This window comes from Oncorhynchus tshawytscha, linkage group LG09 (genome assembly GCF_018296145.1).
Source record: "Oncorhynchus tshawytscha isolate Ot180627B linkage group LG09, Otsh_v2.0, whole genome shotgun sequence".
Classification (NCBI taxonomy): domain Eukaryota; kingdom Metazoa; phylum Chordata; class Actinopteri; order Salmoniformes; family Salmonidae; genus Oncorhynchus; species Oncorhynchus tshawytscha.
In genome coordinates, this window is record NC_056437.1 from 11,264,812 (window position 1) to 11,408,990 (window position 144,179).

The following is a 144,179-nucleotide window of genomic DNA, read 5'->3' on the forward strand; positions in this document are numbered from 1 at the left end:
GCATTACAGATGCTGAACAATAACCTTTGCATATAACTAAACGTCCTCTCACTGTCAACTGCGTTTATTTACAGTAAACTTAACATGTGTAAATATTTGTATGAACATAACAAGATTCAACAACTGAGACATAAATGGAATAATGTGTCCCTGAACAAAGGGTGGGTCAAAATCAAAAGTAACAGTCAGTACCTCAGACCTTGTATATTCCAGGATGAGATAGTAAAAGCTTTTTGTTCCATAGTGTCTAGTGTTGCTATTTGTGTGGTTTAGGCCCGGACCATTAGGTGTGAGCAGAGCATGCTGAGCGTCTGGTGCATGCCTCTTGGGTCGCAGGATGGGGCTTGGGTGGGTGTATTAGTGGAGGTTGGACCTGTTGCTCTACTCAAGGTCTGGGCATGTGCAGCTGCCATGTTGAGGTCCTTGCTGTAGGGGCGGGGGACATGGGCGGGGGCAGAAGGGCAATAGGTCTGATCTTGGGGGGCCTATATAGGGTGTGGGCAAGGTCTCAGCTCACACACACATTCTGTATTTTTCTTTCTCTCTCTCTCCCACGCTCTCTCTGACACGCACACACACACACACACATACACACACACACACACACACACACACACACACACACACACACACACACACACACACACACACACACACACACACACACACACACAGTTATGTTCTTCTATCCTTGTGGGGACCTAAAATTGATTTCTTTAACCCCTAATTCTATCCCTAACCCTTACCATAACCATTGCCTTTACCATAACCCTAACTTTAAAAAAAAAATACTAGGGAGTATATACCCACTAGAGACACAGTATGTACCCACTAGAGACACAGTATAGACCTACTAGAGACACGGTATAGACCCTCTAGAGACACAGTATAGACCTACTGGAGACAGAAAAATCTACCCCCTTTTTCTCCCCAATTTCGTGATTGCAATCTTGTCTCATTGCTGCAACAGCAGAATGGGCTCAGGATAGGCGAAGGTCAAGTCATGCATTCTCTGAAACATGACTCGCCAAACTGTGCTCCTTAACATCCGCCCACATAACCCGGAAGCCAGCTGCACCAATGTGTCGGAAGAAACACCTTTCAACTGACGACCAAAGTCAGCCTGCATGCGCCCAGCCCGCCAGATGGCATCGCTAGAGCGGGATTAGCCAAGTAAATCCCCCTGGCCAAACCCTCCCCTAACCCGGACGATGCTGGGGCAATTGTGCACCGGCCTATGGGACTCCTGGTCACGGCCGGTTGTGACACAACCTGGGTTCGATCCCAGGCTGTTGCCTTAGGCATCCTGAGTGGTGCAGCGGTCTATCGTAACCCTAACCTTAAACAAATTCTAACCCTAATTGTAACGGGGGAAATGTCCCCACGAGGGAGAATTTTCCATGTTTAACTATCCCTGGATACAAGAACCCCACACACACACACTCTCTCTTACTTCCTCTCTCTCTCCCTCTTTCTCCCCCCACACTCCCCTGTTTCATTCATTGGATAGCGGTGCCTTAAAGCATCAGTATTCCTTCTATCCCTCTCTGTCTGTCTCTAGGGGTCGTCAGTCTGCTGTCGGCCCCTCAGAAGTGGTGAGCTTCAGAGATTACTACTCCTGATCCCCCATGTCTTGGAGATATTTTTAAAGATGATGTTAGACCTGTGAAATACTAAGCTGAGAGTAAGACTTTGATTTGGATGTAGTAAGAAAAGAAACCCAACGCTTAAACAAGGTGGTTTGACGAGCGACTCATTGACGAATAACAGCTGTCTTTTAACACTACAAGTATATCATATTCTAAAATGCCAAAGGCTACTTTTTAATTAGTAATTGATTGTTATTATTATTTTTACATAGGCCTACATTTCCCCACTGTTTCTGTGTCCCAAATGTATCCGCTGTTGTTTATCATGTACACGACTAGCAGTCTTGCGTTCCTCTGGGATTGTGGTTTGGATCAGTTGAACTCAGTTCCACAGAGTTGATGAGCGAGATGTGAGTGAGTGAGAGAGAGAAGCCATGATCATGTAATGGGTGGAAGGGTGGAACACAGAGCTGCAGACCACTGGGATGTCGCCTCACTCCAGAGCTATTTCCTGTGGACAAGCTGTTTTGACAAATATGGGCTGCTCTGAGTGTAGACTCTCCATGGCAACCATCCAAGAGGACAGCCTACATAGAGCATGGTCAAATCAAATGCATTTTGAGTAAAACTATGATAGATATTGACATCAACAAGAGGCAGAGCAGAAGTGGTCAATATGGGGTTGAGACTGGCATATCTAGTATTGGTATTTGGTTCATCAAAATATTAGAAGGGTTCAATGAAAATTCTGTATTTGTTTATATATACTTCAAAGTGCACAAGACTTCACTCTCATATCTTACTCTCACTTCGATAAGGTCAGGTCAGTTGATGTGATCATGTCGCAGTAAAAAGATGTGTCAGTGGTGTTTGCACCAAAGACGAGTAGTAAACGATGGCTGTTTAATACAAACAGATAGTTCGAGGAACTCTCGCCTGTCCAAGAACAGCTCATATTTCTGGTAGCTACAGTACTGGCTGTTGTCTTTGTCCTTTCTCTCTTCTCTGGCCACTCTCTCAGACAGATAAAGAGGGAGCCCCAGCCTGGCTTTGTCCGTTGGTTTCAAAGCCTAAACGACTGCCTGTCACATTCTTTTATCTGAGACTGAGGTGAGGGATTCAGGCTTGCGTCCCAAAATGGCACTTTATTCCCTACGTAGTGCACTACTTTTGACCAAAGCACCTATGTACCTTGGCCAAAGGTAGTGCACTATATAGGGGATAGGGTGCCATTTTGGATGCATCCTCACTACGGCTTCTCCTGTCAACCTTCTCTTTGTCCTCTGCTGCCCAGGGGTGGCTGCATCCCTCCACTAACACAAGATTGACGATGCATAAAGACATTTGATCTAACAAAAGATTGCCACTGTCTCTGACAGACACATTCAAACAAGCCACATGTACTACAGCAAATAAAAGGTATTTGGTATTATTATCCATGTCTCGGCAATCATCCAAAAACAATAATTACACTCAAAGGTGATGAGAACTCATGAGGGTTGGGATGAGTAAATACTATGTAAATAATGAATGATCAGTGCAAGGAATTAAAATGTATTGGCTGGCATATCCGTGATTGTGAAACACTTAAGTATTATTTTATCTCACTGAATCGCATCGGTTCTGCCCTTGAAAGCCAAGCATTCATGTTTGCAAATTGCTTTCCTGGGAGCTTGCTTACCTTTATTTGACTATGCAAGTCAGTTAAGAACAAATTCTTATTTATAATGACGGCCTACCGCAGACAAACCCAAACCCGGACGACGCTGGGTACACCCTATGGGGCTTCCAATCACGGAATGGAATCGAACCAGGGTCTGTAGTGACGCCTCTAGCACTGAAATGCAGTGCCTTAGACCGCTGCACCACTCCGGAGTCCCTTAGAGCTTATTCATTTACAATTCATGACATCTGTCGTGATGAGCATACTAATAGATACGCCTGTACAAAGTGCTGTTTTTGGAGTGTCAATAACCTGAAACAATGGTATGGTGTCCTATTCAAAGTATTGGGTGGATTGACCTGGAATTTCTGGGAATTTGTGACAATGGAGAATATACTGATCCTGTGGTGTCAAAAGACACCAGATATATCTGATTGGAAACAACAGATGCACAAAGTGGAACTATGATCCATGACAACAAACACAATATACCGTTATCTGATAACTTTATTAACAAGTTAAAAAAAGACAATGAATTACAATATTTACAGAATATCCAGAGATCAAATGGAATACAATTGTAAACAATCATTCTAGGCCCACCTTTAGGAATCAGATCTTCACAGGAGAAAAGGCAAAATGGAGAATCTAAAGTAGTAAAACTATAGAGAACAGTCTGAAGAGAGGAGAGAAACGTAATGAAGACAAACTAAATATATATATTATATATATATATAATATATATATTACACACACACATACAAGTATCCAGTGTGTTATGACAAGCAGGGATTCAATTGGGAGGTGGGAGGAAGGAGTGTGACCAACAACCAATAGTCCCACCACCTTCAGGGTACAGTGACAGTTCAATAGATTTCTATGAAAAATTTACCAATTTTGGGGGACAGAGAAACAGGACAGTTTCATCACCTTACAAAATCCATATTTAACCCCTGGTTTTAAGTGGAGCGGCTGCCACTTTAAAAGCTTATTTCCTCAAACAAACATTTCTCTAACGGGTTAATGTTCAAAAAGCTAGGCTAATAGGACAAGAGGTAAAAGACTCAGCACCCCCAAGTTGTTTTTAAGGTACAAAAAAATAACCGATATTTCTTATCAACCAGACGTTGTACAACAGCTTATTATTAACATTTTGATTTGGGAGTCTGAAAAACACTCCAAAAGGTTTTTATCTTTAGATGTTTTGTTTTATTTATTTGTTTAATTTGAGACCAACACCTAAAGGAAAAAGGTTAAAGTATCCTTTCTGAAACACCACAGTTTCAAACACTTAACAAGCAGTTTGTTTTCTCTATACACGGCTGCATGTCACATACGTACATGCAGGACACCCTATAGGGGAACTGGATTCTATCAGAGCCATATATACATTAATACTGTATATATATATATGTCTCTGGGTTCTTCCCCCTATGCAACAATGGTTCTTTACCCAGGAAAGACATTTGTAGCAAACATAGCCAGCTAAATATTTTGGTACCAAGAAAACATATTTTTTTTCTATCATTTTGATGGCTCAAATGAGTTATACCAATAACTGTCAATCACTTTGTATTGTATAGTTTTTTTTGTATTGGTTCCAACCAACCACTGTTGGAAAGAAAACATTTGTTTTGATGAAGCTTGAAATAATTGCTATTCATAATTCTAATAAGGCTTTGGGGTATTTGAGCAGCAACTTCTAACATATACAATCTCTGCCTTGTTTGTCAAAACAGCCTAGTCTAAAAAGAAGCATACAGAAGAGCAGGCTCTCCTAGTTATCTCCATCAACAATGACAGAATCATAGAATACAGCACAAATGCACTGGAGAACATTAGTTAAACACCCCAGTGTTCTACTTTCACATTGCTGGTCAGTCACATTTAAAATCCTTTTTCTTTAGCATACAAGTTGGTTGTCTTTCAAATGCTGTCACAATTCTCTATTGATGAGGTGAATTAGCTGCTAACGTCATGCTATTTTCCACACATTATTCCCTCTATTGTCTTCTGACGTTGAATATATATCTATATATATCTATATATATATATATATATATATCACCAGAGTACAGTGTAGCTCGCTATCGATAGACAAAATAGCAAGGGAACTTAACCAATTAAGTCAAGCTGCTGGTTATCATGTTGTGGGAACACGGTTGTGTCAGTTCACTTTCAAATGTCAAAATCTCAACTGTCAGAAGTTGAACTATAGACAATAAATGCAGTTATAAAGAGTGGAAGTGATGGGAATGCCTAAGGCTGAAGGCATCACATCATATTCAAGGAAACCATATTAGGGCAAAAGCCAAGACAATATTCTAAAAGTTGGATATATACTATAGATAAATAAGGTGCAACTATTCCTCAATGAATTATTCTACTTGATTTACACAATGCTAAAAAAAAAAAACTACTGTAAAGTTATCATTCGGGTCAAATCACAGAAAGGTCCTACTGTTTTACAGCTAGTATAGATGGGTGAAGAGTGACACGTTGAGAAGGCATATCTAGGATCAGGTCCACACTGTCCATATAATCTTCATCATTATGATCTAAAAGGCTAAACTGACCCTAGATCAGCACTCCTACTCAGAGACACTTGAATACAGGCACAGGTCAAGAAGAGTCATCTCTCATATACTGTCCGTCTCTCAACATCATGAAACCGACGTTAGTCAGCTGCTCACAGTATATCGTCCTCCACTGTCCGTGTCCCCATAACGGGCTCAAACCAGTGACCACCCTCCTTGACAACGTATTGAGCTATACAAAAGGATCCAATTGGATGGCTCCATCGACGACATTTCAAGCTAGCTGTGGAGTGACCTTACGGCACGTTCTTAACTCTGTGACAACGACAACACTAGACGATGGGATTATTAGGATAAGGACATGAGGATCTGGATGGTAGCATTGAGGTTAAAGGTGGGTCAGGGATTAAATGGGGGTCAGTGAACTGAATTTGTTACCCCATACAGTAGGAGGTTAAATGGGGGTCAGTTAAATGTGTGACCCCATACAGTAGAAGGTTAAATGTGGGTCAGTTAAATGTGTTACCCCATAAAGTAGGAGGTTAAATGGGGGTCAGTTAAATGTGTTACCCCATACAGTAGGAGGTTAAAGGGGATCAGGGAGCAGTAGGAGGTTAAAGGGGGATCAGGGAGCAGTAGGAGGTTAAAGGGGGATCAGGAGGAGGTTAAAGGTGGGGTCATAGAGTAGATTATATATCTTTAAAGAACCCCTTGTTTGGAACTTCCATGGTGTCAAAGGTGCTTTGATACATACAGTGCCTTCAGAAAGTATTCACACCTCTTGACTATTTCCCACATCTTGTTGTGTTACAGCCTGAATTTAAAATGGATTAAATGTAGATTTTTTTGTCAATTGCCGACACACAATACCGAATAATGTCAAAATGGATTTACAGTACAAGTCAAAAGTTTGGACACACCTACTCATTCAAGGGTTTTTCTTTATTTTTTACTATTTTCTACATTGTAGAATAATAGTGAAGACATCAAAACTATGGAAATGACACATGGAATCATGTAGTAACCAAAAAAAGTGTTAAACAATTCAAAATACATTTTATATTTGAGATTCTTCAAAGTAGCCACCATTTGCCTTGAAGACCGCGTTGCACACTCTTGGCATTCTCTCAACTAGCTTCATGAGGTAGTCACCTGGAATGCAATTCAATTAACAGGTGTGCCTTATTAATTTGTGGTATTTCATTCCTTCTTAATGCGTTTGAACCAATCAGTTGTGTTGTGACAAGGTAGGGGTGGTATACAGAAGATAGCCCATTTTGGTAAAAGGCCAAGTCCATATTATGGCAAGACCACCTCAAATAAGCAAAGAGAAATGACAGTCCATCTTTACTTTAAGACATGAAGGTCAGTCAATTCAGAAAATGTCAAGAACTTTGAAAGTTTCTTCAAGTGCAGTTGCAAAAACCATCGAGCGCTATGATGAAACTGGCTCTCATGAGGACCGCCACAGGAATGGAAGACCCAGAGTTACCTCTGCTGCAGAAGATAAGTTCATTAGAGTTACCAGCCTCAGAAATTGCAGCCCAAATATATGCGCTTAGTGGGACTATCATTTGTTTTTCAACAGGACAATGACCCAAAACACACCTCCAAGATGTGTAATGTCTATTTGACCAAGAAGGAGAGTGATGGAGTGCTGCATCAGATGACGTGGCCTCCACAATCACCCGACCTCAACTCAATTGAGATGGTTTGAGATGAGTTGGACCAAAGAGTGAAGTAAAAGCAGGGGGTCATTGTGGAGGCCACGTCATCTGATGCAGCCCTCCATCACTCTCCTTCTTGGTCAAATAGCCATTACACATCTTGGAGGTGTGTTTTGGGTCATTGTCCTGTGCTCAGTATATGTGGGAACTCCTTCAAGACTGTTGGAAAAACATTGCAGGTGAAGCTGGTTGAGAGAATGCCAAGAGTATGCAAAGCTGTAATCAATGCAAAGGGTGGCTTTGAAGAATCTAAAACATATTTTGATTTGATTAACAGTTTTTTGGTTACTACATGATTCCATATGTGTTATTTCCATAGTTTTGATGTCTTCACTATTATTCTACAATGTAGAAAACAGTAAAAAATAAAGAAAACCCTTGAATGAGTAGGAGTGTCCAAACTTTTGACTGGTATTGCACGTTGTTAGAAAGTATTTGAAATTAATAAAAAATGTAAAGCTGAAATGTCTTGAGTCAACAAGTATTCAACCCCTTTGTTATGGCAAGCATAAATAGGTTCATGTTACATAATACGTGGCATGGACTCACTCTAGTGCAATAATAGTGAATCATAGTAAAAAAAACATGATTTTTGAATGACTACCTCATCTATGTACCCCACACATACAATTATCTGTAAGGTCCCTCAGTTGAGCAGTGAATTTCAAACACAGATTCAACCAATGCCTCGCATAAAAGGGCACCGATTAGTAGTTGGGTAAAAAAAAGCAGACATTGAATATCCCTTTGAGCATGGTGAAGTTATTAATTACACTAATTACACCCAGTCACTACAAAGATAGAAGCGTCCTTCCTAACTCAGTTGCTGGAGAGGAAGGAAATCGCTCAGGGATTTCACCATGAGGCCAATGGTGACTTTAAAACAGTTACAGTGTTTAATGGCTGTGATAGGAGAAAACTGAGGATGGATCAACAACATTGTAGTTACTCCACAATATTAACATAATTTACAGAGGGCAAAGAAGGAAGCCTGTACAGAATAAAAATAATCAAAAACATGCATCCTGTTTGCAATAAGGCACTAAAGTAAAAAAGCAAAAAATGTGCCCCCCCCCAAAAAAGCAATTACCTTTTTTTGTCCTAAATATAAAGTGTTATGTTTGAGGCAAATCCAATACAACACATTATTGAATACCACTCCATATTTTCAAGCATAGTGGTGGCTGCATCATGCTCTGGGTATGCTTGTAATTGTTAAGGACTGGGGAGTTTTCAGGATAAAAAATAAATGGAATGGTGCTAAGCACTGGCAAAACCTTGTTCAGTTTGCTTTCCACCAGATACTGGGAGATTAATTCACCTTTCAGCAGGACAATAACCTAAAACAAAAGGCCCCATCTAGACTGGAGTTGCTTACCAAAAATACAGTGAATGTTCCCGAGTGGCCGAGTTACAGTTTTGACTTAAATCTACCTAAAACTTTATGGAAAGACCTGAAAAGGGTTGTTTAGCAATGAACAACCACCAATTTGACAGAGCTTGAATGATTTTGAAAATGATAATGGGCAGATGTTGTACAATCCAGGTGTGGAAAGCTCTTAGAGACTTACCCAGAAAGTCTGTACTCGCTGCCAAAGATGCTTGTATCTCCAACAAATTGACTCAGGGGTGTAAATACTTACGGAAATGAGATATTTCTATATTTAATTTTCAATACATTTTCAAAAAAAGTCTAAAAAACATGTTTTCACTTTGTTGGGTATTGTGTGTAGATGGGTGAGAATTTTTTTATATTTAATATATTTCGAATTCAGGATGTAACAACCAAATGTGGAATAAATCAAAAGGGTATAAATACTTTCTGAAGGCACTGTATAGGCTTCAAAATTGAATTCTCCAATTTCAAACATGTTTTGGGGAAATGTCACCCACTCTTTCTTTAAACAAAATAAATATCTTAGTTCAGTAGACGTGAACTAGGACTTAACCTGTGGAAACTGATGATTTGACCTGAATGTATGCTTTACAGTACCATTCACTATTGGTTACCAATATATTAACATCTATTCTATGGGACCAGTGACTAATTTTAAAGTTCAGCCATTTACATTTTTTTGGGATGTAACACAAACGGTGATGTATATAAACCCTGGATTGCTGATGCTATGTATTGGCCAATGAGAGGCTTTGAAGCCACCGGTCGGCCATATTGGCCCTCCACAGAAGAAGCAGTCCATAGAAATGAATGGAATTCTACAGTATTAAAATAGAATGATTCAAGGTCAAAATTAAATGTATTTAAGTATTTTTGTTGCTGTAGTAGGGAAAGTAACATTAGCACTTTCAAAACATTATACTTTAATGAAAATGTTTTTATATATATATTTTTTCAAATTTTATTTTTATGTTTAGCTCACATAATATAATAACAAAAATATGCATTAACATGTCTAATATACTGAACAAAAATATAAATGCAACATGTAAAGTGTTGGTCCCATGTTTCATGAACTGATATAAATTATATGTTCCAAATGCACAAAAGCTTTTTCTCAGATTTGTTTTTACATCCCTGTTAGTGAGCATTTCTCCTTTGCCAAGATAAACCATCCACTTGACAGGTGTGGCATATCAAGAAGCTGATTAAACAGCATGATCATTACACAGGTGCACCTTGTGCTGGGGACAACAAAAGGCCACTCTAAAATGTGCAGTGTTGTTACATAACACAATGCCACAGATGTCTCAAGTTTTGAGGGAGTGTGCAATTGGCATGCTGACTGCAGGAATATCCACTAGAGCTGTTGCCAGAAGTCCACCAGAGCTGTTGCCAGATAATGTTATGTTAATTTCTCTACCATAAGATGCCTACAAGGTTATTTTATAGAATTTGGCAGTATGTCCAACCAGTCTCACAACCGCAGACCACGTGTAGCCACACCAGCCCAGGACCTCCACATCTGGCTTCTTTACCTGCGGGAGCATCTGAGACCAGCCAACTGGACAGCTAATGAAACAGGAGTATTTCTGTCTGTAATAAAGACATTTTGTTGTGAAAAACTCATTCTGATTGGCTGGGCCTGGCTCGCCAGTGGGTGGCGCAGGCTCCCAAGTGGTTGGGCCCTGCCCAGTCGTGAAATCCGTAGATTTGTGCCTAATTTATTTATTTAAAATGACTGATTTCCATATGAAGTGTAACTCAGTACAATCGTTGAAATTGTTGCATGTTGCATTTATATTTTTGTTCAGTATAGAATAAACATGGCAAAAACAAATGTAGACTTTAGAAATGCATTTCTATAGCTTCCAAAATATGTTTTCAACGGTGGGGGAGTTCCAAGATGGAGGCGGGGTGGCTTCAACACAATGGTGGGGGAGAGCCAAGATGGAGGTATGGCGGCTTCAAAACAGCGCTCCCTGTCAGTCATCTAGTGTATATATAAATCATTGAACACAACCTATTGTTTCCAATATGTTACACTTAAAAGCTAACAATGCTCCAAAAGGTGACAATTCCTTTGACTTAGTTTTTTATGTTTACATCTTCTTTTTTTTTGCAGCCTATTTTTGATACCCAACATCAATATCCATACAACCTAATGTTATGGTCTCTAGCACAGTGACTACAATGTTAGGCCACAGTTCTCTTCTCTTCCATCTCTTCCTATAGGTCATTTTTGGTCTCAAGTATTTCTTTGTCTTCCTCATTCTGATTTTTACTACTCTGTGATAGGTCAGAGGCATATCCTCTCTCCACCTCCATGCCGTTGCTGGATAGGTCCATCCCTCTATCGGTCATTGTCACGACATCCAACGAGCCAATAAGAAGCTGAGCTGAGGTTTCTATTGCTGGAGTGGTGCTAGTGTCTGTTGTTCTGCTGTTGGTAACAGTCCTGCATGGGGATGAGAGGGTGAAAGGTCAGTGTCCATCACCATAGGAACATACTGGGGGAAAACATGCCGAAGGAAGAGGCTGAGAGGGAGGGAAAGAAGTAGGAATGGAGAGAGAGACGGGAGAGAGATGGGACAGGGAAAGGAGAAGAGAGGGATGCAAGATCTTAGTAAACAAAATTACGTTGAAAATATGTCTTTTAGACATCTAGTTGCTGAATCCACGTTGAAAATATGTATTTTCCGGACTTTGAAAATACATATTATACAGGGCATTGAAATCGGGTGCATTTCAGGTGTGGAATGAAAGGTGAAAATACATCTTTCCCGGACGTTGAAAAGGCTTCAATTACAGACATTGAAAAGACATTAAAATACTTGTTTTTTCAGACATTGATTCTATGGCCAACTTTCATATGCATATACACTACCGTTCAAACGTTTGGGGTCACTTAGAAATGTCCTTGTTTTTGAAAGAAAATAACCTTTTTTGTCCATTAAAATAACATCAAATTGATCTGAAATACAGTGTAGACATTGTTAATGTTGTAAATGACTATTGTAGCTGTAAACGGCTGATTTGTAATGGAATATCTACATAGGCTTACAGATGCCCATTATGAGCAACCATCTCTCCTGTGTTCCAATGGCACATTGTGTTAGCTAATCCAAGTTTAGCATTTTAAAAGGCTAATTGTTGATTAGAAAACCCTTTTGCAATTATGTTAGCACAGCTGAAAACTGTTGTTCTGATTAAAGAAGCAATAAAACAAACCTTCTTTAGACTAGATGAGTCTCTGGAGCATCAGCATTTATGGGTTCGATACAGGCTCAAAATGGCCAGAAACAAAGAACTTTCTTCTGAAACTCTTCAGTCTATTCTTGTTCTGAGAAATGAAGGCTATTCCATGTGAGAAATTGCCAAGAAACTGAAGATCTCGTACAAGGTTGTGTACTACTCCCTTCACAGAACAGCACAAACTGGCTCTAACCAGAATAGAAAGATGATCGGGAGGCCCTGGTGCACAACTGAGCAAGAGGACAAATATATTATTGTCTAGTTTGAGAAACAGATGCCTCACAAGTCCTCAACTGGCAGCTTCATTAAATATTACCCGCAAAACACCAGTCTCAACGTCAACAGTGAAGAGGCGACTCCGGGATGCTGGCCTTCTAGGCAGAATTCCTCTGTCCATTGTCTGTGTTCTTTTACCCATCTTTTCTTTTTATTGGGCAGTCTGAGATATGGCTTTTTCTTTGCAACTCTGCAAAGAACTCAGACACTGTGTTTTCTGATCAATTTGATGTTATTTTAATGGACAAAAATGTTGCTTTTCTTTCAAAAACAAGGAAATTTCTCAGTGACCCTAAACGTTTGAATGGTAGTGTACATTCTCAATGAAGTATGCATTATGTCACAATATTTTTCAAGCCTCTTTATTATATGAAAAAGGAACTCAAGATTACAACAGAATATTTATTCTGTCACATGCACTTATTTATGTGAGCTTTTTCAAAAGCTTTAAAATGTGCTATTCTTGCTATGACTGTGATATTTTGTGGTTTATCTACTTAAGTTGAATGCACTGGCTGTAAGTCGCTCTGGATAAGAGCGTCTGCTGAATGACCAAAATGTAAATGTAAAAACAAACACTTGCAAAGCATGCAGGGTATTATTCTAATGAGCCCCGCCCCAAACAAGTACATATTTGGTCAGTATGGACCAGATCCAAATCTGAAGAAATCATAGATGTTTATGCTATGTTTCATCAATTTGAACATTACAGTACAGTAGAGCACAATACAGTATGGTACAGTACAGTAAACTACAGTACAGTAGAGTACAGTACAGTAGAGTTTCATTCAATAGAGTAGAGTACATTAAGAATAAAGTAGGGTACAATACAGTAGAGAGGGTGGGGTGAGTTGAACCAAATGGGTAAGCTGATGTTCTATACATCAGTTGGGATCTATATAAGCTTCAATATAAGGTCATAAAACTAGCATGAAAGTGCTTCATTGTAGCTGTGGGCTAATAGTCAAAATGTTGAGCCAATGGCCATGGGGTAAGTTGAGCCAATGGCCATGGGGTAAGTTGAGCCAATGGCCATGGGGTAAGTTGAGCCAATGGCCATGGGGTAAGTTGAGCCAATGGCCATGGGGTAAGTTGAGCCAATGGCAAATTGAGTAAATTCAAGTTGTTTTCTTCCCAAGCGTAATGCAAGGTATTATCACTGGGATATATTGGCCAATGTTAAAAGTGTTTACAAAAGTACAAAGTGTTTTGTTATTTGTTCAAAGATGCTTAAAATTATTAAAATACAAAAAAAAGTGATTGTGTTGAATTGTGTATGGGAAAAAAATACAGATATAGTTTTTTAAAAGGTAGTGGTAATATTTCATTCAGTACATAAATGTGTAGGCGGCTTAACTTACCCATTCCCCTTTTTTTGGACAAACTATGTTTTCAAAACAGTAATGTTTACAAGAATTCAGATTTTTTTCCAGGGATACACAATATCCTGAAATATGTGTAGATATCTTTATTAGAAAGAATACTATATTTCCCTTGATGAAGTGAAGCTGAATGTAAAAAATGGCTCTACTTCACTCTACTTTATTATTATTATTTTATATATATACACTGCTCAAAAAAATAAAGGGAACACTAAAATAACACATCCTAGATCTGAATGAATTAAATATTCTTATTAAATACTTTTTTCTTTACATAGTTGAATGTGCTGACAACAAAATCACACAAAAATGATTAATGGAAATCAAATTTATCAACCCATGGAGGTCTGGATTTGGGCTGTGCGGCCCCCCAAAGAAATTCCACCCCACACCATGACTGACCCACTGCCAAACCGGTCATGCTGGAGGATGTTGCAGGCAGCAGAACGTTCTCCACGGCGTCTCCAGACTCTGTCACGTCTGTCACATGTGCTCAGTGTGAACCTTCTTTCACCTGTGAAGAGCACAGGGCGCCAGTGGCGAATTTGCCAATCTTGGTGTTCTCTGGCAAATGGCAAACGTCCTGCACGGTGTTGGGCTTTAAGCACAACCCCCACCCGCATGGAGTCTGTTTCTGACCGTTTGAGCAGACACATGCACATTTGTGGCCTGCTGGAGGTCATTTTGCAGGGCTCTGGCAGTGCTCCTCCTGCTCCTCCTTGCACAAAGGCGGAGGTAGCGGTCCTGCTGCTGGGTTGTTGCCCTCCTACGGCCTCCTCCACGTCTCCTGATGTACTGGCCTGTCTCCTGGTAGCGCCTCCATGCTCTGGACTCTACGCTGACAGACACAGCAAACCTTCTTGCCATAGCTCGCATTGATGTGCCATCCTGGATGAGCTGCACTACCTGAGCCACTTGTGTGGGTTGTAGACTCCGTCTCATGCTACCACTAGAGTGAAAGCACCGCCAGCATTCAAAAGTGACCAAAACATCAGCCAGGAAGCATAGGAACTGAGAAGTGGTCTGTGGTCACCACCTGCAGAACCACTCCTTTATTGGGGGTGTCTTCCTAATTGCCTATAATTTCCACCTGTTGTCTATTCCATTTGCACAACAGCATGTGAAATTGATTGTCAAACAGTGTTGCTTCCTAAGTGGACAGTTTGATCTCACAGAAGTGTGATTGACTTGGAGTTACATTGTGTTGTTTAAGTGTTCCCTTTATTTTTTTGAGCAGTGTGTATATATATATATATATATATATATATATATATATATATATATATATATATATATATATATATATATACACACATACATACATACATACAGTGCCTTGCGAAAGTATTCGGCCCCCTTGAACTTTGCGACCTTTTGCCACATTTCAGGCTTCAAACATAAAGATATAAAACTGTATTTTTTTGTGAAGAATCAACAACAAGTGGGACACAATCATGAAGTGGAACGACATTTATTGGATATTTCAAACTTTTTTAACAAATCAAAAACTGAAAGATTGGGCGTGCAAAATTACTCAGCCCCCTTAAGTTAAAACTTTGTAGCGTCACCTTTTGCTGCGATTACAGCTGTAAGTCGCTTGGGGTATGTCTCTATCAGTTTTGCACATCGAGAGACTGAAATTTTTTCCCATTCCTCCTTGCAAAACAGCTCGAGCTCAGTGAGGTTGGATGGAGAGCATTTGTGAACAGCAGTTTTCAGTTCTTTCCACAGATTCTCGATTGGATTCAGGTCTGGACTTTGACTTGGCCATTCTAACACCTGGATATGTTTATTTTTGAACCATTCCATTGTAGATTTTGCTTTATGTTTTGGATCATTTTCTTGTTGGAAGACAAATCTCCGTCCCAGTCTCAGGTCTTTTGCAGACTCCATCAGGTTTTCTTCCAGAATGGTCCTGTATTTGGCTCCATCCATCTTCCCATCAATTTTAACCATCTTCCCTGTCCCTGCTGAAGAAAAGCCACCACCATGTTTGACAGTGGGGATGTTGTGTTCAGGGTGATGAGCTGTGTTGCTTTTACGCCAAACATAACGTTTTGCATTGTTGCCAAAAAGTTCAATTTTGGTTTCATCTGACCAGAGCACCTTCTTCCACATGTTTGGTGTGTCTCCCAGGTGGCTTGTGGCAAACTTTAAACAACACTTTTTATGGATATCTTTAAGAAATGGCTTTCTTCTTGCCACTCTTCCATAAAAGGCCAGATTTGTGCAATATACGACTGATTGTTGTCCTATGGACAGAGTCTCCCACCTCAGCTGTAGATCTCTGCAGTTCATCATGGGCCTCTTGGCTGCATCTCTGATCAGTCTTCCCCTTGTATGAGCTGAAAGTTTAGAGGGACAGCCAGGTCTTGGTAGATTTGCAGTGGTCTGATACTCCTTCCATTTCAATATTATCGCTTGCACAGTGCTCCTTTGGATGTTTAAAGCTTGGGAAATCTTTTTGTATCCAAATCCGGCTTTAAACTTCTTCACAAAAGTATCTCGGACCTGCCTGGTATGTTCCTTGTTCTTCATGATGCTCTCTGCGCTTTTAACGGACCTCTGAGACTATCACAGTGCAGGTGCATTTATACGGAGACTTGATTACACACAGGTGGATTGTATTTATCATCATTAGTCATTTAGGTCAACATTGGATCATTCAGAGATCCTCACTGAACTTCTGGAGAGAGTTTGCTGCACTGAAAGTAAAGGGGCTGAATAATTTTGCACACCCAATTTTTCAGTTTTTGATTTGTTAAAAAGTTTGAAATATCCAATAAATGTCGTTCCACTTCATGATTGTGTCCCACTTGTTGTTGATTCTTCACAAAAAAATACAGTTTTATATCTTTATGTTTGAAGCCTGAAATGTGGCAAAAGGTCGCAAAGTTCAAGGGGGCCGAATACTTTCGCAAGGCACTGTACATATATATTTATTTTTACTCTACTATACTATACTTTTCTGTATTGTACTGTATTGTACTATACTTTTCTTTATTGTACTGTGTATTGTACTAAGCTGTGCCATACTGTACTTTGCTACTGTACTGTGTACTATATTGTACTCTACTCTGCTCTACTGTGTTCTACTATACTCTGCTGTGCTTTACTGTACTGTGTACTGTACTCTGCTGTGCTCTACTGTACTGTATTGTACTGTACTCTACTGTACTGTACTCTACTGTGCTTTACTGTGTGTATTGTACTGGACTCTGCTGTGCTCTACTGTACTGTACTGTAATGTACTCTACTGTACTCTGCTGTACTGTATTGTACTGTACTCTACTGTCCTGTGAACTGTACTGTACTCTACTGTACTCTGCTGTACTGTATTGTACTGGACTCTGCTGTGCTCTACTGTACTGTACTGTAATGTACTCTACTGTACTGTATTGTACTGTACTCTGCTGTGCTGTACTGTACTGTGTACTTTACTGTAATGTACTCTACTGTGCTCTACTGTACTGTACTGTAATGTACTCTACTGGACTCTGCTGTACTATATTGTACTGTACTCTGCTGTGCTCTACTGTACTATTGTACTGTACTCTGCTGTGCTCTACTGTCCTGTGCACTTTATTGTACTGTACTCTGCTGTACGCTATGGTCCTATACTGTACTATATTGTACTGTACACTGCTGTGCTCGACTGTACTGTGTACTGTACTGCATTGTACTGTACTGTACTCTGCTGTACTCTGCTGTACTGTATTATACTGTACTCTGCTGTGCTCTACTGTACTGTAATGTACTGTGCTCTACTGTACTGTGTACTGTACTCTGCTGTGCTCTACTGTACTGTGTACTGTACTCTGCTGTGCTCTACTGTACTATATTGTACTGTACTCTGCTGTGCTCTACTGTACTGTGTTGTACTGTACTCTGCTGTGCTCTACTGTACTGTGTACTATACACTGCTGTGCTCTACTGTACTGTGTACTGTACTCTGCTGTACTGTGTACTGTACTTTACTCTGCTGTGCTCTGTACTGTACTGTACTGTGTACTGTACTCTGCTGTGCTCTACTGTACTCTGCTGTGCTCTACTCTACTATATTGTACCGTACTCTCCAAACGTATGAAACATAGAAGTCTATGATTGCTTTTTGGTGAGGACCAAATCTGAACCAATTATAGATGTCTACGTTTGGGCCAAATAAAGGCCAGACCGGACCAGTTCTGAATCAAACATAGACGTCTATGATTGGTTCAGATTTGGTCTGGTCTGGACTAAAAATCTACATCCTTGGACATGAAAATCAAGGCCGGGCCAGACTGCACCAAAAAAAGACGTTGCTGTTGGTAAATGCTTAGCGGGGGTGGGGGTGGGGGGAGGCACAGAACTAAATACTAATATAAGATATTATAATGTATCTCTATGGACTCACATTCCGTGTCGGAGGACGTGGCGTTCCCACTCTATGTTGTTGGTGAAGCAACGACCACAGAACTCACAGGGGAAACGCTTCTCAGCGGAGGCAGACACACTGCTGCTGCTAGGTGAAACCACAGGGACATCTGGGGAACAGACAGCGATCAGCATGATGAGGGGTTAATATCAGACATACAGCAATAACACAGATATAACAGGCCCCCAGTCACATCACATTACTGATCAGTGACAGGGTTGTGTTCATTAGGGCACATGTAACAAAACGTTTTGAAACAGTCCCTCCCTGATTCAGTCAGTTTTCTTCTGTTTGGTGCCTAATGAACACAGCTCAAAGATTCTTGTTTACCTTTAGGAAAATGCTTTTCTGCCACTCCCCCTTCCTCTTCCTCCTCTAGGTCTTCATCTCTACAGTCCTCCATCATCTCTTCTTCCATGACCGTTCCATCTTCCTCTCTCTCCTCTTCCTCCTCGGCGCTACTGCGAATCTCCTTTAAAGCATCCAGCTGATCCAGATTGACCCGCCCCATCGACTCAAAGTTACGGATCACCTGATCAACAAGAGAAAGACAGAGGTATCAGCAGTATGTTCTTACTGCTGTCAAGTTGTTGTTTTACTTGTCTCCTCGTAAAACCCAGAAAAATGGCCCCTCTGGGATGAATTCAGCTTATTGGATTGACTTTATTAGAATTAAACGTGATGTTTTCTTTTGCATCTATTCATGTTTAACGATACTGTATAACACCATGATTCAACGTGAAGCACAATTTCTATAATTTACGAGCACCACAAACCATGATTGATAAGTATCATGTCAGAAAATAATGATATGATTGGCTTTTAGTACAAACAATGAGTTCAAGGAACAGGAGCTTCTTAGTCTTCCCTTAAAAAACAGCTAGCGTCATCTGAGCCCTTTTAATGTCACTTCAACCTCATGAAAGGCCATCTGCACTCGTTCAGCATCTCATGCATTATCCCCATTTAGGGACTATGGGAAATGAAACCTATTCTTTGTGATATGCACTCAGAATAGATAGCAGGGTGTATGTGTGTGGGATGTGAATCATCTTGCTTGGTTTACTTTGTATGACTTCAGATCCTTTTTCCAGATAAGCACATTTTATCTGCATGTAATGGAGGTTTAATAAATTCTATGATAAAGTACTGAAATAACTCAGAACTTATTAGACACGGATATAAAATGCACTGAGACCTCTTGAAGCCATCTCTGAGAAGAAGGGATGCCAAAACAGAATTGTATACAAGTTGGCACGATCTTGTGATATTCTCAGGATGACATCCTTAGAGAACTGCCTATTTTAAAAAGCAAGTAGGTAATTTTGGATTTTTTTTAAAGCCGACCCATCCCCAGGACACGTACAGCTGAATTAAAGATTGATGTGTAGGCTACCCCAAAGTAAAAATAAATAAAAAGATGAACAGGAAGAGCATGGGTCAAGGCAGAGTATGATGGGAGTTGGAGTTCAGACCACATCGTGGAGGGGTGTGAGCCACAGAGTGAAAACAAGACTATACTATAATATCAACACACTTCCCATATTGACAGGATGAAGTTTCTTGCATATGTGCCAGCCAGACAGGCTGCATGATGGGAGTTGTAGTTCTGGTGTCTGACTTACCTTGTGCTCGTCTCGGAGATGTTCCTCCAGCTGGTAACGCTGCCTGCTGTCGTAGTAACACAGCTGGCACTGGTAGGGTTTCATCTCGTTATGCTTGGTGATGTGCAGCTGCAGGCTCTGGTCGCTGGAGCAGGTGAAGGTGCACTTGTGGCAGCGGAACACCACACCCGCCAGGTGGCGAGACAGCTTGGAGCGGGACACCTCCAGGGGTACCACACGCTCCTCTGTGGGGGTGAGGAAGAGGGGGGAGAGAGAAAGAAAGAGATAATGACTATTGTGTAAACACCATAACACTTACAACTGTGAAGTCATATCTTAGCACAGGAGGTTGGTGGGACCTGGGGAGGAGGGGCTCCTGGTAATGACTGGGGCGGAATCAGTGGTATGGTATCAAATACATTAACCACATGGTTTCCATGGTTTCCATGTGTTTGATGCCATTCCATTTGCTCCGTTCCAGCCATTATTATGAGCCGTCCTCCCCTCAGCAGCCTCCACTGTATCTTAGTAAGTGTAGCTAATCACTTTGGTTTGCGACAATATAGTGTAATGCCCCGGAACTCTGAGGCTAGTACAGCTGTGACTTTAAGCTCAATAAGATCATGACACCTGGCACTAAGAGATATTTCCCTCTGAATTGTCTTATCAATATTTGAGCAGATAAACTATGGCATACCCCTGTGCAGGACGATGTGGTCGATCATATTGCTCTTGTATTTGGTGTGGTAGAGACAGAGTGGACAGCGCAGGTCTTTGTGACCCTCCTCAAGAACCACGGTGTGTCCTGCTTCCACATGCATGGTGAATGCTGACCTGAGAGGAACCGAACAGATGCAGTGAGGCCCAGCGGACAGAAGAAAACAACAAGCACAATCAGTTGCCAAGCAACCATCATAAAACTCCCCCCCAAAATAAGATAAATAAGACCATTTGTCTTTCCTTGATTCCTCATGTCCACTCTCCTCTCCATTTTGTCAGCATGTATTTGCGAGGGACCTTGGATCCTCTCCTCCAATGCGGTTTAAGGAGGAAAGAGGATGTGAGGACTCAAGGAAAGACAAATTTGTTGTCACAGTATCATTCATTTTCTTACTTGGAGCAGGTGAAGAAGGAGCAGTCCTTGCACTTAAACAGCTTCTTCCCTCCGTGTCTGTCTCTGTAGTGGCGGCGCAGGCTCTGCATGTACCCCGAACTGAACTCACAGAACTCACAGGTCAGGATGCCATCCGGACGCGTGTCGGAGGTCGCGCCCTGGGACGGGGTGGTGGGGGAGGTCACATGACTACGAGATGCTAGCTGATAGTGACTGAGCTGCTGCCGTACGTCCGCCGTCTCATGCAGGTACCCAGCGTCTAGAGTGCGGGAAGAGAGAGTGGGGGCTGAGTGTGTATATCGTATAATACACTACCATTCAGCAGACACTTTAATCCAAAATGACTCACAGCACAGTTACAGTACAATTAGTGATTTTTTTATGTGTGTGATCCCTCTGGGAATTGAACCCACAACCGTGGCATTGCTAGTACCACGCTAATGCAAACTAAGCCACACAGGACAATATGGATAAAAACCATGAAGAAATACTGCCTTACAGTAACTTCCTTTTTTATACTGTAGTAATGAATCATCTACTAGTTATTAACAGAGAAAACACCCTGTCAAGAACTCAAACTGTCTGTGAGGATTCACCCAAAGAGCTATAAAAGTAAGCATTGCTTCAGAATCTGGATCTGGAGTATGTTGGGTTTTACTTATAGAATGCCAGAGGATTCCGGAATGGAAATCAAACCCACCACGGCTCTACACACTAAGAATGGGTTCCTCAAGGGTTCTTTGGGAAGAGTGATGGTTCTATGAGGAACCATAATGACTCAAAGAACACTTCGAGCCCTTCAATGGTTCCTTACAGTTCACAAAAGGGTTCTTTGCTCCTTTAGTGCGACCTTGTATGAAACCTTGTATGATTTTTCAAAATGATCAATAAAGAACCTTTGAGATTGAGGAGGGTTCTCTATAGAACCACTCTCCATAAAGGTTCTGTAAAGAACTATTAAAAAGTGTTCTATATAGCCCCAAAAAGGGTTGTAAACCACAGTGAAACCCTTTTTGCAAGAAAAAGTATGTGAACCCTTTGGAATTACCTGGACTTCTGCATAAATTGGTCATACAATTTGATCTGATCTTTATCTAAGTCACAACAATAGACAAACACAGTCTGCTTAAACTAATAACAAACAAACAATGATACGTTTTCATGTCTTTATTGAACACACAGTGTAAACATTCACAGTGCAGGGTTGGGAAAGTATGTGAACCCTTGGATTTAATAACTGGTTGACCCTCCTTTGGCAGCAATAACCTCAACCAAATGTTTTCTGTAGTTGCAGATCAGACCTGCACAACGGTCAAGAGGAATTTTGGACCATTCCTCTTTACAAAAAAACTGTTTCAGTTCAGCAATATTCTTGGGATGTCTGGTGTGAACCACTCAAGGTCATGCCGCAGCATCTCAATCGGGTTGAGGTCAGGACACTGACTGGGCCACTCCAGAAGGCGTATTTTCTTCTGTTGAAGCCATTCTGTTGTTGATTTACTTCTGTGTTTTAGGTCGTTGTCCTGTTACATCACCCAACTTATGTTGAGCTTCAATTGGCGGACAGATAGCCTTACATTCTCCTGCAAAATGTCTTGATAAACTTGGGAATTCCTTTTTCCGTCGATGATAGCAAGCTGTCCAGGCCCTGAGGCAGCAAAGCAGCCCCAAATTATGATGCTCCCTCCACCAGACTTTACAGTTGGATGAGGTTTTGATGTTGTTGTGCTGTGCCTTTTTTTCTCCACACATAGTGTTGTGTGTTCCTTCCAAACACCTCAACTGTAGTTTCATCTGTCCACAGAATATTTCACCAGTAGCGCTGTGTAACATCCAGATGCTCTTTTGCGAACTTATGACGTGCAGCAATGTTTTTTTTGGACAGCAGTGGCTGCTTCCATGGTGTCCTCCCATGAACACCGTTCTTGTTTAGTGTTTTATGTATCGTAGACTCGTCAACAGAGATGTTAGCATGGTCTAGAGAGTTCTGTAAGTCTTTAGCTGACACTCTAGGATTCTTCTTAACCTCATTGAGCATTCTACTCTGTGCTCTTGCAGTCATCTTTGCAGGACGGCCACTCCTAGGGAGAGAAGCAACAGTGCTGAACTTTCTCCATTTATGGACAATTTGTCTTACCGTGGACTGATGAACATCAAGGCTTTTAGAGATACTTTTGTAATCCTTTCCAGCTTTATGCAAGTCAACAATTGGGTTTTCTGAGATCTCTTTTGTTCGAGGCATGGTTCACATCGGGCAATGCTTCTTGTGACTAGCAAACTCAAATGTTGTGAGTGTTTTTTATAGGGCAGGGCAGCTCTAACCAACATCTCCAATCTCATCTCAATGATTGGACTCCAGGTTAGCCGACTCCTGACTCCAACTACGTTTTGGAGAAGTCATTAGCCTCGTGGTTCACATACTTTTTCTAATGTTTAAATTATGTATTCAATATAGACAAGAAAAATACAATAATTTGTGTGTTATTAGTTTAAGCAGACTGTGTTTGTCTGTTGTTGTAACTTTGATGAAGATCCGATCTAATTTTATGAGCAATTCATGCAGAAATCCAGATAATTCCAAAGGGTTCACATACTTTTTCTTGCCACTATATATATAATATTTTATTAATAGTTCTTTATAGAACCTTAGGAAAAGGTTCTTTATAGCACCACAGAGGTTCCATTTAGAACCTTATGAACATGTTTCTTTACATAATCTTCAAAAAAGGTTATATATAGCTCCAAAAAGGGATCCTCTGTGGTAACAAGCCAAATAACCCTTATTTGGCACTATATAGAATCATTTGTTTTTAGTGTGTACTGTACCATCCCAGAACTGTGCATGTGATTGGCACCACAACCACAGTGGATGTCTGCATGTGAAAAATGCACAGTAGCAAGACGAAGCCAGTGAATATGTAGATGAGATGGCAGGTACAGTCAAATTCTTTGAGAAAGTAGTAATCTGTCTTCTTAAATGGTAGTAACAGAAGCCAATAGTTCTGCCCAAGAGCTGTTGAACCGTGCTGAACCACTGTGAGGCAGGAAGGAAGCAGCAGACTCCTTGGGGACTTTAGGAGATCAGCCAAGTGAAATATTTTTACACTAGTATCATGACGACCACAGATATTCAACAGTCAATAACTTTCATAGGAAAACCCTGCACCTAACTACAAGACAGCACAAACACTAGTTGTAACGTTTAGAACTGCTAACGTTCTGCTCTGTTCCCCCTCAATGGTCTGCTGTAGCCAACGGTGACATGGCGGTTGCATTCCACAGTGCTTCTCTGCTCTGCTCTCGGTGTTCCACTTCCACCTAGAGGGAACATTCCATTGTGCCCGCAGCTAGATGACACCTGCCAAGAACATTCTAGAACAGAGCAGGGCGGTCGGTTGGAGGGCCAGGCACCTGACATGCTAGTTTAACACCTCCTGGAACCAGTCATGGGCACAAAAAGAAAGGTGGATTCTGTTTGATCAGGTCTAACAATGTGAATCCTGGGATTTCAGAAGGAGACCATATGTTAGCTCCTATCCCAGTGTTTCTCCTAGTGGTGAGAAGGGCTGCCCTGCTGAGTTATGATGCTCGACAGACTTGAAATGAATGAGGCTTGTACTGGTTGTAATTGAAAATGTGTATTTGTGTCAACAGCACCCAACCCCAAATATTGTGTTTGTATTATTATTGTTTTGTATATATTGTGTTCGTTTAGGAATTTTACTATTTGATGTTAACTGTGTTGTACATTTGTGTACAATTCAGTACATGATTGCATTAAACCTATAAAACCTATTAATACTACTACTTGGGCCGTTTTGTAAAGGGTGTTTTCACACGTCCTTTTCATACAATTTTTGTGAAATCAGTGCGGTTCGCTTAATTTTTTGTGCAGTGTGAACACTCCTAATGAACTCAGAACCCTCAAAAGAGCCCCTGAAGTGAACCAAACTGAGACCATCTCACGTGGTCTGAGTTCGGTTAGCTTCAATTCCACAGTCCTGTTCTCTTTTTCTGTAATGTGAACACAAAGCTGCCCAGGTTCTCTTGTCATTATTCCAGAACCACGCACTAGACTACTGCAATACTGTTTCCCCTGACATAACCCCTCATAATAATGGCACAAAAGAAACGTATGCTCTTTTTGGATATTGATTAGAGATTGTCAAGGATGCAAAGGAATTCCAAAATATGTGTAGAGTTTTGTACTGACACAATGTTCAGATTATTTGTTTTCAATATGTGATCTACAGTATAAACTAGGAGAGCTTAATGAGCTGTTCAATCCATTCGATTACAGGCTCAAAATGGCCAGAAACAAATAACTTATTTCTGAAACTTGTCAGTCTATTTATGTTCTGAGAAATGAAGGCTATTCCTTGAGATAAATTGCCAAGAAACTGAAGATCTTGTACAACGCTGTGTACTACTCCTTTCACAGAATAGTGCAAACTCGCTCTAACCAGAATAGAAAGATGAGTGGGAGGCCCCGGTGCACAACTGAGCAAGAGGACAAGTACATTAGTGTCTAGTTTGAGAAACAGATGCCTCACAAGTCCTCAAATGGCAGCTTCATTAAATAGTACATGCAAAACATCAGTCTCAATATCAACAGTGAAGAGGTGACCCCGGGATGCTGGCCTTCTAGGCAGAGTTCCTCTGGCCAGTGTCTGTATTCTAGGCAGAGTTGCAAAGAAAAAGCCATCCTCCACCAAACTTGACAGTTGGCACTACACACTGGGGGCAGGTAGCGTTCTCTAGGCATCCACCAAACCCAGACTTGTCCGTCAGACTGCCACTCCTGCGGCGGGCCGGACGCATACACGCTGACACGGTCGACAGTTGTACGGGGTTTTCTTCGACACATTGGCTGGCTTCTGGGTTAAGTGAGCAGTGTGTTAAGAAGGCTTGGCAGAGTCGTTGTTTCAGAGGATGCATGGCTCTTGACCTTCGCCTCTCCTCAATCAAAAGGCAAGGGGAGTGTTCTTCCGGGTTTTTTTTTTAAACCCCAGAGTTCACTTTAAACAGGACTGAGATAATCTATTTTAAAAGAGGCGTTCTCCTGTACAGTGCCTTGCAAAAGTATTCACCTTCTTGGCGTTTTTCCTATTTTGTTGCACTACAACCTGTCACGCCCTGGACATAGAGAGGTTTTTATTCTCTATTTTGGTTAGGCCAGGGTGTGACTAGGGTGGGCATTCTAGTTTCTTTATTTCTATGTTGGTGTGGTTCCCAATCAGAGGCAGCTGTCTTATCGTTGTTTCTGATTGGGGATCATATATAATATATATATATATATATATATATATATATATATATTGTCCTTTTTCGTTTGGGTTTTGTGGGTAGTTGTTTTCTGTTTAGTGTCTGCACCTGACAGGACTGTTCCCTCTTTGTTATTTTGTTCGAGTGTTTTGAGTATTAGATTTATCATGAACACTTAGCATGCTGCGTTTTGGTCCACTCCTTCACACGACGATCGTTACACAACTGGTAATTTAAATAGATTTTTATTTGGATTTCATGTAATGGACATACACAAACTAGTCCAAATTGGTGAAGTGAAATTTAAAAAAAGACTTGTTTAAAAAAAAAAGTAAAACTGAAAAGTGGTGGGTGCATATATATTCAACCCCTTTGCTATGAAGCCACTAAATAAGATCTGGTGACACCAATTACCTTCAGAAGTCACATAATTAGTTAAAGTCCACCTGTGTACAATCTAAGTGTCACATGATCTCAGTATATATACACTTCTTCTGAAAGGCCCCAGAGTCTGTAACACCACTAAGCAAGGGGCACCACCAAGCAAGCGGCACCACCAAGCAAGCGGCACCAAGACCAAGGAGCTTTCCAAACAGGTCAGGGAGAAGTATTGATCAGGGAGCACCACATTATAAAAAATGAAAAGAATATGGCACCACAACAAACCTGCCAAGAGAGGGCCGCCCACCAAAACTCACGGACCAGGAAAGGAGGGCATTAATCAGAGAGGCAACAAAGAGACCAAAGATAACGCCGAAGGAGCTCCACAGCGGAGATGGGAGTATCTGTCCATAAGATCACTTTAAGCTGTACACTCCACAGAGCTGGGCTTTACGGAACAGTGACCAGAAAAATGCCATTGCTTAAAGGAAAAAATAAGCAAACACGTTTGGTGTTCACCAAAAGGCATGTGGGAGTCTCCCCAAACATATAGAAGAAGGTACTCTGGTCAGATGAGACTAAAATTGAGGTTTTTGGCCATCAAGGAAAATGCTATGTCTGGCGCAAACCAAAAATCTCTCATCACCCCAAGAACAACATCCCCACAGTGAATCATGGTGTTGGCAGCATCATGCTGTGGGGATGTTTTTCATTGGCAGGGACAAAGGAAACTGGTCAGAATTGAAGGAATGAAGGATGGTGCTAAATACAGGGAAATGATTGAGGGAAACCTGCTTCAGTCTTCCAGAGATTTGAGACTGGGACGGAGGTTTACCTTCCAGCAGGACAAAGACCCTAAGCATACTAAAGCAACATTCAAGTGGTTTAAGGGGAAACATTTAAATGTCTTGGAATGGCCTAGTCAAAGCCCAGACTTCAATCCAATTGAGAATCTGTGGTATGACTTAAAAGATTGCTGTACACCAGCGGAACCCATCCAACTTGAAGGAGCTGGAGCAGTTTTGCCTTGAAGAATGGGCAAAAATCCCAGTGGCTAGATGTGCCAAGCTTATAGAGACATACCCCAAGAGACTTGCAGCTGTAATTGCTGCAAATGGTGACCCTACAAAGTATTGGGGGGGTGATTAGTTATGCACGCTCAAGTTATATGTTGTTTTTTGTCTTATTTCTTGTTTGTTTCACAAGAAAAAATATTTTGCATCTTCAAAGTGGTAGGCATGTTGTGTAAATCAAATGATACAAACCCCCCAAAAATCCATTTTAATTCCAGGTTATAAGGCAACAAACTAGGAAAAATTCCAAGGGGGTGTATACTTTCGCAAGCCAGTCTATATATGAAAACACCCTAAAATAAACGGTATATCAGCGAATAAATTAGGGCTCATTTGAATAAGATATGTTAATCGCAATTACCTTCCTGGTAAAAAAAATTTAAAAAAATAAATCAAACTAAAAACAATCTACGATCAATAAAAGTCTTCCATCTCAGTCTGCTTGGTAATACAGATGGAGCTCTTACCGTCAAGGTTAGAGGTCAGGGGTGTCTGGTGAGGGTCTGAGCCCAGCCTGAGGGGCCTGGTCTGGGGGCCCTGGGTGGTAGCGCCAGCACGAAGCCTGGGGAGGGTCAGGGCCTCCCCATGGTCCCTCAGAGAGTGCTCCTTCAGCTGGCTGATAGTCATTGAGGAGAAGGGGCAGGACAAGCACTTATAGGTGTTCTCGCCTGTAAAATAGTAATAATAATAATAATAATAATAGCAAGTAAAGTAACCCAGAGTCAGAATGGCTCATAATAAAACATGGGTTTTATGTAACCGTTAGAGATTCTCAAGGACCCAAAGACACCTGTATGTGTCATGAATAAATAAAGATCATATCAATATTTCATGTATCTTTTGCAGTTTGATGATAATATATCACTAAATATAATTTCATTAAAGTCACAGTAAAAAAAAACGATGATAGTGTAAAAGAAAGGACTCTCTCTCTTTGGCAAAGCAGCAGAAACGTTGGTCAGAGCGGCTCTCTTTTGAGAGCGGCTTTGTCCAACTTAGTATGGAGTCGAACACGCCAGTCGGTTTTTAGACTCCGAGTCACTCAAGACACGACAATCTGCCGCTCGTCTGACAATTTTCTTTTTTTGACACTTTTTATGATGAGAACCCCGAATCTATTCAAGGGCAAATCGATTGGCTTGATACTATATTGTAAGGCCAAAAGCTTTCAGCTAGACTGACAGAGCCAGTGCCTTTGGCAGCCAACGGACCTGAAAAGAGGGGTGCTGACACTCATTTTCTACTGCTCTACCCTTCAATGACTTTTGCACCTTATCGAGAGAAGCAGCATTCACATGCTACAAGCTATGGATTCCACCGCATACACATGATCCATTACCAAGGCAGCAATCCAAACCCAATCTTTTTCAACTGTCCTGTAATCTGGTTTAATGTCCATTCTAGAATGCCCTTCCAACAAATCAGAAACTAGTTTTCAACACTGCTGTGGTATAATACACTGTAAACAACAGAAGGCGTTTTGAAGAAAACCACCACCAACAGACCATGTTAGAACACTTTCAACATGTAATCAAATGTTAAATGGCTCTGCTTTGGAGTCGATTATCTGAAGCAATTGTTGATTGTTGTTGACTCTTCTTTCTGTGTTCTTTTCCAATCATAACTGAGACAACATTCATGTCTAGTTTTTTAGATGGTTCTTCTATGTTCTCGCATTGTCATTTGTGATGATTGGCTATCATATCTATTCCTCTGTTCTGGAGTTGTTTCCCTGGCTGCATCAGTGCAGCCTATAGGAGTAAATATCCAACAACATCACACACAGAGCAAATCTGCAGCCACTTGTATGACAGATATTCACTGCACTAAATGACAGGCTGAGTTTAAGATATTCCCATAGGGGACATCTAAGAGACTACTGATATTAGTGTTGATTTAGTATCCTCGAACAGCTCTGGTAAAGTCATACATTCAGACTAGGCCACAGCCCCAATACACAGCTGGGGACAATAATAACCCACTAGCTTGGTCCTAGATCAGTTTGTGTTGTTTAGCCAGCTCCTATTAAGTCATGTTTGGCAGCATGAACAGATCTGGGACCAGCAGGCTAATAACATACCATGTTACAGTACACGTGGGTTGCGTCTGAATTGTCATCCTATTAACCACAGCCCTGTAAAGGTAGTGCACTACCCACATGAAAAAATACTACAGTTTACTATATTGCCCTACCAAGTAAAAGAGCAATAACTACTCATTGAGTGTAACTGGGAAAAATAGCTTGAAAGTTTTAATTGTCCAGCCAAATGAGTTGGCAGATCAATGAAAATCTGTTGTCTTACTATAAGGCCTTTTTTTTCTTTTCATATTGACTCTGACATGACCTTTGACTCTAGACTGCAGTTACTGCCTTCTTGCTTCTTACACCCACTGGAATACATTTCCATTATGATTTTTTTTAAAACACAAACTTGTGTTCATACATTTATTTGTATGTGGCTATCAGTTTCATATAGTTTGATACTTGTATCAGCAAAGAATAATCAATAATACCAAGGTAAACCGTACACACTGCAGATTGGTGACACCAAGGTCAAAGGCAGTAACTGGCGTGCTTTTTTCCTTGTTTTTTTTTACTGAAAACATGACACACCATTCTGTCCATAACACAACACAATGGAGGTAGGATATTTGTCCACATGATAAAGCATGTATTTAATGTATCAAAAATGTCAGTAACACATTTTTGACCAAATGTGCAGTTACTACTCTTTTGCTGGTGAAGGACAGTATAGAATACTACAGTACATACTACAGTATTCTATAGGAAACTGTATTATACTGTAGAATACTAAACTACATACTGTAGTATCCCTTGATCATGTGCAGTACTTACTATGGAATGTTGTAATATACTGTAGAACACTACAGTAAATACTACAGTATTATTAAAAAAAAGACTGCAGTAAATGCTACAGTAATGTCCGCAAAAACACTCCAGTCTGCAAAAACGCAACACTTTTTAAAAATATAACTACAATAAACCCTGCCCATGGGGTGGCAGGGTAGCCTAGTGGTTAGAGTGTTGGACTAGTAACCGAAAGGTTGCAAGTGCAAATCCCTGAGCTGTCAAAGTACAAATCTGTCATTCTGCCCCTGACCAGGCAGTTAACCCACTGTTCCTAGGCCATCATTGAAAATAAGAATTTGTTCTTAACTGACTTGCCTAGTTAAATAAAGGTTTAAAAAAATTCCCCTCCACATTTCATAATTTGTGCCACCCATGAGTGACAAACCTACATGCCAGGTGAAGACCAACGTGTTCGCTACAGGTGATAGAAAAGAGCAGAAGCCCTGAATTATCCGTTCAGATCCCAGTCTTAACTACCTACCTACAGCTTATGGAAAATGTGCTGTTTTAGTATTTCTCCAGTAGGTTTCCTGAAGGAGAAAGCCTCCACTTCCATGTCAAAGATAATTAAACAAAAACACTACAGTATAGTACAGTCCACAAAAACACTACAGTAAATACTACAGTATAGACAGTCCACAAAAACACTACAGTCCACAAAAACGCTACAGTAAATACTACAGTACAGTCCACAAAAACACTACAGTAAATACTACAGTATAGTACAGTCCATAAAAACAGTACAGTAAATACTACAGTATAGTACAGTCCACAAAAACACTAGTCCACAAAAATGCTACAGTAAATACTACAGTACAGTCCACAAAAACACTACAGTAAATACTACAGTATAGTACAGTCCATAAAAACAGTACAGTAAATACTACAGTATAGTACAGTCCACAAAAACACTAGTCCACAAAAATGCTACAGTAAATACTACAGTACAGTCCACAAAAACACTACAGTAAATACTACAGTAGTCCACAAAAACACTACAGTAAATATTATAGTATAGTCCACAAAAACACTGCAGTGAATACTACAGTACAGTCCACAAAAACACTACAGTAAATACTACAGTATAGTACAGTCCATAAAAACACTACAGTAAATACTACAGTATAGTACAGTCCACAAAAACACTACAGTCCACAAAAACGCTACAGTAAATACTACAGTACAGTCCACAAAAACGCAACAGTAAATACTACAGTATAGTACAGTCCACAAAAACACTACAGTAAATACTACAGTAGTCCACAAAAACACTACAGTAAATATTATAGTATAGTCCACAAAAACACTGCAGTAAATACTACAGTACAGTCCACAAAAACGCTACAGTAAATACTACAGTATAGTACAGTCCACAAAAACACCACAGTAAATACTACAGTAAAGTACAGTCCACAAAAACACTACAGATCACAACAATGCTACAGTAAATACTACAGTATAGTACAGTCCACAAAAACACTACAGTAAATACTACAGTACAGTACAGTCCACAAAAACACTGCAGTAAATACTACAGTATAGTACAGTCCACAAAAACACTACAGTCCACAAAAACGCTACAGTAAATACTACAGTATAGTACAGTCCACAAAAACACTACAGTAAATACTACAGTATAGTACAGTCCACAAAAACACTACAGTATAGTACAGTCCACAAAAACGCTACAGTAAATATTACAGTATAGTACAGCCCACAAAAACACTACAGTAAATACTACAGTATAGTACAGTCCACAAAAACACTACAGTCCACAAAAACGCTACAGTAAATACTACAGTATAGTCCAGTCCACAAAAACACTACAGTAAATACTACAGTACAGTCCACAAAAATGCTACAGTTAATACTACAGTATAGTATAGTCCACAAAAACACTACAGTTAATACTACAGTATAGTCCACAAAAACGCTACAGTAAAGTACAGTCCACAAAAACACTACAGTAAATACTACAGTATAGTACAGTCCACAAAAACACTACAGTAAATACTACAGTATAGTACAGTCCGCAAAAACACTACAGTAAATACTACAGTATAGTACAGTCCACAAAAACACTACAGTATAGTACAGTCCACAAAAACACTACAGTAAATACTACAGTATAGTACAGTCCACAAAAACGCCTCAGTAATTATTATAGTATATACTACAGTTTTCTTTTACTACAGAATTTATACTATAGTTATCTGTAAATACTACAGTATAATACAGTATTCTACAGTAAATACTACAGTATAATACAGCATTCACTGTAGTGTTTTTGCAGATTTTTGTCTGCAAAAACAGTATTTACACCATAGTATAATACAGTATTTCTTTACGTGGGTGTATAGGGAATAGAGTTCTATTTCGGACCCCCCCATGAACACTGTCCGTTTCAGGTAGTTGTATAGAGCTCAGTGAGGTGTGCTGTGGTTGTTTTCTACCTGCGTGTGCTTTGTGTAGGTGACTCTTCAGGCGACTCAGGTAGGCAGACTTAAAGGGACAGAGCTTGCATCTGAAAGGCTTGTGGTGCCCATGGTGGGACTGCACGTGTCTGTCCAGACTGAAGAGATGGAGACAGAGAGGAAGTAGGAGGAAGAGGGTTAGAGAGAGAGGAGACAGACAGACAGAGCGAAGAGACAGAGAGGGAGACAAAGAGAGATATAGAGAAAGAAATATCTTCACACATGTTCCAACACATCACAACAGAATGCTTTCAGGGAAGCAGAGGGAATCTGTTTCCACAAAGCTTCCCTTTTCAAAACCACAATTTCCAATGACTATTGAGCAGAGGCCGTAGGGGAAAACATCTACCACAGTCCCCGTATCCCTAGTGTATCTCTTTGTGTCTGACTGCAAACCACATAGAACGTATCTGGGGAATATTAGTGTGTTTTCATCCAAGCCTCTTGGGTGGCATGGGAACGCATTTCCTTTCTGGGTCAGGGCACATGCAGTACAGTGGGATTACACAATGGAGCTCAACAAAGATGAAGTCTTTCAGCTTTGGATAAGAAGACAAATTAAAATCAAAATGACTGCCATGCCTGCAGTGTCTCACTGGAGTGGACTGGAGTGAGATTGGGAGGCAATGTGTGTTTCATCTAGCCTGGTGCCAGATCTGTTTGTGCTCTTTCCTTCTCTATTGCTGTCATTGTCAATCGCCAACAGACTGGCACTTAGGCTCTATTCCATCCAGAAAGAATGTTGAAATAAATCACAGCTAAGGAGACAGGTGCAGTAGAGTAAACGCCATACAGAACACAGCCACACACACACCAAGACATTAGAGGACACTATTCATCGAAACAGCAACACACTCAATCTTAAACAATTCAGAGGGCCTACGAAAGTGAACTCCAAATCCCAGAATGCCTCTGATATATGCATGTACTGTATGCCCTTTGGTGTGTGTGTGTGACAAGCAGTGAATCAATCATTTATATTATCTCTTTAAGTCTATATTATGTCCTCTTACTTGTGTCTGAAGGGGGAGACGAACTGGCAATACTGGCAGCTGTACTTGTCCTCTCTGGTGAACATGGCCATGGCTGAGTGGCTCCTCTCGTGGGACCTCAGCCCCTGCATCGACATGAAGACGCGGTCGCACTGAGCACACGGGTGTCCCCCAACAAGCCTCTCCTTCACCTGCTGGCCGACGGGCGCCACAACCCCAACCCCCTCTCCAACTGCCATCTCCGTCGTTTCTATGGCAACCACATCCCCGGCGACCATCGTCATGTCCTTGGGGGATGTCTCCATGATGGAGTTGTCGGTCACCTCTTCCACCTCTCCGTTGGTGATGCTGTTCTCTCCCGGGATGGTGGACAATGGTACATCTGTGACTTCCTGCTGAGGTGAAGGACAGAGGGAGAACAGCATTATAGCAGCTATATTTATTTATCATTTCCATATGCTTTGGCAGTTAACAGGTCGTCCTGACTAATGTACTCCAAACTGTTCATTCTACCAAACTAACCTTGCTTTAGGCTTTGGCTCACTGGGTTAACAGTCTCGTGGTGCGTACAGAACTTGAGATTGAGCCTAGTCAGTCACACCATCATGGTCGAATATGTTATTTGATTCCTGAATTTTATTTAAACCAATATTGCTAGCTGTGATTGAAGTTAAATTCGAATAACCTCCCTACTGCCATGGACATACTGTAGAGCAGGGATAGCCAACTAGATTCAGCCGCGGGCCTTTCTTTGTCGGAGTGGATGGTCAGGGGGTAGGAACATAATCATAAACATTTTTACACTGCAAATTGACCGCAACTAAGCCCAAAACTACATTGTATGTGAAAAGAACAATTATTTCCTACCTTGACTACGGTACATTGATACACGATCGCATAAGTCTCTTTTTTCATTTGTGGACATACTTGGGAACATATTTCCTAAATTAAACTAATTTCTTGCTCAATTCCTGGTCCTTATTGACCAAATATATATATATATATATATATATATATATATTTTAAATAAAACCTTTGCAAGCCAAAAACAATCACTTGCAGGCCGGTTTTGGCCCGCGGGCCACCCATTGCCTAGACCTGCTGTAGAGAACAGTAAATTAGACATACCGTAGAGAACAGTAAATTAGACATACCGTAGAGAACAGTAAATTAGACATACCGTAGAGAACAGTAAATTAGAGATACCGCAGAGAACAGTAAATTAGAGATACCGTAGAGAACAGTAAATTAGACATACCGTAGAGAACAGTAAATTAGACATACCGTAGAGAACAGTAAATTAGACATACAGTAGAGAACAGTAAATTAGACATACAGTAGAGAACAGTAAATTAGACATACCGTACAGAACAGTAAATTAGACATACCGTAGAGAACAGTAAATTAGACATACCGTAGAGAACAGTAAATTAGACATATGGTAGAGAACAGTAAATTAGACATACCGTAGAGAACAGTAAATTAGACATACCGTAGAGAACAGTAAATTAGACATACAGTAGAGAACAGTAAATTAGACATACCGTAGAGAACAGTAATTAGACATACAGTAGAGAACAGTAAATTAGACATACAGTAGAGAACAGTAAATTAGACATACCGTAGAGAACAGTAAATTAGACATACAGTAGAGAACAGTAAATTAGACATATGGTAGAGAACAGTAAATTAGACATACAGTAGAGAACAGTAAATTAGACATACAGTAGAGAACAGTAAATTAGACATACAGTAGAGAACAGTAAATTAGACATACCGTAGAGAACAGTAAATTAGACATACCGTAGAGAACAGTAAATTAGACATACAGTAGAGAACAGTAAATTAGACATACAGTAGAGAACAGTAAATTAGACATACCGTAGAGAACAGTAATTAGACATATGGTAGAGAACAGTAAATTAGACATACTGTAGAGAACAGTAATTAGACATATGGTAGAGAACAGTAAATTAGACATATGGTAGAGAACAGTAAATTAGACATACAGTAGAGAACAGTAAATTAGACATACAGTAGAGAACAGTAAATTAGACATATGGTAGAGAACAGTAAATTAGACATACAGTAGAGAACAGTAAATTAGACATACAGTAGAGAACAGTAAATTAGACATACAGTAGAGAACAGTAAATTAGACATATGGTAGAGAACAGTAAATTAGACATACAGTAGAGAACAGTAATTAGACATACAGTAGAGAACAGTAAATTAGACATATGGTAGAGAACAGTAAATTAGACATACAGTAGAGAACAGTAAATTAGACATACAGTAGAGAACAGTAAATTAGACATACAGTAGAGAACAGTAAATTAGACATACCGTAGAGAACAGTAAATTAGACATACAGTAGAGAACAGTAAATTAGACATACCGTAGAGAACAGTAAATTAGACATACTGTAGAGAACAGTAAATTAGACATACCGTAGAGAACAGTAAATTAGACATATGGTAGAGAACAGTAAATTAGACATATGGTAGAGAACAGTAAATTAGACATACCGCAGAGAACAGTAAATTAGACATACCGTAGAGAACAGTAAATTAGACATATGGTAGAGAACAGTAAATTAGACATACTGTAGAGAACAGTAAATTAGACATACTGTAGAGAACAGTAAATTAGACATACCGTAGAGAACAGTAAATTAGACATACCGTAGAGAACAGTAAATTAGACATACCGTAGAGAACAGTAAATTTGACATACCGTAGAGAACAGTAAATTAGACATATGGTAGAGAACAGTAAATTAGACATACTGTAGAGAACAGTAAATTAGACATACTGTAGAGAACAGTAAATTAGACATACTGTAGAGAACAGTAAATTAGACATACCGTAGAGAACAGTAAATTAGACATACCGTAGAGAACAGTAAATTAGACATACCGTAGAGAACAGTAAATTAGACATACCGTAGAGAACAGTAAATTAGACATACTGTAGAGAACAGTAAATTAGACATACTGTAGAGAACAGTAAATTAGACATACCGTAGAGAACAGTAAATTAGACATACCGTAGAGAACAGTAAATTAGACATACCGTAGAGAACAGCAAAATGGTTTAGGTGTAAAAGTAGGGCTTTAAGACACTGATTGGTTTTTCTAGTCAGCGTTTAAAACGCCCTGTGAAAGTAGAGCCAATTCCCAAGGTCTACATAATGAACTACTAAATTCTTACTACTGCTGTTCCCACTAACACTAACCAGGTCTTCTGTGTGGTTTCTTTAATCTGACAGTTGGTGATGGATAAAGTAGGATCTGTTTTTTAACAGACCTTCCTCATTATTAGCCAAAGAGAACTAACTTTGCCCTCCTGTGACTATAGTTGATTATGTGGACATTAACCTTGAAGACGCCACGACAGAGACCAGGCGACCAGAGACCACAGCCTGAGACATATTCAAAGGCCCATTGAAAGAAAAAAAGTTTTTAAATGCTTTGCAACAGGAAACAGAAATTAGTATTTCTGACTGGGCAAGTCCATGTAGTCCCTCCCGGTTTCAGTCCGCTTTACGTTGTTTGGCGCCTAATGAATAAGACCACGGTCTGTCCTGGTCTGCATGTCCCACTTCCTAGATCTGGGAAAGGCAGCACAAAGTGTTTTCTGTCCTAGGCCCCTCGCAAACTCTCCCTCTCTTGCTCTCTCACACTGACATGACGGCCAACAGACAACCAACGTGGCTTTTTATGGCCTACAGGAAGCTCACTATTTCTGCTCAAGGACCTGACCCCGCACTTCATAGGACCATAAATAAGATGGGCGTCCGCAGAGCTGGCCAGCCTTGCATCGTCAGCCTATTCTCACCCACCCTCTGGGAGAGCTAGGGGACAGGCCAGGGCCAATGTAAATGACAAGAGATCTAGTACAAACTAGTACAGAAACATGTAATAGCCTAGATGTTCATATGAAACAAATATGCAGTATAAATATGTGCTATAAGCTGTGTTTCTCTGATTGACTTTCTCTTCATATTCAAAATATTTCCACCACACTTAGTTGGGGGCAAATTTCCAGAGTGGTTTAGTTTAGTTTGCTAGTCCTAATAGTTGGTGCCATCACGGAGATGGCTTCTCTTGCTCTCTTTCTGACAGGACTTCAGCCATGCCATCTTCCGTATACAGCATTTTTATTTTATTTTATTTTTTTAACCTTTATTTAACCAGGCAAGTCAGTAAAGAACAAATTCTTATTTTCAATGACAGCCTAGGAACAGTGGGTTAACTGCCTGTTCAGGGGCAGAACGACAGATTTGTACCTTGTCAGCTCGGGGATTCGAACTTGCAACCTTTCGGTTACTAGTCCAACACTCTAACCACTAGGCTACCCTGCCGCCCCATTACAACAGCCTGGAGTGGCATGGCCCGCAGAATCAACCAGGCATTCATTTGGCTTCCTTTTTGGGTGAGGCTTTAAATCTTCAGGCCTGTCGTCCCTTTGCCAAGTCCCTGGCAAGCTCAGTGGAATACTAATGTCCAAGCGGTTATCCGCTGCACTCAAAGTTATGGCTTCTTTTCCCCCTGCCTGCCCTGCAATGGAAGGGAGGGACTACCTCACTTGTTTTCTCCAGGGGAAGTTGACACTGTCTACCTAGGTGCCTGCCTGCCCTGCAATGGAAGGGAGGGACTACCTCACTTGTTTTCTCCAGGGAAGTTGACACTGTCTACCTAGGTGCCTGCCTGCCCTGCAACGGGAGGGAGGGACTACCTCACTTGTTTTCTCCAGGGGAAGTTGACACTGTCTACCTAGGTGCCTGCCTGCCCTGCAACGGGAGGGAGGGACTACCTCACTTGTTTTCTCCAGGGGAAGTTGACAGACTGTCTACCCAGGGGCCTCCGTTGCAATAAACAAAACTGAAAACAGAACCCTGCTGCCCCCTAAAAACCGACCTCAGCAGTGTGGGGGTCTCTGAGGGCTAGGAGTCAGAAGTCATGACGGACTCGGGGAAAACGGGGGGACACAGTGGCTTTTAGAGATACGTTTTAGGGGAATTTTAAATATTTAAAAAGCAGCTTCATAAGTAACCTTTCAGTTTCATCTGAGATCATGTTTTAATGAGAGGTAAAGGGCTAAAATGTGTTATGGGATGAAAACACGCATAATAATAAATTATACTTCTATTTGTAAGAATGTATTTAACTATCTTAATGCACGTACATTAATAATATGCATATAAAGCATTTATATAAGCAATAAACCTACTAAATCTACAGTCTAAATGAACTAGTGACTGAATACTGATAAAACCCCTATACTTAGAGCCTGCAGCTGCAGGTAGAAGGCATTATGATGCAGTTATAATTCACCGTAAGACTTGTCAAGAGTATGTGTGACACCCGTATGTTACCAAACCCTTGGCTATGTGATCATCATTACCTTGACATGGCCCTCCTTGACCTCCCCGTACTGGACGTGTTTCCTCAGGTGGTTACAGATGGCTCTGAGAGTGGGGTGGACCTCCACACAGAAGTTACACCTGTAGCCGATCGGAGCTTTGTCAACATTGTTCACCAGCTAAAAGAAAGGGGTAACAGGGGGGGTCAGACAAAATTGTAAACAAGTTGCTTTTCACAAGACTAGTTGCAATTATATTTTCTATTGCTGATGAAATTTCTTAAAATAATACTTAAAACATTTCATATTCGTTATTCAATACTATGGGTAACATTGCTATTTTAGCCATTACATTTTAGACTAACAGTGAAATGCTTACTTACGAGTCCTTTTCCAACAATGCAGAGTTAAGATAAACGCTCCCTATAGTCTTGCTTATTATGCCTGTCTCATTCGACTCTGACCACATCAGGTATTTTACTGAGATGATAAATAACTTGTCCTTGAACTGTACAACTCACCTTCTCAGTCTTTGTCTCCGGTGGCTCAGATGCCTTCTGCTTGCTAAGGAGCTGCCTCCTCCTCTCCTGCCTCATCGCCCTCTTCTGGAACTCCTCGTTATGGTTCATCAGGTGAGTGCTGAGGAGAGGAAGGCCCAGGAATTTCAGCTCACAGTGGGCACACTGATAGAGCTCTGTCTCCGTCCCATCCTCCGTAAGGCTGGGGTGGATGACGAAGTCCCGCTTCAGGTCCTTGCCACTGTGATGGTCGTTGTAGTGCATGGAGAGCAGATCGACCGTGCTGAAGGATAGCTGGAAGCATTTTAGACACTTGAACGGCAGCCACTCGGCAACCTCTCCCTCTGGCTCGGGCTTCGGTTCAACCTCCACCACTTTGTTCACCTCTTCGATAGGTTCGGGTTCTTTGGCATAGAGTACAGTGAAGTAGCGTCCGAGTTTGCTGGAGTGTTGCCGTTTGGGGAAGACTCCTGGATGGCGTTTGATGTAGTGGGAGACTATGCTCTTCCTGCTGAAGGCCTGGAAAGCACAGAGCGAACATTTTCTCCTCTCCACGGCCAATCGTAACTCCTCGGTCAGCTCCGACCCTTCTGCCTCCGACGCCAAGGGCACCACCACTTTACTGGGCTTCTCCGTCAACGTCTTGGAGGCTGCCAGGCAATGTGTGTAGTAGGCATCAATGTCATGACGCTTCTGATAGTGAGCCGCCAGGCCTTTGCGAATGGGATTGGTGTACGAACAGAGAGCACACTTGAAGACATTGTTCTTGCCTTCCGGCTGAGCTCTGACATTGTTGTGTTTGATGCGGTAGTGTCGAGCTATGCCTTTTCTGGTCGAGCAGAAGTACTTGCAGAGCTGACACCTAAACACAGCATGGGCCTCTCCTTTGTTGATGGGGAACTGGGTGAGAGCGAGTTCGAATTCGCTGACCTCTTGTACCTCTGACGATAGACTCGTGGCACTGCATTCAGCCACCGGCTCATCTTTCACTGTGGAATATTGCATGTGGGGAGTCTTGAACATATCTGAAGCTGGCTGATTGTGATATTTCTCGTAGTGAATTTTCAGTTTCTCCAATGTCCCATGAGTGTAAGGACACATTTTGCACCTGTACGCACCATAGCCCTGTCTTTGGGTTTTGCACTTGTCATCCACTTCAGTTATATCTTTAACCTGCTCTATATCATCTGAGAAGTCCTCCGCGGTGACCTTCACCAACGGATGCCTCTTCTGGTAATGAGTGAGAACTCCATGGATGCGTGAGTTCACATACGGACAGTGGCGGCACTTGTAAACCGAACTTGGATTGATATCAGCTTCCTGTGCGAAGTCAGCCGCCTTGACTTTCATGCCTGGGTGTTTCTTGCCATAGTGTGTCAGAAGTCCATGTAGGCTGTTATACTCAGACAGACATACAGTGCACTGGTACGGGCTGTTTGAGATAGAGCTGCTTGTGTGGGAGAGCCTGGGATGGTGTTGGAGGTGTTCTTGAGGTGGCGTAGGGATATCCAGTGAGCCTTCATCATGCGCAGTCGGAAGAAAAGTGAAAGGTGGTCCTTTAGCCATCGACGGGTGGAGTGTCACTTGGGACCTTTGACCTTTGATGATGTCCAGTAGCACAGACTCATCCCCTTTGACAGCCCAAGGGTGGACAGCTTGGTAGTGGTTGGTGATATCCCAGATGGAACAAGCCTCGAAGGCACAATCTCTGCATTGGTAGTGCTTAGTGTCCCCAGCGTTCCCTCCCGGCTGGGAGGCAGTAGTATCTGGCCCTGCCCACAGCTTGCTGGCCATGTATGTGTAGTCAACGTTGTGCTCTGGGTGCCGTCTTTGGTAATGCAAGAGCAGCCCGTTGGGTTCTCCGTGGGAATAGATGCACCACTCACAGTGGTAACCAGCCTCCAGGATGCCATCTTGGTACGCCCAGTGTAAAATGGTCATGGCTGTGGCCTTCACAGTAGGATGATCCTTCTTCAGGTGCTTCTTCAAGGCATACACGTATGGAGATGTATAAGAGCAGTGCCTGCACTTCAATGAGCGAAGGGTTTCGGAGGACGTCTCTATCTCAGCAGGAGCAGCAGGAGCAATGGCAGAGGCTGCAGTGCCTGACTGGCCCATCTGAGCTCGCTCTCGTTGACTGCGGACCACTGCAGTGTGCCGGCGTACAAGGTCAGCATTCGACTTTGCGTCCCTGTGCTTCTTTTGGTAGTGAATCAGCACTCCTTTTACAGTGCGGTTCCCATAGTCACAGTGCTGACAGAAGAAGAGCATCTCTGCTTCTCCCTTCTCTGTGCCAACCCTACCGTGGGAATTACTGGATCCATCGAATCCGTTGTTGTTGAACTGTTTGAGGAACTGCTTTGGAGGTGCAATCTGTAGCTCATCCATTAGTTTCATCAACCCAGGGGTGGGAGTGGCATGCTTGATGTATTTCGCTGTCACTTTTATCTCTGGATGTCTCTTTTGATAATGGACAAGAACACCCACAACAGAGCGGTTGCTGTAAACACAATGTTTACAGTAGTAGATCTCCTCATCCGTACCAAATGGCATTGTGGCGCTGGATGACTTCACAGGGGTGGGTATGTTGACATTGTAGGAAGAGCTGCCTGCTGACAGTGGCCTATCAACTGTGATAACCCTCATAGTTTTCTGAATACGGAAATACGAGGCCTTCTGCTCTGGGTGCTTCTTCTGATAGTGAACTAGAACAGAGTGCATGTTAGGGCTAGCAAAGGAGCATACTTCACAGTCATACACCACAACATTACCACCCTCTTTCAGGGCTTCCGTCTCTGCAGTTGTATCTTGCGTCTTTGCAGCATTTTTGTGGGCAGGACTGGATGAGGACTTGGGCGTGGAAGTGGAAGAGCTACAGGTGAAACTCTTGGGACCGGAGTTTAATATTTCTCTCAGAGTTTGAGATTCTGCACCCTTGTGTTGCTGTTCCACCACATAGCTTGAGAAGATCATAGCGTTGTTTATTTTCACTTCAGGGTGCATTCTTTGGTAATGGGGCATCAAGCTCCTGACGTTTGGACTTGTGTACGAACAGAAGCGGCACATGTACACCAGATCTGGCTGGTTGAAGTTCAGCACATTGCTGGCTTCTGGGTGGTGATCCATGTAGTGATCGTGAAGATCGTTGAAGTTGGTGTATTCGATGAAGCACTCCAGGCAACGGAAGACTGCGCTCTGATCCTCGGGGTCAAGGATGTATCTAAAGCTAAACTTGATATAAGGGTGCATTCTCTGGTAGTGGGTGCTTACACTGCGGGCTGACTTGTTGTGGTAGTCACAGTGCTTGCAATAGAAGCGTGCGACCCCAGAGACCTCTGAATAGTCCAGGTTCTCATGGAAAGAAGTGTCTCGGCTGTCTTGGCTGCTCTGGTCCTGGAGATCAGCTTTAGGATCAGCAGAGTCGTTGTCCTCATCCTCAGAGAGTGTCAGCGCAATGGGAATATTTCTTAGCTTTGACGTAAGAGTTCTTTTTCTTTTCCCCACCCGGCCTTCGTAAAGCTTGTTGTAAACGTAGCCATGATTTTTACTATCACTGTCATTCTCCTCCTTGTCTCTGCCCGCATCTTCATCAATGTTGAGCTCTCCTTCCTCTTCATCGTCAATTTCTTCCAGATTAATCACCAGATCCTCCTGTTGTTGACTGATCTTACTCTGAAGGTTGTTGGCGATTTCATCAATCCGAGTTCTCTTTTTGACTGGAGACAGATCCAAAGGTAGGTCGTTGATGGACTTTCTTGCTGTTTTCCCGGTTAAGTGCTTTTTGGATCCAAGTCCAAGAATCGAAGTCTGGGTTTTTTGTACAAAGCTCTGAGAATTGGAGAGCGTTTCTAATTCAGTGTCCTGCTGCTCATTTGCTGACTCCTCCAGAACGACAGCTTGCATTTCGTCACAGTAGGAGTGTTTGTGTTGCTGGTGGACCCTCAGACCTTTCAGGGTGGTGGTCGAGAAGCTACAAAGAGTACAACGGTGAGGGTTCTGCTGATTCAGGTCATTTAGCACACTGTTTAGCTTTTTCCCATTGACTTTGGAAGCAGCAACATTTCCTCCGTTCACTGGTTCTGGAGTCTCGTTCTGAGGACCTGGGCTTTCACTGGTCAAGTCCATGGTGTCCCAGTCTGAGGAGTGGCTTTGCTTGTGCGTGCCTAACTTGAGAGGGCTGGTGCAGATGAAGGGGCACACGTCACACTTGTACACTGTAGTCTTACCAGACAGGTGTATGTTCTCGATGTGACGGGAGATGCTTCTACGATGCATGGTGAGGAAAGAGCAGAAGGGACATTGGAACCTGTTCATGTACCTTCTGAACGGTATCCCTTTAGTCTCCAGCATCTTGTTATCCTCCTCAGACAGAAGCTGCTTAGCAGAATCACCGGCTGACGGGTCGGTGTATTTGGGGTCATCCTCGTCACCCAGTTCATCGTCGTCTTCAGAGGTGCTCCTAGGGTCATCCAGCATGCCTGAATCCATCTCTATGGCAGAGTTGGAGACATCAGACATCACGAAGGTGGACCTTTCAGACAAAATGGAGGATCCTGTGCTGTTGGGCGCTACCGATTGGATCTGTGAATACTGATAGGGTGATATCCCAGAGGCGGTCTTGCTGAGCTTGAAAACTGAGCAGTTGGCTACTGAGGAGCCTTCATTAACACTCTGGTCATTGGAAACCATATTGGAGTTAGGAGGGCTTCTTGGGGAAGAGGGAGAATCTGATTTAGAAGAGCCTGCGCTTCCCTCTCCTTCTCCACCTGGGTGGATGGCTGAGATCCTTTTCTCCATGTTGTTGTTTTTCATCATGTTATCACACCATTCACCACGAAGAGCCTGGTTCCCCCTGGACGTTCCCAGAGGTTTAACCATGGACTCCAAGATGCCACGTTCCACCACATCCTCTTCTAGTTCCTCACTGGGTTCCTCAGACGACAATGCCTCAGATTCTTCAACAGCCTCAGACGGAGATTCTGGGGGGTCCAGATTAAGTTTCCCTTTATGATACATCTTTTGGTGTTTCAGGATCCTGGCTTTGCGTGGAGACTTGTATGTACAATGCTGGCAGGAGAACACTTTCCCGAGACTATCATGGATAAGGATGTTGTAGTTGGACTGTTTGGACGCCTGGGAGGCTGGTGAGCTCCCACCACTTAGTGTGGCTCCATGTACCTTCTTGGTGTGTTTACTCAAGAGAGATTTGGATCTAAAGTAACGGACACAGATCTTACACTGGAATAACTGGTTTGCTGACTTGTTGGACTGGTTTGTTGACTTGTTGTATGGCATTTGGTTCGAGCTGGAAAAGTCTGTTTCGAAGCAGTGGCCTGTGGGAAAGAAAGAAGAAAAAAAGAGACCAGTGTAAAACTTGAATCAATCTTTCCTTTAATAATTATATGCATCTTTATATAAATATATAAAATATGTAGGTATAACAAATATAAATATGTAAAGGATAAATATGTAAAGTATAAGACATACCTATATCATTCATAATAATGAATCAATCATTTGTCCATACACAACACAGTCGATGGAGTGCCCTTACCCGTTTCAGTTTGGGAAGATTCATTCTGCTCATCCTCCTCCTCCCCCTCTGTCTGGCTGGGGGAGTTAAGAGAGTCTGACCTGGACTGGCAGGGACTCCCGCCCCCCTCTCCAACGTCCGTGGGCTGCAGGAAGGCTGTGTGGACATCCTGGATGTGGGCCTTGAGGTCGTCATATGACTCAGCACGGAAGTCACAGCCATCGCACTGTAGCACCTCCATCGCTGAGGACTCCCTGGAAAATCAGGGAAACCTGGCAAAGGAAAAACACAAGAGAAGAGAATGGGTGAGTAGGGAAAGAAATTAAAGGGACGATGCCTCAGTCTCAGTCAAAAACATGTCACATTTAGGCCACATGGGTGGAAACACAAAAGTATTTAGGTCTAGCACCGGTGTAGGCTAAAACCCTGGTATAGAAATTAGAGTAGGCTAAAACCCTGGTATAGAAATTAGTGTAGGCTAAAACCCTGGTATAGAAATTAGTGTAGGCTAAAACCCTGGTATAGAAATTAGTGTAGGCTAAAACCCTGGGATAGAAATTAGTGTAGGCTAAAACCCTGGGATAGAAATTAGTGTAGGCTAAAACCCTGGTATAGAAATTAGAGTAGGCTAAAACCCTGGTATAGAAATTAGTGTAGGCTAAAACCCTGGTATAGAAATTAGTGTAGGCTAAAACCCTGGGATAGAAATTAGTGTAGGCTAAAACCCTGGGATAGAAATGCAACAGTAGACATTTTTAGAGAAGGCAAGACAAGAGAATTGGTCAGTTTCTGCCTCGGTCTCACACGTCAACATTAGAGACATCTACAGGCGGCTGGATTCTTCAGCTCTGACATCACTGCAGCGCATACTAAGAAGATTTGTTGTTGTTGTTGTTGCATGGTTCCAAGAACAATGGGCAATCTGAGGAGGGATTACTGAGTTGATTTGTTCCATTTTTATTACCTTGGGATAAACTACAGCTGGAGAGCAGCGCCATCAGGATGCGTCCCAAATAGTACCCTATTCCTGATATGACGCACTACATTTGACCAGGGCACTATGGGCGGTGGTCAAAAGTTGAGTGCTAAAAAAGGGACTAGGGTACTATTTGGGACGCATAACCGTCAGACTGCGTCCCAATATTTACATCACACACACACACAGACAATTCCCTCAGATTGCATCAAGTCCCTCCCAAATAAGACTTAAATCAATCCACACAGAGAGAAAGATAAAGCTTTGTGTCCGCAGTGCTATTCTGTTCCATGATGAAACACACAACTGATGTAACTGATAATGGTCAGTGCTATCTGGTATCCTTGGGACGTCCCGACCCTAATCCTTAACCCCTACCCTAACATTAACCATAATCCTTACCTTAAACATCTTAAACGGGGTAGAGAAGTCCCAAGGTTCACGGATAGCGAGGACCAACTGATAATAACCTGTCACCTCTGACCTCGACATTCTAACTAACCAATGGCATTGCTTGTTGGTCAAACTGACTTGCTGCACATAAATACACCGATATGCCATTCATTGACATTTCTCTGTTTCAAATAGACAGTTTTCAATGTAGACCAATGCCACATAAACACACACTGGTGTGTATTATTATGATACAAACATAAATCCCAAACTTGTGGACAGACTAGTCCCAAGAGGAATAAAGTATTACACAGTGTGGCAAAAAACACACAATTCCAAAATGTAACCCGCTTCCCATTCTAACACATGTTTCCAAAACTACGGACGGTAAACAAATAGCAAAGGGCAGTTTTTAGAGCATCACAAAAGACAATCTTAATTAGCCATCTCTGTCTACAGTCCGTGTCAGTTAAAAAGCAAAAAACACAGAGAGTGAAACATCAGTGGTGCATAAAATGGCTGTTTATGTGGCAGTTATGACAGCTATTTCATCAAAAGGGGTTTCGCCTCTTCTCCAAACTTCTTTGTGTGATGACACCCAGAGAGACACACGGCATTACCTTGAAATGTAACTCATTAACATTCAAACTCGTCACAGCGTGATGGGCACTCTCTTTTTTTTTATTAACACTTTCTAAATGAAGGCTGAACTAAAACACCAGGCCTAATTCTGCAGAAAGCAGAACAGGCCATATTTAATACATTTGCCACAGGTCATCTGTGCTGTGCATTCGTCTAGACCAAGGACATTAATATTTGCATGTATTCAAAGAGGATTATTGCTTCCCTCTCCTAGCACAGTGTAGCCCAGTGAAATATGCATCGTATTGTATAATCCTTTGGTCTTGGCAGAACAATCATAACATAGCATTCTGGGGGTTATTTATTGGGAAGATGTCTATAGAATTTGACCAGCCCTTATGGCAATAGTCTATACAACCAGCACTAGTTCCTATTCAAATGTATACTGTTCAGAACAGTAGAAGGTAGGAAGAAGAGCACTAAAAAGCTGTCGACTTTAGAAAGCCTCTGTTATTCAACTCCCTGGCCCTATCTTACAGAGCCATCCACCAACATTCCTGTCCTAGGAGGATCTTTGCAATACCACCACAAGGCCAATATATATCCTGTTTATCTGAAGCTCCTGCACCTGTGGCAAAATGGTGGCCAGTAAATGTCAATTTGAGTTTGAGCACAAACTCTTCCTTTACCTGGTCCTGTAAACATACACCATAGTAGCAACAAAATAACAGGTTGAACAGTGTAACCTGGTGCAGAGCTCCAATGACACAGTGACTTCTCCTCTCTTATGGCTTACTGTGGTAGAAGGGGACATTATTTTCAGTCATCTGTCCATTTGTTTTGGTATTGCCCCTATGTAGCTTATTTTTGGCTGCAGGTTCAGCAGACCTCTGGTATGAAACCATAGCAGTAAACGTCCGTCCAGTAAGCAACCAATCTCCACTGGAACAGCCCCTGCAGCCTGCCAGTGGGTACCGAGAAGCCAGTTCCTGCTCCCTCATTGTTGTCCAGGGTCAGGTTGCCACCCTGATCTGTGGCAGCTCTCTCGTCGGAACTCGGAACATGGAATACAAAACAAAGAAGCATTCTAATGCCAGGATCCTTGACATGGATATCAAGAACGTTCCTGCTACTATCTCCCTTGGTGTCAGTTTAGTGACTCCATGCCAGCCACACCAAGTTAATGGACGGTATTTGTAATGCTTTTATCTGCTCTGTCGGCGCTCTGACAGTCAGGCACTGAGCTGTGCAGCAGATCCTTTGAGCTTCAAGGGCAGCCATTTTAGGAGCCAGCCAGCTATGTGTGCTTAGGTGTTCAGCCAGTGCTCTCACTGCACAACATGGCTCCACAGATCAGATCCTCCTCACAGAGGCTGCATCCCAAATGGCTCCCTATTCACTACGTTTGACCAGATCCCTATGGGGCCCTGGTCAAAATAGGGCTCTGGTCAAACGATAGGGCTCTGGTCAAATGTAGTGGACTATATAGAGAATAGGGTGCCATTTGTGACGGGTCCTGAGACAGCCCAGACAGTCACTTGAGAGCTGCTGACAGAAATCTATCTGCCAGATGTACTGTGCCTCAAGTCCTTCAGCCTGCCTGCCTTGCCTGCAATGTAGCTCAGCAAAACCACCTCGCACTTGCCAGCCTTCCTGACTTAGCCCTTTCATTCATTGATGACAATACATTTATTGGAGACAAAAAAAATTACTTTGAAAATAACCAAATAATTAAGAGGGTCAGGCATTTGGAATGACACCACACCAGCTTCTTTAAAACAAATTGAGAAGAGAAAAAATATTTTGAAATAGCCAACTAAGCCCCACAAGGAGGTCTTAACATGTCTGAAATTCCTTTTTTCAGAGCTCAGAGAAACATCTGCAGTCTTTGGCTTGAAGAGCCAGAGAAGAGGGGTGGAGAGTCGAGGTCGACCGATTAATCGGAATGGCCGATTAATTAGGGCCGATTTCAAGTTTTCATAACAATCGGAAATCTGTATTTTTGGGCGCCGATTTGCCGATTATTATTATTATTATTTTTTTTTACACCTTTATTTAACTAGGCAAGTCAGTTAAGAACACATTCTTATTTTCAATGACGGCCTAGGAACGGTGGGTTAACTGTCTCGTTCAGGGGCAGAACGACAGATTTTCAGGGGGCTAACTAGCTAGCTAGTTAGCCCGCGCTAATAGCGTTTCAAACGTCACTCGCTCTGAGCCTTCTAGTAGTTGTTCCCCTTGCTCTGAATGGGTAACGCTGCTTCGATGGTGGCTGTTGTCGTTATGTTGCTGGTTCGAGCCCAGGTAGGAGCGAGGAGAGGGACGGAAGCTATACTGTTACACTGGCAATACTAAAGTGCCTATAAGAACATCTAATAGTCAAAGGTTAATGAAATACAAATGGTATAGAGGGAAATAGTCCTAGAATTCCTATAATAACTACAACCTAAAACTTCTTACCTGGGAATATTGAAGACTCATGTTAAATGGAACCACCAGCTTTCATATGTTCTCATGTTCTGAGCAAGGAACTGAAACGTTAGCTTTCTTACATAGCACATATTGCACTTTTACTTTCTTCTCCAACACTTTGTTTTTGCATTATTTAAACCAAATTGAACATGTTTCATTATTTACTTGAGGCTAAATTGATTTTATTGATGTAAGTGTTCATTCAGTATTGTTGTAATTGTCATTATTACAAATAAAATGTAAAAGAATTGCCTGATTAATCGGTATCGGCCTTTTTGGTCCTCCAATAATCGGTATCGGAAAATCATAATCGGTCGACCTCTAGTGGAGAGGAGTGAGGAAGAGAGGGGAGGACGAGAGGAGAGGAAGATGGGAGGAAGAGAGGAGTGAGGAAAGAGGGGAGGAAGATAGGGAAAACAGGCCAGCATGACCCTGCCACCTGATTCTGCTCCCCAGATTCCAAAGTCTACTGACATTTGTTAATCACCAACCAGTCTCTCTGCATCGGCGAGGCCTGCCAGCAGTCACACCCTCTACTCAAACTGGGCCCGGCCTGGCGGCAGCAGCTGCCCTGTCTGAAAGAGGGCCTTTGAATAAGCCAGCATTAAGCTGATTAAGAGTACAGAGGTTTTGTTCTTAGCCGTTGGTCGGTCTGGTCTCAACCAATCCACCATCTCATGCAGTATACAGGAGAGGCAGGCAAGGGAAGCCGCAGATTAAATTATGTGGCCACATTGAACTGATAACACACTACAGACATGTTATGGAGGTGTAGAGATCCTCAATTATTAATCCTGGATTGATTGAGAACATTATTGATCTCTTGTGTTGTGTCATCTCTCATGGACATCAATCTATTGTTGTCCATGAGAGATGACAACACAAGAGAGATTAATAAATGATTATTTAATATTTGAAAAGGTTTACAAATAACAAACATACAACCAAATGTTGACAGAAACCAGATATCTGTCACTTCATCTAGAAGCTCTCTCCAACAACTCCCTGACACTTCATCTAGAAGCTCTCTGACACTTCCTCTAGAAGCTCTCTCCCACAAATCTATGACACTTCATCTAGAAGCTCTCTGACACTTCCTCTAGAAGTTCTCTCCCACAAATCTCTGACACATCATGTAGAAGCTCTCTCCCACAGCTCTGTCACTTCATCTAGAAGCTCTCTGACACTTCATCTAGAAGATCTCCTGACACTTCATCTAGAAGATCTCCTGACACTTCATCTAGAAGATCTCCTGACACTTCCTATAGAAGCTCTCTCCAACAAATCTCTGACACATCATGTAGAAGCTCTCTCCCACAGCTCTGTCACTTCATCTAGAAGCTCTCTGACACTTCCTCTAGAAGCTCTCTCCCACAGCTCTCTGTCACTTCCTCTAGAAGATATCTCCCACAGTTGCCACTTTATCTATGTCAACATTGTACAGATCCAGATTCTTCAGAACATCATATGGGTTCATTTGTTAAGCGAATTGTCATATATTCAAAATGTAACTTTCAGAATGAATATGGTACAATGAAGACTCGGCAATAGGCAATGTCAACACAAAACTAGATTTAGACTTTGAGCTTCAGGCTTATTACTTCAGACCTTATGGGTCAAATATTTATATATTCAACCCATGGCTTTCAGAATGAATATGGAAAAAACAAGACTACCACTAGACAGCTTCAGACTTCAGACCTAATGGTTCAACATGTTGTCCTTTCATATATCTAAACCAGAATGAATATGTTACAAGCAAGAGTCTGCCACCTATAAAATTGCCTCATCGGTCAATGGAATTAAGTGGAATATTAATATTGTCTGTATATGCATTGTTCTTTCGAAGGCAAAACCTACCATTGGTGTGCGTATCCAAAGAGCTCTTTTTTTCCATGTCATATAACCATAGCACCGGTTCTAATCTTAGTGCCAATACAGTGTATCAAACTCCAGGCGGTGCAATTGTCAGATGACATGAAATAGAGACGTTTGGCCACGCCCACCAATGCTGGGTTTGGCCACGCCCACCAATGCTGGGTTTGGCCTTCAAAATAACAATGCATGTGCAAAAAATACTTCCACCACCATATTTTACAGTAGGGATGATCTTTGATATTATGGGGCTATTTTGCTTCCAATGGTCCTGGGGCCCTTGTTAAGGTCAACTGCATCATGAATTTTATCAAGTACCAGGACATTTTTGCCAAAACCCTGGTTGCCTCTGCCAGGAGGATGAAACTTGGCCGCAAATGGATTTTCCAGCAAGACAATTACCCCAATTTGTATTTTTCTATATATAGACACACTCTGTGTATTAACTTGGATCAAACATTTCGGGAAGCCTTCCACAAGCTTCCCACAACAAGTTGTCCTCCTGACAAAGCTGGTGTAACTGAGTCAGGTTTGTAGGCCTCCTTGCTCGCACACAATTTTCAGTTCTGCCCTCAAATTGTCTATAGGATTGAGGTCAGGGCTTTGTGATGGCTACTCCAACACCTAGACTTTCTTGTCCTTAAGCCATTTTGCCACAACTTTGGAAGTACGCTTAGGGTCATTGTCCTTTTGGAAGACCCATTTGCGACTAAGCTTCAGCTTCCTGACTGACATCTTGAGATGTTGCTTCAATATATCCAAATAATTTTACATCCTCATGCTGCCATCTATTTTGTGAAGGGCACCAGTTCCTCCTGCAGCAAAGCACCCCCACAACATGATGCTGCCACCCCCGTGCTTCAAGGTTGGGATGGTGTTCTCTCCCCCTTTTTCCTCCAAACATAACGATGGTCATTATGACCAACAGTTCTATTTTTGTTTCATCAGACCAGAGGACATTTCTCCAAAAAGTATGATATTTGTTCCCATGTGCAGTTGCAAACTGTAGTCTGTTTTTTTATGGAGGTTTTGGAGTAGTGGCTTCTTCCTTGCTGAGCGGCCTTTCAGGTTATGTTTATATAGCACTTGTTTTGCTGGGGATATAGATGTGTTTCCACCAAACAGACTTGTTTCAGATCAAAATCAATGTGTGATGACGTAGTGCAACCCGGACATAGATGGTCCATGAATCGGCATATGCGAATACCAGTAGATTACCTTTAAAACAATGGTCGAACATCTTGGATGCAGTCTCCAGTTTTGATTATACCTCAGTGTTCCAGACCCCACTGTATGTTATTTACCATAATAACTCTAAGAGCATGTTGTGATACATGTTATTTACCATAATAACTCTAAGAGCATGTTGTGATACTCTAGTAGCATATACTGTATGTTCTTTACCATAATAACTCTAAGAGCATGTTGTGATACTGTAGCCTATGTGTTCTTTACCGTAACTGTCAGAGCTTGTGTTGTGTCATTGTATATCGATAACGTCATCGCCGGTTGGGGCGTGTCTCGTTTAAGTGTACAGTTTCATCTCCAGCTGCAAGGAGATGAAGCTTTGACACGATGAAACAACTTGCTATAAAGGTTCAATTCCGCCACTTTATAACCAGTTATTATCCTGTTAGTATATACGCAGTACTTTAAGATTTGATACACATTTTGATCTTTTATCGTTGTTGTTAGTCATACTGCACAATTCCTTGTTTTTGTCATTTTGAAGCTTCTGTGTTGCCCTCGTCTACAGCATACTACGATTCCCATGGTGCATTACGTTTCCCATAATGCAATGCTCCGTCTAGGTTAGCCTGCAGTTAGCTTAGCTTAGAATGTAATTTTGAATTCATTTCATGTCATTGACCACGTTCCCACCCACAGTTTTTATGCGAGTAAAGTCATATAGTATTTTAAAAAATAACGACAGCTGTGTAATTTTATAAATGACGACAGATCATTTGTTTGTTCGACATGGTGAGATATTGTCTGTAAAATGAATTATACAGGAAACGGCGGTGGTAACCGATATATCAAAGTAAATTTGGAGTCACGCGATGATATGGTGTATGGTCCTCCCACTACAACTCGGGAAACCACACAGTTTATTAGGCTACAGATGAAATAAGTTATGAAGGGTGGTGGAACTGCACGGTGATAAGCTTGATGCTGCTTTCCAATAAATAGAGGGTCTTATTCTGGTGACATGGTGATCGATGCGTGACTGCCGTTTGACAAATACAAATACTCTGGCTCTTATCCATCATCATCTCATGTAGATAGCCAACCTGCACAGCCTACCCACATCGTATATAGGAGATGTGGGGTAGGTCACAGGTGCCAAGACCAGAGTAGGCACATTTCCTATATAACACAACAGTTTTTGTGACAAAACTAATCGGTAGAGTTGAAAATGCGATGGAAACACATTGAACTTCAATCGGTATGTGAAAATGTAAACGATAAAGTCCGTTTTGTGTGCACTACGTCATCACACATTGATTTTGACCTGAAACAAGTCTGTTTGGTGGAAACACCACCGCTGGGAAACTGTGCAAATTAAAAATGTTTTATTAGAAAAAAACTAAAATCAAACTCACCACCGATAAATCCATGATAATCAAAAACTTCAACAAGCATTTCTCAACGGCTGGCCATGCCTTCCTCCTGGCTACTCCAACCTCGGCCAACAGCCCCCCCCCGCAGATACTCACCCAAGCCTCCCCAGCTTCTCCTTTACCCAAATCCAGATAGCAGATGTTCTGAAAGAGCTGCAAAACCTGTAGCTGTACAAATCAGCTGGGCTTGACAATCTGGACCCTCTATTTCTGAAACTATCCGCCGCCATTGTCGCAACCCCTATTACCAGCCTGTTCAACCTCTCTTTCATATTGTCTGAGATCCCCAAGGATGGGAAAGCTGCCACAGTCATCCCCCTCTTCAAAGGGGGAGACACCCTGTACCCAAACTGTTACAGACCTATATCCATCCTGCCCTGCCTATCTAAGGTCTTCGAAAGCCAAGTCAACAAACAGATCACTGACCATCTCGAATCCCACCGTACCTTCTCCGCTGTGCAATCTGGTTTCCAAGCCGGTCACGGGTGCACCACAGCCACGCTCAAGGTACTAAACGATATCATAACCGCCATCGATAAAAGACAGTACTGTGCAGCCGTCTTCATCGACCTGGCCAAGGCTTTCGACTCTGTCAATCACCATATTCTTATCGGCAGACTCAGTAGCCTCGGTTTTTCTGATGACTGCCTTGCCTGGTTCACCAACTACTTTGCAGACAGAGTTCAGTGTGTCAAATCGGACGGCATGTTGTCCGGTCCTCTGGCAGTCTCTATGGGGGTGCCACAGGGTTCAATTCTTGTGCCGACTCTTTTCTCTGTATATATCAATGATGTTGCTCTTGCTGCGGGCGATTCCCTGATCCACCTCTACGCAGACGACACCATTCTGTATACTTCTGGCCCTTCCTTGGACACTGTGCTATCTAACCTCCAAACGAGCTTCAATGCCATACAACACTCCTTCCGTGGCCTCCAACTGCACGCCCGACTAGCATCACCACCCTGAATGGTTCCGACCTAGAATACGTGGACATCTATAAGTACCTAGGTGTCTGACTAGACTGTAAACTCTCCTTCCAGACTCATATCAAACATCTCCAATCTAAAATCAAATCTAGAGTCGGCTTTCTATTCCGCAACAAAGCCTCCTTCACTCACGCCGCCAAACTTACCCTAGTAAAACTGACTATCCTACCGATCCTAGACTTCGGCGATGTCATCTACAAAATAGCTTCCAATACTCTACTCAGCAAACTGGATGCAGTTTATCACAGTGCCATCTGTTTTGTTACTAAAGCACCTTATACCACCCACCACTGCGACCTGTATGCTCTAGTCGGCTGGCCCTCGCTACATATTAGTCGCCAGACCCACTGGCTCCAGGTCATCTACAAGTCCATGCTAGGTAAAGCTCCGCCTTATCTCAGTTCACTGGTCACGATGGCAACACCCACCCGTAGCACGCGCTCCAGCAGGTGTATCTCACTGATCATCCCTAAAGCCAACACCTCTTTTGGCCGCCAGTTCTCTGCTGCCTGTGACTGGAACGAATTGCAAAAATCGCTGAAGTTGCAGACTTTTATCTCCCTCACCAACTTTAAACATCTGCTATCGGGGCAGCTAACTGATCGCTGCAGCTGTACATAGGTATATCGGTATATAGCCCACCCAATTTACCTACCTCATGCCCATACTGTTTTTATTGATGTACTTTTCTGCTCTTTTGCACACCAGTATCTCTACCTGCAAATGAACATCTGATCATTTATCACTCCAGTGTTGATCTGCAAAATTGTAATTATTCGCCTACCTCCTCATGCCTTTTGCACACAATGTATATAGACTTTTTTTCTACTGTGTTATTGACTTGTTTATTGTTTACTCCATGTGTAACTCTGTGTTGTTGTCTGTTCACACTGCTATGCTTTATCTTGGCCAGGTCGCAGTTGTAAATGAGAACTTGTTCTCAACTAGCCTACCTGGTTAAATAAAGGTGAAATAAAAAATAAAATAAAAATAAAATGATGTTAGGTTGTGTTGAAAGGGTCAAACTGTATTGAACCACACCCTAATACATGATCTCCTGTGGACGTAAATACATGGCGTTTGGTCCTCCCACTACGAGTCGGAAAAACATGCAGTTTATTAGGCTACTGTTTTATAATACATATAAAAACAGGCCAGCACAGCCTTTATGACAATAATTGACATGGTCGTTTGGTAGGCCTAGTGTAGGTCTCTATTCTATAATGTCAGAGGTGTCCCTGGTGCCATGACGAGGGAAGAGAACAGGGAATACATTATGCATCACTGTGCCTTGGTATAAAAGAAAGGCCCAACGGACACCAGTCTGTTAACGAATCGGCTGCACTGTGTTTTATTTCTGGCTGTGGCATGGGATGCCATTTTTCACACTTGACCCCTTACAATCTTGATATAATTACAATCACACAAGTGCATTATTTATGTTGAACGGACCAGACTATCAGACCCAGGGCTGCTCCTGTTTCTAAGTTGCACACCTGAGGAGAGAAGCTCCTAAATCACATATCACCTTAGCTAGCATTGGTAAGTCGGTGCTGAGTATGTCATGGGCCTGTTACCTAAAAAGGGTCTCCAAAGGATCTCCAAATGCATGCTTTGCTAGTTATTTTGGTTCAAAATGGGACTGGTGCCCCCCACTGTGCACACAAAGGTTATGCAAGCAACCAAAATAACTAACTAATCTCTAGTTCAAACGGATCGTTTTGGCTATACTACATACATAGTATCTTCTCACGAAAACGTCCTTAGTGTCAGAACGTTCTCCGTTTTTCTCTACGACCCCCACAAGCCCCACGGGACTCATCTGCACTCAGTAGCGCCAACGTGCAACTTCTGTCTGTAGAGTCCAAACCATTTGGGCTACAAACTAATACGATCTTATGGAAAGGAGATACTCTCTCTTTTGCTCTATGACAGCACGGTAAAAATATATGTTTTTTAAATATGGAAGTTCAGTGCCTTCAGAAAGTATTCACACCCCTGGACTTTTTCTGCATTTTGTTGTGTTACAGACAGAATTTAAAATTGATTAAATTCAGATTTTTCCCCCACTGGCCTACACACAATACCCCATAATGTTGAAGTGGAATTGTGTTTGAACAACTGAGATCTATTGGGTGTGGATACCATTGGAACCAGGATAATATTTGACCCCTCTCTAAACTTCCTTTCATTAGGCCTGTGACTTTCCTTTCACGACTGTTTCCTCTCCATCTATGGGAGACATTGACAGTTAACATCACACAACAATTCTCCAAAGGTAAGAACTTCATAAACAACCTTGCACAGGGCCTTTGTTTTCCAGTGTATGTAGTTACGTCATAAACAACCTGCACTGCGTTTTCCGTTAAATGTTACTTATGTAGGCAAGCTATACATAAAACTCCATTGCCCCACGCCCCAAAACCCATGCCCAAAAACCCAGGCCCAGTGCCCCAAAACCCAGGCCCAGTGGCCCACGCCCCAAAACCCATGCCCAGTGCCCCACGTCCCAAAACCCAGGCCACAAAACCCAGGCCCAGTGCACCACGCCCCAAAACCCAGGCCCAGTGGCCCACAATCCAAAATACAGGCCCAGTGCCCCACGCCCCAAAATACAGGCCCAGTGCCCCACACTGTAGTAGCCTAGCTACAATAAAACTGTTACTCATACTGTATAATTCATATGTGTGCATAATAATACAAAATGTATACTAATACTAAATCCATACTGATGATAAATCCATACTAATACTAAACCCATACCGATGCTAAATCCATAATGATGCTAAATCCATACTGATGCTAAACACATACTAATACTAAATCCATATTGATACTAAATCCATATCAATACTAAATCCATATTGATACTAAATCCATACTCATACTAAACCAATACTAATACTAAACCCATACTGATACTAAACCAATAATAATACTAAAGCCATACTGATACTATACTAATAGTGAACCCATTCTAATTCTAAACCCATACTAAAACTAATACTAATACTAAACCCATACTAATACCAAACCCATACTAATTCTAACGCCATACTGATACTAAACCCATACTAATACTATACTACTACTGAACCCATTCTAATTCTTAACCCATACTGATACTAATACTAAACCCATGCTAATACTAACGCCATACTGATACTAAACCCATACTAATACCAAACCCATACTAATACTAAAGCCATACTGATACTAAAGCCATACTAATACTATACTAATCCCATACTAATACTAACACCATACTGATACTAAACCCATACTAATACCAAACCCATACTAATACTAAAGCCATACTGATACTAAAGCCATACTAATCCCATACTAATCCCATACTAATACTAACGCCATACTGATACTAAACCCATACTAATACCAAACCCATACTAATACCAAACCCATACTAATACTAAAGCCATACTGATACTAAAGCCATACTGATACTATACTACTACTGAACCCATTCTAATTCTTAACCCATACTAATACTAAACCCATACTGATACTAATACTAAACCCATACTAATACTAACACCATACTGATACTAAACCCATTTAATAATACCAAACCCATACTAATACTAAAGCCATACTGATACTAAAGCCATACTAATACTATACTAATCCCATACTAATACTAAACGCCATACTGATACTAAACCCATACTAATACCAAACTCATACTAATACTAAAGCCATACTGATACTAAAGCCATACTGATACCATACTAATCCCATACTAATACTAACACCATACTGATACTAAACCCATACTAATACTAAAGCCATACTGATACTAAAGCCATACTAATACTATACTACTACTGAACCCATTCTAATTCTTAACCCATACTAATACTAATACTAATCCCATATTGATACTAATACTAAACCCATATTGATACTAATACTAAACCCATATTGATACTAATACTAAACCCATATTGATACTAATACTAAACCCATACTGATACTAATACTAAACTCATATTGATACTAATACTAAACCCATACTGATACTAATACTATACTAATACTAAACCCATACTAATACTAATCCCATACTGATACTATACTAATACTGAACCCATTCTAATTCTAAACCCATACTAAAACTAATACTAATAGTAAACCCATACTAATACCAAACCCATACTAATACTAAAGCCATACTGATACTAAAGTCATACTAATACTATACTACTACTGAACCCATTCTAATTCTTAACCCATACTAATACTAAACCCATATTGATACTAATACTAAACCCATACTGATACTAATACTATACTAATACTAAACCCCTACTGATACTAAACCCATACTAATACTAATCCCATACTGATACTAAACCAATAATAATACTAAAGCCATACTGATACTATACTAATACTGAACCCATTCTAATTCTAAACCCATACTAAAACTAATACTAATACTAAACCCATACTAATACCAAACCCATACTAATACTAAAGCCATACTGATACTAAAGCCATACTAATACTATACTACTACTGAACCCATTCTAATTCTTAACCCATACTAATACTAATCCCATATTGATACTAATACTAAACCCATATTGATACTAATACTAAACCCATATTGATACTAATACTAAACCCATATTGATACTAATACTAAACCCATACTGATACTAATACTATACTAATCCCCTACTGATACTAAACCCATACTAATACTAATCCCATACTAACACTAACCCCATACTAATACCAAATCCATACTAATACCAATACTAAGTCCATTCTGGGATTGTTGAGAAGTAGACCGCTTTGAACAGGGTTTAATACTTATTTCCATGGACCATCAATTTGTAATAGTTCCTATTATGCAATTGTTTCTAGTCACTAACAGATAGCAATATATTACCACAACCTCTAACCAATTAACTTAATATTCATCACTACCTTACAAGTTCTACTCAATAATACATGTTTCACTACTTATCTACTATATACATGAGTGGTAAGTCAGGACTGATGATGTTGACCAATTTCCTTATTTCATTGTTTTACTTAACCTTTATTTAACTAGGCAAGCAAGTTAAGAACAAATTCTTATTTACAATGACGGCCTAGGAACAGTGGGTTAACTGCCTTGTTCAGGGGCAGAATGACAGATTTTTACCCTGTCAGTATCGGGATTTGATCTAGCAACCTTTTGGTTACTGGCCCAACGCTCTAACCACTAGGCTACCTGCTGGCCTGCCACCCCTTATATGAACAATAATTCAGTAAATCTTTGTAATTGTTGCATGTTGAGTCTATATTTTTGTTCAGTGTACATAATAAACTCAGCAAAAAAAGAAACGTCCTCTCACTGTCAACTGTGTTTATTTTCAGCAAACTTAACATGTGTAAATATTTGTATAAAATAACAAGATTCAACAACTGAGACAAACTGAACAAGTTCCACAGACATGTGACTAACAGAAATGGAATAATGTGTCCCTGAACAAAAAGGGGGGGTCAAAATCAAAAGTAACAGTCAGTATCTGGTGTGGCCACCAGCTGCATTAACTTCTCTAGGATAGGGTGCAGCTTTTGGAATTTTGGATGAAAAGCATGCCCAAATTCAACTGCCTGCTACTCATCCCCGGAAGATAAGATATGCATATTATTAGTAGTTTTGGATAGAAAACACTCTGAAGTTTCTAAAACTGTTTGAATCATGTCTGTGAGTATAACAGAACTTATGTAGCAGGCGAAACCCCGAGGACAAACCATTCAGATTTTGTTTTGTTTTTTGAGGTCACTCTTTTCAATGGGTTTTCAATGGGAATCCAGATTTCTAAAGGACTTGCTTGCAGTTCCTACCGCTTCCACTGGATGTCACCAGTCTTTAGAAATTGGTTGAGGTTATCCCGTTGTGTAATGAAGATGTACGGCTATCTTGAACGAGGGTCACTTCATGTGTACTGTTTGATAGAGGCGCATGACCAGAAAGCTAGTGTCAGTTTGTTTTCTTCCTGTATTGAACACAGATCATCCCGTCTTCAATTTCATCGATTATTTACTTTTTTTAAATACCCAAAGTTGTATTACAAAAGTAGTTTGAAATGTTTGGCAAAGTTTACAGGTAACTTTTGAGATATTTTGTAGTCAAGTTGCGCAAGTTGGAACCGGTGTTTTTCTGGATCAAACGTGCCAAATAAATGGACATTTTGGATACATATGGACGGAATTAATCGAACAAAAGGACCATTTGTGATGTTTATGGGACATATTGGAGTGCCAACAGAAGAAGCTAAGGCAAGGCATGATTTATATTTTTATTTCTGCGTTTTGTGTCGCGCCTGCAGGGTTGAAATATGTTTTCTCTCTTTTGTTTATGGAGGTGCTATCCTCAGATAATAGCATTGTTTGCTTTCACCGAAAAGCCTTTTTGAAATCTAACATGTTGGCTCGATTCACAACACGTGTAGCTTTAATTTGGTATCTTACATGTGTGATTTCAGGAAAGTTAGATTTTTATAGGAATTTATTTCAATTTGGCGCTCTGCATTTTCTCTGGCTTTTGGCCAAGTGGGATGCTACCGTCCCACATATCCCACAGAGGTTAAGTACTGCAGTGCATCTCCTCCTCATGGACTGCACCAGACTTGCCAGTTCTTGCTGTGAGATGTTACCCAACTCTTCCACCAAGGCACCTGCAAGTTCCCGGACATTTCTGGGGGGAATGGCCCTAGCCCTCACCCTCCGATCCAACAGGTTCCAGACGTGCTCAATGGGTTTGAGATCCGGGCTCTTGCTGGCCATGGCAGAACACTGACATTCCTGTCTTGCAGGAAATCAGCCATACTGCCCGTTCTGCTCGTGGTAGCATTGTCATGCTGGAGGGCCATGTCAGGATGAGCCTGCAGGATGGGTACCACATGAGGGAGGAGGATGTCTTCCCTGTAACGCACAGCGTTGAGATTGCCTGCAATGACAACAAGCTCAGTCCGATGATGCTGTGACACACCACCCCAGACCATGACGGACCCTCCACCTCCAAATCGATCCCGCTCCAGAGTATAGGCCTCGGTATAACGCTCATTCCTTCTACGGTAAACGCGAATCCTACCATCACCCCTGGTGAGACAAAACCACGACTCGTCACCGAAGAGCACTTTTTTCCAGTCCTGTCTGGTCCAGCGATGGTGGGTTTGTTCCCATGGGTGATGTTGTTGCCGGTGATGCCTGGTGAGGACCTGCCTTACAACAGGCCTACAAGTCCAGCCTCTCTCAGTCTATTGCGGAAAGTCTGACCACTGATGGAGGGATTGTGCGTTCCTGGTGTAACTCGGGCAGTTGTTGTTGCCGTCCTGTATCTGTCCCGCAGGTATGATGTTCGGATGTACCGATCCTGTGCAGGTGTTGTTACACGTGGTCTGCCACTGCAAGGACGATCAGCTGTCGTTCTGTCTCCCTGTAGCGCTGTCTTAGGCATCTCACAGTACGAACATTGCAATCGATTTCCCTGGCCACATCTGCAGTCCTCATGCCTCCTTGCAGCATGCCTAAGGCACGTTCACGCAGATGACCAGGGACCCTGTGAATCTTTCATTTGGTGTTTTTCAGAGTCAGTAGAACGGCTTCTTTAGTGTTCTAAGTTTTCATAACTGTGACCTTAATCGCCTACCGTCTCTAAGCTGTTAGTGTCTTAACGACCGTTCCACAGGTGCATGTTCATGAATTCTTTATGGTTCATTGAACAAGCATGGGAAACAGTGATTAAACCCTTTACAATGAAGATATGTGAAGTTATTTGGATTTTTACAAATTATCTTTGAAAGACAGAGTCCTGAAAAAGGATGTTTCTTTTTTGCTGAGTTTGTTAAATTGTCTTTATGTTTAAATTGTCTTTAAATTTCACAACATTTTAGGCCCCACAGGCTGTCCCAAGATATGACATGAAAGTGAATTCTGACAAAGGCCCTTACTTGACTCTAAAATGTTGTATTCTATACCCATTTGAAGATAAACAAGTTATTCATGTGTTTGATAAGATTAAAGACTCTCTCTTGGGACCCAATTTAAATTTTAGGGTCCCACATGGGTCCCGGATCCCAAGTTTGGGAACCACTGTACTACTAACTTCTCTCCCTGCTTGCTACAAGTTTTCCTCTCTCTGTGTATCTCCTTTGCCTTCTTCATTGCAGCCTGACTCACCACTGTCTGTCTCACTGCTCTCTATAAAGAAAAGGTATTTTGTTATGAGAACTTATAGTTGCCCATCTTTTGACTATAGCTAGCTTAATTTCAGTCAACTGCTCCTGCTGAGGTCAAGCTCCGTTCAACATTAGCTTCTAACGTCATCCTTTTAGCCAGCTAGTTATAGCTAGCTACCTGGCTAACAGCCAGAGCCCTTGAGCTAGCTAGCTAGCTAGCTAGACATCTGACTGAAATATCTATTTACAAGGGGATGTGTGTTTCACGGCAGAGGTCGAGAGATGTTAAAATAATTCCCACTGTCAGCAGCGGTGTCTCTGCTACTTGCCACTGATCTGGGCTGAGGTAGTTCGTTTCACCTCTCGGCCTATGTTGTGTGCGGAATTTCCAGTTGGACAGAGTGAAGAGTGAATGTGCTGCTAACAAGGCAAATCCAGGGGGAGCAGGCAAACATAACGAGCATTCATGATTCAACTCGTTCGCAGAGGTCGGCACGATTATAACTCAGATCAAGAAGCCTTCTGAGCGTTGATCAACGTTGGGAATGCAATAATATTTGGATAAACGATAATCAGCTAAATAAAAAGGTGAGTAAATGCTATTTCACAAATAAAAAGGTGTGTAAACAGCTTTTACGTGCGTTTACCCTCCACTACATCCCTGGTTGAATCTGGGAAAAAACATTCATAAATGTCAATATCCTGCCAGGCAAAATTGAATCTACATTTGTCTGGCATTTTAGCTATCGATGTGATGTTTGGAGCGCGCCTAATCAGTCAGTTCTGTACCTACCTGGGTGAGTGGCAGTGTGGGTGGAATGAGCAAGCTCTCCTGGAAACCAGAGTGCGAAACACGTGAGGACATCTGCTTTACAAGACTAATACATTTCTACAATTTTTCATATTAACATATGTGATCATTTTCTGTTCTCTCTTTTTAATTCAAGTACTTTTAAAGTACCAACTTGAGAAAATGTCTGATTTTCAAGGTATTCCAGTACTTGAGTTTCAGAGTTCCAAATTCAACTACATCAAGCAACTTGTGCGAACCCTGTTTGAAACAAAATACTTACCTGAAGAAGAAAAAAACATAATATACACAAATTGTTCTCCTATATCCATTTATCAATATTCCACATTTCTACACATTTCCGGAGATTAGCCAGTACACGGTTCACAACGGTGAGGAAAACAATTACTGTTTATTCTATTCCCTCTGTTCTATTCACTCATCGTCATAAGAGGACAAACCTTCCTTAAAGGATTTGATCATGTGGCTCTGCTCATTGGAGGAAGTGTCTGAAAACACACAGACGTGAAGCATTGATTCCTGATCGATGAGGCAGCCGGCCCTATTATTATATTCAAAACAGGGGAAATATTCAGTAGAAAAATCACCATGTCGTTCAACATATATCAACTAGTGTGTGTCTAAAATGGCACCCTATTCCCTATGTAGTGCACTAAACTGACCAGTAGTGCCCTATAGGGAATAGTATGCCATTAGAGACACAGCACTGCTGGTATCATGGGCCATATGAGGTAACATCAGCCAGACATAGTCATCTCCCAGTGAATCTCTCTCTACCCGGTGGGGCAGCTGCTAGTTGTGGTGGAGGTGACATCAACCCAGGCGCATAGTTTCGAGCATGAGATGTCTCCTTTAGTCTGAACCGTGGTGACATAAATTAACCATTTAGTGATTAATCTATTAAAAGGACTTAATCTAGCTAATGTTAATAAAACCACAGTTTGGCTGGATGATGAATCAATCAACCACTATGGATAGATCAGGAGCATCATAATTCAATATTTTACAACATTTTCTAAATGAGTTGCAAAGTGTTTTCTTATTATGATGCCTTGGCTTGAAACATTACTAAATTAGATGATTGTATATTACAGTAATCTTCTCCACCACCAACACTAACATAATGACTTTTATTTTAGATGAAATGTGTCCCAGGAAGCATATGGCATATGGAGCTGAACTAGGTCAACCATTAACCAACTAACACGAAGCTTCTCAGACAGAGAACACCCAACTGAAGCCCCGCTTCTAATCTACAAGGGTAGATATTTCACTGTTTGACTGACCTTAGCTAATGTATGAATGGGCCCTAGTTAATAAGGGTGCACTATAAAGGGGATAGGGCTCCATTTCACATACACGCCTATGTTTATGGAGCAACAGCTCTCCGTCCCCAGAAATATTTATCTTCAATCTTCTTGTTCAACAACATTTGAATGGATCTTGGAGTAATAACAAACAAATCAATTCACCGCCAGTCAGCCTCAGATGACAGATGGTTACCTGACGTCACCCGAGCTAGCTAACGCTCAGCTAGCATTATTACTTAATATCACCACATCGCATTCTTCTTCTTTACGGGGCCAGCCAAGCCTACTGCCTGCCTGCCGACCAAACCATTTCCCATTTTGTCTTTCCATCAAAGCCATCAAAGAGCACATCATGGCACAGTACAACCTTGCTCCGAGGATAGCGTAGCCTTTGTCTCTTATAGAAAGCTTCTATTGTTGCTCCACTGATTCTAAACAGGGTGGTTGTGACAGAGCACTCAAGAGCAATGGCCCCTCTTGCACAAGCAGGAGATAATGGCCCCTCTTGCACAAGCAGGAGACAATGGCCCCTCTTGCACAAGCAGGAGACAATGGAACTGCAGATCAAGAAGAATGTTCTCCCATTGCTGTCCCTCTAATGTCATCTAGCAAGCTGGGTATTTCCTCATGTTAGAAAGCATCACAAACATGGCTGATACGATCTAATCATATACAATGTGCTAGTTTAATATTCTGCTAACATTAACATTTCCTGAAGCAAAAGTACAGTTGGCTTTCAAAAAGAAAGGAGAACCAAGGAACTATTCATATAATGAAATGGCCTTCATCAGGGAGTACCATATACAAGAGGTTACATTCAATAACAAACATTTCTGGATTAATCAAAAGTGAAGCCATTATCATTTCACCATCTGACTGTGACCTTCAAACCTTCAAACCAAAAGGAAAAGCAATCAACAAAAGCAACAAAACATAGCATATTAAATCCTTAAAACCCTGTAGGTTTGGTTTGAAGGCAGCTAAGCTAGATAAGTCTCAGCACTCTGGATCCTTCTTGCCATGCATGGCTATGGTTCAATGTCTAATCAGAATATTGCTCAACCTGCTTTAACAGTCACCTCACTTGGCTGGCTGCTCCCTCTGGCCTGACAGAATTATCTTCTGCATCACAGAGAGACCAGCAGAGCAGAGATTGGGTGAACAGAGCTAGCTACGCAGAGACAGAGAACTCCATTTCATAGAGCACCCACTGCAGAGCAAAACAGAGAGAACAGGGAAGTATCAGTGGCTCAGTGGCATTGGACGGTCATCCACCATTTTGTGATCCTCAAGGTCTGCATGGGCAACCCAGTCCCCCTCCCTGCACTGCCTGCCTATACCCTGCTATCTTGTTACACAGATGGGACTGTTTAGCTAGGAGCACAGACCTGGACCAGTTTCTTTTCTCGATTTCTGCTGTCATAGCTGCCAGAGAAAGGAGAAGTGAAATGTTCTCTCTGCTCGGTGGTTGCCTTGTCACCACAAGGTCTTCTTCAGAAGACAGGTAGACAGAAGAGATTTGAGGATCACAGTTCAGCCACCACCAAATATGGAACTTAATCTCCCTTTGAGATAGCAGTCATGCTGTAGGTTAACCAAGGTTTCCAGAGAAGGCCGTGAGAAGGGTTTACTGATAACACGATGAAACACAAACATACATTTGCAGTGCTTCAGCCTACATTTGCAGTGCTTTCAAATTTAGGTAATTGGGTTTTATTTCTGATAAAACCACACAACTCAGGCTTTTAGGCTCACAGCAATAAGGTTAATTAAATATGCCATCCCCAAAAAGTATTAAGTGCACAAACTAATTGCAAGCCTTCAGCACAATTATTTGAAAAAACATTAGTATTTTTTTTTAAATCGGTGGAGGTACTTCTCACTTGGTTTCTCTGCCCTTTGGGTTAGAGTATTCTCCATGGTCTGAGCTGATACATGTACCTTAGCAACTTCTCCAATGACGCAAACCTCACTTCTCTTTGATATTGGTCCTGCTCAAAACACCTGGTCTAGAGTGTTAAAACGCAAGGTAAAACATTCTGAATACATACAGGCACAGGTAAGCACCGTCAATGTGTCACTGTGTCAAATTATACAGCCTATTTTGTTAAAATGCCATTCATGTCATTTAATCCCTGAGGCCATATCACAGTTTTATATTTTTACATTTGAGTCATTTAGCAGATGCTCTTATCCAGTGTGACTTACAGTAGTGAGTGCATACATTTTCATACTTTTTTCAAACTGCATCACAGTGCTTGGCTTGGCATCGTGTCAAGAGTTATCATCATCATTTTTTATTAAAACACTTACTGGCTACATTAGTTGCTAGAAATGCATTAATAGTAAAGGAAATCTGTGTAGTATTGAGAAGAAGAAAAAACATCTCATACTGCAAAGGCCTCAAGAAGCAATCATTCAGCATTCATTCAGCATTCATTCATCAATCAATCATTCATCAATCATTCATTCATCAATCATTCAGCATTCATTCAGCATTCATTCATCAATCAATCATTCATCAATCATTCATTCATCAATCAATCATTTCAATCATTCAGCATTCATTCAGCATTAATTCATCAATCAATCATTCATTCATTCAGCATTTATTCATCAATCAATCATTCATCAATCATTCATTCATCAATCATTCAGCATTCATTCAGCATTTATTCATCAATCAATCATTCATCAATCATTCAGCATTCATTCAGCAATCATTCAGCATTCATTCATCAATCATTCATTCATCAATCATTCAGCATTCATTCAGCAATCATTCAGCATTCATTCAGCATTTATTCATCAATCAATCATTCATCAATCATTCAGCATTCATTCAGCATTCATTCATCAATCAATCATTCATCAATCATTCAGCATTCATTCAGCAATAATTCAGCATTTATTCAGCATTTATTGATCAATCATTCATCAATCAATCATTCAGCATTCATTCATCAATCTTTCAGCATTTACAGTGCCTTGCGAAAGTATTCGGCCCCCTTGAACTTTGCGACCTTTTGCCACATTTCAGGCTTCAAACATAAAGATATAAAACTGTATTTTTTTGTGAAGAATCAACAACAAGTGGGACACAATCATGAAGTGGAACGACATTTATTGGATATTTCAAACTTTTTTAACAAATCAAAAACTGAAAAATTGGGTGTGCAAAATTATTCAGCCCCTTTACTTTCAGTGCAGCAAACTCTCTCCAGAAGTTCAGTGAGGATCTCTGAATGATCCAATGTTGACCTAAATGACTAACGATGATAAATACAATCCACCTGTGTGTAATCAAGTCTCCGTATAAATGCACCTGCACTGTGATAGTCTCAGAGGTCCGTTAACTTCTTGCGACGAGCCTTCCCGGATCCGGGATCGTGAATACAGCCTCAAGCTCATTACCATAACGCAACGTTAACTATTCATGAAAATCGCAAATTAAATGAAATTAATATGCTAGCTCTCAAGCTTAGCCTTTTGTTAACAACACTGTCATCTCAGATTTTCAAAATATGCTTCTCAACCATAGCAAAACAAGCATTTGTGTAACAGCTAGCGCAGCTAGCGTAGCATTTAGCATTAGCATCAGCAGACAACATTTTCACAAAAAACAGAAAATCATTCAAATAAAATCATTACCTTTGAAGAACTTCAGATGTTTTCAATGAGGAGACTCTCAGATAGCAAATGCTCAGTTTTTCCTGAAAGATTATTTGTTTAGGAGAAATTGCTCCGTTTGGTGCGTCACGTTTGGCTACCAAAAAACCTGGAAAATTCAGTCTTCAAAACGCCAAACTTTTTTCCAAATTAACTCCATAATATCGACTGAAACATGGTAAACGTTGTTTAGAATCAATCCTCAAAGTGTTTTTCACATATCTCTTCATGATATATCGTTCGTTGAAAGCCTCCTCTCTCCTCTCAATCACTAGATGACTGCGTGCAGCTTGTAGATTACGCACCAATTTAGACAAAGGACACCGGGCGGACCCCTGGTAAATGTAGTCTCTTATGGCCAATCTTCCAATGATATGCCTACAAATACGTCACAATGCTGCAGACACCTTGGAGAAACGATAGAAAGGGCAGGCTCATTCCCGGCGCATTCACAGCCATATAAGGAGACAATGGGAAACAGAGCTTCAAAAATTCTGCCCATTTCCTGGTTGAAGTTTCATCTTGGTTTCACCTGTAGCATGAGTTCTGTGGCACTCACAGATAATATCTTTGCAGTTTTGGAAACCTTAGTGTTTTCTTTCCAAAGCTGCCAATTATATGCATAGTCGAGCATCTTTTCGTGACAAAATATTGCGCTTAAAACGGGCACGTTTTTTTATCCATAAATTAAAAGAGCGCCCCCTATATCCAAGAAGTTAAAAGCGCAGAGAGCATCATGAAGAACAAGGAACACACCAGGCAGGTCCGAGATACTGTTGTGAAGAAGTTTAAAGCCGGATTTGGATACAAAAAGATTTCCCAAGCTTTAAACATCCCAAGGAGCACTGTGCAAGCGAAAATATTGAAATGGAAGGAGTATCAGACCACTGCAAATCTACCAAGACCTGGCCGTCCCTCTAAACTTTCAGCTCATACAAGGAGAAGACTGATCAGAGATGCAGCCAAGAGGCCCATGATCACTCTGGATGAACTGCAGAGATCTACAGCTGAGGTGGGAGACTCTGTCCATAGGACAACAATCAGTCGTATATTGCACAAATCTGGCCTTTATGGAAGAGTGGCAAGAAGAAAGCCATTTCTTAAAGATATCCATAAAAAGTGTTGTTTAAAGTTTGCCACAAGCCACCTGGGAGACACACCAAACATGTGGAAGAAGGTGCTCTGGTCAGATGAAACCAAAATTGAACTTTTTGGCAACAATGCAAAACGTTATGTTTGGCGTAAAAGCAACACAGCTCATCACCCTGAACACACCATCCCCACTGTCAAACATGGTGGTGGCAGCATCATGGTTTGGGACTGCTTTTCTTCAGCAGGGACAGGGAAGATGGTTAAAATTGATGGGAAGATGGATGGAGCCAAATACAGGACCATTCTGGAAGAAAACCTGATGGAGTCTGCAAAAGACCTGAGACTGGGACGGAGATTTGTCTTCCAACAAGACAATGATCCAAAACATAAAGCAAAATCTACAATGGAATGGTTCAAAAATAAACATATCCAGATGTTAGAATGGCCAAGTCAAAGTCCAGACCTGAATCCAATCGAGAATCTGTGGAAAGAACTGAAAACTGCTGTTCACAAATGCTCTCCATCCAACCTCACTGAGCTCGAGCTGTTTTGCAAGGAGGAATGGGAAAAATGTCAGTCTCTCGATGTGCAAAACTGATAGAGACATACCCCAAGCGACTTACAGCTGTAATCGCAGCAAAAGGTGGCGCTACAAAGTATTAACTTAAAACTTGTTAAGGGGGCTGAATAATTTTGCAAACGCCCAATTTTTCAGTTTTTGATTTGTTAACACCCCAAAAAAAAAGTTTGAAATATCCAATAAATGTCGTTCCACTTCATGATTGTGTCCCACTTGTTGTTGATTCTTCACAAAAAAAAATACAGTTTTATATCTTTATGTTTGAAGCCTGAAAAATGTGGCAAAAGGTCGCGGAGAAAGTTCAAGATTCAAATGAGGGGATCCGTGGAAGCTGTAACTACATATTTAGCAAGGCACTGTATTCAGCATTTATTCATCAATCAATCATTCAGCATTCATTCAGCATGTATTTATCAATCAATCACTCATCAATCATCCAGCATTCATTCATCACTCATTCAGCATTCATTCATCAATCAGCATTTATTCATCAATCAATCATTCAGCATTCATTCAGCATGTATTTATCAATCAATCACTCATCAATCATTCAGCATTCATTCATCACTCATTCAGCATTCATTCATCAATCATTCAGCAGTTGTAAATGAGAACTTGTTCTCAACTAGCCTACCTGGTTAAATAAAGATGAAATAAAAAAATAATAATTCAAATTCATTCAGCATTTATTCATCAATCATTCAGCATTCATTCATCAATCATTCAGCATTCATTCAGCAATCTTTCAGCGACCATTCAGCAATCATTCATCAATCGATTCAGCGACCATTCATCATCAGAGGCACAGTCAATATGAAACAATAATAATATCCGCCTCCCACACTAACAGTTAAACCACCACATAATTAAACAGTCATCTCACACTATTTGACATTTCCATTATCTTACCCAGCTGACTGCTGCTCGCCATTCACAAGGCAGTGGAAATAATCAGAACAATGACTAATCCAGAGATCTCAATCAAAAATCAATCAAAATGGTCTGATTGTCGAAAGTTCTCTCAAGGTCAATTACAAAGCCAAAAGGTTTGCATAAATACAAACAAGTTGAACCACATTTACTATGTGCCCATTAAGAAATTATTGAGTTCTTTACTACTAGTAAACACTGTAATGATATCTTACATAAATTAGGTTCTTAGATGTAGTGACCAGTGGATAGGAAAGCCACAAGCCCAGAACATCTGTTTGAAGCAAAACTCAAGCAAACCCAAACTCAAAACTCAAGCAAAACGTAAGCTGTGGCTATGTTTTGAGAACGTCTTGGATTGTATTTCCCAAAGGGAATGTGCTGGGTCACGGATGAATACATAGAGTTAAAGAAAGAAAACTGAAGAAGGATGTCCAAGGACATTCTTGGAGAATAACCAGGAAGTGTTTTTCCACAAAGACAATAAGGCCAACTTCAGCAAACCATGATGCATTCAGCATTCCACTACACAACCAAGCAATCCATAACCCATCTCTGTTTGACTTTGGCACCATTTCCCAAAGTTAGGCCAACAGAGCCGACCTGCCAATGCTATGTGTCCAATTCAAAATAGATTTGAGGCACATGGATTTCTCCCCTGAGAGGTCACACATTGCAGGCCTACAGAAAGCATGACTATTATTGGTCACTGATGACAGAAACCCACATAGGTGTGAAACAAAGGCTGTGAATAGGTTGTAACAGGATTAGCCTACTACAAGATTACATCAGTTCTCTCTCTTTCCACACATTGGGGTTTGTCCACTACGTTCAGTGCTTTCATCTCCAGAATCAAACCATTTAATAAGAACATGGTTCTTCTACCTTGCTTCAGTGACGATCATCATACTGGGCGTCCTCTATTGTTAGATCGAAGGTCAAAGCTCCGTAAATAATGTGCCCTAATCTTTTTCTCTTCATATTTTGAATATATTCTGCTCAATTTAAAGATAAACGAGAGCATGACTGATCTTAAAACATTATTGCTCTTTATGAGGTGTGAGCAAAATTTCTCATGGTGACGTTCTTTGTGGAAGTCTTCCAAAACATTCAGCATTACTGTCGTCTTCCTTTACCTGACATAGCAGATACCAGTTACAGGGTGAAGGTGAGGTTACAAGCTGGTAGGTCTTGAAGTGAACGAAGCAAGACAGTGCACAGAGATACAGATCCCACTGGTGGAAACGGGGAAGCCTAACAGAAGTATTACTTTCTAGATGTGAAATTTTGGAACAGTTTTGAAACTGTTTCCGCTGTATGCTAGTCTCTCCTACTTGCATAGAAGTATCTTAAGGTCCCTCTTCAGGTGAGCCAAACCACCCTCTTGAAGAGCAACACAAGACCCATTAATATTAACTTACCAGCGAGACCTCCTTCCCAACTCCTTAAATATTTAATCAGCCTTGGACAGCTTCATTGCTCTGTAGGCTGAGGCCAGTGGATCCCCTTTACAAGACCACTCCTGTTCCCTCTCAAAGAGGGCCTTGTCCCCTGCCACTAGACTGCCGTCTCCAAAGAATTCAGAATTTTTCCACCGCAGCTCAGCTCGACTCGGCTGACAGAGTTGGTTTACTGTGTCTCGTTTGAGAAACTTATGAAGGATTGTGGATGAGACTGATCTGACTTGCTAACCTATGGGTGGCTACTGGCTAAGCCTATATCAGTCTGATTAAATATGGTTTACTAGATATCTTGAAAACAACATACAAGGCACATAGAGCTTCTTAAATTCAGTTCAAAATAGTCCTAGATGTCCACAGAGACTGCATGCATGTGCAATGATGCCTCACGTCTCATGATCGACACTGTGTCTGTTTAAAAAACAACATGTTTTTAACCTTTAACTAGGCAAGTCAGTTAAGAACAAATTCTTCACTTTGTGTTCCTCATCGCTTCAGAAAATATAAATATAATATATAATAATAATATAATACACCCTGTCACATACTGAGCAGTAAAAAGAAATCTCATCAGTATATAGTGTATGATGTTTCTACAGATCAAACAAGGATGCTCCTTACACAGGCTGACCTTCCTAGGGATGTACCCCATGGCACTAACATCTTATGTAATATAAAGTCAATATTATAAAATATTAAAAAACAGTTAAGTAACGTTATTTCATAACCCCTTCCAAAGTTGGTATACAGATAGAGAGAGCAGATGCCATTTGTGAACCACGACAACAGTAACCAGAATGTCACTTCCACAAGAAAATCACTTCCTTTGGCAGTTTCATTTATTCTACCATGATCTTGTGCTCTTGTACCTAAATACAAAATAATGCCAAGAAGAACTATAATGTGGGTTAGGTTTGATTTACACGCAAGCTAATCAGAAAGCAGGTAAGATGGCAGCTGTGTTTTGCGGTGGCAAACAAAAACCACTCAAAATATCCAATATTGACGGAAAGGGAGCCATTCTGAAATAGGGCCATAGCATGAACTTCTAAAAGAAAGTGTGTTCACCGTTGCAGTAGGCTAGGCCCTACATCTTATGAGCCAATGCATCATGTCAAGAAAGCACTCACTGGACCATTTCAATTGGCTTTTGTGCCTCTCTCTCTCGTCCCTGCCACGGCCCCAGGTATCTACACTAGAGTGCATCACTCTGCCACTCTGCCCGAGCTCCATTTCATTCTTCCTATATGTCCAAACCGTCACTGAACTAAGAGGTCACATTCATTCTGTTGTCTAATTCTTCCCCTTTTCTTCAGAAGACTGAAATACCTCGCTAAAATCCTGTTATGAAATGTTTATAAAAGTGTCTCTTATGATTATAAGAACTTGACTAATGTTCACAACAGTAAATACCTTACAACAGAATGGGGATAAAACATTCAATTATGTATAATTGTATTTGTCACATTCGTCGACTACAACAAAGTGTAGTTGTAGTCGGCGCATGTGAAATGCTTACTTATTAGCCCTTACCCAAAAAATGCAGAGTTCAAAAGTAAGAAAAATGTGCAAAAAAATTGTGAAAGGAAATAGTAACACAATAAAATAACAATAACGAGATTATAGACATAGAGTAGCGGTACCGAATCAGTGTGCAGGGGTACGAGGTAGTTGAAGTAATTCAGATGATATGTACATGTAGTTAGGAGTCAAAGTGACTCGGCAATCAGGATAGATAATAAACAGAGTAGCAGCACAGTATGTGAAGAGTGTGAAGCGTGTGTATGTGTGGAGTGCCTGTGTGTGGTGTCAATATTCATGTTTGTGTGTGTTAGCGTATGTAGTGTTTGTATGTGTGTGTTGGGGTGTCAGTGTAGTATGTGTGAGTGTGTCGGTAGAGTCCAGTGAGTGTGCATAGAGCCAGTGCATAGAGCCAGTGCATAGAGCCAGTGCATAGAGCCAGTGCATAGAGCCAAGGCATAAAAAATTGAGGTCATAGGATTTTCCAATTGTTTTCTATGGGATACCCTTATTATTAGGAACCTGGTTGCAGTTCCTATGGCTTCCACTAGATGTCAACAGTCTTTAGAAATTGTTCGATGTTTTTCTTTTGAGAAATGAAGATGTAGTCCTATTTATTGTAAGTGTCATTCCAGGTGGACTGTTTTGGTGCACGTAAACTGGAGCGCGCTTCACGTTGTTTTTATCCAGTATTAGAAACAGTTCATTCCGTCTTAAATTTGATAGATTATTTACATTTTAGGGTACCGGAGGTTGGATTAGGAACGTTGTTTGAAGTGTTTGGACCAAGTTTACAGGTAACTTATTAGATACTTTGTAGGCATGTTGGGCAAGTTGAAACTGGTGTATTTCTGAATCAAACGCGCCAAATAAATTGACATTTTTGGGACATTAAGAAGGACATTATCGAACAAAAGGACCATTTGTGATGTTTCTGGTACATTTTGGAGTGCCAACAGAAGAATATCTTCAAAAGGTAAGGCATTGATTATATTGCTATTTCTGACTTTTGTGGCGCACCTGCCTGGTTGAAATATGATTTTCATGTGTATGTATGTGGGGCGCTGTCCTCAGATAACCGCATGATTTGCTTTCGCTGTAAAGCCTTTTTGAAATCTTGACAGCGGCTGGATTAACAAGAAGTTAAGCTTTATTTTGATGTATAACACTTATATTTTCAAGAATGTTAAATATTTTAATTTGGTATTTTTGAATTTCGCGCTCTGCAATTTCCCCGGATGTTGGCCAGGTGGGACGCTACCGTCCCACCTGCCCATAAGAAGTTAAAAGGTGTTAGTCACATTGGCTACAGAGAGCGTGATCACACAGTCGTCATGAACAACTGGTGCTCTTGTGCATGGTTCAGTGTTGCTAGCCTCGAAGCAAACATAGAAAGCATTTAGCTTGTCTGGTAGGCTCGCGTCACTTGGCAGTTTGCGGCTTTGTGGCTTTGTAATCCGTGATAGTTTGCAATCCCTGCCACATCGGCGTCAGAGCCGGTGTAGTAGGATTCGATTTTAGTCCTGTATTGACGCTTAGCCTGTTTGATGGTTCGTCGGAGGGCATAACGGGATTTCTTACAAGCGTCCGGATTAGTGTCCCGCTCCTTGAAAGTGGCAGCTCTAGCCTTTAGCTCAGTTCAAATGTTGCCTGTAATCCATGGCTTCTGGTGGAGATACGTACGGTCACTGTGGGGACGACGTCGTCGATGCACTTATTAATGAAGCCAGTGACTGATGTGGTAAACCCTTCAATGTCTTTGGATGCATCCCTGAACATATTGGAGTCTGTACTAGTGAAACAGTCCTGTAGTTTAACATCTGCTTCATTGGACCACTTCCGTATTAAGCGCGTCTCTGGTACTTCCTGTTTGCCAATTTGCTTGTATGCAGGAATCAGGAGGATAGAGTTATGGTCAGATTTGGCAAATGGAGGTCGAGGGAGAGCCTTGTAATCATCTCTGTGTGTGGAGTATAGGTGATCTAGGTTAATATCAATATTTGTATAGGAGTAAAAGTCGCCTTGTTTAATTTGGAAAGACTGGGGTGTTTTTGGTGTCTTAATCCTTCCTACAGCAGGGCACAAATATTTAAACATAAACACGGTAATAGCCTAATGCATTGTCAGTCAGTGCAATGAGGAAGTAGACTAAATATTTGTGCATTAATGCTGAAGAAAAACAAAACTACTTTGATAAGCAAATGCACTTTAAACCCCAGAGTGTCAACACACAACTTCTGGAGGTCTTGGACAATCCATCAGAATTGGGCTACTGTGTAATGCTGGAAATCTGCTAACTTCATCCAGACTGGTTGAGACTAAAAATAGCCTAGACATGAGGTTCACAGAGATGTTCTATCAGTGATCAATTGTGATCATAGCATAATATGTAGGCTATAATGCAGCTAACTTGGGTTGTAAGTATCCTTCTTCAAGGTGGAAGCTATTTGCGTTGTACAGGAATGACTGATCTGTAAAAAAGATCAAGACTACAGCATGAAGTCTCGCAAGAACATAACTTCCCAGCAAATACCAAAATCTGCCCTGCTCTGAAGCCATCTAGCCTACATATTTTCAGTCCAAACATCCCAGCTAGCTCCTCCTTGAGAACCTGTTTCCCTTGACATGTGAGACTGAGACTAGCGCCACCATTTTGATTGCCTCCTAGCCCACAGTTGTCGCAGAGTGTATAGTTCAGTCTCCTTGTCAGCAAGATTTCCCTGTGGCCAGAGTGAGTGAGTCTGCAGGAGAGTCAGGCACACATTGCCTTCTCTTGACTGAGTGAATGACAAGGAAGGCCATTCCTTCAGCCATACGGTACACACCAGTTAAACTGAGGTTGAGGAGAACTAGATGTATTGTACATGCTGAGAACATAAGTACATAAATAACAAACAACTATTCAAACTCTAAATCTCAAAACAATGTGAAATAAAACATGTAAATTGTTCATTTCACTTTTTGGATAGCTCTGTCTATCTAATTTACTGTAGCCTAAATTGACGAATAGCCATATGGCAAAGCCTGCATGGTGAGACGGTTGAAGTGTAGCAAACTGCTTTTGAAAGTTATCTACTTTACTCTCAAGAACTTTGTAAGACTGCACTCCTCTGTGTGTGTGTGTGTACTGTTTGGGGACCACCACTTTGTAGAGCATGAACAACCTGCAGCTACAACCAGTACATTATTAAGCATTAAAATTCCCATCTCATCCATGTGTGTCTGCGACTGTCCTTCTCTCACCAGCACATTGACAGCTCCAAACCATCACAGACTAGACCTACCACTGGGACCCATAATAACACTCCTAACATACTCTACATTCACCCCTAAACTCAATGACAATAATAGAACAGGTGGAAAGGAAATTAATCAAATTAATCCAAAATAGAATATAATCTTCACCTTGACTTGTTCTCATAAATCACTATAAATAAAACTAACAATACGTGGAGGTATCCATAAAGACCTCCAAACTATAGCTACATTAACCCTGTAACAACCCAGAATTGGCTGCTGTACAGGAGAAGAAAGTCAACCTTTGTTCTTCCGTGAAGGCTCCTGTCTGACTCCAGGCTCTCCTCTGAGACTCATCTGCCTTCCTCCATTTTATGGTGAAGCCCCAATGACATACCTGACTTCAGAGCCTTGGCTGACAGCATAACATCCAAAACAGTTCTGCTTACAGCGCCACATCGGACTCAGAATACGTTTAAAAAAGAAGTCAAACTGATCATACGGATATTTCATCCAAGAAACTCGTAGCTAGATAGTTCCAATCATATGGAGAACCATATTAAATCCACATCAGATTAGATTGTAATTGGAGGAATAAACCATCGGCAACATAACATAGTGGACATGGAGTGTCTGGACGTGTACCAGCGGCTATGCCAGCCAGACTGTCGCTAATGGAGGCTGGGCTCTCTCTTTCTGCTCTGGCTGGGAGTGGGAGAGGAGGTAGAGCAGTCCGTGCAATGGCTTCTCCTTGGAGCAATCGCACAACACAGCCGGGGGACCGACAGCTAAATCTCCTGACTCTTCAGACCTAGCGCAGCTCACAGCCTCGGCTTTCTTATTTCCTCCTTATCCAGTTTGACAAGAACACGAACGATAGATAGCTAGATAGCTACACGAATGGAAGGTTGGTAGAATATTGGTAGAAGAAGCTAGTTGACTTTGACTACCATGGTTTCCAGCGCCAGCCAGTTCGAGCATTCGTTTGTCCACTCGTTAATTCACGCTCGCCCAGGCTGGCTCAAGCAAGTCACCACGTCTGGTGCTACACTAACTAAGAAAGGAGATAAGCTCTTTCCAGGTCATTCACGAGGCGCTCTCTCTGTCTCCAAATTATTCCATCTATCAAACAACGACGTACTCGTGAACCATGAACCCAAACGAGCAGTGATCTTGAACAAACTGGCACATTTTATTATACACTCACAGTTACGTCTTCTTCTGGTGGAGAAGCGATCTTCTACATAAAAGTTGTCCTGTATTTCATGCGTTCGCCCGGTCTAATGGATGAACGCCATGTTTCCTGCTTCTCCTTTGCTGCAGCTGCAGATGACCTGAGATCCGCCTGTCTCTGAATAATGAGCAACCACAGAGACAAGGAAGACAATCTGCAAAGCAGGCAACACAAAGAAGTTTTGGAGACTAGCAAGCACCAGAGGGTGCACAAGAGTTTGCGATGAGACGACAGGAAAGGAGCAGCAGCAGGATGATGGTCAACGTGTGTATCCTCTGAGCAACTCATCACAACGTGTGTATCCTCTGAGCAACTCGTCACAACGCGTGTATCCTCTGAGCAACTCATCCTTCACCGAGTCAAATTAAACCCCAGTCTCAGGCAGCCATGAATGGGCGTCGTTAACATCTAAAGAGGGAATCTAGTGCATGAATATAGAAGTTATATCCACATGCACACGTCATGAGGGTTATCAACAGTTCACAGACTGAAACTGGGTAATGATGCTGGATACTGTATCCCACATCCAACCTGACAGACAGGCAGGCAGGCAGGCAGACAGACAGACAGACAGACAGACAGACAGACTAGATTAGACAGACAGACATACTAGATTAGACAGACAGACAGACTAGATTAGGCAGACAGACAAGCAGACAGAAAATAAGAGAATTGAAGAGACTATAATAGAACAATGTAGTATAGAATAGAATAGAATAGAATAGCATATTGGCTTCCCCACCACCACTGCCTGTGTAATAAAGTGCATGTGTATGTGTTATAAATAGATTCAGGACACATTTTAAAAAATCACAGTAGCTTAAATATGACTAATAAAGTCCATGATGATCCACTTGGCTGCTGTAGTCAATGTTGCTCTTCCATCAAGATGCTAACCAAGGGGAAACAAATAGGGGCGGCAGGGTAGCCTCGTGGTTAGAGCGTTGGACTAGTAAGTTCATATCCCCGAGCTGACAAGGTACAAATCTGTCGTTCTGCCCCTAACAGGCAGATCAGGGACCCACTGTTCCTAGGCAGTCATTGAAAATAAGAATTTGTTCTTAACTGACTTGCCTAGTTAAATAAAGGTTAAAAATAAATAAAAAATAGGACATCCAGTTTTGATCCTGTATTGGTGGAGTGTGAGAGAGAATGAACTACCTCTCAAAATAGAAGGTGTTAAACATTTCCCGATGAGTTACAACATCATGTTCTAAGTTCTGCCAGAGCCCTCAGAGACTATAATAAATGTCCAGGTAGCCTATAGTGTAGCAAGCTGTTTAGCAATGTAATTAACACCCACAACAATTGTCTAGACTAATTTTCTACTGTTGTGTTTTCATTACTGTGTAATTATTCTTCTAAGTACATTGTAATAAGTATTGTATTTAGAGATATGTTGGTTTTGATAATAATTTTATGATGGATAATTGTGAGACTTTCTGACACAGAAATACTACATTAATTAATTATGTTTTGTTTGAAATGTTTTCATGTCATTCATGAATTATAAACAACTTTGGTTATAGAAGTGGGGGGGACATAACTTTTTATATATTTTTTTAAATATTTTTTTAGCCTGTCAGGTAAACACTCCAAACAGCCTACCCAACCGCCCGGAGGCATCCGCATGGTCCTAAAGCACACCGTTGCATCGTTTTGTATCACATTCCAATGATAAAACTAAGGGGAACAAAAATGCAATTTCAGAATGTGGGGGGACATGTCCCCAGTGAAAGTGTTAAATCCAATTCAAATAGTGTAGATGAAGGGGAGGAGACATGTTAAAGAAGGATTTTGAAGACTCAACAGTCAACAGTTTCTCATTTGTATCAAGTATGGTGCACCACCCAAAGGACATCCAGCCAACTTGACAACTGTGGGAAGCATTGGAATAAGAATTTCTTCTTAACTGACTTGCCTAGTTAAATAAAGGTTCAATAAAAATAAATAATACAAAATTGGACACAACAAGGGCCAGCATCCCTGTGGAACACTTTCGACACCTTGTAGAGTCTGTGCCCCGACGAATTGAGATTGTTTTGAGGGCAAAAGGTGGGATGTGGTTGATTTTAAAACACTTCCACGCCAGCAAAAGGATATTCATGAGACTCCTCGGCGAGAGGAGGCTATCGAGGAGTGGAGGACACTTCATAATTCGCCAACTAACAAATTGATACTCTCCTTGACGCTTGACCACTTTTTTGTTTCCAGGTCAAGGAGGAGAGGAGGACGGAGGAGCCGAGGAGAGGACGGACTTTTGCCAAATTGTGAATCTCCCAGAGGGAGCAGGTGTGTCATGAAATGGGAGGATCCATCTTGAATCCATCTTGGTCAGAAATGAGAGGACTCCAATAATGCCCCAGGCATGCCCTGGGTGAACTGGGTTAGCGTTGACTGCATTTGATTTGGAGCCGGGTGCCCTGTTCTGGCCATAAGAGGCTTTTCCAGCAAGACAATAACCCCAAGCACTAATAAAAATCCACAATGAAATGGTTATTGACCACAAAATCAACATTTTGCAATGGCCGCCTCAGTCTCCGGACTTGACCCCATTGAAAACCTATGGTTTGAATTGAAGAAGGCAGTCCATAAGAGCAGATGAAGGAAATCAAGGATCTGGATAGATTTAGTATGGAGGAATGGTCTGAGACAGGGATCATCAACTGGATTCAGCTGGGGACAAAAAAATTCTTGAGCGGATGGTCAGGAGGCCAGAACATAATTATAAATATTTTGTAGGCTGTAAATTGACAGCAAAGAAGACCAAACAGATATAATATTTGACTAAAACATAATCATTTCAAATCGTGCTTAAATTTGAATACGATCACGTGTCTCTCTATTATGTGTGAGAATACTTGGGAACAGATTTCCAAAATTAAAAGCTGATTTCCTGGTGCTTTTATTATAGCCAACAATGAAAATAAAAATAAAAATATACATAAATATATATATATTGTTGCTCAGAATACTTGGGGGGGGAATAAACCACCAGTTGGGGAACCTTGCTCTCCCAATGTGTTCTCCAAGCTCATAAAACATTTTAAAGAAAGGCTCCGTGTCGTTATCCTCGGGAGGGTGCTAGAGTGCGGGACGATGCCAGAGTATTGAAAACAGACGTGACAATAATTGTTAACAATATATCTTTTTAGAGATGTTTTGTATTAATTTTTAAACAAAATATCTTTCTCTGAGCAATTGTATTCGCATAAAATAATAAACATTTCAATTTCTTTGGCGCATACAATATAGCTCAGTATTTGTGTTATTGGTTTTACAGAGCTTTTTTTTGCTAAGCTTTATCAAGGGTGCTAATCATTATTTACCTGACTGTATATGTCTATATAACTACAGATTAATGATGATGGGATAACAGATATGACTAGTACATAATGTATTATCACACACACACACACACACACACACACACACACACACACACACACACACACACACACACAGAGAGAGAGAGAGAGAGAGAGAGAGAGAGAGAGAGAGAGAGACAGATGGGATAACAGATATGACTAGTAACATACTGTATCATCACACACATACACACACAGATGGGATAACAGATATGACTACATACATACTGTAGTATCACACATACACTAAATATACATGGTATGTGGACACCCCTTCAAATGAGTGGGTTTCAGCTATTTAAGCCACATCCGTTGCTGACAGGTATATAAAATCGAGCACACAGCCATGCAATCTCCATAGACAAATATGGGCAGTAGAATGGCCTTACTGAAGAGCTCAGTGTCTTTCAACGTGGCACCGTCATAGGATGCCCACCTTTCCAACAAGTCAGTTCGTCAAATTTCTGCCCTGCTAGAGCTGACCTGGTCAACTGTAAGTGCTGTTATTGTGAGGTGGAAACCTCTAGGAGCAACAACGGCTTGGCCGCGAAGTGGTAGGAGCGCTGAAGCGCATAAAAATCATCTGTCCTTGTTTGCAACACTCACTACGAGTTCCAAACTGCCTCTGGATGCAATGTCAGCACAAGAACTGTTCGTCAGGAGCTTCATGATATGGGTTTCCATGGCCAAGCAGCTGTGCAGAAGCCTAAGATCACCATGCGCAATGCCATTGGACTCTGGAGCAGTGGAAATGCATTCTCTGGAGTGATGAATCACGCTTCACCCTCTGGCAGTCCAACGGATAAATCTGGGTTTGGTAGATGCCAGGAGAACGCTACCTGCCTGAATGTATAGTGCCAACTGTAAAGTTTGGTGGAGGAGGAATAATGGTCTGGGGCTGTTATTCATGGTTCGAGCAAGGCCCGAACGCTACAGCATTCTAGACAATTCTAGCCTTTCCTGTTTCAGCAAGACAATGCTCCCTTGCACAAAGCATGTTCCATACAGAAATGGTTTGTCGAGATTGGTGTGGAATAACTTGACTGGCCTGCACAGAGCCCTGAACTCAAACCCATCGAACTCCTTTGTGATGAATTCGAACACTGACTGCGAGCCAGACCGAATCCCCCAGCATCAGTTCCCGACCTCACTATTACTCTTGTGGCTGAATGGAAGCAAGTCTCAGCAGCAATGTTCCAACATCTATTGGAAAGCCTTCCCAGAAGAGTGGCTGTTATATCAGCAAAGTGGGGACCAACTCCATATTAATGCCATGATTTTGGAATGAGATGTTCGACGAGCAGGTGTCCACATTATTTTGGTCATGTAGTGTATAGTAACAATTCATCCCTACTAACATGATGACGTGTGTAGCTCTGTGAACGTCCTGTAGCCTACGCAGTAGGCCAGGAATCCATATGGTCAAAAGCACTGATGAGGGTTCCAAGATTGTTGTTGTTGTGAAAGTGAGCAATCCTAATATGGCAACCTCCTCACCACTTTTGAGCACTCCTCTGTGACTTTAGTTATTTTTCTTTTTCACATTTACCACAGAGAAGATTACAGAGATCCACAAGCCTTGTTGTAGGCCTAAGATAGCCTTTGCTGGAGTGTAGGAATGTGTTCCGATATGTAAGGAGATCCTTGTAAAAGACACAGCCGCGGCCAGGATTGAGAGTTGGTTGTGATTCCCAGGGGTCCTGGAAAAGGTGGCTGGGTCTATCACGCTGATATGACATATGGCTGCTGAGGAAAATCTGGTTAATGTGGGCGGAGTCCCAAATGGTGACCTATTTCTAATACAGTGCACTACTTTTGACCAGGGCTCATAGGGTAGTGCACTGTCTATGAGGGATAGGTTGTTATTTGGGATCTAACTCAGGACAGACTGCACCGGGAAACACCAACCGTTTCCATGTCCCCTCTGTGCCTCCAGGCCTTCCTCCAGCGCAGGCAGCTAAAAACAGACAGACGGACGTCATGGATTCACATGGTTCCACTGTGGGAGGGTGGGAGGTCAAATCAAAATCAAATCAAATGTTATTGGTCGCATACATGTATTTAGACAGATGTTAATGCGGGTGTAGTGAAATGCTTGTGTTTCTAGCTCCAGCAGGGCAGTAATAACTAACAATTCACAACAATACACACATATCTAAAAGTAAAAGATCTAAAAGTAAAAGAATGGAATTAAGAAATATATAAATATTAGGATGACCAATGTCGGGGGTCCAGAAAATAAATAAATAAATATATATGTGATGGGATGTATAGACATTATATACATTATGGTCAGTATGTGGATATAATATTTAGTATATCTGTAGAATACATGGGATAGAATAGTATATATAGATCAATAGTTGAATAGGATGGTCTTGACTAGAATACAGTATATACATATGAAATGAGTAAAACACTATGTAAACATTATTAAAGTGACCAGTGATTCCATGTCTGTGTACATTGGGCAGCAGCCTCTAAGGTGCAGGGTTGAGTAACCAACCATGGGAGGGGAGGGGGAGGAGAGGGTGAGGCACAGAGGAGAGGGGACAGGCACAGATTCAAGATGACCTAGAGCTTTATGGATCCATATTCAGACGGTCCTCCTTGTATATATAAATGGTCAATACTGGATCATAATTGTACATGTATTATTGACGGGGATGATTGGATTCACAATTGTGATTAGACAGATTGATTAAATAAGTGAATCTTATTAAAATAAATACTATGGGTGTACACAACTTATGTGGGGTGCCAGTAGCCATCTTATGTTTGTAGTTGGTATTAGTACACAGGAAATACTATATATATTAGCAATTCAACAATCTCAGCTTACATTGTTGACCTTTCAAGGAGCTACGTTCTTCAGCTGTCTGTCATTATCTCAGGACCTGTTCCATCACATCCACATCTCAAAGTCTGATTTCTTCTCTCAGTGTCAAGCTGATGTCAGGGGTTGAGGTGCTGTGTCTAGGGTTCAATGAACTGTTACCCCCCAAAATATTGGGGCTGTTAAGACAGACAGACAGACAGACAGACAGACAGACAGACAGACAGACAGACAGACAGACAGACAGACAGACAGACAGACAGACACACACCAGAATGAAAACAGTTTGTTCAAAATGTGTGCAAAGATTGACAATGTCTGCAAGGTTCTTGGTCTTGTCTGAGAAAGCTTAGAGAGCGATTTGTTGAGTTTGTCAAAGCCTCTAGTCGTTTATTGGGTTTCGAGTCTTCAGAAAGTAATTTTCAAATCAAATTGTTACCCAAATCGAAACAAGAGGAACTGCTTTGGGGACACGTAGGCATGAATACAAAAAAGCAACCATGAACTGAACAATCGCCGTGCCTGCTGTGTAATTTGAATGCAATTTTGAAATATTTTAAATGAAAAAAAAAAAAACATTACTTTTCAAGGGAAGCACCAGACTACCGAAGGTAATTTTAAACAGAAAATATTATAATATAAATTTAGATAAATGCAGGCTCGAAGCATACCTGATAAGGCCTCAACACTATGCCCTAATTATTTCTCTGCAAACATAAATATATATATATTTTTTGCAAATCACACTCTGTTTTCAGCACATTGCTCAAAGATGAGAAAAAAATAAGAAACCCGCACACTGCTCTTGCTAGTATAACTGCTCTTTATTAAGCTTTGTGTATCGGTCTCAAGGCCTTCGTCAGAGCAATGTGCAGGTTTCTTATTTTTTCGCATCTTACTCAACTATTACCATGCACCTGAAACAAAGATAGCTCTGATATGCGAACACCTTTTGAATTTTGAAGGACATTCCTCAAAGACAAGAAGAAATTAGGAAGAACATGAAATGAAACAGATTATTTGTAGCTAGATCAATAACTATTCCTGTGAATATTTTTTTTTTAACACAGGTCTTATGTTCATCAGGCCATGAAATCCCCAGCAGAGGATGCTGGTGGGAGGAGCTATAGGAGAATGGGCTCATTGTAATAGCTGGAAAGGAATGATTGGAACGTACCAAACACATCAAACATATGGAAACCACGTTTGACTCCGGCTTCATTCATTCCCTTCCAGCCATTACAATGAGCCCGACCTCCTATAGCAGGGGTGGGCAACTCCAGTCCTCGGGGACCTGATCATGATTAGGTGATTATTGGAGTCAGGTGTGTTAGTTGGGGCAGGTGCAAAACTGTGCCACCAATCAGGCCCTGGAGGACTGGAATTGCCCACCCCTGTACTATAGCTTCTCCCACCAGCCCCCTCTAATCCCCACATCAACCAGGGTGTTGCAGGAGCACCAGTGGTCATCTCGCCCATAACCTAGTGTGAAAGGTGGTTGAAATAATGTCAGTACATCCTCATAACAACCAGAAGTGGTCCTTTCAACTATCTTTGCACGCTGGGATTACACGTCACCAACACCTTCCAAACAGATTTCAGTAACACATGCAGAGACATGTACAGTTCCCTGGAATCAGCTCATCGTCATCGGTGTTAGACACTGTGTAGCACCTGCTAAAAAAAGATCCCTCTCTGTATCCTCTTTCTCAGATCCTGCCTTTTCTGATGCCACGCAGAATGCATTCCATATTTGCATAGCACTTACACCCAGAGGAGGCTGGTGGGAGGAGCTATAGGAGGATGGGCTTATTGTAATGGCAGTTGGTTGTTGATCTTTGCTAGACAATCCATTTTCAAGTCTTGCCATAGATTTTCAAGACGATTTAAGCCAAAACTGTAACTAGGCCACTCAGGAACATTCAACATCATCTTGCTAAGCAGCTCCAGTATACAGTTAGCCTTGTGTTTTTTGTCCTGCTGAAAGGTGCATTTAAAAAATAAATAATAATAAATGGAATAGAGCTAACCGCAGGCCAAATCCTTCAGGAAAACCTGGTTCATTCTGCTTTCCAACAGACACTGAGAGACAAATTCACAAGATCTATGGCAAGACCTGAAAATTGCTGTCTAGTAATAATCAACAACCAACTTGATAGAGTTGTGCAATATTGTACAATCCAGGTGTGCAAAGCTCTTAGAGACTTACCCAGAAGGACTCACAGCTGTTATCGCTGCCAAAGATGGTTCTAACATGTTTGATTTACTCAGGGGTGTGAATAAATTTAATATTTGTGTATTTCCTTTTCAATAAATGTGCAAACATTTCTAAAACCATATTTGCGCTTTGTCATTATCGGGTACGAGAAAAATTATATTTTAAATTCAAGCTATAACACATCAAAATGTGGAATAAGTCAAGGGGTATGACTACCTTCTGAAAGCACTGTATATGTTACCTTTAGAAGTGTCCAATTTAAATTAAAGTATCTACAAAATGTGATTTACAGTGACACAAGTCGAAAGGAAGGCGAGAGCTAAATTATTTCCTTTTACTGTTTGCTATTCACAAATTATTATTTGGATTCCCATGATTCGATTCACTGCAATTTTACCAAACCCCAACCACTACAATGGTGAAGCACATCACTCCGTTACTCAAAAGTAATTGTTTGAAAATAATCGATTCATATAAATGAAATGAATCCCTATTTTATATAATGTTCAACTAATTTCAGAAATTTGGAGAGGGCAATCAGTTATACGTTAAATAGAATTTGTATGACCTAAACAAGATCCATAGGAGAGTTTTTTTGAGCTGTGTGTCTCATGTCTTGACTGTTCTTTCATGCGCAATGACCCACCAGCCTCTCCGCTGCCTATCAGATGTTCCTCTATGTTCTTGTGGAGTTATATTGAAAATTGGTAGAGATTTGAATTATTTTATATGTGATATGTTTCAAGTTTTACATTTGAATGTCACGTGCACAAATTCAGTGAAATGCCATTCTTTTTTCTTTATTTCTTTATTGAATATCCGAAACATACAATATACTTGCAGTGAAGCCGCTCAACAACTACATCACACCAGTCATCCAACAGATTCCCATTCAGAGCGACACACAGAAGCATCCAGGGTCAATGCCCTGCTCAAGGGCACGTTGACAAATCTACCATCAGGCCAACCCTCCAAGAAATCCCTTTCTTGCAAGCTCTTAACCCAACAATGCAGTTATCAATAAGTCTAATCTAATCGAATTTTATTGGTCACATACACATATTTAGCAGATGTTATTGTGGGTGTAGCAAAATGCTTGTAACAGTGTAATACTAAAAATAACATAAGGTAAAGTAAGTAAGCTATATACAGGGTCAGTCAGTTCCAGTACCATATTTAAAATGTGCAGGAGTACCGGAATGATAGATGTAGATATGCATAGGGGTAAGGTGACTAGGCATCGGGATGAATGACGAACAGAGTAGAAGCAGCTTGCTTGTAGAGTCAGTATAAATGTATGTTCATATTGTGTGTGTGTGAAAATGATGGAGTGAGTGTTTGTGTGTGTGTGTGTGCTGGAGTGTCAGTGTGCGTGAGTGTGTAGGGCCCTGTGAGTGTGTAGGGCCCTGTGAGTGTCTAGGGCCCTGTGAGTGTCTAGGGCCCTGTGAGTGTCTAGGGACCTGTGAGTGTCTAGGGACCTGTGAGTGTCTAGGGCCCTGTGAGTGTCTAGGGCCCTGTGAGTGTCTAGGGCCCTGTGAGTGTCTAGGGCCCTGTAAGTGTGTAGGGCCTTGTGAGTGTCTAGGGCCCTGTGAGTGTCTAGGGCCCTGTGAGTGTCTAGGGCCCTGTGAGTGTCTAGGGCCCTGTGAGTGTGCATAGAGACAGTGGCTACTATCGTGCCTTCTTCACAGCTGTGCATGTGTGTGTGGACCATTTGAAGTCCTTAGTGATTTGGACACAGAGGAAACTGAAGCTCTTGACCCGCTCCACTGCAGCTACTCGATGTGGATCCCAGGAATCTAAGTTCGATTACGAGCTTGGAGGGGTAATGGTGCTGAACACTGATCTCTAGTCAATGAACAGCATTCTCACATAGGTATTCCTCTAATCTAGGTGGGTGAGGGCAGTGTGGAGTGCAATTGAGGTTGTGTCTATAGATGTGTTGGGGCGGTATGTAAATTGGAGTGGGTCTAGGGTGGCTGGAATGGTGGAGTGAATCTGTGCCATAACCAGCCTCTCAAAGCACTTCATGATTACAGATGTGAGTGCTACAGGGTGGTAGTCATTGTGGCATGAATCCTTCGAATTCTTGGGAACAGGAATAATGGTAGTCATCTTATCACCAGCATGATTGCTAGTTAACTTACTGTAGATCTGGACAAACATACTATCATTGTCACTATGCATAGAGGGCAGGATAGCGTGCAGAAAAGTGTAGTGCTGAAGTGAAGTACCAAAACACCTTGAAAGGGGAGGAGCATGCAAGCAGATGAGAAAATGTGGCTTTAAGTAAGACATTATATACAATAGTAAAACATACAAAACGGAGAACGTAAACCAAGGAAAAAATGTGACCAAAATTTTTTTTTTTACATTGGATAAAAGTAGAGACTCCGAGCTAGAAAATGGTATATTGTACACTACAGTTGAGGAACAATGGGAAAGTAATTCTGCTTTGAAAGTTGATAAACTTGTAACCTCACTTTTGAGAAAATGGCCCTTGAATGTTTTGGTAAATGTACTGGAGAGCTCTTCTTTGTCTACACCCATTCAGCATCGTCCACACACTCTTAAGCCTTAGCCCCACCCATCTCTAAGGATTCACATGTGAGGCCATGTACTAAACAATCAAAGATTTCAAGACTAAAGGCTGGTTTATGCTTCCGGTGTGTTCGTAAATTCAATCCGGAGTGCCAGAGTCCGCTCTGGGCATTCATAAACTCAGAGCATTGTTAGATTGTCCATTCGTAAATTCAGAACGTTTCAGCCTCGAGGCGTTCAGAGCGGACACACTGGACACTCTGTCCAAGGAGTAGGTTTGATGTTGTGTTCTGACCTAACAACAGCAGTCAAGCACCGCAGCTAACTGGCTAACTTGCTAACTACTTCCAGACACAAATGAGAGCAGAACTGCTTAGGCTGTTTTTATGTGACCCGGTCGCGGCCGGCTGAGACAGCCTGGGATCGAACCCAGGTCTGTAGTGACGACTCGTGCACTGCGATGCAGTGAAAACGGATTTCTGACAAAATTAGAAATGTTTAATATCTGAAAATGTAGCTAGCTAGACTATCTTACCCATATACATGAATGGACGCTTCTCCCTCTGTCACGGATGCCATGGTTGCCCTTAGTTTAAAGATGTAATCAGGAGACAGGTGTTTTATACAACAGCTTTCTGTGTGTTCTCTTTTCGACTCCCTCTGCATATTTGCAATACAACACCAGAACCTCCAGAATATCCTATCATACTCTAATTCCACAAAACTCTGTCCTCCAGAAACTGGAGAGCATCACTTTTGCAATACTACTACGTGATAACTTTAAAAAAAAAGCTGTGTTAGAAAGGATTGCCTACACATACTGAGCAGCTCATGTTATAGACAGAAGAGTGCTACATGGCAGACCATTCCGAACTCATCTCTCGGCATGTCCAGCTCACCCATTATCTCAGCCCATCATGGCTAGCGGAAGGTTCTTGTCTTTTCCGTGGCCAAACCAACTAGGCTCGTATAACAATTTTATTTGTATTTATAGACATTTCACATGTTCCAGAAGGCATTTGTTCAAATGGCTCTCCTGTGAAATATTGAGCGACAAATGCCTTTTCTGAAACAAGTCACATATGCACTACCCTCCCCTGTGCCCAATAAAAAAATCACACAACCCTTCCCAAAAATTCAGTTAGACAATCCTCCCCTATTTTGGACCAGCCTCCCTACCCTAGTAAATTTCGAAACTGTCCCTAATTAGATTGACGCACTGGTGCTCTTAAAGATTTGTGCTCTTAGAGACTTATGGGATTAGAATAGATATCTCTTCTCTTGCCCTCAAAATATCTATGATCCTAGTCTGGGTTATAGGACAATGGCAAATGTAGCCTACAGTACCAGGACAATATTATAATCTACATATCGAAATCAATATTTTACCCATTTGATTATGTTAGACTTAGTATTGTAAATACAAATTTCACATAATGTTACCTAATGATGACCAGAAGATATCACGTATTTTGTGGCTGTCCTTTTTGTTACATTTGAATCATTTCACTATACTGTATAATTAATGTTTTTATGGATATGTCAATGGTCTATGGTTTTGAGGTACAGAGATGACATATCAATGACACACATATTTCACAGTTAGACAGTGTAGATCATTATTCTCCCACCAGTGACTGGGTCAATACTGCCAGTCGATGGGGAGAAATGAATGATTCTAGAGTGATGTGATGAATATGAATGATTCCAAAGAACAAAATGATCTCCTCATACTCTGTCTCCAGCCAAAATGAAACCAAATTTAGCAACTGTCTAGATGATCTCAGAGAATATAGAAATGTTAAGCAATTTGGAATAGTATGGTTTGATATTATGCATTGCACCATGCTGCATCCCTCCCACATCGACACTGCAAGCCCAGGAGATGGTTCCGGAGTCCCATCTCCAGGTCCATCTTGTGTGGCAGGATAACCTCTCTTGGGTAGGGGGCAGTATTTTCACGTCCGGATGAAAAGCGTGCCCAAAGTAAACTGCCTGTTACTCAGGCCCAGAAGCTAGGATATGCATATAGTTGGTTGATTTGGATAGAAAACACACTAAAGTTTCTAAACTGTTAAAATTATGTCTGTGAGTATAACAGAACTGATATGGCAGGCAAAACGCTGAGGACAAACCATCTAAAAGAAAGTTCAGCCTACCACTGTTTTCAATGGCTGTCACTTTTATTACAAGGAGAAATCCTCCCAGATTGCAGTTCCTAGGGCTTCCACTAGATGTCAACAGTCGTTAGGAAGAGTTTCATACGGGGTTTTGGAAAAATGAGCCAGAAATGTTAGTTTTTCTAGGTGGCTCCCATTTTGGCTGTAGTGTTTCCAAGCGCGTGGAAGAGAGCGAGTTCTTTGGTATTTTTCTCCGGTAAAGACAATAAAGATTCTCCGTCTTAAATTGTATTGTTTATTTATGTATTAGGGTACCTAGGGTTTGATTACAAACATTGTTTGACTTGTTTGGAAAAGTTTATAAGTAACGTTGGGGATTAATTTTGTATGCATTTTGATGGAGGGAAACTGGGTGAATTATTGACTGAGCCGCACCAGCTAAACTGAGTTTTTATGTGTATAAAGAAGGACATTATCGAGCAAAAGGACCATTTGTGATGTACCTGGGACCTTTTAGAGTGCCAACAGAAGAAGATCATCAAAGGTAAGGCATTTATTATATCGCTATTTCTGACTTTCATGGCGCACCTGCCTGGTTGAACTATGCTTTTCATGCTTTTGTATGCGGGGCGCTGTCCTCAGAAAATCGCATGGTATGCTTTTGCCGTAAAGCTTTTTTGAAATCTTACACAGCGGCTGGATTAACAAGAAGTTAAGCTTTATTTTCATGTATTACACTTGTGATTTTATGAAAGTTAAATATTTATAAGTCTGTAGTTTGAATTTCTCTCTGCAATTTCACCTGATGTTGGCCAAGTGGGACGCTACCGTCCCACCTGCCCATAAGAAGATAAACTAGCCTGGTCCCAGATCTGTGCGGTAGGATAAACTAGCCTGGTTGTCATATGTGTGCGTACTGGTAGCGAAGTCAGGTGCAAGAGAGCAGAGATTTGTGAACAGGCGCACACTTTATTTAGGCAAAAGTGCAAAACCGCAAAACAGTCACAAGAATTATGTTTAACAATAAACATCTTTGTGAAAATAACACGGAAAAACAAAGCCAGTCTGGCGTGTCAACAATACACACGAACACAAACAATCTTACACAAAGACATGATGGGGAACAGCGGAATAAATACATGTATACAGATTACTGCACCTGTACATAGCCCACCTATAATTTAGCCCAAACAACTACCTCTTTCCCAACTGTATTTAATTTTTATTTATTTATTTATTTTGCTCCTTTGCACCCCATTATTTTTATTTCTACTTTGCACATTCTTCCATTGCAAATCTACCATTCCAGTGTTTTACTTGCTATATTGTATTTACTTTGCCACCATGGCCTTTTTTGCCATTACCTCCCTTCTCACCTCATTTGCTCACATTGTATATAGACTTGTTTATACTGTATTATTGACTGTATCTTTGTTTTACTCCATGTGTAACTGTGTCGTTGTATCTGTCGAACTGCTTTGCTTTATCTTGGCCAGGTCGCAATTGTAAATGAGAACTTGTTCTCAACTTGCCTACCTGGTTAAATAAAGGTAAAATAAAAAATAAAAAATAAATGTAGATTGATTGGGGAATGAAAACCAGGTCTACAGGGAACAAGACAAAACAAATGGATACATGAAAAATGGAGCGGCGATGACTAGAAAGCCAGTGACGTCGACCGCCGAACGCCGCCCGTACAAGGAGAGGAGCCGACTTCAGCGTAAGTCGTGACACTGGTCTTAGATCTGTGTGGTAGGATAAACGTGATCCTTCAGGGAGAAAGAGGTCCCAGGTGAGAGGATGAGAGACGATGAGCAAAGACCACCAATCAGTGAACAACCAACCGACCATATAGTACAGTGGACACCACCTGCGCCATGCGCTCTGAGGATTAAATATAGCTGCATCCACTGCTTCCCCTGCTCTATTGACGGATGGAAAAAGCCTTGGACTTTACCTTATTGAAATAGGAGAAAGTGCCTTGGGAACCATGAAATCCATAGACCCTGCTTAAATGGGTTTGTAAGAGGCTTCTGCCGAGAGGACCATGGGTGCATCCCAAATGGCACCCTATTCCCTATATAGTGCGCTACTTTTGACCAGGACCCATGGCCTATATACTGAACTATCTTTTACCAAGGCCCATGAATAGGGTGCAATTTGAGATGCAGAACCATGGCTGAGAGAGAGCACATTAAACACAGCTAGCTCCTCCCTGGCAGCAGATTCCAGGACCAGGGCAAATTCTTCAGAGAAGGAAGACAAAAATAATGATAGCTCGTGGCCTCGTGTGATAGACGGTGTGAGTGAGACATTTGCTCCATTGGTCTGCTCCAGGGGGACCCTGTCAACAACAACATGGCCATTCTCCTCTCTCATTCTTCTTCTTCTTCTTCCTCTTTCTCTGTCTTTCTCTGTCTTTTTCTGTCTTTTTCTCTCTCTTGCTGTCTTTCACTCTCAATTTAATTATATTCACAGGGCTTTATTGGCATGGAAAACGTGTTTACATTGCCAAAGCAAATGGAATAGACAATAAACAAAATGGAAATAAACAAGGGAAATAAACAATCAGTAAACATTACACTCACAAAAGATTTCAAAGCATATAGACATTTCAAATGTTATATTATTGGCTATGTACAGTGTTGTAACGATGTGAACTTCCTCTCTCTCTCTCTCTCTCTCTCTCTCTCTCTTTCTTACCCCCCTCCCCTCGCACCACTACCAAGCATGTTTCACAGTCAAGAGGTGAGTGGGGTTGGTGTGTTTTGTTCTAATTTCATAGTTGTGTTTGTTGTTGTATGGTCTCTCAACTCTCTTGTTTCTTTGGATTAATCATTCATTAACCTACACTCATTACCAGGAGCAATATAACAGGCTTTAACAAGATGCTGATGGGGTTGCAGTGCCCTTAGGAAATAACTTTATTTTACTGTTTTTTTGTTGTTGTATTTAACACTTATTAAACCAGGAGGTTTACCTCTTCCTCAAGGTAGACCTGGCCAAGAAGGGAAGCTCAATAGAAAATGACAGTGAAGACAGTATGTTCTAAAACTACAGAACATTCCAGAACATCCCAGAACATTCCAGTGACACTCTGTCACCACAAAGGCTTTTACCTTGGGGAGAGTATATGATTAAAAATCAATAAACGCAATAATGGTAACAAACAAAAAAAATACTTGTTGTTCTTCAAATCTGGTGGTGACAGACAGCAAAACAACATGCCAGATTACCAGAGGACTTATTCCAGTTCAAAGGATACGCTTTCCTTGTCAGATCAGACTGAGCCCTCCCCTGTCCCTCCCCTGTACCACCTCTGTAGGGAGCTTTGTGAAGGGTAGGAATCAGAGAGAGGAGGATTATTTAACCCTGCCTGCCCCTCCGTAGGTATGCAGCAGCCAGAAGAGCCCTTTGTGTGGTGGCTCAGGATGGAATGCTGTGTAGATTTGAATATCAATGTGCCAAGGGGGTCCGTGAGAGGAGCAGGGAGCAGGGAAGGAGAGAAGAGGAGGAAGAGCGGCCATCAAGAGGAGAGGAAAGGAGAGGAGGAGCGGGAGAGCGGGAGAGGAGAGCAAGCGGAGAAGCGAGGAGAGGCGAGGAGAGGGGGCCTCTGGCAGGACAGTGAGAGATGTGTAATTTGCTCTTCGTTCCACCTGCTCTCCTGTCATGCATCCTGCCCGAAAAAACACATCCCTCCCCTGACGTCTGTCTGAGAGGAGAAGGGCTGAGGGGAGAGGAGAGGAGACGAGAGAAATATATGCATGTCATTGCGTATTCTGGGGTCTGGGGCTTGAGATGCGGTAGGTAACAACAGGGGCTGGCAGGTATGCAAATAGGAGGGAGTAGCAGTCAGCCACCAGATTACATTCTAGAACATTTGCTATTCATATATTTGCAAGGTGACTCACTTCAGACAAAGCAGGTGATCAAGAGCTTTCTCTCTCCATCCGCCTCTCTCTCTCCCTCCCACTCCCACCCTCTCTCTCTATTTCTCTCTCCTTCTCCCTCTCCCACCCTCTCTCTTTCTTTCTCTCTCTCTTCCCCTCTCGCTCTCTCCCTCCCTCCCTCCATCCATGAGGCAGAGGAGAAGAGAGGGGAAAGGTGTGATTGATCCAAAGCTTCAGCGCAAGTCATAAGCCTTGCAAATGAATGGAGCCACAAATGCACGCCGCAGATTTGATATGTATTCTGTCTGCAAACCCCATTTAATCCATTTTGCTGTCAGGGCCTTTTAAAAAAGAGCTTCAAGTAAGACAGAGTATAGTGGGAAGAAAACAGGCTACACAGACATGTGATAAACACCTATGGGGTAGTTACAAATGTGGAATATTTCCCTCCTGTTGTTCCCTATTCCAAACCTGCCGGCTAAAGATGAACATGAATCATCAGTGGTTTAAGTGATAAAAAAATGACCATATGAATATGAACACTTCCTACAGTATCATTTACAGTAATTGATGTTCCTTTTTGAGCAGGTTGGAAGGATTCCGGCTTCAAATCAAATGTTATTTGTCACATGCGCCGAATATAACAGGTGTAGACCTTACCGTGAAATGCTTACTTACAAGCCTTGAACCAACAATGCAGTTCAAGCAATATAGTTATGAAAATATGTACTAAATCTATTAATTAAAGTGAAGAAGATACAGTGCCTTGCGAAAGTATCCGGCCCCCTTGAACTTTGCGACCTTTTGCCACATTTCAGGCTTCAAACATAAAGATATAAAACTGTATTTTTTTGTGAAGAATCAACAACAAGTGGGGCACAATCATGAAGTGGAACGACATTTATTGGATATTTCAAACTTTTTTAACAAATCAAAAACTGAAAAATTGGGCGTGCAAAATTATTCAACCCCTTTACTTTCAGTGCAGCAAACTCTCTCCAGAAGTTCAGTGAGGATCTCTGAATGATCCAATGTTGACCTAAATGACTAATGATGATAAATACAATCCACCTGTGTGTAATCAAGTCTCCAAATGCACCTGCACTGTGATAGTCTCAGAGGTCCGTTAAAAGCGCAGAGAGCATCATGAAGAACAAGGAACACACCAGGCAGGTCCGAGATACTGTTGTGAAGAAGTTTAAAGCCGGATTTGGATACAAAAAGATTTCCCAAGCTTTAAACATCCCAAGGAGCACTGTGCAAGCGATAATATTGAAATGGAAGGAGTATCAGACCACTGCAAATCTACCAAGACCTGGCCGTCCCTCTAAACTTTCAGCTCATACAAGGAGAAGACTGATCAGAGATGCAGCCAAGAGGCCCATGATCACTCTGGATGAACTGCAGAGATCTACAGCTGAGGTGGGAGACTCTGTCCATAGGACAACAATCAGTTGTATATTGCACAAATCTGGCCTTTAGGGAAGAGTGGCAAGAAGAAAGCCATTTCTTAAAGATATCCATAAAAAGTGTTGTTTAGAGTTTGCCACAAGCCACCTGGGAGACACACCAAACATGTGGAAGAAGGTGCTCTGGTCAGATGAAACCAAAATTGAACTTTTTGGCAACAATGCAAAACGTTATGTTTGGCGTAAAAGCAACACAGCTCATCACCCTGAACACACCATCCCCACTGTCAAACATGGTGGTGGCAGCATCATGGTTTGGGCCTGCTTTTCTTCAGCAGGGACAGGGAAGATGGTTAAAATTGATGGGAAGATGGATGGAGCCAAATACAGGACCATTCTGGAAGAAAACCTGATGGAGTCTGCAAAAGACCTGAGACTGGGACGGAGATTTGTCTTCCAACAAGACAATGATCCAAAACATAAAGCAAAATCTACAATGGAATGGTTCAAAAACATATCCAGGTGTTAGAATGGCCAAGTCAAAGTCCAGACCTGAATCCAATCGAGAATCTGTGGAAAGAACTGAAAACTGCTGTTCACAAATGCTCTCCATCCAACCTCACTGAGCTCGAGCTGTTTTGCAAGGAGGAATGGGAAAAAATGTCAGTCTCTCGATGTGCAAAACTGATAGAGACATACCCCAAGCGACTTACAGCTGTAATCGCAGCAAAAGGTGGCGCTACAAAGTATTAACTTAAGGGGGCTGAATAATTTTGCAGTTTCAGTTTTTGATTTGTTAAAAAAGTTTGAAAGATCCAATAAATGTCGTTCCCCTTCATGATTGTGTCCCACTTGTTGTTGATTCTTCACAAAAAAATACAGTTTTATATCTTTATGTTTGAAGCCTGAAATGTGGCAAAAGGTCGCAAAGTTCAAGGGGGCCGAATACTTTCGCAAGGCACTGTATACACTGCTCAAAAAAATAAAGGGAACACAAAATAACACATCCTCGATCTGAATGAATGAAATATTCTTATTAAATACTTTTTTCTTTACATAGTTGAATGTGCTGACAACAAAATCACACAAAAATTATCAATGGAAATCAAATGTATCAACCCATGGAGGTCTGGATTTGGAGTCACACTCAAAATTAAAGTGGAAAACCACACTACAGGCTGATCCAACTTTGATGTAATGTCCTTAAAACAAGTCAAAATGAGGCTCAGTAGTGTGTGTGGCCTCCACGTGCCTGTATGACCTCCCTACAACGCCTGGGCATGCACCTGATGAGGTGGCGGATAGTCTCCTGAGGGATCTCATCCCACACCTGGACTAAAGCATCCGCCAGCACCTGGACAGTCTGTGGTGCAACGTGGCGTTGGTTGTGCGGCCCCCCAAAGAAATGCCACCCCACACCATGACTGACCCACTGCCAAACCGGTCATGCTGGAGGATGTTGCAGGCAGCAGAACGTTCTCCACTGTGTCTCCAGACTCTGTCACGTCTGTCACATGTGCTCAGTGTGAACCTGCTTTCTGTGAAGAGCACAGGGCGCCAGTGGCGAATTTGAAAATCTTGGTGTTCTCTGGCAAATGCCAAACGTCCGGTAAGGTGTTGGGCTGTAAGCTCAACCCCCACCTGTGGACGTCGGGCCCTCATACCACCCCCATGGAGTCTGTTTCTGACCGTTTGAGCAGACACATGCACATTTGTGGCCTGCTGGAGGTCATTTTGCAGGGCTGTGGCAGTGCTCCTCCTGCTCCTCCTTGCACAAATGCGGAGGTAGCGGTCCTGCTGCTGGGTTGTTGCCCTCCTATGGCCTCCTCCACGTCTCCTGATGTACTGGCCTGTCTCCTGGTAGCGCCTCCATGCTCTGGACACTACGCTGACAGACACAGCAAACCTTCTTGCCACAGCTCGCATTGATGTACCATCCTGGATTAGCTGCACTACCTGAGCCACTTGTGTGGGTTGTAGACTCTGTCTCATGCTACCACTAGAGTAAAAGCACCGCCAGCATTCAAAGTGACCAAAACATCAGCCAGGAAGCATAGGAACTGAGAAGTGGTCTGTGGTCACCACCTGCAGAACCACTCCTTTATTGGGGGTGTCTTGCTAATTGCCTATACTTTCCACCTGTTGTCTATTCCATTTGCACAACAGCATGCAACATTTATTGTCAATCAGTGTTGCTTCCTACGTGGACAGTTTGATTTCACAGAAGTGTGATTGACTTGGAGTTACATTGTGTTGTTTAAGTGTGCCCTTTATTTTTTTGAGCAGTGTATATAATAATTATAAAATACAATTATTTTTTTATCAAAAAGTAACACAAGAAAATGATATAATAATAACGAGGGTATATACATGGGGTACCGGTACCGAGTCAATGTTGGGGGGTGCAGGTTAGTTGAGGTAATAGTCCGGATGGCTATTTGGTTAATTGTTCAGCATCTTATGGCTCGGGGGTAGAAGCTGTTAAGGAGCCTTTTGGTCCTAGACTCGGCACTTCAGTATTGCTTGCTGTGCGGTAGAAGAGAAAACAGTCTTTGACTTTGGTCTTTGACAATTTTTTGGGCCATCCTCTGACACCGCCTCGTATATAGGTCCTGGATGTCAGGAAGCGTGGCCCCAGTGATGTACTGTTCCATATGCACTACCCTCTGTAACACCTTATGGTCAGATGCCGAGCAGTTGCCATACCAGGCGGTGATGCAACTGGTCAGGATGCTTTCAATGGTGCAGCTGTAGAACTTTTTGAGGATCTGGGGACCCCTGCCAAATCTTTTCAGTCTCCTGAGGGGGAAAGGGTGTTGGTGTGCCCTCTTCATAACTGTCTTGGTGTGTTTGGACCATGATACTTCATTAGTGATGACACCAAGGAACTTGAAACTCTCGACCCACTCCACTTTATCCCGTTGATGTTAATGGGGTTCTGTTCGGCCCTCCTTTTCTTATAGTCCATGATCAGCTCCTTCGTCTTGCTCACATTGAGGGAGAGGTTGTTGTCCTGGCACCACACTGTCAGGTGTCTGACCTCCTCCCTATAGGCTGTCTCATCGTTGCCAGTGATCAGGCTGTTGTGTCATCAGCAAACTTAATGATGGTGTTGGAGTCCTGCTTGGCCAGTCGTGGTTGAACAGGGAGTACCGGAGGGAACTAAGCACCCACCCCTGAGGGCCCCCAGTCTTGACGATCAGCGGGGCAGATGTGCTGTTGCCTACCCTTACCGCCTGGGGCGGCCCATCAGGAAGTCCAGGACCCAGTTGGAGAGGGAGGTGTTTAGTCACAGGGTCCTAAGCTTAGTGATGCGCTTTGTGGGCACTTTTGTGTTGAACGCTGAGCTGTAGTCAATGAACAGAGTGCTCACATAGGTGTTCCTTTAGTCCAGGTGGGAAAGGGCGGTGTGGATTGCGATTGAGATTGCGTCATCTGTGGATCTGTTGGGGAGGTATGTGAATTGGAGTGGGTCTAGGGTTTCTAGCATGACGTTGATGTGAGCCATGACCAACCTTTCAAAGCAATTCATGGCTACCGACGTGAGTTTTATGGGGCGGTAATCATTTAGGCAGGTTACCTTCACTTTCTTGGGCACATGGCCTATGGTGGTCTGTTTGAAACATGTAGGTATTACAGACTCGGTCAGGGAGAGGTTGAAAATGTCAATGAAGACACTTGCCAGTTGGTCTGCCCATGCTTTGAGTACACTTCCGGGTAATCCGTCTGGCCCCACAACTTTGTAAATGTTGACCTGTGTAAAGGTCTTTCTCACATCGGCTACGGAGAGCGTGATCCCACAGTCATCCAGAACAGCTGGTGCTCTCATGCATGCTTCAGTGTTGCTTGCCTCGAAGCGAGCATAAAAGGCATTTAGCTCGTTTGGTAGGCTCGCGTGACTGGGCAGCTAACGGCTGTAGTCCGTAATATTTTTCAAGCCCTGCCACATTCAACGAGCGTCAGAGCCCGTGCCATAGCATTTAATCTTACACCTGTATTGACGCTTTGCTTGTTTGATGGTTCGTCTGAGGGCATAAGCATCCAAATTATTGTCCCGCTCCTTGAAAGCGGCAGCTCTTGCCTTTAGCTCGGTGCGGATGTTCCCTGTAATCCATGGCTTCTGATTAGGGAAATATACGTATGGTCACTGTGGGGATGACGTTGTCGATGCACTTATTGATGCAGATGGTGAATGAGGTGGTGTACTTCTCAATGCCATTGGATGATTCCCAGAACATATTCCAGTCTGTGCTAGCAAAACAGTCCTGTAGCGTAGCATCCGCATCATCTGACCACATCCGTATTGAATGAGTCACTGGTACTTCCTGCTTTAGTTTTTGCTTGTAAGCAGGAATCAGGAGGATAGAATTATGGTCAGATTTGCCAAATGGAGGGAGAGGGAGCGCTTTGTATGTGTCTCTGTGTGTGGAGTAAAGGTGGTCTAGAGTTGTTTTTTACCTCTGGTTGCACATGTGACATGCTGGTTGAAATGAGGCAAAACGGATTTAAGTTTTCCTGTATTAAAGTTCCTGGCCACTAGGAACGCCACTTCTGGATAAGCATTTTCTTGTTTGCTTATGGCCTTATACAGCTCGTTGAGTGCGGTCTTAGTGCCAGCATCGGTTTGTGGTGGTAAATAGATGGCTATGAATAATATAGATGAGAACTCTCTTGGAATATTGTGTGGTCTACAGCTTATCATGAGGTATTTTACCTCAGACGAGCAATACCTCGAGAATTCTTTAATATTAGACATCGCGCACCAGCAGTTATTGACAAATAGACACACACCCCCACCCCTCGTCTTACCAGACGTAGCTGCTCTGTCCTGCCGATGCACAGAGAAGCAAACTAGCTCTATATTATCCGTGTCGTCGTTCAGCCACATCTCGGTGAAACATAAGATTTGACAGTTTTAAAGTTTTTGTAATAATAATAATAATACGTTGGCAAATTCTTACAGGGCACCTCCCCCTTTCCCTCCTCTTTTCTTCATGCTGATGATGGGGATTTGGGCCTTGTCTTGACAAAGCAGTATATCCTTCGCGTCGGACTCATTAAAGAAACAATCTTCGCCCAGTTCAAGGCAAGTCATTGCTGTTCTGATGTCCAGAAGCTCTTTTCGGTCAAAGGAGACAGTAGTAGCAACATTATGTACAAAATGAGTTACAAACAATGTGGAAAAAATAAATAAAAATAGCACAATTGGTTAGGAGCCCGTAAAACGGCAGCCATCCCCTCCGGCACCATTATATAGATACATTATTCTAACAGCTTTCCCCTGCTGTTAGTTTAATAAGGAAGACCACTAGAATAGAACAAATCAGAGCTTATAGGGCTCCCTTGGCATACAAATGGAATGCACCACCACCCTGCCTGCCCTGACCAAAATGAAACCGCTGCAGTAGATAGGAGTCTGGAGATACAGACACATGTATTTAGGAGAAGGCTGGCAGTGTGTCCTAGATACCAGCTCCTTCACACAGACACAAACCACCGCGGACCAAGCCTTGGAAAATGTCATATTTCCCTTTTTATTATTGCAACCTTCAGCTGCTATAAGTAACGCAGAGCTTCAGTACTGGGATTTACTCTGGACTAACACTTTTGATTTCCATCTTAAATCATCATATTCATAGCGTGACACAACTAGAGTTATACACTATATTGTATATCAGTGGAGGCTGCTGAGGGCGGGACGGCTCATAATAGTGGTTGGAACGGAAAAAAATGGAATGGCATCCAACCATGTGTTTGATGTAATTGATACCATTCCACCTACTCCGCTCCAGCCATTACCACGAGCCCATCCTCCCCAATTAAGGTGTCATCAACCTCCTGTGGTGTATATGTGGCTCTATATACACGTGGCTCTAGATACCACCTTAGTTTGGTGTAAATGTCCAATCCATATCATATTACTTGGCCAGTATGCTTGGACAGTACCTATGGTATATGGTAAGTACCTATGGTATATGGTAGAGTGTAGGCTGGACTTGCCGTGACCAGTTTAACAAAAGAGACAGTACATTGGGTTCAGTGCCTTCTGAAGAGCTGCTGATGACTGCAGTCTGATTGCGTTCTCTTGATGAAACACCTGCATGTTGTCCTGGAGAGGAGAGCCAATGAACATTAGGCAATAGATTATACACAGTGAGTATTAGTGAATATATCAGTTTCAACCTAATTTCATATGATAAACATTATTCAAACACTGGAAATTAACATCAATCAAAAGCAATCCTTTGAACAAACACATCCATCTTTATTGGTGTTTTTTTATAGATTGTAACATATGCCGTGTAGCACCAGTAAGGAATAGGAGCAAAGCAAACTGTCAACATAGGCATCCCTAAATATCACACCAACCCCCCAGAGGTTGTACTGTAAGTAACAGGTCAGATTGATCAATAAAATATATGAAAGAGGGATAAGAAATATTAGGGCAGCAAAATAGAAACTAGACGAGAGGAGAAGTTGTTGGCATTTCATTTATTATGAGTTCTTTGTTGAGATTCTAGAATGAGACAGGGCCTTGGTGTCAGCAGATTCCGCCCGGCAACAGCAGCAGTAACAGCATTAGCACCAGGGCTGAATTCCAAATGGCACCCTATTCCCTATATAATGCACTACTTTTGATCAGGACCCATAAGTCTCTGGTCAAAAGTAGTGTACTAAATAGGGAATAGGGTGCCATTTGGGATGTAACAGTAGAATTCACGAGACAAGTGACCAAGTCAGCGTTTTTCCCACAGCCACTGTATTAAAGAACATCACAGTTGTCAGCCTCACCAAGCAAAAATTATGAGGACAAATAAAGCTGCCTGTAGTAGTTTGCAGGCTGCACCTACTCTTACAAAAAAACACATGAAAAAAATCACACGTGGAAAAGAGCACATGGTTTTCAGACATGTGTGAACAAATCACATGTAAATCATTTCACATGTAAAAAATATATATATAATAATCACATGCAGTAAATTTCAAGTCGGGAAAACAGGCACGAGTCAGTCACGTGGTTTTCGGACATGTGTGTGTGAAGTTTCAAATGAATTTTCACGACTCAGACACGTAGTTTCCCAACATTTCACATTATCAGGGTTGGGTAGGTTACTTTCTAAATGTAATCTGCTAGAGTTACTAGTTACCTGTCCAAAATTGTAACCAGTAACATAACTTTTGGATTACCCAAACTCAGTATCGTAACCTGATTACATTGTTACTTTTAGATTTCCTTTTTTTTTGTGGCGCAGTGGTCTAAGGCACTGCAAATCAGTGCTAGTGGCGTCACTCCAGACCCTGGTTCAATCACGGGCTGTATCACAACCAGCCGTGATTGGGAGTCCCACAGTGCGTTGCACAATTGACCCAGCGTCGTCCGGGTTAGGGGAGGGTTTGGCCGGGGTAGGTCGTCATTGTAAAATAATAATTGGTTCTTACTTTTCAGGTTAAATAAAATGTAAATAGGTTACTTTCCACTTAAGAGCGATTAAAATGTTTGAAAAATGTATGTTACCAATTGAATGATATCTGTTGCAGAATAAGTTAAAGTTTACACAGCTGGCCATATATGGATTTAAACTTTTACTTTATGGGTTGGTTATGTAGTCTTCTTCTAACCCATCACTTTCTACCACACATAATAATATGATTAAATTATATCTTTACATTAAAAACCAAAGTCTATCAGAATTCCAGTCATTCCAATAAATGTTATGCTCCTTGATCTTCAAGAATAGGACTTGGAAATATGGAAGAATAGATTAGCCAAATTGTTTAACCTGAGTATAACCCCAAAACTAAGGACTTATTAGCCAGCCCTACTCTGTTGTTTATGATTTTGTTGTCATGAAGGACTGATTGGGCTCAAGGATTCAAGTTGAAAAATAAATGCTGCGCTCATTGAATGGCATACTTTGAGCACTACTGAAAAGGGCTATTTACATGTGAAAAATGAATACCATATGCTGCAATTGCATATAGGCCTACTGATGACCTTTTTTGTTGGTGACACTTTGATATCAAAAGTATTGATTTAACCATGTTATGAGGCTATACAGTGTTTGTTTACATTTACAATGTTTACAAAAGTTGGGCAAAAACTTGCTTATATTTTGGGTTCTCGTGGAGTGCGACAGTTAAACTAAGCTCATGAGACATTTATAAGTTTATATTCTTCAAGAATCAATGGACATAGTTTGGACACACCTACTCATTAAATGGTTTTTCTTTATTTGTAACTTTTTTCTACATTGTAGAATAATAGTGAAGACATCAAAACTATGAAATAACATATGGAATCATGTAGTAACCAAAAAAGTGTTAAAATCAAAATGTATTTTATATTTGAGATCCTTCAATAGCTACCCTTTGCTACAGCTTTGCACACTCTTGGAATTCTCTCAACCAGCTTCATGATGTAGTCACCTGGAATGCATTGCAATTAACAGGTGTGCCTTCTTAAAAGTAAATGTGTGGAATTTCTTTCTTTCTTAATGCGTTTGACAACAATTAGTTGTTTTGTTACAAGGTAGAGGGGTATACAGAAGATAGCCCTATTTGGTAAAAGACCATGTCCATATTATGGCAAGAAAAAGCTCAAATAAAAAAAGAGAAATGACAGTCCATCAATACTTTAAGACATGAAGGTCAGTCAATACGGAAAATTTCAAAAACTTTTAAAGTTTCCTCAAGTGCAGTTGCAAAAAGCATCAAGCACTATGATGAAGTCGGTGGAGAACCCCTCTTCACATTGTATAACATAGAATTTAAATATTATTTTGAAAGTATCAGTAAGTGTAAAAACTAAAAAGCAATTTGTAACATAAAACTTTTTGACAAATTTAAAATGTATGTCAATATGTAATACCCCTGTCTGTTAGGTTAAAATACTCTTGTTTGAATATTTCTGTTTTGTATTTGTTTTGTTCATAAAAATAATTTCAAAAATGCATTAAACAAATTGCAGTCAAGCACCCAAGCTAACTTGCTAGCTGCTTACAAACATAAATGAGAGAACAGCTCATTGAACATTACTCGCCTTAGCAGAGCTGGTTAGGCTGCTATGTTATCCAGAGCATTGGTGACTGCAACTGTGCTGTCAGATTGTCTGTTCATAAATTCAGAGCATTTCGCTCTCAGTGTGTTCAGAGTGCACACAACACTCTGGCCGATGAGTAGCTAACGTTCTGACCTCACAACGGCAGTCAAGCACCCAAGCTAACTGGCTAACATTGGCTAGCTTGCTAGCTACTTCCAGTCACATAATGAGAGAAACCCCCACTCTGACCATTTTACTCGCCCTAGCAGAGCTGGTTAGGCTGTTTTCATGTTATCCAGAGAGTTGGTGACTGTACAGTGCCTTGCGAAAGTATTCGGCCCCCTTGAACTTTGCGACCTTTTGCCACATTTCAGGCTTCAAACATAAAGATATAAAACTGTATTTTTTTGTGAAGAATCAACAACAAGTGGGACACAATCATGAAGTGGAACGACATTTATTGGATATTTCAAACTTTTTTAACAAATCAAAAACTGAAAAATTGGGTGTGCAAAATTATTCAGCCCCCTTAAGTTAATACTTTGTAGCGCCACCTTTTGCTGCGATTACAGCTGTAAGTCGCTTGGGGTATGTCTCTATCAGTTTTGCACATCGAGAGACTGAAATCTTTCCCATTCCTCCTTGCAAAACAGCTTGAGCTCAGTGAGGTTGGATGGAGAGCATTTGTGAACAGCAGTTTTCAGTTCTTTCCACAGATTCTCGATTGGATTCAGGTCTGGACTTTGACTTGGCCATTCTAACACCTGGATATGTTTATTTTTGAACCATTCCATTGTAGATTTTGCTTTATGTTTTGGATCATTGTCTTGTTGGAAGACAAATCTCAGTCCCAGTCTCAGGTCTTTTGCAGACTCCATCAGGTTTTCTTTCAGAATGGTCCTGTATTTGGCTCCATCCATCTTCCCATCAATTTTAACCATCTTCCCTGTCCCTGCTGAAGAAAAACAGGCCCAAACCATGATGCTGCCACCACCATGTTTGACAGTGGGGATGGTGTGTTCAGGGTGATGAGCTGTGTTGCTTTTACGCCATACATAACGTTTTGCATTGTTGCCAAAAAGTTCAATTTTGGTTTCATCTGACCAGAGCACCTTCTTCCACATGTTTGGTGTGTCTCCCAGGTGGCTTGTGGCAAACTTTAAACAACACTTTTTATGGATATCTTTAAGAAATGGCTTTCTTCTTGCCACTCTTCCATAAAGGCCAGATTTGTGCAATATACGACGGATTGTTGTCCTATGGACAGAGTCTCCCCCTCAGCTGTAGATCTCTGCAGTTCATCCAGAGTGATCATGGGCCTCTTGGCTGCATCTCTGATCAGTCTTCTCCTTGTATGAGCTGAAAGTTTAGAGGGACGGCCAGGTCTTGGTAGATTTGCAGTGGTCTGATACTCCTTCCATTTCAATATTATCGCTTGCACAGTGCTCCTTGGGATGTTTAAAGCTTGGGAAATCTTTTTGTATCCAAATCCGGCTTTAAACTTCTTCACAACAGTATCTCGGACCTGCCTGGTGTGTTCCTTGTTCTTCATGATGCTCTCTGTGCTTTTAACGGACCTCTGAGACTATCACAGTGCAGGTGCATTTATACGGAGACTTGATTACACACAGGTGGATTGTATTTATCATCATTAGTCATTTAGGTCAACATTGGATCATTCAGAGATCCTCACTGAACTTCTGGAGAGAGTTTGCTGCACTGAAAGTAAAGGGGCTGAATAATTTTGCATTTTGATTTGTTAAAAAGTTTGAAATATCCAATAAATGTCGTTCCACTTCATGATTGTGTCCCACTTGTTGTTGATTCTTCACAAAGAAATACAGTTTTATATCTTTATGTTTGAAGTCTGAAATGTGGCAAAAGGTAGCAAAGTTCAAGGGGGCCAAATACTTTCGCAAGGCACTGTAACTGTGCTGCTGGCAACAATTTAATTATGCTTTTTGCTGAAAAATAAACGCAGTTGACAGTGAGAGGATGTTTCTTTTTTTGCTGAGTTTATATGGCAGACCAATCCAAACTCTCAGCAAGTCCAGCCCACTTAATATCCCAGCCAATCATGGCTAGCGAGAAGGTTGCTGGCTTTTTCTGTGGCTAAACCAACTAGGTGTCACGACTTCCCCCAAAGTTGGTCCCTCTCCTTGTTCGGGCGGTGTTCGGCGGTCGGCTTCTAGCCATCTGTCACGCCCTGGTCAAAGTATTTTGTGTTTATCTTTATGTATTTGGTCAGGCCAGGGTGTGGCATGGGGTTTTTGTATTTGTGGTGTGTTTGTCTTGGGGTTTTGGTGGTGGTATTGGGATTGTAGCTTAGTGGGTTATCTAGCAAAGTCTATGGCTGTCTGGAGTGGTTCTCAATCAGAGGCAGATGCTTATCGTTGTCTCTGATTGGGAACCATATTTAGGCAGCCATATTCTTTGAGTTTGTCGTGGGTGATTGTCCTTAGTGTCCTATGTGTACTCTCGGTTAGTTTGCACTAGATAGGCTGTTTCGGTTTCGATTACGTTTATTGTTTTGTGTAGTGTTCGTGTTTCTTTGTTGTATTAAACATGGATCGCAATCGACACACTGCAGTTTGGTCCGACTCTCCTTCATCACCACTAGAAAACCGTAACAGAATCACCCACCACCAACGGACCAAGCAGCGTGTTAACAGGCAGCAGCTGCAGGAGCAGCAGCAGCTGCAGTGGGAGAGGCTGCACCACCTGGAGAAATGGACATGGGAGGAAGAACTGGACGGTAAAGGACCCTGGGCTCAGCCTGGAGAATATCGCCGCCCCAAGGAAGAACTGGAGGCGGCGAAAGCTGAGAGGCGCAGATATGAGGAGGCAGCACGGCGTAGCGGATGGAAGCCTGAGAATCAGCCCCAAAAATTTCTTGGGGGAGGGGCTCAGGGAGAGTGTGGCAGAGTCAGGAGTCAGACCTGAGCCAACTCTCCCTGTTTATCGTGAGGAGCCAAGGAGGAGACCAGAACCAGAGCCGGTGTTGGAGGTGAGCGAAACAGAGACTGTGAAGGAGTTAATGGGGAAATTGGAGGAGAGAGAAATGAGGGAGTTGCTGTGTTGGTGCTTTTTGCATGGAATTCGCCCGACGGAACGTGTTGGGGATTTGATGGCACCTGGGTTAGCGCTCCATACTCGTCCTGAGGTGCGTGTTAGTCGGCTGGTGAAGTTGGTGCCAGCCTCACGCACCAGGCCTCCTCTGCACATCCCTAGCCTTGCACGTCCTATGCCAACACTGCTCTCAAGATCTCCAGTACGCCTTCACGGTCTAGCCCATCCTGTGCCACCTTCACACTCCAGTCCTCCGGTAGCAGCTCCCCGCACCAGGCTTCTTGTGCGTGTCCTCGATCCAGTACCACCAGTTCCAGCACCACGCACCAGGCCTTCAGTGTGCCTCGCCTGTTCAGCGCAGCCAGCGCTTTTCTCCTCTCCTGCGCTGCTGGAGTCTCCCGCCTGTTTAGCGCAGCCAGATCCTTCCTCCTCTGCAGCGCTGCCGGAGTCTCCCGCCTGTTCAGCGCAGCCAGAGCTGCCAGTCTGCATGAAGCAGCCAGAGCTGTCAGTCTGCATGAAGCAGCCAGTCTACATGAAGCAGCCAGTCTACATGGAGCAGCCAGAGCTGTCAGTCTGCATGAAGCAGCCAGAGCTGTCAGTCTGCATAGAGCAGCCAGTCTGCATGGAGCAGCCAGTCTGCATGGAGCTGCCAGTCTGCAAGGAGCTGCCAGTCTGCAAGGAGCTGCCAGTCTGCAAGGAGCTGCCAGTCTGCACGGAGCTGTCAGTCTGCAAGGAGCTGTCAGTCTGCAAGGAGCTGTCAGTCTGTAAGGAGCTGTCAGTCTGTAAGTAGCTGCCAGTCTGCAAGGAGCTGCCAGTCAGCACGGAGCCGCCAGAGCGGTCAGTCTGTAAGAAGCCGCCAGAGCTGTCAGCCTATATGGAGCAGCTAGTGCCGCCAGTCTGCCCAGCGCCGCCAGTGCCCCCAGTCTGCCCAGCGCCATCAGTCTGCCCAGCGCCGTCAGTCTGCCCAGCATCGCCAGTCTGCCCAGCATCGCCAGTCGGCCCAGCACCGCCAGTCTGCCCAGCACCGCCAGTCTGCCCAGCGTCGTCAGTCTGCCCAGCGTCGCCAGTCTGCCCAGCGCCGCCAGTCTGCCCAGCGCCGCCAGTCTGCCCAGCGCCGCCAGTCTGCCCAGCGCCGCCAGTCTGCCCAGCGCCGCCAGTCTGCCCAGCGCCGCCAGTCTGCCCAGCGCCGCCAGTCTGCCCAGCGCCGCCAGATCTGCCAGTCAACCAGACTCTTCCAGATCTGCCAGTCAACCAGACTCTTCCAGATCCGCCAGTCAGCCGGGATCTGCCAGAACTGCCAGTCAACCAGGATCCGCCAGTCGACCAGGATCCGCCAGTCGGCCAGGATCCGCCAGAACTGCCAGTCGGCCAGGATCCGCCAGTCTGCCAGGATCCGCCAGTCTGCCAGGATCCGCCAGGAACTGCCAGTCAGCCAGGATCTGCCAGTCGGCCAGGATCTGCCAGTCAGCCAGGATCCGCCAGTCTGCCAGGATCAGTTAGATCCGCCATTCAGCCAGGATCCGCCAGTCTGCCAGGATCCGCCAGTCTGCCAGGATCCGCCAGTCTGCCAGGATCCACCAGTCAGCCAGGATCCGCCAGAAGTGCCAGTCAGCCAGGATCCGCCAGTCTGCCAGGATCCGCCAGTCAGCCAGGATCCACCAGTCAGCCAGGATCCGCCAGAACTGCCAGTCGGCCAGGATCCGCCAGTCTGCCAGGATCCGCCAGTCTGCCAGGATCCGCCAGTCTGCCAGGATCCGCCAGGATCTGCCAGTCGGCCAGGATCTGCCAGAACTGCCAGTCTGCCAGGATCCGCCAGTCTGCCAGGATCCGCCAGTCTGCCAGGATCCGCCAGTCTGCCAGGATCCGCCAGGATCTGCCAGTCGGCCAGGATCTGCCAGTCGGCCAGGATCCGCCAGTCTGCCAGGATCAGTTAGATCCGCCATTCAGCCAGGATCCGCCAGTCTGCCAGGATCCGCCAGTCTGCCAGGATCCGCCAGTCAGCCAGGATCCACCACTCAGCCAGGATCCGCCAGTCTGCCAGGATCCACCAGTCAGCCAGGATCCGCCAGAAGTGCCAGTCAGCCAGGATCTGCCGGAACCACCAGCCAGCCAGGATCTGGTAGATCCATCAACCTGCCTGAGCTTCCTCTCACTCCCTGAGCTTCCTCTCACTCCCGAGCTTCCTCTCACTCCCGAGCTTCCTCTCACTCCCGAGCTTCCTCTCACTCCCGAGCTTCCTCTCACTCCCGAGCTTCCCTCGGTCCCGAGCTTCCCCTCGGTCCCGAGCTTCCCCTCGGTCCCGAGCTACCTCAGTCCAGTGGGGCCCGTTGTTAGGTTTCCTAGGCCAAGGTTAGCGGCGAGGGTCGCCACTCAAGGGACACTAAGGAGGTGGACTAAGACAATTATGGAGTGGGGTCCACGTCCAGCACCAGAGCCGCCACCGCAGACAGATGCCCACCCAGACCCTCCCCTACAGGTTTAGGTTGTGCGTTCGGGAGTCCGCACCTTAGGGGGGGGGGGGTTCTGTCACGCCCTGGTCAAAGTATTTTGTGTTTATCTTTATGTATTTGGTCAGGCCAGGGTGTGGCATGGGGTTTTTGTAAGTGTGTTTGTCTTGGGGTTTTGATGGTGGTATTGGGATTGTAGCTTAGTGGGTTATCTAGCAAAGTCTATGGCTGTCTGGAGTGGTTCTCAATCAGAGGCAGATGCTTATCGTTGTCTCTGATTGGGAACCATATTTAGGCAGCCATATTCTTTGAGTTTGTCGTGGGTGATTGTCCTTAGTGTCCTATGTGTACTCTCGGTTAGTTTGCACTAGATAGGCTGTTTCGGTTTCGATTACGTTTATTGTTTTGTGTAGTGTTCGTGTTTCTTTGTTGTATTAAACATGGATCGCAATCGACACGCTGCAGTTTGGTCGGACTCTCCTTCATCACCACTAGAAAACCATGACACCATCGCTGATCCATTTTTCATTTTCCATTGGTTTTGTCTTGTTTTCCATCACACCTGGTTTCAATCCCATCAATTACATGTTGTGTATTTAACCCTCTGTTTCCCCTCATGTCTTTGTCAGTGATTGTTTGTTGTGTGTTTTGTGCAAGTCATGTTCTGGTGTGCGATGGGTTTTGTACCCTTTTATATTATTTTTGTATATATTGGAGTTTTTCAGAGGTTTTTTTTAGCATTTATTAAACTGCTCCGTTTATACCAAGTTAACTCTCCTGCGCCTGACTTCCCTGCCACCAGCATGCACTCATTACACTAGGCTTGTAATTTCACAATTGTATTCGTATATACAGATGGCATACAAGTTTGGTATTAAGGCACATGCAAGTCCACATGTTCGAGAAGGCATTTCTGCAAAAAAAAAACCGTTTTGATAAATAAAACATTTTTCCTTTCAAACGCTCTCCTGTGAAGTAGTGACCCGCGACATACGCATAGCTTCCTGAAACGGGTCACATATTTCTAAAATATAAAATCTATTTTTATTTGTTTAGCATTTTTTTGGTTACTACATGATTCCATATTTGTTATTTCATAGTTTTGATGTCTTCACTATCATTCTACAATGTAGAAAATAGTAAAAAAAATAAAGAAAAACCCTTGAATGAGTAGGTGTGCCCAAACTTTTGACTGGTCCTGTATATATATTTAATTTATAAGTCAACAAAAATTGATTTAGCAACTACAGATTGCCCATTTAAGTGTATAAAAAGTGTACGAGTTTGAGTATGTGTCCATTTGGCCTATGGTTTTTAAATCAGCATAAATTAGATTGAGCAATAATATCCCCAATCCATCAAACACATTTGGTGTGTCATCATAGTGGTCTCTGACTTGACTCAGGTGGAACAAACTTAAACTTGTGCCTTTTTTCAATGATGATTTGAATGTAATTTAGAAAACAGAGAAGTGTGAAATATTTATTTTTGCATTATTGTAATGTCAACTAGGGCTTTCAAACGATTCAAACGTAATCGAGTGCCATCGCAGGATTTGCTGTGATTAAAATTGATCAAATTGAGCTGAAATTTAAGATTTTTTTACACAAAAAGTATTACAAAAAAAGTGCAGTTTAGGTTTTGTCCAAAGTAAAGGTTAGCCAAATGAGGTAAAGTGATCAACACACTTTCTTTAACCTCCAAGTCAACTTGTTTTGACATGGTTGTTTTCATACATATTATGAATTTTGGACGTTTTCAGTGTATTTTCAACCCTTTGAGGGAAAGCGTTTAAGAAAAATTGTGCCCAAAAAATACAAAAAGTTAACGTGAGTTAACTGATTAACTCTGACAGCTCTAATTTGAACATGTTAAAAATGATAAATAAAGACACACTGGGCACTAGCTCCTCTGTTCTTTTCTGCTTCTTCCAACAGTCACTCGAAGTATGACGTATGAAGAAGAGAGGTGTGTGCCTGCAGCAGTGACACTCCGAATGGATGGCTCGGAAATAAGAAATAATTATTTGTAACACACTTGAATTATTATACTTGGGAAGGCTGTTACCTTTAAAAAAAATGCCAATCCAGAATTTGCAATTCCATTTGCAGAAACGTTTCTACTGCAACATGTTAACACTATTTCACCACCACATGTGAATTTGCAATTCCACATGTGAAAGTTAGATTTTCATGTGAATGATTCTTACATGTGAAACTGCAAATGTGATTTTTACATGTGATTTATTTTCACATGTGAACTTGCAATTCCACATGTAAACGTGAGATTTTCACATGAGAACGTTTTTCAGATGTGAAACTGCACATCCGATGTTCACGTCAACGTTTTTATTAACGTGTGGAACAGCAAATTTCACGTGCAACTGCAATTCACATGTGAGGTGAAAACATGTTATACTTCTCACATGTGAAAAGGTGGTGTTATTATGTCAACTATAAATGTAATACATGTAGAATTTCAGCTCAACATGTGAAAACTGCTATTTCAACGTCAACGTTTTTAACATGTGAAACTGCACATTTTTGTCAGGGTAGCTCCACGAGAGGAGGAGGATTTTGAAAAGGGGAGGACAGGACTATGGCCCATTGGGAGGATTGGAAGAGATTTCTCATGGTTTGACAGAGAGACATAATATCCATAGTTTGTGTATATATGCGTGTGTGTGTGTGTGTGTGTGTGTGTGTGTATGTGTATGTGTATGTGTATGTGTGTGTGTGTGTGTGTGTGTGTGTGTGTGTGTGTGTGTGTGTCACTATAGAGGCACACAGAGACCATCAGACCATATCATTTGCATTTGGTTTAGAGGACAGGTAAAGGGTTTGGATTTACTGTCTGACTGGTATTGGTTCTGGTCTCTGCTCATTAGAGAGATCCAGTTATATCCCAGTAATCCCTCCTATCCGCTTGTCATTCTCCATGACACCTGTCGGTACCCCTCCTGAGACACACCCTGCAAAACCCCTCTCATTAAAAAGTTGTATTTTCCATTCACTTGATCATAACAAAAACAGCAGCCCACTTCTTTCCCACGTTTTGAACCTAAAAGGCTCAATCCGAGACACACTGATGATGGAGTTGATGATGTAACACAGAGCAAAATAAGATGATGGTATAGATTTGTGGTTTAATATTCAACTCAGGAAGATGTAGCCCTTTCCTGCAGCCAAATTACTTAGTGGTCTCATTGTTGGAATGTAATCCATATTTTTCATAATTAATAAACATTATTTTTTTTAAAACATGCTGAAAATCCAATGTTTCTATCTCAAACGGTTTTGTTATATTTCAGTCATCTGTGATATGTATAAAGTGAAATATTGGGATGCAAACTCAAAATGTAATACATTTCAACTCTATATTTCACATGGTACAGGTGTGTTATTTTTTTAAACCCATAACCTTGTGTGTGAGGTGGATACTTTTGTTTCAAAATAGATTTAAGACTACCAAGAAACACTCTGTGTGACCCCAATTTAGCCCACTGCAGTAAAAGGTTAAATGAAAAGACAAATAATTAACAGACATGTCCTTGTCTAAATGTAGTTAGTTAGTTACATTTCTAGGGGCTTTACAAGTCCCCGTTACATCTAGAGATCCAGAACCAAAACCCTGCTGGTCACCATGGAACCACAATAAGAACATGTGTGATCACCAACATTCTGAGCCCCAACATTCTGAGCCCCAACATTCTGAGCCCCAACATTCTGAGCCCTAGCCTGGTTACCAGTCTCTTTTTAGCTAACATTGCACTCGTTGTACTCCATGTCATGTGCCAAAGATGTGTTTGTACAAGGAGTGGTATGTTAGCCTGAGAACCAGTCTGTTTCTGCTATCTGAGCCACATCCACATAGGAGCTCATTTTGATTCTACTGAACATGTTAACACACTGGAGATTAGTAACATGACTATATAATGACAGAACATATTCATCATATTTATTGCAATTAAATAATTAAAATAATCTGATGTGGAATTTATAATGTATATCATTGTCTGTTGGCAGAGTGAAATATAATTAGTGAATAGGTAAAGAAATGTGATTGAGAGTGCATTATGTTTATAAAAATGTGTGCAATGCACACTAATTGTTAACACTTTATTTGGATAGTCCATCTGTAGATGGTCTACAGACTATCAGTAACATTTCAACTGCCCCCATCAGACAACATGGAGATTTTCCAACCACACACCGTAGGCCTACTGCCCCCATCAGACAACATGGAGATCTTCCAACCACATACTGTAGGCCTACTGCCCCCGTCAGACAACATGGAGATCTTCCAACCACATACCGTAGGCCTACTGCCCCCATCAGACAACATGGAGATCTTCCAACCACATACTGTAGGCCTACTGCCCCCATCAGACAACATGGAGATCTTCCAACCACACACCGTAGGCCTACTGCCCCCATCAGACAACATGGAGATCTTCCAACCACATACTGTAGGCCTACTGCCCCGTCAGACAACATGGAGATCTTCCAACCACATACTGTAGGCCTACTGCCCCCATCAGACAACATGGAGATCTTCCAACCACATACTGTAGGCCTACTGCCCCCGTCAGACAACATGGAGATCTTCCAACCACATACTGTAGGCCTACTGCCCCCATCAGACAACATGGAGATCTTCCAACCACATACCGTAGGCCTACTGCCCCCATCAGACAACATGGAGATCTTCCAACCATACACTGTAGGCCTACTGCCCCCATCAGACAACATGGAGATCTTCCAACCACATACTGTAGGCCTACTGCCCCTGTCAGACAACATGGAGATCTTCCAACCACATACCGTAGGCCTACTGCCCCCATCAGACAACATGGAGATCTTCCAACCACATACTGTAGGCCTACTGCCCCCATCAGACAACATGGAGATCTTCCAACCACATACCGTAGGCCTACTGCCCCCGTCAGACAACATGGAGATCTTCCAACCACATACTGTAGGCCTACTGCCCCCATCAGACAACATGGAGATCTTCCAACCACATACTGTAGGCCTACTGCCCCCGTCAGACAACATGGAGATCTTCCAACCACATACTGTAGGCCTACTGCCCCCATCAGACAACATGGAGATCTTCCAACCACATACCGTAGGCCTACTGCCCCCATCAGACAACATGGGCGAGATCTTTCATTCATGTTGTTGTGTTATGTTGGCTCCAATTCAACCAATTTTATTTAATCAATTTAATGCTGGTGTAAACCAGCAGTAACCAGGAAAATATTTTAGATAAATATTTTAGTAAACTAATGAAATATTGAATTTCATAGTTAATGAAGTTCTCAAACAAGACAGGGCAAATAAAAAAATAAAAAATAATTTCAACATTTCTTATCTGTAAACAAATCTGAATACATAATCAAAGGCATTACCTCAGGAGATCTCCTCGCATGTGTCCCAAATATCTCCATATTCCCTATATAGTGGACTACTTTGGACCAGGACCCATAGGGATCTGGTTGAAAGTATTTCACTGTGTAGGCGATAGGGTGCCAATTTGGATACAGCCCTGGTTTACGTGCAGCGAGCTTATCTCTTCTCTGATAATAATGAGCTAAATCTTTGAAAGTGTGGGTGGACTCGTTTCTTCACAGCAAACAGTTGCTGATGTGTTTCAGTATGTTGTTTTTGTTGTCATTTCATTGTGATAGTGATGGATGCATTTAGCAGAAGTAGTTCAAGAGGTAGTTTGTTAGTGATAATGCTCACATCTCTGGTGGAAAGAGAGAGTGAGTGAACGGGAGAAGTGTTTTATTTGTGACCCTTTGCATATTAAATACCTCTGTATCCTAGAAATGTATCCCTGTAGATTTGGATAATCAGGTTCGATTTTTAGCATTTAAATGACTTATAGTTCCATTATTTCAACATTTTGATTCAGCTCCTAAAGTGTCTGTGTGTATGGGTTTTATAGTGAAGACATGTTATTTAACTGTAAAAATGTATTACCTCATTTGACCATGGCAAGGTGACTGGGAATATGGTCAGACACAAGACATATGTGGCAGGGACTCCAGACAATCAAGGATTACGAAGAGAAAACCAGCCACATCGCGGACACCAATGTCTTGCTCCCGGACAAGCTAAACACCTTTGCCCTCTTTGAGGATAACACAGTGCCACCGACGCGGGCCGCCCCTGAGGATTGTGAGCTCTTGTTCTCCATGGAGGACGTGAGTAAGACGTTTAAGCGTGTTAACCCTCGCATGGCTGCCGGCCCAGACGGCATCCCTAGCCGAGTCCTCAAAGCATGTGCAGACCAGCTGGCTGGAGTGTTTACGGACATATTCAATCTCTCCCTATCCCAGTCTGCTGTCCCCACTTGCTTCAAGATGTCCACCATTGTTCCTGTACACAAGAAAGCAAAGGTAACTGAACTAAATAACTGTTGCTCCCTAGCACTCACTTTTGTCAACAAAGTGCTTTGAGATGCTAGTTAAGGATCGATGCAATCGCCATCACACTGCACACTGCCCTGTCCCATCGGGACAAGAGGAATACCTATATAAGAATGTTGTTCATTGACTATAGCTCAGCCTTCAACACCATCGTACCCTCCAAGCTCATCAATGTATAACTTAGTTACTGTCAAAAGCCGGCTACCACCTGGTTGCTCAACCCTGCACCTTAGAGGCTGCTCCCCTCCGTACACAGACATGGAATTACTGGTCACTTTATTAATGGAACACCAGTTACTTTAATAATGTTTACATACTGCTTAAGTCATCTCATATGTGGGTGCTGTATTCTAAAAGCAATTCAATTCAACTATTGATCTATATATACTATTCTATTCCATGTATTCTACAGATATACTAAATATTCTATCCACATATTGACCATAATATCTATAATGTATACATCCCATCACATATATTTATATATATATATTTATTTTCTGGACTCTGACATTGCTCATCCTAATATTTATATATTTTTTAATTCCATTCTTTTACTTTTAGATCTGTGTGTATTGTGGTGAATTGTTAGATATAACTGCCCTGCTGGAGCTAGGAACACAAACATTTCCCTACACCTACACTAACATCTGCTAAATATCTGTTTGCGACTAATAACATTTGACTTGATTTTAATTTGCCCTGAACACAACCAGTCATTATGTTTTCATCTGATTGTCAAACAAATCACTTCTAAAAGTAGGTTACATTCGCATGTTCATCCAAGATAATTCCAGCTTCCCAACAGTACACCATACACCTGCCAACATTCCTTCAATTCGCAAGTGGTTGAAACTATCTCACCGGAGAAAGCATCTGAGCGAGCGAAACAGCGCCCCCTCTGTCTTACAATATGTAGCCCACGTATCTGATGCTGTCTGGTCAAAAAAAAGTATGACAAGCCATAATCTTTTTGTCCAGACAGTATCAGATACATGAGCTAAACATACAGTACATGTCCTCATCTTGACGACGGTGGCAGTATTATTATTATTTTTAATATAGAAAAATATAAAGGCGTTCATAATAAATAAATAAATGCGTTAATTTTGGTAATTGTTCAGGTAAAAAAAAAACATTTTTTTTCTCTCTCTGCAGTTTCCTTTAATTTAAAGTCATGTTTGCAATCATATCACGTGAAACAATGCACAGGAACTCAGGGTGGAATAGTCCATTATTATGAACCATTGGTGATTAATGACACTTGTTTTGACTATTATGAGTAAAACTTGGATTATATTAATATGAAATATATGTACAGTATATGTATGGAAATACATTATTGATCTATTATTAATTATTATTTGGCTGTATGAATTCATGAACTTTTTTTGGAGGCCTTTTTTGTCAACCATGTGGCCAACAAATAACCTGGACACAGTGGCCTGGCAAAACTCCCCTCCCTCCCCATTTCCTATGCAACTTTAAAGCTTCCTGTAGATTTTGCTGCCGCTGAACCAACCTGCTGAAACGAGGGAATGAGAGCGATGAGCTGAGCAGCACACGACAGCGGGTGCCCTCGAGCAGGCAAGCCTCTAGCGGGGCACGAGGAGCCCTCTAGCAGGGCTTGGGGAGCCTTCTAGCGGGGCATGGGGAGCCTTCTAGCGGGGCATGGGGAGCCCTCTAGCGGGGCATGGGGAGCCTTCTAGCGGTGCATGGGGAGCCTTCTAGCGGGGCACGAGGAGCCCTCTAGCGGGACATGAGGAGCCCTCTAGCGGGGCACGGGGAGCCTTCTAGTGGTGCATGGGGAGCCCTCTAGCGGAGCATGGGGAGCCTTCTAGCGGAGCATGGGGTGATTCTAGTGGAGCATGAGGAGACCTCTAGTGGATCATGGGGAGGCCTCTAGCAGGGCATGGGGAGGCCTCTAGCGGGGCATGGGGAGGCCTCTAGCAGAGCATGGGGAGCCTTCTAGCGGGGCATGGGGAGCCCTCTAGTGGATCATGGGGATGCCTCTAGCAGGGCATGGGGAGCCTTCTAGCGGAGCATGGGGTGATTCTAGTGGAGCATGAGGAGACCTCTAGTGGATCATGGGGAGGCCTCTAGCAGGGCATGGGGAGGCATATAGCGGGGCATGGGGAGGCCTCTAGCGGGTTCATGGGGAGCCCTCTAGTGGTGCATGGGGAGGTCTCTAGCGGAGCGTGGGGAGGCCTTTAGCGGGGCATGGGGAGGCCTCTAGCGGGGCATGGGGAGGTCTCAAGCGGAGCGTGGGGAGGCCACAAGCGGAATGTGGGGAGGCCTCTAGCGGGGCATGGGGAGGTCTCAAGCGGAGCGTGGGGAGGCCTCAAGCGGGACGTGGGGAGGCCTCAAGCGGGATGTGGGGAGGCCTCTAGCGGAGCATGGGGAGGCCTCTAGTGGGGCATGGGGAGGCCTCTAACGGGGCATGGGAAGCCCTCTAGCGGGGCATGGGGAGGTCTCAAGCGGAGCGTGGGGAGGCCTCAAGCGGGACGTGGGGAGGCCTCAAGCGGGATGTGGGGAGGCCTCAAGCGGAGCGTACGGAGGCCTCTAGCGGAGCGTGGGGAGGCCTCTAGTGGTGCATGGGGAGGTCTCAAGCGGAGCGTGGGGGGGCCTCAAGTGGGACGTGGGGAGGCCTCAAGCGGGATGTGGGGAGACCTCTGGCGGGGCATGGGGGGGCCTCTAGCGGAGTGTGGGGAGGCCTCTAGCGGGACATGGGGAGGTCTCAAGCGGGGCATGGGGAGGCCTCTAGCGGGACATGGGAAGGCCTCTAGCGGAGCGTGGGGAGGCCTCTAGCGGGACATGGGGAGACCTCTAGTGGTGCATGGGGAGGCCTCTAGCGGGACATGGGGAGACCTCTAGTGGTGCATGGGGAGGCCTCTAGCGGGACATGGGGAGACCTCTAGCGGGCATGGGGAGGCCTCTAGTGGTGCATGGGGAGGCCTCTAGCGGGACATGGGGAGGTCTCTAGCGGGACATGGGGAGGCCTCTAGTGGGACATGGGGAGGCCTCTAGCGGGACATGGGGAGACTTCTAGCGGGACATGGGGAGACTTCTAGCGGATACCTTTTGTATTAGTTTTGATTAGGCCTACTAGTACTTTTTACTTGAATTATGCTTTGATGATGTGAAGCCTGATGCAATTACCTCTTCTGCCTAATGGTCCGCCACTGCTTGTTAGACTTGCTGCCATGGGAATCTAATGCCCTTGTAATACACATAGAAATGGCTTTGTTACCTCACGAAACTGGGATCTTTTTTTTAATACAGTTTTATATTTGACACTTTCTTTGTAATCACAATAAAAGTTGGTTATTACTGCTGTTGCAGCCATATAAAATTGACAAATAGCACAACAAAGACAGTAGGCTTCTCCAAGGCACAGAAAATAGGCAGGTTAGCATTTTTCATCATGAATCTTGTTCTGGAAGAAGCTCTGCAGAGTGGCACAGAAACAAAGTCAGGCCTTCAAATACCTATACGCTTTCAATTGTATAAACGAGGTCTACAAATCTTAAACTTTTATCGTAGAGTAGATTAAAATGAAGAGAAAAGTCAAAAGCCACTTTTCAATTGTTTTGTTTTGAATTACGACGGGCATAAAGAATATTTAACGATAACACCTGACATGTTACTTTTGGGTTTAGAGTCTAACATGAGCCAAATGGATTCATCAGTGACTGTGTTTACTTGGAACCCAGATTACTAGTACATCAATACCTTATACCTGGCTCTGCTCTTTTGTTGTAGGTAACATCTTGTCTCTGAAGGCTAGAGGAGTGAAGTGTGTAATTCTGAAGGAGTTTTTCAAGAGAGTCACATGGTGCCAATCTTGTTCTTGTGCACTCCCCAATGATTGCACGCAGCAGTGGCTTTTTGGCTGCCAACCGAAGAGATAAGCCGACCAACACACATCCCATCTCAAATGTCACCCCAAAACCTACGCTGTCAAATGTGTTTTTCACTCAGTGGCCTTTGAAGGGACGGATTATGATCTGTTTTCTGAGGCAATCAGTTACCTTTTGGCCTTCATCTGGTTCAAACCACTATAGAAACATGTGGATTGAAGACTTCAATTGTCACTCTTCTCATGGATGGGATTGTCCATAGCCTTGTGAGTTTCCCACATGTCTTCCTGGTGCACTACGGTTTGATTTGTTGCATCCTGCATTGTTTGGTTTTTAACAACAGAGTAGCTATTTTCTCCAAACTTCCATTTGTCACCCAAGAGTGACTGAATGCCTCTTAAATCCAAATTGTTCTGTTCTTCCGTTCATGAACTTTGAACTGTGAGCTAGCAACAGTGTACAGTATGTTTTATTTTAGCACTGATGCAGCACAGAACCAGTCGGTTAGAAACACACTATTTCCTGTTTCCTGTTTCAGATCGCAGGTAGGTGACTTGCTAGTTAAATATAGGTTAAATAAAACAAACAAAATGAAATATGTTAAAATGGCCCTGGGATCTTACTGTTGGTTGGAGGAGATGCTGTGAAGCTGTTTAGATAGCAAGCCATACTACGTAGAAACCCCTTGTTGAAGGTAGACTCAGTGAAATGACATCACCACGAGCAGCACAGCAGATATTGCAATGAGCAAGATGCAAGAATATACTCTCACACAGTCACACACAGTATCTGTGCATGTCCACGGGTTCGCTTTTCGCTCTCACAACATGGTAGCCACAGGACCAAAACAGCAGAGAAGTTTAACCTTTAATGTACAGTACACAGGAAACAGTATAGTGGGTACATTTCAACAAACAACTAAGAGTATCTACAGCATATTGTAGACTCTACCTTGATTAAAACCTAATACACTACATGACCAAAAGTATGTGGACACCTGCTGATTGAACTTCTCATTCCAAAATCATGGGCATTAATATGGAGTTGGTCCCCCTCTGCTGCTATAACAGCCTCAACTTTTTTGGGAAGACTTCCACTAAATGTTGGAACATTGCTGCGGGGACTTCCATTCAGCCACAAGAGCATTAGGGAGGTCGGGCACTGATGTTCGATAGGGTTGAGGTCAGGGCTCTATGCAGGCCAGCCAAGTTCTTCACACCTATCTCGACAAACAATTTCTGTATGAACCTCGTTTTGCGAATGGGAGTATTGTCCTGCTGAAACAGGAAAGGGCCTTCCCCAAACTGTTGCCACAAAGTTGAAAGCATAGAATATTCTAGAATGTCATCGTATGCAGTAGAGTTAAGATTTCTCTTCACTGGAACTAAGGGGCCTAGCTCGAACCATGAAAACCAGCCCCAGACCATTATTCTTCCCCACCAAACTTTACAGTTGACACTATGCATTGAGGCAAGTAGCGTTCTCCTGGCATCCACCAAACCCATATTCGTCCTTCAGACTGCCGGATGGTGAAGCGTGATTCATCAATCCAGGTAACGCGTTTCCACTGCTCCAGAGTCCAATGGTGGCGAGCTTTACACCACTCCAGCCTACGCATTGCCCATGGTGATTTTAGACTTGTGTGCGGCTGCTCGGCCATGGAAACACATTTCATAAAGCTCCCGACTAACAGTTATTGTCTGTGCCCCCGTAATGTTTGTACCAGGTTTTGTGCTGCTACCATGTTGTGTTGCTACCATGTTGTTGTTATGTTGTGTTGCTACCATGCTGTGTTGTCATGTGTTGCTGCCTTGCTATGTTGTTGTTTTAGGTCTGTCTTTATGTAGTGTTGTCTCTCTTGTTGTGATGTGTGTTTTGTCCTATATTTATATTGTATTTATTTTGTATTTTTAAGCCATCATTGTAAATAAGAATTTGTTCTGACTTGCCTAATTAAATAAAGGTTAAATAAAACAATAAAGAAAATAAAAATAGTGCTGATGTTGCTTCCAGAGGCAGCAACACGCGCTTCAGCACTAAGTTGTCCCGTTCTATGTGCTTCTGTGGCCTACCACTTCGTAGCTGAGCCGTTGTTGCTCCTAGACATATCCACTTTACAATAACAGCACTTACAGTCGACCACGAGAGCTCCAGCAGGGCAGGAATTTGACGAATTGACGGTGCCATGTTGAAAATGACTGAGCTCTTCAGTAAGGCCGTGCTACTGCCAATGGTTGTCTATGGAGATTGCATGGCTCTGTGCTCGATTTTATACACCTGTCAGCAACTGGTGGGGTTGAAATAGTCGAATCCACTAATTTGAAGGGGTGTCCACATACTTTTGCATATATAATGTAGCTTCATCCAATTTGAGTCCACATTTTAGGGGAGGGGGTTACATACACACACATCACTAAGGTTACATATTCAATCACTAAAGACTAGAAAATGGTCCACACACACATGCAAACAGTCGGGAAGAAGTCGCAACAGCGCCAGTTCCCCCTCAGGAGGTTAAACAGATTTGGCTATCTGCTTTGACCCAAATCTGTATTATGCACACTCTCTCTATGTACATTCCACACACACACACACACACACACACACACACACACACACACACACACACACACACACACACACACACACACACACACACACACACACACACACACACACACACACTCTCTCTCTATGTACATTCTACACACACACATACACACACACATGCACACACACACACACACACACACACACACACACACACACACACACACACACACACACACACACACACACACACACACACACACACACTCTCTCTATGTACATTCTACACACATACTCACACACTCTCTCTATGTACATTCTACACACACACACACACACACACACACACACACACACACACACACACACACACACACACACACACACACACACACACGTACACACACACACACACACACACACACACTGTCTCTATGTACATTCTACACACTCACACACTCTCTCTATGTACATTATACACACTGACACACACACACACACACACACACACACACACACACACACACACACACACACACACACACACACACACACACACACACTCTCTATGTACATTTTACACACACACTCACACACACTCTCTATGTACATTCTACACACACACTCACACTGACACTCCAACACACACACACTCACACACTCTCTATGTACATTCTACACACACACTCACACACTCTCTCTATGTACATTCTACACACACACTCACACTGACCCTCCAACACACACACACACACACACACACACACACACACACACACACACACACACACACACACACACACACACACACACACACACACACACACACACAAATATAACAACCACACACATTCACACTGACTCTACACACACGCTTGCATACAATCACCATGTACGCTGCTGCCACTCTGTTTCTGCATCATGATGCCTAGTCACCTTACCCCTATACATATCTAACCCTACCACTCCAGTATCCCTGCACATTGTAAATATGGTACTGGAACTGACCTGTATATAACTTACTTACTTTCTCCTGTTCTTATTTTTCTATTTCTTGTGTGTTTTTTTCAACCTTGTTATTTTAGTGTACATTAATATTGATTACTGCATTACTGGATTTAGAGCTGGCATGAAAGGCATTTCACTGTACTTGTGAATTAAACATTAAAACTTGAAACTTTGAAACTCATCACCAAATAATGTTGTTGACTAGTCCTATACTTGTATTTGCGGCCAAAGTATAAGATGGAGAAAAAACACTTCAAAAATCCCAACCCTAACTTAAAAAAATAAAATTATTTAATACTCCTCAGCAGGATGAGCTAGATCAGCGTTCTAGAGGACGATGAGCTGGCCAATCAGCGTTCTAATCGCATTCATATCATTCTGTTGTTGGTACGCCCACATCATTCTGTTGTTGGTACGCCCACATCATTCTGTTGTTGGTACGCCCACATCATTCTGTTGTTGGTACGCCCACAGTGCACCAGCAAAGAAAAGCTGCTTGCTTTTTACCATACTTAATTACCATGTTTTGGAAGGAAAACAATTTCACTTACATTGTAAGTAATTATAGGTCATATTTCATAGAAATACTACTGATAGTGATTACTGCATGGGAAACTGCAGGCAAGACAGGCATTTCACTGCGTTAGTGCACGTGACAATAAAAACGTGAAACTTGAAACATACACTCTCCACCCACTGGTAAGTCAGGGATGCAGATGAATCTGCTTTAAACTGAGTACACCAGCAGGATGGAAGGCACTGAGCGAAGCAGCTTATTGATGGCCAGATATATCCCTCATTCATTCCACTGAGAGGTTCCTTTGTCAAGCCAACACTCTACAGTATACAGTACAAGGCAGGTTTCAGCTTGGTGAAGAAAGTGAAACTAAAAAGCTCAGAAATCAAACAGGTTTGATGGTGCAACTTTAAAAGAAGGTGTATAATGTTTAATTAAGGTGTTAGAATACTAAAGTAAAATGACCCTAAGTAAAATAACTTCAGTGTTGATATATGTGTATTGCTGTCTCCTTATCAAACTGTTCCCAGAAGGACAGCATCATTTTAGCATAATAAATAATGGCATCTATTTAGTTGATATAAATATTCATATCTGGTTGCTGTCTGCTGTTCTGACAAGTTTGGAACTTCTCGGCACCTGGCAGACATCTGTGTCAGAGTACAGGCCAGTGTGTGTGAGTGTGTTTGTGTGTGTGTGTGTGTGTGTGTCTGTGTCTGTGTCTGTGTCTGTGTCTGTGTCTGTGACTGTGACTGTGTCCATGTGTGTATCTAAATGTGTGTGTGTTTGTGCCTGCCTGCCTGCCTGTTCATGTGGCTTCCTGCCTGCCTGTCCATGTGGCTGCCTGCCTGTCCATGTGCCTAAATGCCTGCCTGTCCATGTGGCTACCTGCCTGTCCATGTGGCTACCTGCCTGTCCATGTGGCTACCTGCCTGTCCATGTGGCTACCTGCCTGTCCATGTGGCTACCTGCCTGTCCATGTGGCTGCCTGCCTGTCCATGTGGCTGCCTGCCTGTCCAGTGTCCATGTGGCTGCATGCCTGTGTGCATGTCAATGCAGACTACAGTCATCTCTTGTGCCAGAGCTACTCATGTGTCCTCTGGCACTCTGGCTGGACGACCAAGTTACTCATTCCACCTTTCATACCAGAGGGTTTGAGGCCATTCCATGTCTTATCTCAGACCACCTCTCACACCAGGGTGGTTGAGGCCATTCCATGTCTTATCTCAGACCACCTCTCAGACCAGGGAGGTGGAGGTGGGGGCCATTTCATGTCTTATCTCAGACCACCTCTCACACCAGGGTGGTTGAGGTCATTCCATGTCTTATCTCAGACCACCTCTCAGACCAGGGAGGTGGAGGTGGAGGCCATTTCATGTCTTATCTCAGACCATCTCCAACACCAGGGTGGTGGAGGCCATTTCATGTCTTATCTCAGACCACCTCTCCTTCCTAAGAAGATAACTAGCTCAAGGTCTTCCCAAAATCTTCTCTCTGGATGGATTCCCTCTTCCTTTCTTGTTTGTTCCTAAAAAGGATCTATGTTTTTAACCTCCTCTTCCTCTCCAAAAATGTGAAGTGTCCCACTCTCTCTCCTCCACAGGCCCTCAATAACAAGTAATAACCTTGGTCCTAGTTTACTGCCTCCCCCATTATAACCTTGGTCCTAGTTTACTGTCCCCCCCTCCCCCATAATAACCTTGGTCCTAGTGCACTGTTTCCCCCATTACAACCTTGGACACAGTGCACTGTCCCCCCATTATACCCTTGGTCCTAGTGCACTTCCCCCATTACGACCTTGGTCCTAGTGCACTGCCCCCCTCCCACCATTATAACCATGGTCCTAGTGCACTGCCCCCCCCAATATAACCTTGGTCCTAGTGCACTGCCCCCATAATAACCTTGGCCCTAGTGCACTGCCCCCCCATAATAACCTTCGTCTTAGTGCACTGCCCCCCCATAAGAACCTTGGTCCTAGTGCACGCCCCCATAATAACCTTGGCCCTAGTGCACTGCCCCCCCCATAATAACCTTGGTCCTAGTGCACTGCCCGCCCCCATAATAACCTTGGCCCTAGTGCATTGCCCCCTCATAATAACCTTGGTGTTAGTGCACTGCCCCCATAATAACCTTGGTTCTAGTGCACTGCCCCCCATAATAACCTTGGTGTTAGTGCACTGTCTTTAGTGCACTGCCCCCCCCATAATAACCTTGGTTCTAGTGCACTGCCCCCCATAATAACCTTGGTCTTTAGTGCACTGCCCCCCTCCCATAATAACCTTGGTTCTAGTGCACTGCCCCCCCCCATAATAACCTTGGTGTTAGTGCACTGCCCCCCCCCATAATAACCTTGGTTCTAGTGCACTGCCCCCCCCCATAATAACCTTGGTCTTTAGTGCACTGCCCCCCCCCATAATAACCTTGGTTCTAGTGCACTGCCCCCCCCCCATAATAACCTTGGTGTTAGTGCACTGCCCCCCCCCATAATAACCTTGGTTCTAGTGCACTGCCCCCCCCCATAATAACCTTGGTCTGCACTGCCCCCCTCCCATAATAACCTTGGTGCACTGCCCCCCCCCATAATAACCTTGGTTCTAGTGCACTGCCCCCCTCCCATAATAACCTTGGTTCTAGTGCACTGCCCCCTCCCATAATAACCCCCCCTCCCATAATAACCTTGGTGTTAGTGCACTGCCCCCCCCCCATAATAACCTTGGTTCTAGTGCACTGCCCCCATAATAACCCCCTGCCCCCCTCCCATAATAACCTTGGTGTTAGTGCACTGCCCCCCCCATAATAACCTTGGTTCTAGTGCACTGCCCCCCCCATAATAACCTTGGTTCTAGTGCACTGCCCCCTCCCATAATAACCTTGGTGTTAGTGCACTGCCCCCTCCCATAATAACCTTGGTTCTAGTACACTGCCCCCCCCCCCCCTCCCATAATAACCTTGGTGTTAGTGCACTGCCCCCCCCCATAATAACCTTGGTTCTAGTGCACTGCCCCCCTCCCATAATAACCTTGGTGTTAGTGCACTGCCCCCCATAATAACCTTGGTTCTAGTGCACTGCCCCCTCCCATAATAACCTTGGTTCTAGTGCACTGCCCCCTCCCATAATAACCTTGGTTCTAGTGCACTGCCCCCTCCCATAATAACCTTGGTGGTGCACTGCCCCCCCCATAATAACCTTGGTTCAGTGCACCCCTCCCATAATAACCTTGGTGTTAGTGCACTGCCCCCCCCATAATAACCTTGGTTCTAGTGCACTGCCCCCTCCCATAATAACCTTGGTGTTAGTGCACTGCCCCCTCCCATAATAACCTTGGTTCTAGTACACTGCACCCCCTCCCATAATAACCTTGGTGTTAGTGCACTGCCCCCATAATAACCTTGGTTCTAGTGCACTGCCCCCTCCCATAATAACCTTGGTGTTAGTGCACTGCCCCCCTCCCATAATAACCTTGGTGCTAGTGCACTGCACCCCTCCCCCCCCCATACCCCCCATAATAACCTTGGTCCTAGTGCACTGCCCCCCCATAATAACCTTGGTTCTAGTGCACTGCCCCCCCCATAATAACCTTGGTGTTCGTGCACTGCACCTTGGTCCCCCCCCCATAATAACCGTGGTCTTTAGTGCACTGCCCCCCATAATAACCTTGGTTCTAGTGCACTGCCCCCCATAATAACCGTGGTCTTTAGTGCACTGCCCCCCATAATAACCTTGGTTCTAGTGCACTGCACCCCCTCCCCCGTAATAACCGTGGTCTTTAGTGCACTGCCCCCCATAATAACCTTGGTGTTAGTGCATTCCCCCCTCCCATAATAACCTTGGTGCTAGTGCACTGCCCCCCATAATAACCTTAGTCTTAGTGCACTGCCCCCCCCATAATAACCTTGGTCCTAGTGTGTAGTTCTTATCACCACATTTACTCCTGGCATCTGCTACCTGGGAACCTTCCTTCTCGCTGTAATCGCTCTGCTGTCACTCCTGCATTTAATTATTTGGGGGAGTGCTTTCAGAGAGAAAGAGAAAGAGAGAGAGAGAGAGAGAGAAAGAGAGACGGTGAGAGGGAGAGAGGTAGAGAGAGAAACAGAGAGCACTAAGAAGGGAGAGAGAAAGAGAGAGACGGTGAGAGGGAGAGAGGTAGAGAGAGAAACAGAGAGCACTAAGAAGGGAGAGAGAAAGGGAACATTCCATTGCCACACAAAGAGAAAGAGAGAGACGGTCTCCCACTGTGACTCTTTCTTCTCAAGCAGGAAATAACATATCTCACAATGATATCAAAATGCAGGAAGAAAGGAAGCGTGAAGGTTGAGGAGAGATGCATCAGAGGAGACTCAGTAGAGTTCCCTCAAGCGGGAAAACAGAGCAGAGAGTATAATTTAAAAACAAAAGCAAGTGATTATAAGAGAATTTAGAATTTGAGGAACTGGAATACGTTCCGTGATGTCTCAAGTTTCAAGTTAAAAAATGTATTAGTCATATGTACAGGATACACATGGTATGCACCGTCCAACCAAATGCTTGCTTACAGGTTCCTTCTGGACAATGCAACAACAATAAGAAATAATGAAAGATAAGAATATGAACATAAAGAAATGGCTCAGTAGAATAGACTAAACATTTTATAGGAAGGCACAATTTATAGAGCAACATTTCCTCACGTTTTTGGGGAAGGGGGATTGGGGAGCAAAATTGTAAATTGTGCAGTATTTAGCAATAATATTAAGAGTCTGGTAGCAGCAGTTGTGATGTGTGTGTAGCATGAATGTATATGTGTGTGTGCTCTTAGTGTGTGTTTGTGTGAGTGTGTGCGTGAGTGCATGTGTGCTAAGGAGAGGAGAATCAGAGCAGGTGGTCAGTCCAGTTCAGCAGTCTGATGACTTGTAGATAGAAGCTGTCTCTGACCCTGTTGGTATCAGACCTCATGCTCCGCTACAGTCTCCCCGACGGTAACGGAGTGAACAGCTCGTGGCTGGGGTGTGTGGGGACCTTGATGATGCTGCGGGACTTCCTTAGGCACCGTTTCACGTTGATGTCATGGATGGTTGGAAGCATGGTGTTAGTAATGTGCTGGGCCATCTTCACCACCCGCTGGAGGGCCTTGTGGTCGTGGATGGAGCAATTTCCGTACCAGGCCGTGATGCAGCCGGTCAGGACGCTCTCGACGGTGCAGTGGTAGTATTTGGAGAGGACCTGGGGTGGCATGCCGAATTTAATCTGAACACAGTTATTTCACTAATGAACTAAATATGTTTAATTGTTACTCAAATCAAATCAAATCCAAGTTTATTTGTCACGTGCGCCGAATACAACAGGTGTAAACCTTACAGTGAAATGCTTACTTACAGGCTCTAACCAATGGTGCCAAAAAAATATGTGTGTGTGTGTGTGTGTGTGTGTAGGTAAGTAAAGAAATAAAACAACAGTAGAAAGACATTTGAAAAAAGAGTAGCAAGGCTATATACAGACACCTGTTAGTCAGGCTTATTGAGGTAGTATGTACACGTAGGTATCGTTAAAGTGACTATGCATATATGATGAACAGAGAGTAGCAGAAACGTAAAAAGAGGGGTTGGCGGGTGGTGGGACACAATGCAGATAGCCCGGTTAGCCAATGTGCGGGAGCACTGGTTGGTCGAGCCAATTTAAGTAGTATGTACATGAATGTATAGTTAAAGTGACTAAGCATATAAGATAAACAGAGAGTAGCAGCAGCGTAAAAGAGGGGTTGGGGGGGGCACACAATGCAAATTGGTTACCTGTTCAGGAGTCTTATGGCTTGGGGGTAAAAACTGTTGAGAAACCTTTTTGTCTTGGCACTCCGGTACCGCTTGCCATGCGGTAGTAGAGAGAACAGTCTATGACTGGGGTGGCTGGGGTCTTTGACAATTTTTAGGGCCTTCCTCTGACACCGCCTGGTGTAGAGGTCCTGGATGGCAGGCAGCTTTGCCCCAGTGATGTACTAGGCCGTACGCACTACCCTCTGAAGCGCCTTGCGGTCGGAGGCAGAGCAATTGCCGTACCAGGCAGTGATGCAACTGGTCAGGATGCTCTCAATGTTTCAGCTGTAGAAACTTTTGAGGATCTCAGGACCCATACCAAATCTTTTTAGTTTCCTGAGGGGGAATAGGCTTTGTCGTTCCCTCTTCACGACTATCTTGGTGTGTTTGGACCAATCTAGTTTGTTGTTGATGTGGACACCAAGGAATTTGAAGCTCTCAACCTGCTCCACTACAGCCCAGTCGATGAGAATGGGGACGTGCTCGGTGCTCCTTTTCCTGTAGTCCACAATCATCTCCTTAGTCTTGGTTACATTGAGGGATAGATTGTTATTGTGGCACCACCCGGCCAGGTCTCTGACCTCCTCCCTATAGGCTGTCTCGTCGTTGTCGGTAATCAGACACTGTTGTGTCGTCAGCAAACTTAATGATGGTGTTGGAGTCGTGCCTGGCCATGCAGTCGTGGGTGAACAGGGAGTACAGGAGGGGACTGAGCATGCACCCCTGGGGAGCTCCAGTGTTGAGGATCAGCTAAGCAGATGTGTTGCTACCTACCCTCACCACCTGGGGGCGGCCTGTCAGGAAGTCCAGGATCCAGTTGCAGAGGGAGGTGTTTAGTTCCAGGATCCTTAGCTTGAGGGTACTATGGTGTTGAACGCTGAGCTGTAGTCAATGAACAGCATTCTCACATAGGTGTTCCTTTTGTCCAGGTGGGCAAGGGTAGTGTGGAGTGCAATAGAGATTGCGTCATCTGTGGATCTGTTTGGGCGGTATGCAAATTAGAGTGGGTCTAGGGTTTCTGGGATAATGGTGTTGATGTGAGCAATTACCAGCCTTTCAAAGCACTTCATGGCTACGGACATGAATGCTACGGTTCTGTAGTCATTTAGGCAGGTTGCCTTTGTGTTCTTGGGCACAGGGACTATGGTGGTCTGCTTGAAGCATGTTGGTATTACAGACTCAATCAGGGACATGTTGAAAATGTCAGTGAAGACACCTGCCAGTTGATCAGCACATGCCTGGAGCACACGTCCTGGTAATCCGTCTGGCCCCGCAGCCTTGTGTATGTTAACCTGTTTAAAGGTCTTACTCAGGTCGGCTACGGAGAGCGTGATCACACAGTCGTCCGGAACAGCTGATGATCTCATGCATGCCTCAGTGTTGCTTGCCTCGAAGCGAGCATAGAAGTGATTTAGCTCGTCTGATAGGCTCGTGTCACTGGGCAGCTCGCGGCTATGCTTCCCTTTCTAGTCTGTACTGTCTTCCCTTTGATCACTGTCCTGATATCCAGAAGCTCTTTGTCTAATCCGAGGTGAGTGATCACTGTCCTGATATCCAGAAGCTCTTTGTCTAATCCGAGGTGAGTGATCTCTGTCCTGATATCCAGAAGCTCTTTGTGTAATCCGAGGTAAGTGATCTCTGTCCTGATATCCAGAAGCTCTTTGTGTAATCCGAGGTGAGTGATCTCTGTCCCGATATCCAGAAGCTCTTTGTGTAATCCGAGGTGAGTGATCTCTGTCCTGATATCCAGAAGCTCTTTGTCTAATCCGAGGTGAGTGATCTCTGTCCTGATATCCAGAAGCTCTTTGTCTAATCCGAGGTGAGTGATCTCTGTCCTGATATCCAGAAGCTCTTTGTCTAATCCGAGGTGAGTGATCTCTGTCCTGATATCCAGAAGCTCTTTGTGTAATCCGAGGTGAGTGATCTCTGTCCTGATATCCAGAAGCTCTTTGTCTAATCCGAGGTGAGTGATCTCTGTCCTGATATCTGGAAGCTCTTTGTCTAATCCGAGGTGAGTGATCTCTGTCCTGATATCCAGAAGCTCTTTGTCTAATCCGAGGTGAGTGATCTCTGTCCTGATATCCAGAAGCTCTTTGTCTAATCCGAGGTGATTGATCTCTGTCCTGATATCCAGAAGCTCTTTGTCTAATCCGAGGTGAGTGATCTCTGTCCTGATATCCAGAAGCTCTTTGTCTAATCCGAGGTGAGTGATCTCTATCCTGATATCCAGAAGCTCTTTGTGTAATCCGAGGTGAGTGATCTCTGTCCTGATATCCAGAAGCTCTTTGTCTAATCCGAGGTGAGTGATCTCTGTCCTGATATCCAGAAGCTCTTTGTCTAATCCGAGGTGAGTGATCTCTATCCTGATATCCGGAAGCTCTTTTCTGCCGTAAGATACGGTTAAAGAAACATTATGTACAAAATAATTTACAAATATCGCGAACCCCCCACATAATAGCACATAATAGCACAATTGGTTAGGAGACCCTAAAACGACGGCCATCTCCTCCGGCGCCATCAATTCAATGAATCATGTACGTACTTATTTTACACCATAATGTGGCCTCTCTCATCTTTTTAAGAGGGAGAACTTGCACAATTGGTGGCTGACTAAATACTTTTTTGCCCCACTGTAGCAATTAACTCATTAGGATCTAGGCCACCACGAGAGCGGTTCTTTACAGAGTTACCATCTCCCAAATGAAACTCTAAAAGGTCTTTACCTATCACATCTAACTTATTAATCATAACCTTGTATCAGATAACCACTCTAAACAGTCGTAACCTCCTTGCATCTGCAAAAACCGGAGCCTTACTTATGATTCAGTGCTACACAAATTGTTTAAATTATTTATTTACTAGCTATTTAAATGGGAATACAGGATAAACATACACACTCTGCACCGGTTATTGACTGGAGACGTAATACGCTGAAAACAAGTCCCAAGCGGAATGACAACAACATGGATACCTGTTAAAGAAGAGATGGAGAGGGAGAGAGGGACAGAGACACTTAACATTACCACATTCAGAAACTACTCTCACCTACAGTAACCATAAACTTTGCACATGACCTGCCCTCCGCTTTGTGTAGGAAATCATGAATGTATTTACGTGAAATGCCTGGTTTCGCCGGATCTCTCTCAGTGGACAGGGCCTTGGAAATGGGGATGGGATTTTTTCGTGGCACGCTTGTAAGTGGGGAGAGGAGAGAGGAGCTTCAGGTCCAAGCCAAAGTTAACACTTTTTGTTTCCTCAGAACTCTTCTGTGGATTAACTTGTCATTTTATCTCTATGTAAGCTACTGTATTTTTCTTCAGTGTTGTGATAAATGTTCTTTGCTGTATGAGTTATAATTAGAAGGGGGAAAAAACGCCTCCTACTCTTGAAACAGCACTCTTCACTGAGGACACTGCGTACACTTTACCAATGTAGAGTGTTAATTAATATTAGTTAGAATTATACACATTTATTAAAGTGTCACTCCACACTTAATTGACAAAAAGAGTTATGGGACATACTACTACTACGCAGAAGAAAAAAAACGAATGAGTCAAATGTAGTATGGTGTTTCCTTTTCATCTGTAATACATAAACATGTTGATCAAAATGTAATTTATTTCTACTATATGGACCAGCTCAGTAAGAGAGTCCACCATGGCACCAGACTGGATGTCAGAGGAACATCTTCCTATCAGAGCACTCCTGTCTTCTCACCAACACCTCAGTGGGAATGTGTAAGTCAGTCTGATGGAAAAACTGTTCGATATTGCATCTGAAATCTCAACCACTAATGCCATAGTGCAGGGCGCAGTGGAGGATGAATTGACGGGCAGACTAAATTAACTGAATGAAAGACAATGATACAGAGCGGCGTTGCTTTGAGTCAATATTACTCAAAGCCTCTGTGAGTCAACAACTATACTGATTTATTAACTTTACTGTCAGACAGCTAATCTCAAATGGACAGCGTAAGTCATCCCACCCCTCCTTCTCTCATCCATCTCCATCTCCCCTCATCTCCTCATCCTCCTCTCCTCATTCAACAACAAACAATCTCTCGTACACCAAGTAACGCTGAGAGTCCCAAGATCAAAGACCCCAGACACACAGAGATCTGCCTTTTCTTTTAAATGGCAAAGTGTCATTCCATGTGTCATGTGCAGCAGACAGACTCATTCTGACGAAGTTGAGAAAACAAAACGTGCTTTCTCTATGTCTGTAGGACCAGAATGTCCTCCTAACGCTGTAGGACACTCTCCCTAACACTGTAGAACCATCCCCTCCCCCTAACACTGTAGGACCAGTCACTTCCCCTAACACTGTAGGACCAGTCACTTCCCCTAACTGATGCTGTAGGACCAGTCACTTCCCTAACTAACACTGTAGGACCAGTCACTTCCCCTAACTGATGCTGTAGGACCAGTCACTTCCCTAACTAACACTGTAGGACCAGTCACTTCCCTAACTAACACTGTAGAACCATCCCCTCCTCCTAACACTGTAGGACCAGTCACTTCCCCTAACTAACGCTGTAGGACCAGTCACTTCCCTAACTAACACTGTAGGACCAGTCACTTCCCTAACTAACACTGTAGAACCATCCCCTCCCCTAACACTGTAGGACCAGTCACTTCCCTAACTAACGCTGTAGGACCAGTCACTTCCCTAACTGATGCTGTAGGACCAGTCACTTCCCTAACTAACACTGTAGGACCAGTCACTTCCCTAACTAACACTGTAGGACCAGTCACTTCCCTAACTAACACTGTAGGACCAGTCACTTCCCTAACTAACACTGTAGGACCAGTCACTTCCCTAACTAACACTGTAGGACCAGTCACTTCCCTAACTGATGCTGTAGGACCAGTCACTTCCCTAACTAACACTGTAGGACCAGTCAATTCCCTAACTGATGCTGTAGGACCAGTCACTTCCCTAACTAACACTGTAGGACCAGTCACTTCCCTAACTAACACTGTAGGACCAGTCACTTCCCTAACTAACACTGTAGGACCAGTCACTTCCCTAACTAACACTGTAGGACCAGTCACTTCCCTAACTGACGCTGTAGGACCAGTCACTTCCCTAACTAACACTGTAGGACCAGTCACTTCCCTAACTAACGCTGTAGGACCAGTCAAATCCCCTAACACTGTAGGACCAGTCACTTCCCTAACTAACACTGTAGGACCAGTCACTTCCTTAACTGACACTGTAGGACCAGTCACTTCCTTAACTGACACTGTAGGACCAGTCACTTCCCTAACTAACACTGTAGGACCAGTCACTTCCCTAACTGATGCTGTAGGACCAGTCACTTCCCTAACTGACGCTAGGACCACACTATCTAACACTGTAGGACCAGTCACTTCCCTAACTAACACTGTAGGACCAGTCACTTCCCTAACTAACACTGTAGAACCATCCCCTCCCCTAACACTGTAGGACCAGTCACTTCCCTAACTAACGCTGTAGGACCAGTCACTTCCCTAACTGATGCTGTAGGACCAGTCACTTCCCTAACTAACACTGTAGGACCAGTCACTTCCCTAACTAACACTGTAGGACCAGTCACTTCCCTAACTGATGCTGTAGGACCAGTCACTTCCCTAACTAACACTGTAGGACCAGTCAATTCCCTAACTGATGCTGTAGGACCGGTCACTTCCCTAACTAACACTGTAGGACCAGTCACTTCCCTAACTAACACTGTAGGACCAGTCACTTCCCTAACTAACACTGTAGGACCAGTCACTTCCCTAACTAACACTGTAGGACCAGTCACTTCCCCTAACTGACGCTGTAGGACCAGTCAATTCCCCTAACTAACACTGTAGGACCAGTCACTTCCCCTAACTAACGCTGTAGGACCAGTCAAATCCCCTAACACTGTAGGACCAGTCACTTCCCTAACTAACACTGTAGGACCAGTCACTTCCCCTAACTAACACTGTAGGACCAGTCACTTCCTTAACTTACACTGTAGGACCAGTCACTTCCCTAACTAACACTGTAGGACCAGTCACTTCCCTAACTAACACTGTAGGACCAGTCACTTCCCTAACTGATGCTGTAGGACCAGTCACTTCCCTAACTAACACTGTAGGACCAGTCACTTCCCTAACTGATGCTGTAGGACCAGTCACTTCCCTATCTAACACTGTAGGGCCAGTCACTTCCCTAACTAACACTGTAGGACCAGTCACTTCCCTAACTAACACTGTAGGACCAGTCACTTCCCTAACTAACGCTGTAGGACCACTCACTTCCTTAACTAACTCTGTAGGACCAGTCAAATCCCTAACTAACACTGTAGGACCAGTCACTTCCCTAACTAACACTGTAGGACCAGTTACTTCCCTAACTAACACTGTAGGACCAGTCACTTCCCTAACTAACACTGTAGGACCAGTCACTTCCCCTAACTCATGCTGTAGGACCAGTCACTTCCCTAACTAACACTGTAGGACCAGTCACTTCCCTTAACTAACACTTTAGGACCAGTCACTTCCCCTAACTCATGCTGTAGGACCAGTCACTTCCCCTAACTAACACTGTAGGACCAGTCACTTCCCCTAACTGACGCTGTGGGACCAGTCATTTCCCCTAAATAACACTGTAGGTCCAGTCACTTCCCTAACTAACACTGTAGGACCAGTCACTTCCCTAACTTACACTGTAGGACCAGTCACTTCCCTAACTAACACTGTAGGACCAGTCACTTCCCTAAATGACGCTGTAGGACCAGTCACTTCCCTAACTGATGCTGTAGGACCAGTCACTTCCCTAACTAACACTGTAGGACCAGTCACTTCCCTAACTAACACTGTAGGACCAGTCACTTCCCTAACTGACTCTGTAGGACCAGTCACTTCCCTAACTTACACTGTAGAACCAGTCACTTCCCCTAACTAACACTGTAGGACCAGTCACTTCCCCTAAATGACTCTGTAGGACCAGTCACTTCCCTAACTGATGCTGTAGGACCAGTCACTTCCCCTAACTAACACTGTAGGACCAGTCACTTCCCCTAACTAACACTGTAGGACCAGTCACTTCCCCTAACTAACACTGTAGGACCAGTCACTTCCCTAACTAACACTGTAGGACCAGTCACTTCCCTAACTAACACTGTAGGACCAGTCATTTCCCTAACTAACCGGTAGGACCAGTTACTTCCCTAACTAATGCTGTAGGACCAGTCACTTCCCTAACTTATGTTGTAGGTCCAGTCACTTCCCTAACTGATGCTGTAGGACCAGTCACTTCCCCTAACTGATGCTGTAGGACCAGTCACTTCCCCTAACTAACACTGTAGGACCAGTCACTCCCCCTATCTGATGCTGTACGACCAGTCACTTCCCTATCTAACGCTGTAGGACCAGTAACTTCCCTATCTAACACTGTAGGATCAGTCACTTCCCTAACGAACACTGTAGGACCAGTCACTTCCCTAACTAACACTGTAGGACCAGTCACTTCCTTAACTGACACTGTAGGACCAGTCACTTCCCCTAACTAACACTGTAGGTCCAGTCACTTCCCCTAACTGATGCTGTAGGACCAGTCACTTCCCTAACTGACGCTGTAGGACCAGTCACTTCCCCTATCTAACACTGTAGGACCAGTCACTTCCCCTAACTAACACTGTAGGACCAGTCACTTCCCTAACTAACACTGTAGAACCATCCCCTCCCCCTAACACTGTAGGACCAGTCACTTCCCTAACTAACGCTGTAGGACCAGTCACTTCCCCTAACTGATGCTGTAGGACCAGTCACTTCCCTAACTAACACTGTAGGACCAGTCACTTCCCTAACTAACACTGTAGGACAAGTCACTTCCCCTAACTGATGCTGTAGGACCAGTCACTTCCCTAACTAACACTGTAGGACCAGTCAATTCCCCTAACTGATGCTGTAGGACCGGTCACTTCCCTAACTAACACTGTAGGACCAGTCACTTCCCTAACTAACACTGTAGGACCAGTCACTTCCCTAACTAACACTGTAGGACCAGTCACTTCCCTAACTAACACTGTAGGACCAGTCACTTCCCTAACTGACGCTGTAGGACCAGTCAATTCCCTAACTAACACTGTAGGACCAGTCACTTCCCTAACTAACGCTGTAGGACCAGTCAAATCCCCTAACACTGTAGGACCAGTCACTTCCCTAACTAACACTGTAGGACCAGTCACTTCCCTAACTAACACTGTAGGACCAGTCACTTCCTTAACTTACACTGTAGGACCAGTCACTTCCCCTAACTAACACTGTAGGACCAGTCACTTCCCTAACTAACACTGTAGGACCAGTCACTTCCCTAACTGATGCTGTAGGACCAGTCACTTCCCTAACTAACACTGTAGGACCAGTCACTTCCCTAACTGATGCTGTAGGACCAGTCACTTCCCCTATCTAACACTGTAGGGCCAGTCACTTCCCCTAACTAACACTGTAGGACCAGTCACTTCCCTAACTAACACTGTAGGACCAGTCACTTCCCTAACTAACGCTGTAGGACCACTCACTTCCTTAACTAACTCTGTAGGACCAGTCAAATCCCTAACTAACACTGTAGGACCAGTCACTTCCCTAACGAACACTGTAGGACCAGTTACTTCCCTAACTAACACTGTAGGACCAGTCACTTCCCTAACTAACACTGTAGGACCAGTCACTTCCCTAACTCATGCTGTAGGACCAGTCACTTCCCTAACTAACACTGTAGGACCAGTCACTTCCCTAACTAACACTGTAGGACCAGTTACTTTAACTAACACTGTAGGACCAGTCACTTCCCTAACTAACACTGTAGGACCAGTCACTTCCCTAACTCATGCTGTAGGACCAGTCACTTCCCTAACTAACACTGTAGGACCAGTCACTTCCCCTAACTGACGCTGTGGGACCAGTCATTTCCCTAAATAACACTGTAGTTCCAGTCACTTCCCTAACTAACACTGTAGGACCAGTCACTTCCCTAACTTACACTGTAGGACCAGTCACTTCCCTAACTAACACTGTAGGACCAGTCACTTCCCTAAATGACGCTGTAGGACCAGTCACTTCCCTAACTGATGCTGTAGGACCAGTCACTTCCCTAACTAACACTGTAGGACCAGTCACTTCCCTAACTAACACTGTAGGACCAGTCACTTCCCTAACTGACTCTGTAGGACCAGTCACTTCCCTAACTTACACTGTAGAACCAGTCACTTCCCTAACTAACATTGTAGGACCAGTCACTTCCCTAAATGACGCTGTAGGACCAGTCACTTCCCTAACTGATGCTGTAGGACCAGTCACTTCCCTAACTAACACTGTAGGACCAGTCACTTCCCCTAACTAACACTGTAGGACCAGTCACTTCCCTAACTAACACTGTAGGACCAGTCACTTCCCTAACTAACACTGTAGGACCAGTCACTTCCCCTAACTAACGCGGTAGGACCAGTTACTTCCCTAACTAATGCTGTAGGACCAGTCACTTCCCCTAACTTATGTTGTAGGTCCAGTCACTTCCCTAACTGATGCTGTAGGACCAGTCACTTCCCCTAACTGATGCTGTAGGACCAGTCACTTCCCCTAACTAACACTGTAGGACCAGTCACTCCCCCTATCTGATGCTGTACGACCAGTCACTTCCCTATCTAACGCTGTAGGACCAGTAACTTCCCTATCTAACACTGTAGGATCAGTCACTTCCCCTAACGAACACTGTAGGACCAGTCACTTCCATAACTAACTCTGTAGGACCAGTCACTTCCCTAACTAACGCTGTAGGACCACTCACTTCCTTAACTTACACTGTAGGACAAGTCACTTCCATAACTAACTCTGTAGGACCAGTCAAATCCCCTAACTAACACTGTAGGACCAGTCACTTCCCTAACTAACACTGTAGGACCAGTTACTTCCCTAACTAACACTGTAGGACCAGTCACTTCCCTAACTAACACTGTAGGACCAGTCACTTCCCTAACTCATGCTGTAGGACCAGTCACTTCCCTAACTAACACTGTAGGACCAGTCACTTCCCTTAACTAACACTTTAGGACCAGTCACTTCCCCTAACTCATGCTGTAGGACCAGTCACTTCCCCTAACTAACACTGTAGGACCAGTCACTTCCCCTAACTGACGCTGTGGGACCAGTCATTTCCCCTAAATAACACTGTAGGTCCAGTCACTTCCCTTAACTAACACTGTAGGACCAGTCACTTCCCCTAACTAACACTGTAGGACCAGTCACTTCCCTAACTTACACTGTAGGACCAGTCACTTCCCCTAACTAACACTGTAGGACCAGTCACTTCCCCTAACTGACGCTGTAGGACCAGTCACTTCCCTAACTGATGCTGTAGGACCAGTCACTTCCCCTAACTAACACTGTAGGACCAGTCACTTCCCCTAACTAACACTGTAGGACCAGTCACTTCCCCTAACTAACACTGTAGGACCAGTCACTTCCCTAACTAACACTGTAGGACCAGTCACTTCCCTAACTAACACTGTAGGACCAGTCACTTCCCCTAACTTACACTGTAGGACCAGTCACTTCCCTAACTAACACTGTAGGACCAGTTACTTCCCTAACTAACGCGGTAGGACCAGTCACTCCCCCTAACTGATGCTATAGGACCAGTCACTTCCCCTAACTGATGCTGTAGGACCAGTCACTTCCCTAACTGATGCTGTAGGACCAGTCACTTCCCCTAACTGATGCTGTAGGACCAGTCACTTCCCCTAACTAACACTGTAGGACCAGTCACTCCCCCTATCTGATGCTGTACGACCAGTCACTTCCCTATCTAACGCTGTAGGACCAGTCACTTCCCTATCTAACACTGTAGGATCAGTCACTTCCCCTAACTAACACTGTAGGACAAGTCACTTCCCCTAACTGATGCTGTTGGACCAGTCACTCCCCTTAACTGACGCTGTAGGACCAGTCACTCCCCTTAACTGACGCTGTAGGACCAGTCACTCCCCTAACTGATGCTGTAGGACCAGTCACTCCCCTTAACTGACACTTTATGACCAGTCACTTCCCCTAACTGATGCTGTAGGACCAGTCACTTCCCCTAACTAACGCTGTAGGACCAGTCACTTCCCTAACTAACGCTGTAGGACCATTCAAATCCCCTAACTAACACTGTAGGACCAGTCACTTCCCTAACTAACACTGTAGGACCAGTCACTTCCCTAACTAACACTGTAGAACCAGTCACTTCCCTAACTGATGCTGTAGGACCAGTCACTTCCCTAACTAACACTGTAGGACCAGTCACTTCCCTAACTGATGCTGTAGGACCAGTCACTTCCCCTATCTAACACTGTAGGACCAGTCACTTCCCCTAACTAACACTGTAGGACCAGTCACTTCCCCTAACTAACACTGTAGGACCAGTCACTTCCCTAACTAACGCTGTAGGACCACTCACTTCCTTAACTTACACTGTAGCACCAGTCACTTCCATAACTAACTCTGTAGGACCAGTCAAATCCCCTAACTAACACTGTAGGACCAGTCACTTCCCTAACTAACACTGTAGGACCAGTTACTTCCCTAACTAACACTGTAGGACCAGTCACTTCCCTAACTAACACTGTAGGACCAGTCACTTCCCCTAACTCATGCTGTAGGACCAGTCACTTCCCTAACTAACACTTTAGGACCAGTCACTTCCCCTAACTC

At 42.9% G+C, this 144,179-nt stretch overlaps 1 protein-coding gene across 3 annotated transcripts; it reads right to left on the reverse strand.

Annotated features, from left to right (window-relative positions):
* Positions 1-10,441: 10,441 nt before the first annotated feature.
* LOC112257368 (zinc finger protein 462) lies at positions 10,442-79,694 on the reverse strand. Of its 3 annotated transcripts, none has more exons than XM_024430880.2 (13): positions 79,355-79,694; positions 45,453-45,703; positions 39,902-45,231; positions 39,423-39,560; positions 34,036-34,406; positions 33,002-33,120; positions 28,144-28,344; positions 20,958-21,216; positions 20,541-20,677; positions 19,865-20,088; positions 18,570-18,771; positions 18,219-18,348; positions 10,442-11,370 (listed from the first exon to the last, which is right to left on the reverse strand). In XM_024430880.2, the coding sequence occupies exons 2-13, from the start codon at positions 45,670-45,672 to the stop codon at positions 11,142-11,144; spliced, it is 7,560 nt and encodes a 2,519-aa protein (XP_024286648.1). In that variant the 5' UTR covers positions 45,673-45,703; positions 79,355-79,694; the 3' UTR covers positions 10,442-11,141. The 3 variants fall into 3 exon arrangements, with proteins under 3 accessions (XP_024286648.1, XP_024286647.1, XP_024286649.1); XM_024430879.2 differs by having other exon boundaries at positions 34,036-34,409; positions 79,355-79,693; XM_024430881.2 differs by lacking the exon at positions 28,144-28,344 and having other exon boundaries at positions 34,036-34,409; positions 79,355-79,693.
* Between the last annotated feature and the right edge of the window lie 64,485 nt (positions 79,695-144,179).

Coding starts and splice junctions, on each gene's coding strand:
- LOC112257368 (XM_024430879.2), bottom strand. CDS start 45,672: ATGGAGGTGCTACAGTGCGATGGCTGTGACTTCCGTGCTGAGTCATAT. Junction 39,561..39,901: donor CGGAGACAAAGACTGAGAAG/GTGAGTTGTACA, acceptor CCTTTCTTTTAG/CTGGTGAACAATGTTGACAA. Junction 20,089..20,540: donor CCACATCGTCCTGCACAGGG/GTATGCCATAGT, acceptor TCACCCCCACAG/AGGAGCGTGTGGTACCCCTG.